The following is a 144,179-nucleotide window of genomic DNA, read 5'->3' on the forward strand; positions in this document are numbered from 1 at the left end:
GCATATGTCCAACGACTTAGATATTGACCATGATGGTTCTTTTTTTAATAATTTTTATGGTATATACCATTGAATAATCCAAACAAATTAATAGCTAAATCTCGTTAATAAGGATTTAATAGATCTTTTTAACAGTTAAATTTTGCATAAAATCTGTAACACTAAATAATAAAGTGTGATATCCACACATCCCATTTTACTGCTCACACACTTTTTTAATTTTCGACTGTCGGATCGGATAAATTGAAGAAGATCAACGGACATAAATTATTAAAAGGTGTGTGAGAAGTAAAATGAGGTGTATGTGGATAGCACACTCCATAAATAATATAACCGTTGTAGTCAAACGGAAAAAACAAACTAATGCACTTACACCTTGGAGACTGCCTAATTTCTTAGGGTCTTTTCATTTGGGTTTCACACGCAAAACCTTATGGGTGCGTTTGTTGCACCGGACTGTCTTGGACTGGACTAGCTTCAGGGACTAAGCTGGATTGGCTTAGACTAGACTAAGCTGGACTAGCTTAGTGAAGCGTTTGGTGTAGTGTCGGACTAAGAAGCAGGATAATGAAAACAATATTGTCACCAATTTGGTGTTTGCTCAGACTAGAACTACATTACTGTTATATTTTAATTGCTTTTTTATTAAAGATATTATTGAAATTAACTAAATCCACTTTTCTCTACCTGCCCAATTCAAACAAAACCAAACAATTTCTCAGAATTAAAACATAATAACAAATTTCTCACAAAGCCACCCAATAAAAAAATAAAAAAATAAAATTAGGGAAAAAATTGTATTGTAATCCTTTTGTCTGTCGCCATCTGAGGTTCTGAAATGTGAGCCCAGAAATTGTATTGAGCCACAAATTGAAAGAGATAGTAAGTGATGCCAAAGACAATTCCTGCAGTATGCTCTCAATTCGCCCAGGCATCAGCAGTCAAAGTGAACCAAAACCCAACCACAAAATCCAAAAATCGACAAATGGAAAACCAATTTCAAGCAAAACATTGAACCAAATCAGCAAAAAAGGGAATCCATTTCCTAATTTCAGCAGTGAGAGAGAGAGCACTTGGCAGCGAGGTAATGAAATTGGAGGTCGCGGAGGACGATCTGGGAGGCATTGAGGAGGTGGGAGGCATTTGGGAGACATCAATATGGGCTGTGGATCAAGCTGACCGATTGGTGGGTGATAAGTAATCGAATTTTGTGATTTATAGGGGTGGGTGGGGCAGTCAGTCCAAACAGATAAGGCAAGGGAGAGGCAGAGAGGAAAAATCATGCGGGAAAGGATTAAAAGCAGATGAAGCAGGATGCGGACGCAACAGACGGAGACGAAGCGAAGCTGACGGGCTTACTAGTCCGACGCCTTTTGGAGGGTCTCACTAAGACCTCCTAGTGAGGGACTTAGTGAAAGCGAGTCCCCCTTTATCCCATTTAACTTAGTCCCTTGCTACACCAAACATGGGACTACACTGACTGTTAGTCCAGTGCAGTCCAGTGAGAGCTAACGATGGCAAACAAACGCCCCCTATATATTGTCGGTGCACTCTCCAAAAAGACAAGTTTTTACATATAATTATAGATTCCGTCTTCATTAGATATTGTGTCATTGAGTACACAAATTTTAGGCCTAAGGTCAAAATAAATTTAGCCTTTTGGCTTTAGCCCCTTGGCCAGAAACTGTTTTTACTTCAATAGCATGGCCAAAATTTTAGGACAAGAATTTGTTAAAATGTTGTTTTAGTAGACCTTTTTTGTTTCCGTTAACTTAAAAAATAATAATAATTTGTTTAGATTAACACAGCTTAATTTTATGAACATTTTAATATAAAAATATTTAAATTCTCAAAAAGTATGAAATATCACATAGTAGGTTTAATTCTTTTTTTATTTTAAATTATTTAAGCAGTTGAATTTTAATTTTGGACATTGAGTAATTTTTTACTACTAAATTTGATCTCTTTTTCATCACATCGGTTCAATTATAAGTAAAAACATTTTGAAATACGGCCATTGAATCAACCATTGGTGGTTTGATTTTGGAGGACGATTTTCTCTTTTCCTAATCTCCCTTATTTTATTTTCTTCTATTTGAACGGTTACGGTTTAGTCACGTTAATATCTTATATTAATTTTTTTATAAAGACAATAAGACAAAAAATAATATGTGAGAGGAGAGAATGGAAGATAATAAGAATACGAGGGGAAAAAAATCTTATTCCTTTAATTTTAGGGGGGTGTATTCAATTGAGAATTTGTGAGACTTTAATGGATTTATAAATCCATGAATTTTTATGGAGTTTAATTGATTTCTAGAGATTTCATATAAAATTTTGATTCAATTCCCTCAAAATCTCATGGGGAGATGTGAGATTTGTGAATGCTTAAAATACACAACGAAATCTTTTCAATTCCCTCTAATTCCTCAACTTTCTCAAATTCTTTCAAATCAATTTCTAATTGAATACACCTGAAATGTTATAAACTTCTTTAAAATTCTAATTGAATACATCCGGATTTCTAAGAATTTTAATAAATTATCTTTAAATTCTAATTGAATACACCTTGAAATTCAAAGAATCACTTAAAATCTTAATTAAATATCTTAGATTTATTAAAAGAATTAAAATCTCTCATACATCCCCTCAATCGCATGATTGAAAAGTCGGCGGCGCCTGTCAGGTCCTGCACGTCGTCGTGTCAGCATTTGGTCTTCGTCGCGTAATCCCACAGGCAGAGGTAATTGCCACTCGTTTCGCACGGCCAAAACCATGGCTTAAATCTTGCCTTTTCATTTTTTTCTTTTGCTTGGGTCAATCTTTCGGCCAGCATTAGAAGCCCAGGGTCAAAAGGCTAAAGCCTAAAATTATTGGCCTTTGCCGGGTTGTAGTTAGTCTAATCCATGTTCAAAGGAACCTTTAATAGTGACTGTCAAATTCAACTGTTTATTGTATGTTTTAGTTCAATTTTTTTTATAGTGTAAAAATATCGATAAACAAAAAAAAAAAGTAATTGCCAAATGGCCACTTAGTACTTTAGTAGTATTCTCAGTCACTTGTAAGTAAGAGATCTTAAGGCTAATTTGAACCACATTATTGTTAGCGATTTTGGGGTTAAGCCCACTCTCTCCCACTTAATGTAGATAAAATCGTTTGTAAAAAAAAAAAAAAATGACTACCAAACCAAATGCTTTTTCAAGATGCACTTTCATATTTTTTTAGGAAACAATTATGAAAAGAGGTAGGTTGAGAGAAATAATCACAAATGAGCTCTAATAGATCTTATATAATTGAGTAAATTGTAATAATGGTCCCTCAAATTTAACCCATTGGAACAATGGTCCCTCAACTAAAAATTCATTATCATTGGTCCCTCAACTCATCAAAATATACAGCTATGGTCATTTCTTCAACTCATTTAGAACTTCTGTCAAAATGAGTCACATGCCATACATGTGAAGCTAAATCAAGGGGCAAATATGGAAAATCAAATAAAAAAGTGTATCAATGACCCCTCAATTTTAATTCAATTAGAGAAATGGTCCATCAACTTTAACCCAATTGGAGCATTGGTCCTTCAACTTTAACCCAATTATAGCAATGGTCCTTCCAACATAACTCATTTTGACGGAGTTGACGAAAATGACCATAGCTACACGTGATAAGTTGAGGGACAAATGATAATGAATTTTTAGTTGAGAGACCATTGCTACAATTTATTCTATATATTTAGATTTTCGAGTAGGCTTGAACAAGATAAGCAGAATTAAACTTAACAAAAGTCCTGATCCATGCAGCATGGGCCTAAATGCATTTCCAGGGAGTCTTTGATCCAAGCTGAGACATGGGTTACAACTGACAAAACTAAAAGCTTAATGTTCATGGCCCATCTGAATTTCTTTTAAAGTGCACATTTAAATTATACATTTGAATTTTGTTAATATATATATATATATATATATAGGTTAAATAATTTTACGGTTCTTGTAAAAATGTGTAAGTTAAATGTGCACTTTTGATGCGCACTAGAGAAAGCCTCATGGAAAATGGGATGAAACGGAGATTCCATGGTATGTTTGGTTCACGCAAGTTGGAATGGAACAATTGTTTTATTTTATATTTGCTACGTGTAGGGAATGGGACAAAAAAAATTAAATAACCCACGTATTCAAGTTCCATCTGTTGTTTAATACAATGTTTATCGGAAGGAATGAGATGATTTTTTTAATTGTTCATATTTGAACACATAATGCTTATTTATAATATATTTGTTACACTAACACTTATTGAAATTAATACTTATTTAAAAACGCAATAGGTAATGAAGATTTTTGATATATTAATTGCAAAACATATGGTGCTTGAAATTGATATATTCTTGTGACCTAAAAAAGACATTCTAGAACCTAAAGTGTGCGAATAAGAGAAGATGCAATTGGACAAAAAAGAGAAAATGAAATATCTAAACTTGAACACTTGTCTTGACTTAAAAAAAAGATATTGTCTTGCTAAAACAATATTGAAAGCATCATATATTAATACAGTTCATCCTACTTAAAGCAAACCCCTAAATCGTCAGAGGTCATCCGTAAACATCTTAATGAAATTTTTATATGAGTAGTCTAATTTACACCAAATACGCAACAGATCAATATCTTTCACTAACTTTATTGTAACTCGTAACATATGCTCGTATGAATGACCCACAGCCTGAAGCTTAGAAGATAACCTCACTTTCAGTTTCCCGAAAGTAAAACTACACTCAACGTCTTCATTTTACCAACTGCTCTATCCCAACCTACATCCATAATAGCTACAAAATCTGCATCGCCATCATTCCTCTTCTTCCTTTTCCTTTTCCTCTTCCTAATAGGTTCGTTCAAATGAAGTGGATGCACCAACAAGTGAAGTGTGAAACATGTCAAATGCCACGTAATCCTAATTTTCAAAGCCATGTTTTCGACGGCATTTCCTGCTGATTTAGCCATATTACCCATGGCTAAGTCTCTCCCAACATCATACACAATTGTGGATACAATAGAAACGACTTATTTGGTTTGTAAGTTGCATTAGGATGTTTATAGATAAGAACCCATAAAAGCAAAGTTAATGAAGTGCAATAATAGGTAGTAATCTCTTTTTTTTTCTCAGACTTTCAAAGCAACCAATTAGGAAAGAAAAAGAAAACTGATGTACCTTCAACCAAATATGTAGTACCTCAAGACCATCCATCACAACACATTTTTTCTTGTCATCCCAACCAAACCCACTAGTATTCATCATGTCATATATCGAGGAATACTTGCCTTTTAGAGTCTTCACTTGTTTTGTACATGCTTCACCTCTATATTAATACCAAGAATCTTTTCCCGCATCTTGGAGGCAATTGTTTGGAAAGTACCAACTCTAAAACTGTCGATCTCCCACTTAACAACATAAGTAACCATCTCATCGAGGATGGGAAACAATATTTTTAATGTATAGCTAGGCCCATTTAATGGTTCAGGCCAGGAAAGAAGCCGCGAAAAGCTCACGAGAGATTACGAAGCCCAAGGGGCTTGGAAGAGGACACTCTAAGGTGCTAAAGCCGACCGCCTATGAGTTCAGCTTGACCGGGACGTGCGAAGAGCTTTCCGACTGTCTAGCAAACGTGGGCAGACTAACAGCTGTATGACACAAGTCTCCAGGGCACTGCACCAAAGCTTCATCATTCATCAGGGGAAGCCACGATGGTGATTTAACCATTTAGAGGAAGAAATGCCCGACTCGGCCAAGAATGGGTTAGGAGTGAACCAATTCACCTTAGGCATGTTGTTTTCCAAGGCTACAGAGACTGGAGAGGTCCATGCAAGTCCTAAGGAGTGCACTCATCCCTCCTTGAAGAAAAGTTCAGTATGCAGGCCTGCCTAAGGGTGATAAAGACCGTTGAGCAAGCAGCGCATGGTGGGAATCCCCTTACCAGTCTCATAGGAAGATTGAGTTCAAACAACTTTGGGTGCCATTGGTGATTTTGAGAAGAAGATAGGAAGAAAGTTAGAACTAAAAGCAAGAACCGAGAAAACAGGAAGTACTAGGGAATCTGGGAAGTTCTGGAGATTCGAAGGCTTGAGAATGCTAAGGTACTTAGCCGAAGGGTTTAAGTGAGCATTATATAGTAAATGGTTAGTTAACGTTGGAAATCGTGGGTTAGTGCAAAGGTTTTGTTAAACAATGGTTGTCTTAAATGGTGCAAGTCTTGAGTGAAAGCATGCGCTGGTAGTTTAATCATTATTAATGCCTCAGTTTGCAGACTCAACAATGATTAAAAAAGGCACTGTTTGGGTTAATATTTGAACATTGGGCTTAAGTGAAAGAAAGCCCAAGAATGCCAATAAAAATGGAACTTGCTTGAAGCCCAACATTAAACCCAGAAGCAAAATGAGGCTTTCTCAGCCAGGACACATAAGCCACGTGTCTATAAGTGAAGTGACAAGTGATATAGATTAACATATTAACAGCCAAAGAACACTTTTTAATGGCATTACAAGTAAGAAAGCTAATGACTCACCACTTTCAAGGTGTTTTCGAGCAAGCCCAATAGCTACAACAGTCGGGCTACATTGCCTGTAAAAGGGAAAAGAGACAACGGGGACAAAGACACTCAACCAATCAAACAAACAAACATACAAACTCTGCTCTCAAGCCAGATTTGCATCCAAAAGCTGAAATCAACTTAGATTCAGTCTTTTTAGCGATAGTTCTTTAGAAAAGCTATCTTTTGTCTAGTTTAAAAGCTATGATACCTCCCTTAGTGTCCCTTAGTGGTGTAGTATCAATTCCCTTGTATAAACTTGTTTACCACCCATCCCTTTTTAAGCATACAACTCTTGTAAACTAAAAAAAAAGTGACTGCAAGAAGTTCAACCTTGCCAGACAAGGTGAAATCTTGTCCGAAGCTCTTTGTTTGTTTTCTAAATTAGTAGATTTATTGCTTAATGCATTCTCCAATATGTATTCAAGTTATTTCCACCCGTTTTTTTTTAATTTTAAGAAATCCATTTGCATCTGGATATGATTCGCTTAAATGAATATGTTTTCATTAGATATAATCTGGAACCAAACAAGTGACTTAAGGGGATCTGGACTCCCTTCATTCGAACATACAAGACTATGAACTAAAAGTCCTTGTTTACAAGGCAAGAAAAAGAACTTAATGTGGATTTAACTCATCCACGACAATCTTTTGATAACAAGAAGTTTGAAGTAACTTGGGGTGCAAGTAATCGACTTAAAACACACTTGTTCTTCATCTGTTATACTAAAATAGTAGTGGCACGCCTAGCACTTAGTTAGTTTTGATTGCGACCCTCAAGGTCTACACCTAAGGTTCCACAAAGGCACATTTTAGAACTAACTTTGTCTTTTTCTTGTAGCACATCGACAAGCAAGAGCCCTACTACACATCCAAAGTGTCAATCCTTTGGGGAGCTGTGCTGAGGTCCGAGGATCCTTCTTCAGAGAATTTTTTTCTCGAACAATTGGCACTGCCACTGCTGGAATTTAACAAAAGAAAGTCCTCACATCAACCACCAATTGTGTTTCGTGTATCGAAACTCACCAGATATGCTCACAAATTCATACTAATAATTATTTTAAAAACAGAAACAGAAGCAAAATAAGAACAAGGATGCAGTGCAGTACATACTCACCCGAAAACTATGTGAGATTGCAAATTATTGGAACTGAATGGCTTTGGATTTGCGTTTCAGGTTCTGGTTATCTAGAGGTAGACGTCACAAAATTATATATCAGCCAACGAGAGCGAGCAACAAGAGTAAAGTTAATTAATTTCAATGAAAATATTGAAAAATAAAGAATAAAACTTTATCATGGGAATTTGCAAGAAGAAATAGAGAGAGCACCTGACTACCTGACGACTGAGAGAAGAAGAACAGGTGAGAGAGAGGGAAAGAAGAGAGAGGGAGGGGATAAAGAGAGATTTTGCAGCAGAAAAGTGGAGAAAGAGGGTATAATTGGATTGAAGAAAGTTTCATTAAACTTTTCTATTCATCCGCCTACTTTGAAAAAAGCTGGTCTTGAGAAGCAGCAAAATGTTGTTTCCATTTTTCAACTTATTTTGGCTGGAACTTTGAAAAGAAGCACTTGTTTTTACATTTACCAAACACATTTTACACCTTAACTTTTTTTTCATAGTTGTTTTTTTTTTTTTTTTATAATTTCAGCTGTGCCAAACTGGTACTTAACCCTTAAATCAACGGTCAAGATCTACCCCACCTCACAGGCCAATCACCATTGTCCACCACGCCATCCCTAAGCACACATTAAAGTGCTACTAGCCTCTTTGCATGCACTCACATACGTGCGAGAGATTTTTTTTATTCTAAAAAAGTCTCTCTCTCAATGGTGTAAATACACTCATCTAGGGTTCGTCTCTGGTAACGCAATCTCGTGCGGAGAGGAATTTTTTTATTCTAAAATAGTCTCTCTCCCGACGATGTAAATACACTCATCCAAGGTTCGTCTCTGATAAGGCAATCTCCGTAATTTAATTCTCTTGTCCACTACTCGAGTCTAAAAACTGCTTACTAACTTGACTGCCAGAGAGTCTTTGGCCGATACAGCCCCTGTTTTATGCTTGCTTACAGTTGTTCTCTGTTTTACAGGTTGCTCTGCGGCGATGCGCAAATTTGATTCCAACACTCGAGATTTCCAATTTTCTTTTTTTTCAAATTTTTACTAATTTAACTTTCTCCGATATCTCATCAAACCCATTATAGTAGAATTTTACTGTTTCACATTACTCGAATCCTAATGTTTCAATATATCACCCAACTCTAGCTAATTTTGTATTCATAATAAATTATAGGTATAAGTGTGAATTCAGATTAGGATCACAATTTTTTTATCATCCTCACAATGTTGGAAATCATGAACACTTAGGTGTAGTACTTATGCAATGAAGATAAATTGAATGACTATAAAAAAATTAAATCAAAGCCATGCTAATTCTACCATATAATTCATACAAAACAAATTGATGTTCAAATTTTGATTGGTTGGGTCGACCTGTATAATACGATATTTCCCACCTCGGTATATGGATGCTCCAAATGTTTCTAGGGTCATTTTGATATAAACACCCTATTTCAAAATGTCATAAACTAAACATCTCTTCCTTTTAAAATTTTGATTAAACTTTTTTCCTACAATTTTGTGATAGAATTTTATTTTATTTGAAGTTTATTATTTCTACACGTTTCTTTTTGTCAACTTCACATTATTTCTTCGGTATTCCCTTTTTCTTCCTATTATTAATGCATTTATTATTCATCTCTTATGGTGGTTTCATATTTTTACTGTTTATTTAAATAAATTAATTAGAATGTTTAAAATTTAGTTGTCAGGTACATAAGCATAGTATATGTACGTGAATGTATGGTCGTTTGATTTTATAAGAAAAGGTCATTAAAAGTCTAGGAATTCAAGGGATTGGGGAAATTAACCTTCCTAAATTGTACGCAATTAGTTGCAAGGTGCAAATATTTTTAAACTAATGACATGTAATTTAAAAATAAAAAAATATTGATGTAACAATTGGTCAAACCCTCTTAATCAAATCTTAAAAAGAAATTAATACTTAATCTTAAAATTATTGAAAAAAATGTCTGAGATTTTAATTTCTCCTTGAAAAATGCTCGGGATTCAAATCACTCCCTTCTTTAATGATTTTTTTTACAAAAAATAGTAATTAGGAAATTTAAGTTTTCTATTTATATGTTTTTTAAAGAAAACATTATTCGAAAATAAATTGAAAGATAAACCACCCACTAACCCATTTTTTGTTTATTTATTCGAAAGTTTTAAAATTAAAATTTATTTAAAGTTAAAATGTGTTGCGAACTTGCGGTATTCCTCTTCACTTGTAAGTAAAAGGTTTGAGGTTCGAATCTTGTGGATGGTGAATTCGATACCAAATTAGGTTGTCAAATGTGTGGCTTAGCCGAATTTCTTCTCCACTTAGTGTAAAATATATTTTTGTACTAAAAAAATGTGTTGAATTACTTTAACTCCTTTTAATTCAATCGTGATTTTGAAATTCTTAAGAGGCAATTTATGGTATTTTGAAAGTTTCACCATTTATATATTACAAATTCCAAAGAAATATTCTTCAACTAGCCTCTCCGCATGTGCTCACGTGCATGTGAGAGACTTTTTTAAAATCACGGTCGCTCCGTGCCCCTTAATATGTATCGTGTTAATTATTTTCTTTATTATGTTGTGTCATAAAAATGAAAATAGAACACAACATTGCATATAAAACATATTTAAGTTGTGTGTAAAATATGTAAATAAAGGCTCTTGCATGTGCAAAAGCGCGTTCGAAGACGTTAGTAAAGAATAAAGTAAGAAATACAACAAAGAATCAAATAATAATGTGAAAAAATTAAACAATTAATCCATGACCATAAAGTGAAGAGTAGAATTCATATATATCATCTCGTTCTTATAGTACCACAAAAATTAAACAATTAATCCATGACCATAAAGTGAAGAGTAGAATTCATATATATCATCTCGTTCTATCACACCATTGCTCCATTATAGGGTAGATATGTGATCTGTTATGTATGTCCAAATCACATTGTTATAGATATTACTAGCAAAAATTGCCCGCGCGATGCTGCGGGTTTCAAATGCAACCAATTCTTGCAATCAGTAAATATGGTTGCGAAGTTGTCAATAGTAAAAAAAAAAAACATGTTGGCCAGAATAGTCAAATTTTATTAGTTTACTCTAAATGACTTCAACTTCTCCAAAATGTTTGCTTCTAGACTCTTACATATCACTCAATACTTTTGTTAATTGGCCCTAAACTCTTAGTAAAAAAAATTAGGCAACTCTAATTAACAATTGCTAATCAAACTGCAAAAACAACATAGTGAGCTTCAACTGTGTTCAAACATCTAAATCAATAGATTCAAAGGTCTTGATATGCATTATTAACCAAAGTCATCCATTACATTAGAATAAAAATTACCCTAATGGACCACAATGCAGATACAATTTGAAAGATCAAATTCAAACATTCAAGCACTCAAGCACTCAAGCAATTTAGATAATGCTTGAAAGATGAAATTCACACACTAAAACCACTCTGCAACAGATTCACATGAGTCACAGTAGGAACTTACCAACCAAAACTTTACCACAGCCAAACGCTATGTCTTTTCCATTAGTTAAGTAGATTTTATGTAGTTGCATTAACATTAAATTAAAATAAGGGAAATAAATCAATAATCTTAATTTTTTAAGGAACTAAAAAATATTCCCAATTTGCTTGTTTTCCTTGCATTAAAAATTATAAGCACATAGGGGAATGGATATGTCCCAACAAATAATGCAAAAATCAATAATAAAGATTTTTAAATAAATTTTGTGGTTAATGTGTATAGCAAGTGCATTGAAATGCTTAGCTTTTAGTTTAACACACTTTTCTTCTTTAGAGAAGAGAGGCAGGGGAAAGCAATAGGAACAGTCTGATAGGTTCTAAGTTTTATACATACATACATACACACACACACACACACACCCCAATATTCATTAACCATAAAGTATTACATGCAACTCAAAAACTAAAAATAAGAGAGAGACTTGGTGAAAAATCCGAAATCCCTTACCCAAAAAACTCAATGCGCAATTAGATCATCAAGCTTCATGTCAGATTGTTTTTCGTTTAAGAAAACCTTCTTCCAGTTCAAGTAATACCAATTTAAGTTTAAATACCTACCTTAAATATTCAGAATACATAATTTGGAAATAGAAAAAAACATAAACATAATCATACCTGGAGAGTGATGGCAAAAGTATTATATCAGCCAGAAAAACCTTGCAAAGAACAAAAATTCCACAAAATCAGTATTTTAGCACTTCCTGCAAAACCCCAAAATCAAAAATTAGAAAAATAAAATTTGATAACATAATACAAATTCGTATCTGTTAGAGTAGACTCCATTTAAATTAGAATAATTAGGTTTAGGATAAATACCCAAATAGTTCTACTTGATTTGGTCTTTGCTGCAAAAATGCAGGCATGGTGTTATGCACAGTAGACTTTTTCTTGCCGGTCTAGCAACGACCACTAAGACAACATGCACAATTAAAAGGTCCACCACTTCTCCAACAAAAAACCTACTTTACACAATTTTTTTGAATTATAATAAAAATAATTAGATTAAATGCAAAATTAAAACTCATATCAGAAAATGAAATTGAAATTAACCGAAACCCTAATTGAATTGAAGCCCTTGTTAAAAAAAGCCTCACTGATATTGAAATTAAACAAAACCCTCCCTGATTTTGAAACCTCAGACTCAGATTCTCATACCTTAAATTTGAGCATCGAACCTGAGAGACAAAGCCATGAAGATTGGTAATAATGGCAAGAAACAGTTCGCCGAAATTCCAACACCCAAAAACCTGGCTGCTTGATACTTGAAATCGAGTTTTTGGTTCGAGGGTTTAGATTAAGTGTGAGAGATTGTGGAATTAAATTTGTTGGTTTGAGGGTATGAAGGCTTGAGGGGTTTTGCGGTGGCTGTAGTGAGAGAAAAAGGAAGGGAGGGTTGATGGCAGTGAAAAGGTAAATGGAATAGAGAGATGAGGAGAGGAGAAAAGAGAAGACCGCATAGAGAGAAATGGAAACGGAAGGAAAAGTCGAGAAGAAAGTCTGAGCGGAGCCTTCAACGATGATCGACCCGTGGCAAAAAATGGTAAAATCGGAATTTTTCTGTACCAAGCAAACAACAAAACGTGGGATTAGAAGAAACAAAGGGCATTTCCGCCATTTCACTGTTCACAAACAGTGAAAAACAGTGCCAGCCGAACCCAGTTTTAGTATATAGACTAGAAAATATGCCCGCACTTTGCTGCGGGACCTTAAATGCACCAGCCTTAACTGCATGAATAAGACACATTTAACCTGAATAAATTAAATATAATCCTGAATGAACAGAGGGATAGATGAGCGACACATTTTCTTGATTTTTCTTGTAAAACTCAAAGCTTACTGTCCAAAACCAAATAATTGGTACCATTTACATGCTTGTGCAACATATGCCCTACACTGGAAAAACATAAAAAATCGACTCATTGACGGATTTTGTTTTACATTTTTATAATCAAATAAAGTGGCAGTGTAGCACGTAAAATTACAAACTTGAAGCAACCAGAGAGTAGAAATTAAGATGTACAGATATCCTCAAACTTGTAACATACTGTATGGAAGCTAACCGTAGAGGTTTGTGAAGCAAACTGTGGCATGAGTTGCAGTCAATTGAACAAACAGAGTCATTGAAATTTTGTATACTGTTAGTTTCTCAAGCAGCCTTTACATATTCAATCTCCAAAACCCACAATTTAAACAAAAACCCACAAATTTAAATGAAAAACTCTATAAAATCATGAAAAATTTAATAAAATCCAAGTATATCAATCACAAATTCGATCATACAAATCTCCACATCCAATAAGTCTAGAAGGTACCTAGCTTTGTTGCAAAATCGTATCTGTACATGCCAAAGTTCAAATTTCCTTGTAGCTGCCTTGATTCGATAAGTCCTGATTCAAGCAGACTTGATAAAAGGTTTTCGAAAATAGGAACAATATTGGTAACAAATAAGTTGGAAAACGTTTGCAAACAAAAGATATTCCAAGAAGCTCAAGCATTTTCTATAAAACTACTTTTACTAAATAGTTGGTAATGATTTAAAATGCTTGACCAAGAAACTAAAAGAGACGTTGCACAAAGAAATTATACATATTTGAAAAGAACTGAACCGATTGAAATTTTTTGATGGAAAAAACTGATGACAGGATTTTTAGGCATCAATATTTCTTAAACCTAAAATGTTCGAAAAATTTTACATAAAAAATGTTTCATCAATACAGCTTACAATTTTTTGTCTTTGCATGTATTATGTTTATGAAATGATATATATTACCTAAGTTTCATAAGACAAAAACTTCAGAACTTCATTCATTTTATAAAATAGAATAAAAAAACATGACTTACACGTTTAAGGCACACTCCATTGTTGATATAAAGTTGATAGTGAGTTGATTCGTGGCTACCAACTGTAAATGAAAAATGTAAATGTTAAGTTATGTTACATGTTTAATTGTTTGGTAAATGCCAAGTTATGTTATTATGTATGATGGCTTGCCAAAGACTGAATAAAAAAATAAACAGTAAAGAGTTAAAACTCAAAGTTGAAATTCCATCTTCTATGTCCAACTCACCTTTCTTAATCTTTTCTGAAGTAATAAACAGAACTTTTCTTGTACTCTTCTTTAACCACTGCACTGAAAAATAAACACACATTGCTGTTTAAATATTAAAACTGAAGACCTTTAAATTCATAAGTTATCCAAAACTTAATAAGCTAGTCAAAATAGCATTCATCACGACAATAGCACTAAAATTAAGTTGTTTTGTTTTTGAACATTTTCTTAGTAATCAAGTGGAGGAAATCTGTGTTAAACTAAGCAGGCAGTGGTGGTTAATTTATGTTCTTTAAATTTATAATTTTATTAACATGTCAGTTGATCATTACTTTTTTAATTTGCTTTGGAAATGCGGTCAGATCATGTTGTCTAAAACAAATGTTAACATGTTATTGTAGAATATATTATAGCAAGGAGTAAACAATTTAACACTCGAAAACTTGCAAGCCAGTGGCTCCAAGATGGAAAAAAACTGTACAAACCCAAATCAACTAAGTTACAAAACAACTAAATATGCAAACAGCATCAGTATGTGTAGTGATCTAGTTTTTTATGTTGTAATTAAATTTAATCTCAAATTTTTGCCCAACAATGGAACCATCAGAGGTTGTGCAGCAATGGTGCACAACAGTTTAGTAAACACCATAAGAGAATGGGGATAAATTGAATATTAATACATACATATCTATCCGAATAGTAAAACTAAAAGAAACTAAACATGTAACATAATTCACACCAATAAACCATCATTCAATTTGAATTTTGAAGTAATCTGTCCATATTGCCTAAACTATTTAACCAAAAGAGAACAAATTTACTGGAAAAATTCTAATTTTTCCTAATATGCTAGTAGAGAACAATTTCTTACATGTTTAAATATATCCACAAAAATGGTTCTTTTTCCTTATGAATCTGACATGGACATCTGCAACTCCCCTATAGAAATAAAAAAACAACCTGAAAAATTAAAAGGAAATGATTAGACCCAATACTCTCTGATGAATTCCAACAAATTGAATAGGGGTTTAGATAAATAGGCAGAAATAAAAAAAAATGCATTCAAATACATGAACAAAAGATATTAAAACAACAAAAAATCAAGAGAAATCAACTTTGCAGTAAACTCTAGATCCCAAAACAAAAAAATTATTCCTTCTCTATCTCCTTAGCTAGCCACCACTCTCAAAATTCCTCAATCCCTTATACCTCACAAAGAGAAACACATGCATGTCCATTTCAGCTCTTAAAACCGAAAGAAATGTTATGGTTTCTTAGGTTCTTACCCAAATTCACCAATTTGAATCAAATCTTTGCAACACAAATGTGAAACAGATACACAAAACAATGGTTTTTTTTTTTGTTTTCATTCAAAGCATTGCATAACTGAGAAAGCTATATTTCTAAGAAAGATTTAACCTTTTTACAAAACACACTTACTGAAAAACCTCACATTTATAAAGACTAGAAGTTTTTGCTCTAATTTTGCTTCCTTTATCTGTTTAAAGTTAATTTCCTCTCTCTGTTTTACAACTCTACTTACACATATTTAGAACGATATTTACAACTCTTTTGCAAGAATCACATACTCGACAAAAATTCGAACCCATAAATCCGAAATTAGCAATGTTATTTCTTACCCCCCAAAGACATTCCAAGTCTTAAATGGTTACATTCATTAGTGAAGAAAGCTACACCACTCAAATGACAAAGATTAATAACCAGACACCCATCCATTTCTAAAGTGACCTCAATGATTCCTTCTCTGATAAAAAAACAATTATGGCCTGTGCTCAATTTAAAACCACATGAACAATGTTAACATCAAATTACAACATTGTAGATCGAAATGATGCTTGACATCAAAGAATCTTAACGTATACGATAACGTTATATTTATTTAATTTGTAAAATGATCATAACTTATTCTAATAACCTTAACGTTATACTTAGTATGCTTTGTAACGGTCCGAATTTCAATATAAACCTAATTAAGGAGTGTCTAATAACATTAAATAAAATTATTACTAATAACGTTAAGGATATATGATCAGTAAAATGATCGTAACATTATACTTAGTATGTTTTGTACAATGATTTTAATAATCTTAACGTTAATTTTTATTCTACTAATGTTATTGGTTTATTAATAACGTTAATGAAGATTCTTGTTTTTGGCGTGGGTCAATGAATATTGTTTTGTTACGTCATTTTATTACTTAACATTATTAGTTAAATTTAAATATATAATGTTATGATAAAATGATTTAAACTTAACGTTATTGGTAACAGCATACTAAGTTTCAAAAAACAACATTGAACTTAACTAAGTTTGATGTGAGGATTATGTTGAATGTAAATCATGGATCTATGCTGTAATCTGTGCATGAGCTGTAATATGTGCATGACACACATCATACACATTTTAAAACAAACAATAACAATCACAAAAGAACCAATAGAGTGATGGCATAAAAATCTCAAGCATGTGGCATCATCTATCAATGAACAAAAATCAGATGCATCATGTATCGTAGAGGAATAGATAACTGAGAATTTCATTCTCAGAGTCACCACCACAACAACAAAGAATAGAAGCATGAAAAAAAACATGCAAAACACATACAGTGTTTTTTTGCAGAGAGGTTGTAACACTGAAAAAGCAGCAGAGCAGGAGGAAAAAGAGAAATGGAGAGCAAGGTGGTTGCCAAAAGAGAAAACCAGAGTTATCAAAAGCAATTAGCACAAAATATCTTCTTAGCTCTCCTAATTTAATAATTTAGACTCAAAATAAATTCTATCAGATGTCTTTCCGGATCCATGTTTTGAGAAAGATGGTATTGTCCAAGGAGAGCGGGACTTTTCCTTTCTAAAATAAGGAAGCCAACAGCAATCATCAATAAAAGTGGGTAGAGAATATAAAATTCTACTTGTCTTTTATTGTGGCTTTGGTGGCTTTGGCAAATGGGTTTTTTTTTTGTTTAAGGCAATGGATGGGAGCAGGAAAGGGGGAGAGCAGACAGGCAGCAAATAAGCTGCAGAAAAACAGCAGAAAAGCAGGAAAAAAAAGCAGAAATTAAGCAAAAAAGCAAGAAATAATCAAATTGGACTCGAACTTACCAATTTTTATTCAAATAAACTAAAAAAAGGAGTTGGAATCAAACTAAACCTGAAATATATCATATATCCAATATTAAGTGCATACACCTATGAACTAATCTTTATATATACTTTAAAATAATACAAATCAATGTAATCTAAAATGTTATTATATTCAATACGGAAAATACCAAATTGTAAAGTGAAATCTAAAAAGTAAGGCCTATGCTAGACATCTGTATTATATAGCAACTTCATTTCCATCAGAGAGTACACATCATTGAACAAACTAAGAAGATACCTGTTGTAAATCGAGAAGCTTCCTCTCAAGATCTCTAATAGCATCATGTCGCTCTTGAATTTCGGCCAGAGTGTTCATTATCTACAATTTGATACACAATTTTGGAAATGATCAATCTTAATCAGAAAATTAAGTGTTTCACCAACCCAAGTTAGAAGAGTTAGGAGCTTAAAATTAATTATTCAAGATGTCAAAAAATGTGTCAAGTTTGTGAGAGAAAGCACAATTTCGATAGTAAAAAGTGCTTATTTGGGGGCAGAGAATAAAAAAGGAAATTTGACAAACCTGGCCTCCCCCTTGTTCTTGGATTGCCTTTTGGAAAATTTTGTTCACTGCCTTCTGTCTCGATTAATCTTTAAATTGTCTGTACAATGTTAAACAAATAGAAAATGAGCTTTCACAGCGGTATAGATATACCGCAATTTCAACAGTGCAATAAGTTTTACCTCTTCATCAGCTCTTGCTCCCGTCACTGACATTCACAAAATGCAAGAGAAATAAACTATAAAATCAGATCATGGAAATTCAAGTAGAAGCTCCAGAAATAGCAACCACTGATGAGTGGCAAGTGAAGGGTTCAAACCTGTAAAAACTCGCCTCTCGACAACATCATGATACTCTTGATGGATGGTGTCCTTTAGAGTCTGCATGTTTTAAGTTCAAAATTTAGCGATGAAAGAAACAAAGATTATGAGATTAAAACAAAACTGACCAAAAAGGATACAGACCCAGCGACTTAAAAATCAATTCTAATAAAATCGAAAACTTAGTAATTCTGGCAGTCACTGTACGACTGAGAAAACATCAAAAACCAAAATCAAACGCCAAAAATCCATAAACTTAAAATATGAGTTTTATTAATCGGATAGTGAATCAATAAAATACCACGAATGCTGGTTAAAAAAAAAAAAAACCTTGATACCAAAGGATTGCAAAGGATTGCTTTGTCATTGAAAGTAAAAGAATAAATTGAATCAGCTGAACATGCTTCTTGCCAACCAACAAAGTAAAACACAGGGCAACAACCATTTCTTTTATCCCATTTGTCCAACACCAACCCGCATTTCAAACAAAATGGAAGAGTTTAATAACTAATAACTTGAGGCACTTTCTAATTGTCAGCTAGCATGATAAGGACCATGGATAATTTATTGTGTTCATTTTCCTGCCATCTTAAGTGACCAGAAACTGAAATTTCTTATCAAATGTGTTAATGCTGCAATATATAGGATAACGGAGAAAATTCCAGTGAAGATTGGTTGAGGAAATTGACATCTCAAAATGAAACCTTCCAAATAACATCTCAAACCATAACGCAAATCAAATGCACCAAATCTCACATCAAAAAATAAATTATACAAATTGACATAATAGTAGAAACCCAACAGAGATTTTAGAGAGAGAGAGTACCAAAGGGAGTGAGATATGGTTGTACCTAGAAAGCAAAAAATAAATTACATAAATTGTCAAATAGTTAAGCCCTAAAATGCACCACTGCAAATAGGATAAGAAAATTGAAATTAACCCTAATAAAATTAGGAGAGAAGAATATGAAAAGGGAATACCTTTCGGCCCCTTGAGTTATTGGAAAAAACCCCAACATAGCAAAAGCCTCCAACTCCAAAGACTGTTGTGGGATTTTGAAGAGAGCAAGAGAGAGAGAGAGAGAAAATATCAGAAGAAATAAAGCAAGAGAGGGGGAACCAAAAGGGGGAAGAAGAAGCGAAGCAGAGGAAGAAAGAAATAAGGGAAAAAAAGGACAACTGACATTAAGTACGCAACCATATACTTATAATAACAACTAATCAAATAGAACTAAAAAAATATGGAGGAATCATATCAGTCACACTTACCAAGTATTGAAAAGATATCATTTCGAGCAACAAAGTCAGTCTCACAGTTAAGTTCAATAATAGCAGCCCTGTTCTAATTCTGAGCCTGAGCCAGCAAGCACTCAGCAGCCATCCGAGATGACTTTTTCGACGCCAAAACCTTCTCTCTCCTCCTCAATTCCTTCTGAGCAGCCTCTGCATTTCATTAAAGAAACCGACTTTGATAAGGATTCAAAAAAATATATACACACACATATAACCGATTCAAATTAGCATAAACAAAAATGGGAAGAAAGGGGTTCTGACCAATGTCCCAATTGCTATCAATGAGAGCAACCTTAACGTCTTTCACACTGGTTCACTCCCATAATTATGTGGTTCTATTGGCATATTCAGACTTCAAAATAAAATCTGGCAGTTGTTTGCGCTTGTAAACAATTTCTCTTTACAAAACTACATAAATTGTAATTACCTAAGAAATCAAAATTTGATTAGGCATTAGAAACAATGTTACCTTTTGGAGAGAATGATGCTCAACCAAATGAAAACCCAAATTTAAAACAACAAACGAATGAGAATCTGACATTATAAAATCCGTAAGAAGCGCGTAGTGCGTCTAATTTAAAAAGTCTCTCACACATATGTAATTTAAAAAAAAACAAAAAACACCTTGATAACAAAGGACTGCAAAGGATTGCTTTGTCATAGAAAGTAAAAGAATAAATTGAATCAGCTGAACATGCTTCTTGCCAACCAACAGAGTAAAACACAAGGCAACAACCATTTATTTTATCCCATTTATCCAACACCACCCGCATTTCAAACAAAAAGGAAGAGTTTAATAACTAATAACTTCAGGCACTTTCCAATTCTCAGCTAATATGATAAAGACCATGGATAATTTATTATGTCCATTTTCCTGCCATCTTAAGTGACCAGAAACTGAAAATTTCTTATCAAATGTATTAATGCTGCAATATATAGGATGGCGGAGAAAATTCCAGTGAAGATTGGTTGAGGAAATTTCTTTTCATCGCATACAGACAAAACAATATAATATCCATCATACCTTAACAACAGAGGCTCCGGTAGCAAACTTTTTCCCCAATTTCTTTGAAGCATCACTAAGTTTGACACCTGAATTGTAATGAAAGAAACCATGTTAATTATGGTAGGAACAAAATAAGAATCTCCAAATAGAAAGACAAACAAAAGGCCCCAATCTGAAGAACCACGATTTCCTAAAGCAAAAAACAAAACAAAATTAAACACGACGACAGGAAATTCGTAGCTACAAACAAAATCCCCAAAATTATGATAACAAAATTTAAACAAAAAACCCATTCATAAATAAAAATTTACATTCCTAAACCCCTCTCTCCCTCTCTGCAATGCGCATGGCTCCCATCGCCTTATCTCTAGATTTTAATCCCAGCCTTGAGATGGGTATTTCCAACTTTCGACACCCAAAGCGCAAGCCTCATTGAAAATGGACCAAAGCCCATCAAACAGCTGATGGCTGGCCCAAAAATAGTGTATGGAACTGCCATTATTGCAGCAGTATATAATCTAATCAAATTAGTAAGAAAAACATATGTTCTCATGCATGTAGAAACTCAGTGGAGAGAAAACTACAATTGCAACACAATGAAAAGAGGCAAAGTGGCAAACACATGACAACTACACTCAAAATATAGAAGCAACCAGGAAATAAAACGACATCAAAAAAGAGCCCACCAATTTAATGAAGAATTCTCCAAAACTCATAACTATAAACATAATTCTACGAAAGCATGAAAAATTTACTAAAACCCAAATAACACGTAACAAAACCGAAATCAGATTCTAAGTGGGTTTATGAAAAATAGTATTAATCAGATATGAACATTGTTTCCATATCAGATTGAGAGTGTGTGTTTAGTTTGGAGGCATGGTCTTAAGAGTTTACAAACTGCTTATATGATTATCTGACTTCAGTGTTTACAAACTGCTCTGGTTTATTCTAATTTGGTTGTAAATTAATGATTTTACTCGAGGTAATCGAGCACATTGCAGACCCTACTGAATTGTGTAAATAATTATGAAACAGACATCTGTCTATTCGAACACGTACACACATATATGATACACACACACACACACACACACACACACACATACACACACACACACACACATATATATATATATATATATATATATATATATATGATGGATGAACCTATCAGATAGCCAAAGAAGTCAAAAGAGAGAGAGGGAGGCTCCCTTCTTTGTTAGCTTATCTATAAAAATAGCATCATCTTTTTTCTCACCTAATGAAAGATTCTGAACTATTTTTGCATATGAAAGCAATAAAACAATTGTTGGATGATCATCATATAGGGCCATGGCTAGCTCCCCACTATATGTATATGCAGAGGACAGAAAAGGAGCCCAAGATGTTAGCCTTGCAACTCACCCCTAAACCTGCTCCTTTAAATACATTCCTTTGGCTTCACTCGTACTCAAAAACCCCAAAAGATGTTTCCCAAAAAATAAAACACATCTCTCACTAAGTCTTCATCATACTGTTTCCACACACCCTTTCATATTATCCTCCCTTCAAAACCTTTCTCTACCACTCTACCCTATCCACAGCCATGAGCTTCCCTATTAGATGATAGGTTTGAGTTCGACCCTGAGGAGTGCAGTATTGAGAACGGCAAGTGGGTGTTCAAAACCAAGATTTAAAAAAGCAATCTATCAACAGATGAGCAAAACAATAACTAAAAGAGCATTCTAACACCCTTATCACATAAATACAGAAGCAACAAAGTATGGAGAAACAATCTAGTAACAGAAATACATAAGCAACCAAGATTTGCAAAAACAATCTATCAACAGAGGAGCAAAACAACAACTAAAACAGCCTTCTAACACCCTTATCACAAAAATACAGAAGCAACAAAGTATGGAGAAACAACCTAGTAACAGAGAGATATTCAAAGGATGTAAAGCAGAAAAGGAACCTCAATTTGGTTTGTTGAGAAGGAAACATGAGCAAAGCATGAAGAAACACATAAATGAGCACAGTGTAACTCCCAAAGTTATAAAGACACAAACCTGACTCTAACAGTGCACGAAACAGTGCACTCAACAGATTGATCTTCCTAACACCCAACTAAACGGGCTATAAAATTCCTTTACAATTTTATCGAAACAACAAAATGTTAATCACAGTTTTAACAAAGCAAATGGCAAACCAAACAATAAACAATGATTTAAAAACACTATTTTACCTGTTGAATCAGAGGACAAAACCTCTAAATATCCCTGCCACTCAGTCAAACCATGCTTTCTGCCCCCTCTCTCTCACTCTCCATCCTTCTTTAAAAAATTGGACAAAATCTATAAATCTCTCCCACAACCCCACAAATTGCACGCAACCATGCCTTCCCCATTAATTGTTGCGGAAATGGCATACAGCTGGAACTAAAATCCCGAAAGGAACCCTACCCCTAGCCCTCCCAACTTGCCTCACCGTCTCTCTGTGCACCCTTTGTTGTCGACCTTTAAAACCAAACTCTCGGGCACCCCTACCTTTGATTCGCTCATCCTACCCCTCTCTCTCTCCTTCCGTCTTTCCTCACATCCCGTTTGCAACGCACGACTCTTCCCTCTTTCCTCTTCTTTCACCCACGACTCTTCCATCTCTACTCTACTCTCTGCCATTCTGCAAGCTGCACTGTGTATGACTCACGGCATTCACCTCAGTGCATTCCTATCCCTACCGAAACCAACCAAATAAAACCCAGCCACATGCCAAACCAGCAAAAGCCCATCTGCCCAAACCCAAAAAAAATCCCCCAGGCCGAACCCAAAACTTCCACAAAGCCCACTCATTAAACCAATGGTATGGTTGTAATTAAACTGAAATTCAGGTACAATGAACAGTAAAGAACAGTGCCAATTGCAATGCTTTCTTTAGACTAAAGTAATGTTGCATTTAAAACATTTGTACATAATGTTATAGACGGTACTGACAATGGAATAAAAACATAAGAGATGATCACCTCAATTATCCTAAAACCTTGAATTATACAAAAGATATGATATTATTAGGCATTTAAAAGGAAGGTACATAAAAATGAATCACTCCAAACACCAACAAAACCGGAAAGAGAACCGAAAAGGTCTTGAATCTTCAAGTTCCTTAGTGAAGCAATCCTTATGCAATCTCTTGCTTAGTGAAGCAATCCTTATGCAGTCTCTTGTAAGCCAAAAGCCTTTTATGCCTACAGAGAATTTTTTTCCTTATAACATGTAATCAATTTTGCATTTCGGAAACGGCCTTTTCATATAAATTTCTCTTCAATTTTAGATGTTATGTATCGTAAGTGCGCAATTACGATACATAACGTCTAAAATTGAAGAGAAATTTATGTATCTATAAATTTTGCATAGCTGGCGTGTTATTGACACTCTACAATTCTCATTATACACTCCAAAATTTTTATATTTGGAAAGAAAAATACACTTGTCAGGAGCGCAAAATGAGATTTTTGGAGTGCAAATAACAGTTCCCTTATTTAAAACTTGTCAGTTTAGTCTTCATGCTAGGCATGAACAGTTTCTATTTTTTTATTTTTTTTTTGTCAAAGGATAGAAATGTATTAAAAGTCAAATACAAATGGAAACATTTGCATCTTCAGCTAGAATATTAAACAAAAATTGAGGCGGCAGCCATAAGAAACAAAGGTAGGTGGCGTAGGTTGGGTCTTGCGCGACTTTGCAGGAATTCCAAAGATGGTGGGAGGAAATGGTGGGGACTATTTCTTGTCATCAGATATGGCTGAGGCGGCAACCATAAGAAATGGACTGCATATGTGTGTTTTAAGGGGATTTCATGCGTTCGGGGAGGTTCTGGAGGTGGAGTCTGATTCGAAAGGATTGGTTCAAATGTTAAATAAGGAGATTCAAGCTGATGTGTTGCTGGAGGTATATTTAGTTGATATTTGGAATATAATGCAGTCATTCCAATCGGTGAAGTTTATCTTTATCCCTCGACAATGCAATCGTGCAGCCCATATGGTGGCGGTGTACGTTCTTAAGCATGATGAGAGTTATGGTTGGGATGAATTAGGACGAACAGTTTCTATTCAATGGCACAATAAATTTGAGTTGATTAATAAGGGTTCAAAATTAATAAACAATTTTCTTGAAATTTAGATTGGGGTATTTAATTAAACCACTATTAATTCTTGATATACTTGATACTTGTAGGCATCTTAGAGAAATATTTACATCGTAGACACTGTACACATTTCTATATACCTCTACTTTTTTTTTTTTTTTTTTTTTTTTGTAAATCAAGAAACTTTGGTTATACATCTCTACGGGCTTGAGAGGCTGAAGAAAAATAATTTCGAGAGTTAGAGCTTATTAGCCACCATTTTCTTCATCCCCTTAGAAAAATATGTACATCATAGACACTGTACGCATTTCTATATACCTCTACTTTTTTTTTTCTTTTTTTTCCTTTTTTTTTTAAATCAAGAAACTTTGGTTATACATCTCTACGGGCTTGAGAGGTTGAAGAAAAATAATTTCGAGAGTCAGAGCTTATTAGCCGCCATTTTCTTCATCCCCTGCCCCTCGATCAAGGTTAGTAGGCCAGAAGTTGATTTGAACTTTCGAATCTAGCCAAGAAGTTAAACTTCAGAAAACACAATTTAATAAACAAATTCCAAATTCGTAGTTTCGAAAACTTTGAATTACAAAAATTAAAAGAGAACGATAATTGAAAATATTAATTACTAAATTGATGGAGTTTTCGCTTTTGGAGAAGTATTTGTTCGAAAGATCTGATCTTCACCAATTTTTTTCAATGATTTTATCGATCTTTTTCTATTTAGAATGAACGAAAACTACACATTGAACTCTTGAAAATGAAAATTGGCCTTCTTCTGATTATTATTCATCTATAAATACTGGTGGTATGTGGGTAAATGCGGTTGAACCTCCCACCAAACTCAACTCATGGGATTCCATTAGACCATCTCCAACCATAGGGGATAAAGCTTAAGAATTTAAGCCAGAAAATTTTAAGCCATTACCCATAAACTGTTTTTCTCTTCCAACCCTTATGACTCAAAATTTTAGCCTAAGATTACTAAATAATGATTTAAGCCTAATATTTTTTCTTTTTGGTAACTTTTTTGAAAATAAAATTTATGTAGATCATCCTAATTTAGTTTTATGAACATTTTAATCTAAAAAATATTGAAATTCTGATAGCATTCTGCAGAACAATGCCAACAAAACCAGCGCACGTCAACACAGACCAGCTGGCATCCACATTGATTTTTGTGAATAGCATGGGAGGAGAAGCCCATATGGACGCATGAATAGCTTCCATTCGAAGAACAAGGAGCTCCTGAGTCATTCTAACTGCATTGAAAAAAGCTCCAGCCAGATGGAGATAGCACATATTACCTACGTAAGGTTGATTTGACTATTATCGTACAATAGATTGCACCTGGCTTTCCATATGTGCCAACACGTAAAGGCAACATACTAAATGAAGGACAACCTATCATCATTAAGACCGCCATGCACATTTGAAGCAGACAGTATCCACTCCAACCGGCTCGAAACCTTACTCCTCACAATCTGGAGATTAAGAGCACCACCAAACCAGATGGGTTCCACCCAGGGGCATAATAACAATAAGTGCTCGATCGACTCATCCTGGTTATGACATATCGGGAGCAAGGTGGATGGTTTTCCACGTGAAGCTTCGTTTGAGTTTGGAGGCATGAAAGTGGAATCATTGCAATCCGATCACGACGGAATGGCATTCCCTTTCATGCAACCACCTAAGATTGATTTTTTCCTTATATATACTTTCTTCCTATCTCTTGGAGTATATTATGTATAGCAAATGATTTCAAATTTCAGGGACGGAATTTTTTTAAGGTGGGTGGATTGTGACAACCCATCCCTAATTTTACGATTTTATTAATTTTAAATGAGTGAATTGACCAAAATGCCCCTAGAAGCGAGGGTGTTGACTTTCGTTGACCAGTGCATTGTGAGATGTATGAAACATTCTTTTAACGTATCCTCATAGTGCTCGTCACTATGAACGTGTAGGTGCAAGTGGAATCGAAATCAAAGCTATGGTTAAAATTTTACTGAACTACAATCGTAAAGGGTGTTTTAGTAATTTCACGTTTATGGGAGATAATTTGGCTTTGTCTTTTGGCCTTGGGATGTGTGCCACGTGGAGCCCATACCCCATTGCTCCCTCTCTTCCGTGTTTACCATCCTCCCAACCCTTCTCCTATTGGTCATTCTCTCTCTCATTTTTTTTCGACCCTCTACTCAATTGTTGCCACATATCATTTTCCCTCCTCATTTCACTCTTTAAACTCTCAACTTCTTGTTCCTCACTCCCTCTCCCTCACTCTCGATATGAACTCTTTGGACAGGCACGGACTAAGGAGGGATTTGTGTTGGTTTGATTTTCCGACGAGTTTCCTCCATCCACGACCAAGGTAAGCTTCGAGACTCCTCAAACCTTTCTTATAGCTCGATCTAATCCTAATTAACCCTGAATATCATCTTGGTGAAGCTGGGAACTCAAAAACACACAGGGACGAACTTCCCAGATTTTCCAGTGGCTTTCGAGCCGTTTTTCGACCATGGTCGAGGAAACCAAAGGTATATTTCGATTCCTTGTCTTCTAAGATTCGAGTTGATCTATTGGAAGGCTAGGTTTAGTGGAGTTTTGGAGTGGTCAAAACTGGGTAGAATACCGGCGGTTGCAGCAGCAACTGGCCGGAGAAAAAGAAGAAAAAGAAAAAGAAAAAAAAGGTTTTAGGCCTAAAGCCCAGTCCAAATTATTTGGCCCAAATCCTTAGCCCAACCAGCCCAAACCTTTGGGCTAATGTTCTAGCCCAGCCTAGTTCCAAAATGGGTTTGGAATATTTTGGGAATATTCTTTGGAATATTCTAGGTTGAGTTTTTCGGAATTTTCTCAGGAATCCTCCTAGGCTAATTTCGACGTCCTGAGTCCCTTTTTGACATCCATTTAGTGAAATTCCAAAGTTTTAACATAGTTGACCATCAGGGCGTCTTGGTTGACTTTTTAGGGTTAACCGTTGACTTTTCGTTGACTTTTTACGAAAATTGCTCGGGACCCTCCTTAGCAAATTTCGACACGTTGATTTTGAATCCATCGTCCATTTCTCCAAATTCAAATGTTTTAATTGAGTTTAAATAATGGGTCTCAATATTATGCATAGGTGCGATTACTATCGGAGACTCCAGCTCGCCTAGTTCAAACAGCCGTGACCTCGAAAGTAACTGTGAGTGGGTCTTTGCTTTTAAATATTATATAATTATTTAGTTTCCATTTATACATTTAAAAAAGAATTCCCTATGCATGCTTAGATTAGACTAATGCTTATAAGAATTAGCGAAATAACGAAAAATTACGAAATTATCATAAATCTTACAGGATGCACAGGTATGCGTACTTTTATGGGGTTTTCATTACGGCTATGATTAATATTTTATTTATTACTATTATGTCGATGTGAATTATCAAATTACTGTAGCACAACTATATTTATGTTATTTGCTCATTATTTGCTGCACCGGTGTTAGTACTCGCTGGGGCCAGGACCAATCTTTTACGTGTATGTGCACATCACATCGTACGCTCCCTTTGGATCCATTGTAGGTACCAATCCTGTCCTAGATTGCTATAGGTAATTAGGACTCGTATGTGCTGCGCATAACGCCAGTCTTCACGTGATTATAGTACTAAATCGTATATCATTGTTGCACCCAGTCATACTCATGTCAAAATATCTCTACATGAACTCGCGTGTCAACATGTGTCGATGAGCACTCAATACGATATGTTTGCTTATGCGAGATTGTGTGATTATGGATGTCATGTGTCTACTTACTAAATATTGTGCCGTATTGAATTCTTGAGATATTACAAGCTACGGTAAGCATTTTCTTACTATACGTAGTATGTATATTTTTTAAACTACACTTGTTTTACAGCGAGGGGTTATAATGTTTTCAAAAAGGTTTTTATAAGACTTTATTTTTAGGCCCACTCACCCTTGTTTTTCGCCCCTCCAAGTTTAGTAGCTGCGCTTTTGTGTCGACGATGATTCTTAGCAAATCTCAGTATAGGTGGTTACCTTCGGTGGTATAATTCTCATCTTACTTTACTGTACTTTACTTATGTTCTGACATCACGTGTGAAATAGCTTCATTCCTGCTCATAGGCGCACTATTATATTTAGGTACTTTTAAGTTTAAATTTATTCACATTTTCCACATCACTACACTTTATGGCTTAGTCACCCTTCGGGTGTCGGCAAACATAGCTTGATTCGGAGTCCAAGTGGACATTCCATGTCGGGGTGTGTCATGCTCTGGTCGATCGTTTTGATCACCAGAAAGACATTTACTTTCCCTAAGCAAGACACGATTGGCAGCATCTACGCTTCCAAGACTTTAAGTCCGTGAATGAATATAACTATGAAGTTTGTAGAATCCGAGCACTGCTTAGTTTCTGTAAAGTGGACTTAACAAATGCAAATCTCTTGGAAAAAACCTATTCAACCTTCCATGCCACCAATATTGTCTTGCATCAACAATATAGGGCACATAAGTTTACCAAATTTTTCGGATTTGATCTCTGTTTTACTTTTCGCTAAAAAGCAAAACCAACTTTTGATGAAAAATCATCAAGCTTGACCCACTAGCTCGAACGCTGTACTTGAAGCGCATGCGACCAATTATAGCAACCATAAACAACGAAAACATCGTCATGGCCATGGTAATGGGCAGGAAGCCCACCCACGAACCCCAAGTCAATAGAGCCAAGGCCCACCCAAAGGAGGAAATTTAACCCAGAAGAGCCAACCCCTTGCACCTAAGGCCCCAAACTTCAAGAATAAGGGAAAAGCTACCGTTCAATCGGCTTTCACTGAAATGGACATGTGTTACCGTTGTGGATCAAATGATCATTGGTCACGCGTATGCAAAGCTACCCTCGAAGCTATCACTAAGTATCATTCCCGTCGTGAGTCTAACTTTGCCCATGTGGAACATCCCGAAAATGCTACTACATCTATGGAGATATCATATTTTTAGGAGGCGTCAACTTTTATGGATGAATAAGTTTTATTCTTGTAGACATATTTTAGGGCGTTTTTACCCCTAGTGGCAGCCACTAGGAGTGGCTGAACCCCCTCCCCCAAATTTTTAGGTTTATTGTTTAATTTTTGGACAATTTTTCTAAGTCTTTGAAATAATTAGTTTGGTTTTGGTTTGTTTTGAATTATGGATATTATTTATCGATTGATTAATTGAATGAATGAAATTATATTTATGCATGTGACTAATTCAATTAATTTATTTCTAGGTATGACTAGTGGGGAAGTTAATTGTTTGGCTGATAGTGCTACTACGCATACCATATTGCGTGAGGGACACTATTTTACTAACTTCGTACCTAAGAAAGCACCTATGACAACCCTCTTAGGCTCATCCAACCTGATTGAAGGATACAAAAAGGCTCATATAATGTTATCTAATGGTACTGTCTTAACCATTAAAGATGTCATCTATTCTCCATGTTCCAGAAGAACGTTGCTGAGTTTTAGAGACATTCGAGATAATCAATATCATGTTGAAACTACTGAAGATAGTGGTTCTGAATTTCTTTGTATCACTTCTTAGGAGTATGCCCAAAAGCATATTCACGAGAAGTTGGAACGTCTCCCGAGTGAATTGTACATCATAACCATTCGCGGCATAAAGACCCACCATGTGGCTGGCCCTGAGCTCGGGTTCTAGGGCACTTTGTTATTTTGGCATGATCGTATGGGACATCCCGGATGTGACATGATGAGCCGTATCCTCAAATCATCACATGGGCATCATTTACCTCCCTACGTTGGATTCCCGCCATGCAAAGCTTGTTCTTTAGGGAAGTTGAATACTCAACCCTACAAAGATTATTCACAACCCTCCTAAGTTTCTTCAAAGGATTCAAGGGGATATTTATGGATCTATTCAACCCATTTAGATACTTTATGGTGTTAGTTGATGTATCGACCCGTTAGTTACATGTCTGCTTATTGTCCATACGCAATGTTGCATTTGTGAAACTCCTAGCACAAATTATTAAGCTTAATGTTCACAACCCTGATTATCCGATCAAGTCGATTCAACTAGATAATGCTGAAAAGTTTACATCACAGACTTTTGACAACAATTGCATGTCAGTTGGGATTGAAGTCAAACATCTTGTACCCCATGTTCACACCTAAATCGACCTTAGCAGAAGCTTTCATAAATCACGTTTAATTGATAGCTAGGACTTTGGTTATGTGAACCAAACTGCCGGTATCTACCTAAGGTTATGCAATATTGCACACAACTATGTTGATTCACCTGAGGCCCACCGCTACCTAACCTCATTTACTGTTACAGTTGGTTACAAGATACGAGTCTGACATCTCGCATTTACGTGTGTTTGGGTGCACAATCTATGTGTCAATAGCGCCGTCACTACGTACCAAAATGAGTATTCAGAGAAGAATGAGAATCTATGTTGGTTATGATTCACCATCAATTATTTGCTATTTAGAGCCCTTGACATGAGATCTTTCTACCACACATTTTGCGGATTGTCACTTTGATGAGACAGTTTTCCCGTCGATAGGGGAGATAAGCATGCTAACGTTCCTGTAAAACGCCGTGAATTGTCGTGGTATGCTCCCACTATGTCTCATTTAGATCCTTGCACTGCCCAGTTTGAAACTGAAGTGCGATGTATTTTAGTTCATCAGAACATTGCTCAAAGCATGTCGGATGCTTTTACTGATCTAGCAAAGGTGACAAAATCATATATACCCGCTGCAAACGCACCTACAAGGATCGACGTACCAAGAATACGCCGTAATACCGCCTGGGAAGGTCAAACCATCCCCGAGGATGGGGCGATCGCACTTTACACACGGCCCAGTACATTGGTAGCTAGCCAATCATTTACTTATACCCTGAACCGTAGCAGACCCCCTGGTTCAAATGATTCACAAACTAGTGACCTTAGTTTGAATTCGACCATCGCTCACTCATCTGTTCCAATGTATGGGGTTATTCTAGATTATGGTGATGTCTTAGATAAGACAACCTGACCTCTCGAGAATTACGAGATTTCGATCCACTACGCAATATTGGATAAGGTTTGGAATCAGAATGAGATCATCATCGACGATGTATTTGAGTACACTGTAGCTACTGACATCATGCTTAGCGATGACATTGAACCACGTCCCGTTAATGAATACCGACGTAAAACTGATTGGTCAAACTGGAAAGAAGCAATCCATGTCAAACTCGGTTCACTTGCAAAACATAAGGTGTTTAGGCCTGTAAACCCTACTCCATTATATGTGAAGCCTGTGTGATACAAGTGGATTTTCGTAAGAAAGTGTAATGAGAAGAAAGATCTTAGAAAAACTCTATATTGTCTCACCCTGGAGATCGAGCATTGTTCAGATGGAATCCTAGTACATCAATCGAACTACACCCAAAAGGTGTTACAACGTTTTAATGAGGATAAAGCGAAGACTTTGAGTACTCCTATGGTCGTTTAGACTCTAGATGCTAAACGAGATCTCTTCCGTCCCAAGGAGGATGAGGAAGAGATTTTGGAGCCTGAAGTTCCATACCTAAATGCAATTGGTGCTTTATTGTATTTGGTTCAATGCACTAGACCTGACATCTCCTTCGCTGTTAATCTTTTGGCTAGATACAGCAATGCGCCCACATGCAAACATTGAAATGGTGTTAAAGACATTTTTCGCTATTTCAAGGGTACGATGGATTTGGGTTTGTTCTACGCCCACGAATCCTCTAGAGGAACCGCAGCCCTCTTGGTCATCGGTTTGATTCCCGCCTTGTTTGTTACGCATATGCTGGTTATTTGTCTGACCCATATAAGGCACTTTCTCAAATGAGCTATGTCTTTACCATTAAAGACACCGATATATCTTGGAGGTCTGCTAAGCAAACGCTAGTTGCAACTTCTTCGAACCATGCTCAGATCCTCGCCTTGCATGAAGCATCGCGTGAGTGCTTTTGGTTGAGAGCAGTTATGGACCATATTTGAAGCACTAGTGGTTTTACTACCATCGTTGACCTTTCTATGACGATCTTTGAAGACAATGCAGCATGTATCGAGCAGTTAAAGAAGGGATACATCAAGGGAGACAATACCAAGCACATAACGCCAAAGTTCTTTTATTCTCACCAGCAACAACATCATTAGAACATTGAAGTCAAGCAAATCTGTTCCCAGGACAACCTGGCCGATCTCTTTACAAAGTTATTGCCTAAGTCTACTTTTCAGAAGCTTGTCCAAGGAATCGATATGCGTAAATTATCTAAGTTGAATTGCTTGTAGTTCTCTTATTTGAAAGTTATGTCTCACTCAGGAGGAGTATCCTGAAGCATACTCACTTGATTTTTATGTACTATTTTTCCTATGATTAGGAGCATTTTTCCCACTGGGTTTTTGCTACCTAACGAGGTTTTGATGAGGCACCCATCCTGGGATGATCATACTCCATTGAGTTCACTACTTTCGTCCTGTTTGACTTTTGTTTTAAACATTATGCATACTTCTCACTTTTCTCCTTAATCTATGGGTTTTCATCTACCTTAGGTTTTACCATAGCGAGATTTTGTGAGTTTTACTATCAATGCATATTTGAGACTCGCATTCGCCCGTTGTGTCGCCGATTTCATCAACTGTTCTACATTATCTGCTGAAGATTTGATGTGATGTTTTGTTTGAGTATTTCCACACTTAAGGGGGAGTGTTGGAGTCATATTTAGAATAGGAATGTACTTGTGTAAATCCTAGTGTATCTAGGGATATCTTGGAATATTCCCTTTAGTAGTTAATATCCTATTAGAGTTGTAATCCTATTAGGATAAGGATTTAACCTATCCTACTACTATAAATGAAGGCACAATAGAGTGATACAACACACACCTCACAAAATCTTTCTCTTCTCTCTCTCTTGTCGCCGGTTTCTCTCCCTCTCTAGTCCTAAATACAGTTCAGTCAAATAGGCCTACAACATTTATAAAGTTTTAAGTTAAATTTTATTTAAATAATTTTCTTAAATAATTTTAGATGTTAGATTTAATTTTGGGCCATCAATTTTTTTTTTACCATTAGATTTAATCTCATTTAATCATAGCCGTTAGATTATAAGTAAAAAACAAAAAATGTTTGAAATATTACAGTTTGATGGGTCCAGAATAATTTAAGCTAGTCTTAAATCATGAGGGAATCCAGCCCAGAAATATATTTTTCTACCCATGGCTTATTTTAGCCTAAATGTTGGAGATGGTTTGGGGGGTTTAAAGCTTATATTTTTTTTGCTGAAATGTCAAAATGGTCCTTGTGTTGTAGCCATATGGCGAATTTAGTCCCCGTGTTTTCGATTTGGCTAATTTAGTCCTCGTATTTGTCTTTGTTAGCCAATTAAGGACATTTCATTCAATCTCCTTTAATTAATCCATAAGAAAAATCATATGACAAATAATTATCTTTTCTCTTTACAAAAAAATGCAAATCAATGAGAAATAACACATTTAAGAAATAATACTTCAAATCTGAAAAATGATTAAGGTTGTGACATAGAAAAGAGAGGGAGTAATGTTAGAGAGGGGTTCGAAGAGTTGGGAGGAGAATAATTTTTCTTTTAATTTTAAATTTTATTTCATTTTAAAATATTTTAAATCAAATAAATTATAATTTTATAAATAAGTTTATAATAATTTATAATCTTTTTTACAGAAATTAGATGGAGATGTCCTTAATTGGCTAATAGAGATCAACACAATGACCAAATTGGCCAAATTGAAAACACATAGACTAAATTGGCCCAATGACTAAAACACATGAACCATTTTAATATTTAAGCCTATATTTTAAGTTTTATTTGAAGATGGTATCATGGAGAAAATTACTCATTGCTTAGCAGTTTATCCATAGTGTTTGTGAGGGTTAGCATTTTATTCCATTAGGGACTTTTTGGTTTTCTTTTTCAATTTTTTTTTAAATTTTCGTTTTTTTATTAAATTTTTTTTTGTTTTGTTTTTTTTTTTTTTTTTTTTGGCATTTGCTCAATACAATTTTCGTGCAGTTATTTATTTCTACCAGTTTACCTTGTTTTATGAATTTTTTGAGTTTTGATTGGGAAGAAAACAAAAGGGCATTTTAGGAGTTTTAGTATGTTTACCTATTTGGCCTTCTGGCTTCGTGTGTATATATATATAGAAGATAAAACCCTACATCTTCTTAGTAAGTCCGCCGAGAAACCCCTAACCCTGGTTCGTTGTTCCCCAAGACACAGCGGCAACAACTCGGTGAGTAATCTTTCAGATCCGTTTCCAACTACAGATTCATTTGCATTTCCATTTCCTGTAATTTTATCTGTAAATTTCGAGCATCGAACGAGCTGTTTGATTGTTTTCGTAATTTGGATTGATTTATCCGTCTGGGATACTTTTATTTGTTTGCTGGGTTGTGTTTCTGTTTGTTTTCCGAGAAAATGGAGCACTAGGATAGCATTTTAGTATGATTATCTCTGTTTGGTTGCCGGGAAAGGGATCACTTTGGATGAATAACGTTTTGTTTTGTTTGGGTAGCTCATTTTTGTCTCATTATTTAAAGAAATTCGTTGCTTTTTCAGTCTTTGTTTTCTTAACATGCATGTTTTGATAGAGTCGGGGATTGTTGTGTATATGTTTTCGTTTCTTTGGGTTTCAGCTTGATTTTTCACTGTTACTTATAAAAAGTTGGAAAATTTGGAATGGGTTTTTTTTAGTCTTGTATGTTTATGTTATCCGATTGTATTCAGTGTTGTTAATGTGATATGGGAAAATTGGTTTTACTGTATCATTGTTATTGGTTTGGAATCCGTTGTGTTAATTTCTTTCTATTGCGCTTTTTATGTTTTCATTCATGGTGTTTCTTATTGCCATTATAAGTCCTAAATCTGTCCTTGTATAGTGTTGGAACGTGTTTCAAATTTTCTGAACTTTATGTTTTTAAATTTACCATTGCTCTATTGAAATGAAGTAGAACTCCTAATTTGTTGTCTTCATTTTATCTGGATAAGCTCTGTCTTTGTGCGTGACATGAATAATTTCTTGAGAAGATATTACTTAGGTTGCCATTTTCAACTATCTGTTAAAGTTGGTGTTTGTTGAATGTACTTGTCCTCTAAATGTTCTTCACTTTGTAATGTTGTAGAGATGGGTGAAGAAGTCAAGGTTGTGGTTCCAGAGTCCGTGTTGAAAAAGAGGAAGAGGGAAGAGGAATGGGCCTTGGCCAAGGAACAGGAGCGTGTTGCTGCCAACAAGAAGAAGGCTGAGAACCGGAAACTCATTTACAACAGAGCAAAGCAGTATTCTGAGGAGTATGAGCAGCAGGTAAATGTTGTCAATTTTCATGGGGTTCATTTTAATTCATCTGTTGCATTTCTGTTTATCGGCCTGATTATTCACTGTTAACGTTGTTTTGTTTCCTTTGTGTAGGAGAAAGAGTTGATTCAGTTGAAGCGTGAAGCTAAGTTGAAAGGTGGATTTTATGTTGACCCAGAGGCTAAGCTCTTATTCATTATTCGTATCCGTGGGTATGTCCTGAGTGTTTAACTAAATTGGAGCAGATGTCGTAGCGACAAGTGTTCTCTGTCGTATACCTAATCTCTTTAATTTTCAGTATCAACGCCATTGACCCAAAGACCAAGAAGATTTTGCAACTCTTGAGGCTGAGACAGGTAGCACACCTAACCTGTTGATCTAGTGAAAGAAATATTTATCTTTGTATTAAGGTCCTGTTAGTTTCTTTTTGTATTATTGACAAAGAATGGAGCGCAATGGCGTTCTAGGATTCATATAGCCGACCCCACTTAGTGGGAAAAGGCTTTGTTGTTGTTGTTTGTCTGATGGTTTCACTGCTCAAGTGAAAAAGCTTTCACTTTATCTGCTTGTTGTTTCATTAGATGGCTGATAATATCTTCAAACGCAGTAGAGTTTTAATCTAGAATTTCTTAGTTTCTTATACTCATGTTTTTATCTGCTTGCCTCTGTTCATTGTTGTTGGTGTGCCCATATTGGGTATATGTTTAAATTTGATTTTGTTTTATCTTCTGAAACAGATCTTCAATGGAGTCTTCCTGAAAGTTAACAAGGCCACCCTCAATATGCTTCACAGGGTTGAGCCATATGTTACTTACGGGTGTGTGAACATCTTTCTGTTTCCTTTTTTCTTTATTTTTATAGCTGTAAATTTATCTAAAATGTATGATTAATTTAAGTTCTGCTGATTTCAGATACCCCAACTTGAAGAGCGTCAAGGAATTGATCTACAAGAGAGGCTATGGGAAGCTAAACAAGCAGAGGATTGCCTTGACTGACAACGCCATTGTTGAGGAGGTTTGTACCTCACTGTTGGTGCTGTATGTAATGGCTTCTCGGTAATTGCTGCATCTTTCTAACATGTGCTATTGTTACAGGCTCTCGGCAAGTTTGGCATTATCTGCACGGAAGATCTTATTCACGAGATCTTGACAGTTGGTCCTCATTTCAAGGAGGCCAATAACTTTCTATGGCCATTTAAGCTGAAGGCACCACTGGGTGGTCTTAAGAAGAAGAGGAACCACTACGTTGAAGGAGGAGATGCCGGAAACCGTGAGAACTACATCAACGAGCTTATCAGGAGAATGAATTAGTTGTATGCAGTATTTTATTATTCCAGTCACTCGAGGGTTTTTCGTCACTAGAGGGGATCTGATACTTTCTCCTCTATTTATGTTGAACAGAGTTTTTGCTTTAAGGTTCAAGGCTTGTTTTGTTGTCGGAAAATATATTATTCACTTGTTTTTGAAGACGTAATGCTAGAAAGTTTTGTTGCCTTTTATAATTGTCTTGCTTTTGATGCTGCCTGCTTGTTTACGTCTGTTTCGACTGAGGTTGAAATTTGGCTAGAGTTTCTTCTTCATATGATGTGTTGCACTCCTTTTTCTTTTTCGAGATTAAGTTATAAAACAATGGAAAGGAATTAGATGAAAAGAATGGAGCCCTTATATTCTTGTGAAATTTATCACCGCTGAGAGTTTCTGCTAGCTCAGTTTGAGGTTTAGTTCACTTTTTCACTCTCATAATTGTAGATAATATCGTTTGTTTAAAAAAAATTATTTGTTGGTTACCGTTGTGAATATAATAAATGTATTTCCTGTGAAGCATGTGGTCGTTTGTGGACTTAGATCTTACACCAACCATATATCAAAAATTGTGTGGTTATATTATTATTTTTTTATATATATTTTTCATGTAAAATGAGGTTGTTTTACTATTGAAAATATATAAAAAAAAAAAAAGTTATGGCCACATGATATTTGATGATTAGTTGGTATTAATTGATCATCGAGATTCTCAATAAGGAGATTTGGAGCGGATCTAATTCCATCGTTTATGTCCTATGCATCTGCCTCTTATTGGTTAGAAATCGGAAATATTCGCAAAGAAAACGATTGCCGGCAACTTCTGAGGTAGTTTTGGCCTTAAGGTATCGTTTGGCACGTGGGGCAGGACGGAACAAAATGGGAAGAGGCGTTCCGTCCCACGTTTTATGCGCCTAAAACGGGTGGAACGCGCTGTTCCACGGGATGAATTTTGGGTGAATTTTCGTTCCACCTCACCCTCTGGAATGACTCGTTCCACATTCGTGGAACACAAAATTATAACCTTTTCGTCTCCTTCTTCTTCCTCCTTGTTTCCATCCGAGAGCATCTTTGCTCATTCTCCGCTCCGTCCCGTCCCGTCTGTATACCAAACGATACCTAAAGGAACACTAGAGTTACGGCTGCTGTTGAGGGATTATCAGTAGCTGTATGGTTCCTGCAAATTTCTTAAATTAGTCCATGGCCCTCATTTGATAAATAATTGAATTTGAATGGATAAGATGTAATTTTCAAGGTATGAGATTGATTACTCAAGAAAACTTGTTCCAGTTATCTTCCGAAAGGTAGGATTAGAAGGGAAAATTTTATTTATATCTAGTTCCTTTTTAATCCTCTCAAAAGAAAAATCGTTTCTCTTTTGCATTCAATTGTGAACTTTGAAAGTTATCCATTCCAATTCGAGACCTTGGGGTTTTGGGTAGGATGCGAGGAGGGTACATATATTGGGTGAGAATATTGTTTCCTGGGTAGTCTAAGAGAGATTGACTTTGACTTGGTGAATTGTCTTTGGAATTAGGCAAATCTTGTGGTCCTTTTTTAATTATAATTGTTACTTGTAGGGAAGGTATCATGTCCATATTTATTCTCAAACTTGGTTCTTTCTAAACCCTAAAACCCCTATTACCTTGTTCATTTGCCGCACTCATACACCACCACCTAATTAATACACACAGGATAATACTAGAGAGATCAGAATTTTAAACCAAATTGTGAATAAATCAAATGATGTGGTTACTATTATTGGTTTTTTGATTAAGTATCGATTAATATGCTTATTTCCTATTAATGACACATCATTGATTTGCAAATTTGGCTTAAAAATTGGTCTCCATAGCATTGTCCATACATCAACTAAGGGGTAATATTAGGGAAACCAAATTTTTAAACCAAATTTGCATAGCAAATGATGTGTCACCAATAGAAAATAAGCACGTTAACCAATACTTAAGTAATAATTTAATAATCAACATCCACATCGTTTGGTTTACAAAATTTGGTTTAGAAATTTGGTCCCCCTAGCTTTATCCTTATTGAATTGTTACTTAAGTATTGATTAACGTGCTTATTTCCTATTACTGACACATTATTTTGTTTGCAAATTTGATTTAGAAATGTGGTTTCCCTAGCGCCATCCTTAACTTAAATGTAGGGGTGTGTTATCCACACCCCTTTTTACTTCTCACACACATCTTTTTAATTTCTGTCTATTGATCTTCTTCACTTCATCCGATCCAACGGCCGAAAATTAAAAAGGTATGTGAGAAGTAAAAATGAGTATGTGGATATCATACCCTTAAATGTATGTTACACTCATTACATGTGTACATTATACAGCAGTGCCATCCATTCTCCTCTTTTCCACGTATTCTTGAACTAATCTCAAGGGCAAGTACCCACGCACCTCCTCCGGGGTCAATGGCTTCGGCGTGGAGGAGGCTCCAATTAGGATGACTATATGGACGTAGAAAATGATATGATCCTGTGAATTTTTTGAGTGAATGTGAAAAATGAGCTTGCACACGATATTGATCACTTCTGCTACTTTTTAAACACTTGAAGTTATAATATTTTTTACCAACTAAATTTATAATCTCGATTTGATAGTTTAGTCGATCTTCCCTAATAATGGGACTCCCTGTATTTTGGTCCCGTCCAATCTAATGTGAGATCTATCATAATGAGACCACCTTATACAACTCCTTGAAGTTCATGTTTTGCTCAAACCATATTCTAAGTTGAAAACAAGTGGTGGATATATCTTTGTAGTGCTACAATAAACCATTATTTATCATGTATCAATGCTTTCCAGCAAAAGGCCCTCCTTCCACAGGATTGAGCCATATATCTAGAGTGTTTACATTATCAAAACTAATTAAGGGGAAATCACTATAAAATAACAATAAAAAATCGTACACACACTCACACACAATATATATTACTTCATATGTTTTTTGTGTAGAAAAATTGTAACCCAAAACATCAAGAGGCCGCAGGAACAAGACGAGCGGAGCAAATGGTGCAGTAGAACTTCCTCTTGGTTTTGTGGGAAATGGGGATGAAACAGAAGAGCAAGTGAGCTTCAAAGTCCCATCCCATAACTGGCCCTCCGCAGTAAGGGCAAGCTGCTGCTGCTGCTACTCCTTTATTTCCCACCACCTTTTCTCGCAGATCAAACACCGATAATACACTCATTTTTTTTTTATATCTTTCTAACAATCTCTCTCTCTCTCTCTATATGTATGTATGTGTGTATGTGTGTGTGTGTGTGCGTGTGTGTATATAATGTACCTATAGTTCCAGCATTTGGAATCTGTCAATGTTTGTGCTTGCAAAGTTAATATTTTCCTGGGAAAATGCTGCTCGTTTTCTTCTGCGTGTTGGTGGTTGTTTGTGTTGCTGGGAACAGCTCGCTACCACCGAAAGTAAATTAATATGTTATTTTCCAGGAAGGATGTAGAAAGTTCCACGAATTATGAAAGACTGAGTCGGTTCCAAGTCTCCCAAAACTTAGGCAGGGGGTCACGCGGTCTTTTTCTTCTTCTTCCTAATGTCACTATCATATATCAATGGTCGTTATGTAATACATATGAAATGTCCAATCCATTGATTAGGAGTTCATTGGAGATTACTTCTCTAGGGAGCACATTTGCTAAAAAGGCTTTTACACGTTAAGTGCTTGAAAAATGCGTTTGAAGGTGTTACTCAAGAAAACACTAGAAGGTGTTAGCCAAAATAATGGTCTTGAGATTTGCCTAACTCCTTACTTTGGTCCCCCAGAATTGAAATCAATAAAAGTGGTTATTGAAATTGTCCACCATTAATCATTTAGGTCATTCGGTGAAAAATTATGTTAAACAAGGATCAAAGTGACAAAATTAATATAATAAACAATAGGCCAAAATAAGTTGACAAAATTGAGAGTATTTTTGTCATTTTATTCTTATTTTATGGAGATTTTTCACGAAATGACCAAAGTAAATGATTGTGGACAAACTCATGGACCAATTCTATCGATTTCAAATCTCAGGGAACAAAGTGAAGAATTATGTAAATCTCATGAACTATAAAAAAAGCCTTTCAAAATCCAAAATCACTTTTAATTATCTATGTTTAATGTGTTGTCAAGAACGTTTTTGATTTATTTAAAAGCATTTCTAGTTTTTTCCAAAAGCCCATAAACTAAAGAATATTTTTCAATTGGTAATGCTAAAGAGACCAAATTTTTAAATCAAATTTTGTTAACCAAATGATGTGGTTATCAATGATTGAGTTGTTGATTAAGTGTTGATCAACGTACTTATTTCCTATTAGTGATAGTGACTCATCATTTGATTTACAAATTTAATTTAAAAATTGGCCTCTTTAGCATATTATAAAACTTTTTATTTATTTTCATTTTGATACAACGATTTTGGGAAGAGAGGTTACTGCTAAACCGCACAATGAGCTATTATATATCAAACTTGTTACCCAAGAGACTCTGAATCAAATCTGAAACTGAGTGTAGATAAATACTAGTAGATCGCAATGTCGGTGGCAATTGCTATGCAACTTCTTTGGAAGAAGATCCAAGGTTTGTGGGAGTTTTCGCATTTGAACATCCAACAGGATATTAACGAGAACGCCTAAATGCCTATGTGCTTGATCATTACATAAAGAACGCGTTGACCTTCCGACTACGAAAGAGCAGCTGTCCGGCCACCAATGCCAGTACTCGTCTCCAACACGGCTCAAAGCCCACACCATACCCGACCCATGCCGCCACCCAAAGTGGCAAATCACTCCTCAAAGTTAACCCCTACCGCCGTCTTTCGAGCAGTTTTTCAGACACTATTCGATGACAAAGTTCGGTTCGAGGATCCATAGAATGTTCAGCATGAATCTTAAGAAGCTTGTGTTGCCGCTAGAGTTCCACGAAGATAGTTTTTATGACAACTTATGTAACAATTTTGCATAACTAATTAAAAACCATAGGTAAAATTTCTCATTTGGCTAAAGTTCCAAGAACTGACAAATTGCACGCAAGAAAATTTTGACAGAAACATGTGGTATCTAACATAACTATCGACAGGTTGTATATACCGTTTCTATATCCTGCCTAAAAGAAGCAAGAAGCCGTTCATGTCATTGAGTAAACGGTAGCACAACAGATTTTCTGCAAAGAATGATCAGACATTACCACATAAAGATAAATTTGTGAATCATGGGGATACTTCTATTGGATTGTGTGCCTCGATATCAACATGCCGTATACCAGGAACAAGCTTTTGGATCTCCTTTTCCAATCTATCAACTTCACTTCCTAATGCTGTCACTACCTCTTCACCTGCAATGGGAGATGTAGTTCATAATGTATTGCACGTAGAACCCGGTCACCGAAACTATTTAATTTTTTTAAAAGTAAAACGCATAAAAATACCATAGTTTGACATCATTTTAAGCAATGCAGTATCATCCTTCTCCTTTGCAGCTTCACGAAACTGCATCACATCCACATAACACGCAGAATTCAGCACGTACACCAACAATGAGTAAAACGTCTTGAATGTAACTAGAGGTCTTCAAAAATAATAGAGATGATTAACCTGTCTTGCCCATTCTCCACGCCCAGTCCTATGGAGATAATTTTGAACTACCACTACTCCATTGAAATCTGTCCCATGCAGATAGCGACGGTTATATCACACTGATATCCCAATAGTGCCAAATGCAAAATACTGGAAAGAGTATACTTCTAAGAAAAAACATAAGAGTTGTTGAAGTAATAAATTTCAGTTTTAGTGGTCATCAAATTACAAAAGAAATACGTCATTGCAGAAGATAAAACTTAAAATGCTGCAACGTCTGCATGGTGATAGTTTCAATCCGTTGCTAACAATATTGATAATGATTCACTTTTTGTTTACAAAATCAGTTAAAACTAGAAATACCAACAGTGGTTTGTTAGAAAACTGAGAACCTAACCCAAGAAGAATCAAGAAATAAAGAAGTCGAGATGAAAAAAGGTCACCTATTTCAGCCTTAAATCTGAAGAACCCAGGACCAATCACCTCGCTTTTGCAATCATATAGAGAATCCACAACCTATAATAAAATCAGTGATATTTAGTAACCTTAAAAATCATGAAGGTATATCAATACCAGAAAGAGATCATTAGCATTAATTATACCGGGTCATTTTTCAAAAATTGGAGAACCTTCTCCATATCATGGTCATCCATTGCCCTTCCAATCAAAGCATGTCGATTCCTTTGGATCAGAAAAATAGCCACCTGCAGGGTAGATTCAACTCTGTTGTATAATTATAGTTTCACTGTGTGTCTCAGTCACAACCTGTTGTGTTACTTAGTTTCTTTTTTTGAATACCCAACATTTAATAATCAGACTTCTTCAAAATTAGTATTTTATTGCAGATTTTCACTTGAATTTTAGACAGCAATGTGGTACTCTAATTGCAGTTTCTGCATCATTTTTTATGGAAAGAAGCATCACATACCATTCCAAGTAGGTTGCCAACTACAATCGATCCTATGGGATCATAAATTGCATTTCCTGTTCTATTCACTGCAACCAATGATGCCGCAGCAATAGCAAGCCCAGTTACAGCTGCCCCATCCTGCATGCATAAGATAATTTACAAAGGGATAATAGCTTGTTATCGGACCAGAAAATATGTATGGCTTCATCATTTTTCAATCAACTCTAGGCTTATGCTACGTTAATGAAGGGTTTCAATGACATTACATGTTGGGTTTGACTGCTTGAGATAGTTTCTTGCAATTAAGTAGATTATAATATACTCATTGGTGTTGCTGAAACTTTCATTCATCCCCATTTCCATACCTAATCATTTCGTCCTTTGCAATCACAGAAATAAATTCCAACAACCAAGGGAGAATAAAGAAAGAACAACCCAGTGTATTACCTCTGTCATGACTGCAACAGATGTGGGATCATGTCCGCGCCATATATAGTCTCTCAGTTTCATGCCCTCAGCAGCTGCACCTTTCTTGACGGCTTGTATGGCAACAAGAAGAGAAGCACCTACGGAATGGATGCAAAGGTTAAAGGGGGGGAACATGAGAAATAAATAAGGTAATCATATGATTGGGCTTCCCATCATTGTTTTGAAAGATAATGTATTGAGCTCTACCTTCAATAATAAATGAGCCACCAATCACAAGAGCTGCATACTGAATATTTGGAGGGGGCTGAGGAAGAGGCAGACAAATTCTATAAAACCGGAATAGAATTTACAAACACAACAGATAATCTAAGAAATTAACGGTAAGACATTGGAAAGGAAAAATAGTACACATAGGTTTGGGTAACAAAATTTTGCCAAGTAAAAGCTCAATAACCTGTGAAGTCCACAAGTTTTGAACTCCATGAATGATAGTCGCACCAGAACCAAGACAAAAGATACCAACAGCAGATATCAAAGACCAGACAAATCTTTCCTTGGAGTATCCATAACTGCCAGAATCAAAGACATAACATGATAATTAGAACTAATTCTTAGTGCGAGCATATAATAATATATATGCATGTAGTTAATTTCTAGTCACAGCTCTTGACTTGTATATTTAGCACTTGCAACATCCAATTCCACTTGAGCGAGTATTCTAGAATCATAGAAGTGCTTAAACCAGTCAAATTAATGGCTAACTCTTATGGTATGTCATAGATTTCTTCCTTCTGAAACCTTTCTTAAGACTGTTACATAATGCACAACTTTTGTTGATGAAAAGACAAATTAAACAATCAAGCTAATGAAGGTTTCATCAATGATGCGAAAAGTTGGTCATGGTATAGAAAGACTCACGGGTGGAGAGCATCCGGTGCACGCCTTGAGCTACTCAAACCATAAGCAAGAAGCGCCTACAATGACATGGATTAGTTTCTCTGCATCACTGAATTGATTCAAACATGAAATGAAAAATCACAACAACATTTACTTCAAATAGACCTATACCTGATTTGCAAAATCAGCAACCGAGTGCACAACTTCAGCAAACATAACATGGCTAGAGGTGGATAACCAGACACCGAACTTAAGTGAAAAGACAAGGAAGTTGCACCACAATGCAGTAGTGACTGCCCTTTGACTAGCATACAGAATTAATGCAAAAATCATAAGAATTTAATGCAATTCCAAGCAATTAAACAAACAAACAATAAAAATATACTAAATCGAAAAAATTTCAAACATTTTCAGGCTCGGTACCTGTGCTGGTCATTGAATTCAATCTTCACCTGCTTAGCTCTAGTAAAGAAACCTGCAAATCAATGCACATCCAATTTTTACCCAAATGCACAAAAATTTCAGCTAAAATTGACTAATTTATCACTTTCCCTATAGAATTTCATAACTTCCCAAATCGAAAAAGGAACCTACTGCGATGAAGCAAGTGCCGCTGCTGCTGCTGCTGCTGATGGTGACGATGAACAACACTACCCGACGAAACCAAGTCGAGCAAAACGACCCGTTTCGAGCAGGCAGCTGAGGAAACCAGGCCGCGCAGAAGAGTGTGAGCAGAGGAGCTAAACGGAGCCTTTTGGGGGAGGCTGCGATCGTCGTTCCGGGGGTCTGAGTAGTGAAAGAGCAGAAATTGGGAGGAGCAGCGAGGACTGAAGCGGTGGGTGCGGCGGAGGCGGGAGGCGAGAGTGTAGGAGGACGTTCTCATCTCATCTGCATGGAAATGTTCATGGGTTCTCGGAAAGCTACTGCATTTCGATTGTTTTTAGGGTTTTGAGGGTGGGATTGGTTTAGGGTTTTGTGGGTTGACGAAAAGAATGAAGAATCAGAGACGCAGAGCGAGGTTGAAGATGGTGACAGCTAAGAGCCTAAGACATTGTTTTTGCTAGTACAAGGTTTAGTCTAAACCATTCCCACAAAGATTTTAAAATTAAAATTAAAATTAAAATTTGCCATCTGCAACGAGTCAAAGTGGAAGAAAAATGGTGAATATATTGAGCCACCAATGGTGTCGCAGCCCAAATTAGACCCGCCAAGGGGTTAGCTATGAACTATTTCGGTAGGAAGCACTTCTACTCAATGTTTTAAAACATATGGTTTTTATTGGTACTTTTCTTCATTAAGTGAGAGGTTTATATTTCAATTTTGTCAAAGATAAATTTAAATCACATTATTACTGACTCATTGTGATTGCCTCTCCTTACTGTAGATAATATTGTTTGCTAAAAAAAATAAAGACAAAGACGTGGGCGAGCGTTCCATGAATAGTTCCACCTAAGTGTGAGTCGTGAGTTTAAGTCTTACGGGACCTAAATAATCGGGGATTGCGGTTGGTTATTGAAAAAAAGGGGACTGCTGTCGGTTATTTGAAAAAAAAAAGGGACTGTAGTGCGTTTTAAAAATAAAAGAAAAACAGACTTAGCCAAAACAATGTCGTTTTGGGCCAAGTTATTTAAAAAAATTTAAAAACTTGGCCAAAACGACGTCGTTTTGGGTCAAGTTTAAAAAAATAAAAATTTCCTCTTCTTTGCGGTTGTCTTCCTCATGAAGACGTTGCACACATTTCAACCCTAAACTAAGATGACAAAGCCTTCGACTTTGATTTACCTAGACGACTGACCCATTTAACTTCGATTTTGGGTCGCTAATGGATCTAGGAACGCCAACCAACCGGCTTGCCTTGGGACGTGTTTTTTAAAAAACACTACTTTTGCTTTATAAAAAACGTGTGTTTTACAAGAGGTATATCGAAAATGCTTTTATAACCGAAAAACACTTTTATATTTTATGATAAAAAAATACTTTTAATCATTTTAGAATCGAATTCTAAATAAAAATATTTATTTTGAAAGAAACACTTTTACTAAAAAGTTGAAGTAGTTATTTTAAACCTCTCAAAAGTGGTTCCTCAATTCAAGTAGCATTCGTTTCTCCAAATGTGTTGATGAGATGGGGGGAAGGTCAAAAAGTGACGAATCTAAGTTTGATGTACATATTGAAAAATAAGTCACCTAATTACTTGTTGAAATTTATAGTCTGACAATATAAACGTTTGTTTCGAAAAACGAAATCACATAATTGAGGATCGACAAGCACCTCTTATTCATTACTTGCATGTTATAATTTTTTTGTGTGGGAAATTAAGAGCTAGGATATAAATTCCAAGGTAATTGAGCACTATGAAGTAGTTATTTGTGTGGAAAATGAGAAAAAAGAAACTCACATAAATCATTGTTATGTCTAGGGAAGTAGATATAACGTGCATATATCAACACCCAATATTGATAAGGGGTGAGATATCCACACAATTTTTTACTTCTTGCACACTCTTTTAATTTACAACCGTCGGATCAGATTAATTGAAGAAGATCAAAGGATAAAAATTAACAAGGGGATGTGAGAAGAAAAAAGGGGTTACGTTAGTGCTATCTACACACCTACTTTTACTTCTCACATACTTCTCTTATTTTTTTTGCCGTCAATGAATTGAAGAAAATCAATGATCAAAAGTTAAAAAGCTTTATCAATCAATCATTCTCTAATATACGTTTGGGTGGTTGTATATACACATCCATTTTTTACCACGCACACATGTCATGTTAATTTATATCATTTGATTTTCTTTTCAGTCGATTTAATAATCGAAAATTAAGAACAATGTGTAGAAAGTAAAAAAAGACGCGTAAATTATGTGCAGACAAACAATATTCTAATTTAATCATAAATTTGATTCACTTACCAACAAAATCCTTCGCTATTTTTGCAAACAAACTACTTTTTTTTTTTACTTTCATTTTTCTTTTTATTGCAAACAACAAACTTTTCTTTTCTTTTTGGTTTTGGTAACAAACCAATTATTATTTTTCTTTAAATCAGACAACAAAATGCTTTTCTTAAGTCTTTTCTCAGTCAACACTTCCACAACTCTCTCTCTCTCTCTGTCTCTCCATATATACAAACAGATCGACAAACGGGCGACACCCCTCCTGAAACTTCGAAGTCTCCACCCACCTTCGTCCTTTCCCCTCTCTCCCGTTTCTTCCCCGTACCGAAACGCGCATCTCATTTGACCGGAGATCACATCGCAGCTCGAAACGTTTTCAATTACACTCGCTCCCCTTTTCATTTCCGGCGTTTCGATCCCGCAAAACAATTTGGACGCGGTTCCGTTGTTTCCAGATCGGAAAAAACGTTTTCTTTGTCTCACTGCGTGTTCGATGCTGTGCCTCTGGGTCGGAGGGTAAGTGTTTGTTTGTTGCGATGGCCAGGGTCAGATCGTCGTCATCGTCGAGTAGATTGAGGTACTGCAACCCGGCGTATTACTTGAAGCGGCCGAAACGCTTGGCTTTACTCCTCATCGCATTCGTTTCCGTCACTCTTGTTGTCTGGGACCGTCAGACTCTCCTCAGAGAACACGAGGTTAATCTCCTTCTCGGTTATTTTGGTTTCTTGATTTGGGTTTTGAGTCTTGTATGCTCTGTTTGGTTGCTGAGAAAGTCTTGGGAAATGGGGATGAAATTTTTTATTTAAGTATGGATAGCGGTTTACATTTTTAGGGTCTTTAACTGTGGATGGAAAAAGGGTTGATTGCGTTAGAGGGGAATTTGAAGCTCAGTAACTGCTATGATAAAATGTTCAATGTGTTTGTTTACCTTCAATGTGTGTTTGTTTCAATAAGATTTCGAATCTCGGAGTAAGTGTTAAATTAGGCATGTGGAAAATGGTATAATCTGATTGTTATAACTATGAGAGGAGGAGCATCTGGTTTAATGTAATTCATCATAAAATGTTATGGATGGCAGAAGCCTTTTATTTTTAAGCTACAATTCCGGGTTATACGGAATTTGAAGAATGATGAATAAGTTTCTCATGAGATGCTGCGTGAGTAGTACCTAGATTTCCTATTGGTGAGAGTTTGCATTACTAATTGAACCTCTGTTGCATACCCGAGGTGTAAAAGTTGCACATGTTTTTTATTTTTCTCATCTAATGATCTTATTAATGAATGCAGGAAGAAGTTGCCAAGTTAAGTGAACAATTGAGCCATTTGAAAAGTTTGGTAAGCGTCTTATACCATGGTTTTTGTTCATGCTTGAGCTACTTCTTGTATGTGGCCTTCAGTCGCCATCTTTTTCATCCATTTATTTGGGATGGGGTGGTACTGTTGCTGCCATAGCTATCAATCTCTGAATTTTTCACCCACAACACTTAGGTTTTATCTGACAGTCCCCCCCCCCCCCCCCCACCGGCTGTCTGAAACGACTATAAAAGAATTTGAGAAACTTTATAAATTAATAAAGAGCTTTAAGTTCTTCTTATTCCGCCTCAACTGTTCTTTGAAATTGAACAAAGTAGGTCCTCTATGGTTATTTGTAATCTGATTTCATTAGATATTTGTGCCTGGAGGTGAAGTGAACACATATATCTCAGAATACCCTGAAGCGATATTTTAATCCGTTTTTAAGGGTTTGATATGTGTCAAGTGGCAACTAATGGTATATTGTACACTCAGGTGGAAGACTCACAAAATGTGCAAGGTGATGCCACTAAAAAGGTTATGTTGAAGGGCAGGGGTGGTGAGAAAGAGGTTGTCCTGGACCCAATTGACATTCAAAGAAGAGAAAAGGTCAAAGAAGCTATGATTCACGCATGGAGTTCATATGAGAAGTATGCATGGGGCCAAGATGAACTTCAGGTAAATTGAACCTTTCAGTTTACCATTGCCTATTTCATTTTTAAATAGCAGTTCACAGTGCTTTATGGCCTTTTCTCTACCTACGTGTTCCTTTTGTGCTATGTTATGAATTCAGTTTACAAGGTTTTAGTTTTCTTTTGGTGTATCTTTCGTTGATTGTTATTATAGCTTGCTGAAGGTGTGACTTTGTCAATGTTGTCAAGCTTTGGTCCAACTTTCAGCCAGTATGTAACTAATTAGACAAGTTATCACACATGAAGTTTCTGAAATTGTACGTACTAGGAATACTTATTAAGTTGATGACACTTTGTATCCACCTTAAGGCTGAAGCTGTGCTTCTTTTTATCCCATTAAGTAAGCAAAAAATATTTGTCTCTAAATCTCTTAACCCTAAATCTTGTACTTATCTATCTCTGTTATCTCTTTTTAAGGAGCTTGTTCTACAATGCTGTTGTATCAGGTTTAAGGAGCTTGTTCTATAATTTTAACATTACATGCCACTTTCAAATTTTAGAGTCATGTAGTGTTGTGAAGAATTATTTGGCCTTGGAAAATCTTTGGCCAAAGGTTTTCGAGTAGTGGAAAAAAGCTAGGACTAAAAGGTTTTCAAGTCCAGGTCTCTATTATTTGTATCTGTCTTTTTCACAGAATTTAGAGTCCGTAAGGAGGCAGAGAGGGACTTTTGGTGGAATGTCGTTGTTCTATATTCTGTTGGGCAGAGGTAAGCTGGAGCTCTTATGATGTGTAGTGGCGGATAAGTGATGTACCAGTGGATAAATATTAAGAGAATTTAACGATGCGGTTTAAATTTAAAAAGAATTGCTAATTCGTATTGATTCAGTAAAACACATTAAGAAGCTGATGATATATATACTGATTTCTTAATCTGCTAGATTTTTCAGATTCCATCTGACATTTTGCTAAATAAAATTAGTGTAGGTGTTCATGTCTCTATTCTGATAAACTCCGTTTCTGTTTCTGTGCTTTCTCAAGAATCTAGGAGCATTAAAGTTGTATGGGCTCAGTCACAATTCTATTTGTACCGACCACAACTTGATACTGTTTTGTTTTTTTTTTACTTTCCATGTTACTGATGAGGTTATTCTTTTTGTACAAATTTCTAACGTGAAAGCTTTTTTGCATGTACTCCAGCCACAATCAAAGAATGGTGTTAATAGCTTTGGTGGTCTTGGAGCAACACTAGTAGACTCTCTTGATACACTGTATATAATGGGTCTTCATGAGCAGTTCCAAAAAGCTAGAGAGTAAGTTGAAGTTTCTATTTTGATATTCTTTGGTAGCATACTCAGTGGACCAAATTAAGCTCTGGCTATTTGGCCATATGTAGGAGCATATATATGTAGGGTCATATATCTGTCAACTATCAAGTCCTATGTTGGGCCCTTTTTCTATGCCAGCCATTTTAGCTTCTTGTCCTTTTGCTCCTTCAACTTGAACCAGATTAATCTTTGCAACAGTGCTTTGAAAGATTGCACTGTGCAAACCATCCTAGATGAACTTTTCTTTTGTTAATTCAAAAGAAAAGGAGAAGATTTCTCATTTTGTGCCATCCCTCATATTTACTTATCTCTATTATTTGCTATTCTCCTTCATTATTTGCAACAGTGCTACGACTTTCATTTATTCATTTATATTCCCATTTTCTCTCTTTGACATCTTTGTTTTTTCTTTTTGCCCAAACCTCATCCTACAGTGTTAAATGTTACATATTGTAGCAAATGTTTTATTATTAATATGTTATTCTTGGCAGGTGGATTGCAACCTCATTGGATTTTGACAAGGATTATGAGGCTAGTGTTTTTGAGACAACCATAAGGTTGCATTATAAGGTTTAATATATGGTTGATTTTAATTGTTTTCTCCCCCTTCATAAGAAATTGTTTGGGGCTTTCACTTTTATTTTCCTCCTTTGGTTTCTGAAAGCAGATTTTCTGACGTATGATGTCTATTGTTTTTCTAAAATTTCCAGAGTTGTAGGTGGACTTCTCAGTGCATATGATCTCTCAGAAGATAAACTTTTCCTTGATAAGGCTAGAGAGATTGCAGACAGATTGCTGCCTGCATGGGATACACCTAGTGGGATACCTTACAACATTATCAACTTGGCACATGGAAGGCCGCACAATCCTTCATGGACTGGGGTAAGTAGTGTAAAAGAGCTAACATTTTCAGATAGTCTCTTGTAGTCTTTTTATGATATAAAAATAGCATAAGTTGAGTTGATTTATTATTAGTGTTGCATGCTTGTATCTCTTTCATGATTTCTCTGAAACATTTGAACATTTACTAGTGTTTTGAAATTTCATTTGATAAATTTTTGATATTTGAGTTCATTATGTTTTTAGGGTGACAGTATTTTGGCAGATTCTGGCACAGAGCAGGTGGAGTTTATTGCTCTTTCTCAGAGAACAGGAGACCCGAAATACCAGCAGAAGGTACATATACTATCATGTTTACTAGTTTTTCTTATTTCCCCATCAAGTAGCACATTTACAGGAAATTCTATGTGATTTAATGTAACTCATTAAGTCAGCATATGATGAATTGCTGCCCATATTAACATGCGTACAAGGCTTAGATCAGTGACTTGTCATTTCATTGGTGTGAGAAGCTAATTGCTTGTATGTTGATTTCTAGGCTGAGAAAGTTATAGTGGAGCTTAACAAAACTTTCCCTGATGACGGCTTGCTTCCTATTTATATTAATCCTGAAAGAGGAACTTCAGGACGCTCCATTATAACCTTCGGTGCCATGGGTGACAGGTAAGCATAAAGTTTGATATGAATCATGTAATATTCCGTTTCAGGTTTTATAGGGTATACTGGTGTGAGTGGCTTAAAACAATGGTGAAATTAACTTGACATATCGTTTGCAGCTTCTATGAATATTTACTCAAAGTCTGGATACAGGGGAATAAAACTTCAGCTGTAAAGCCGTACAGGTAAGAAGCTTGTCTTTGTCTTTAGATGATCATAACCACTTTTTTACAAAATGTTCTGTTAGGCTTTAAAAGCTTTCAGAAGCATATCTGCTTGAAAGATTCTATTTACCCAATTTGTCATAGAGTTAACAATAGAAATACAAAAAAGGAATCACGCAGCTTTGGCTCCGGTACTATGACCTGTATTCTTTAAGGGCAAAAGATATTGTCTTAGGTCAAAAAGTCTTGTAGCTCCTCAATTTTAATTTATTTTTGAACTTTTTCTTTTCTAAAACTCTGGTTTGTGAAGTGGATAAGTGGTCATGGTTTTTTTAAGTTTGTCTTAATGTCAAAATTCTTGTGGATTGTTGGAAGCAGAGATATGTGGGAGAAATCAATGACAGGTCTGTTGAGCTTGATCCGGAGAACAACACCATCATCTTTTGCATATATGTGTGAGAAGAATGGAAACTCTCTCACAAACAAGGTAAATTATCATTTGCAGTTGCAGTATAATTAATGTCACGGCGATATTTACTTTGATACATTTTGAGTTGCATTTCCATTGTATATGTAAATGCAGATGGACGAACTAGCGTGCTTTGCTCCAGGAATGCTGGCTTTAGGGTCATCTGGTTATGGTCCCGATGACTCTAAGAAATTCTTAACACTTGCAGAAGAGGTATTACTTCCTTCAAAGATTTTAGTTTCACCTTTGGAGATTTTAAGGCCCATTTAAACATACATTTCATGTCAGTTGGACAAGCCCTATTGATTGAGATAGTATGTGTGGGTTATTCATTCTGCACACAAGTTTTATTCTTATCAGCCAAAAAGTTCAATTAAGCTTGCCGAATTATGTTACTATTTGGACCTTTGATTGATTCTGTAAGCCTATTTTTCAGCTTGCTTGGACATGCTATAACTTCTACCAGTCAACACCAACAAAATTAGCTGGAGAGAACTATTTCTTTTATGCTGGGCAGGTAAGTTATCCTGATTTTTGTTTAGACTATGAAATATGGTTAATATTTGCTCAGAGGGTGGTCTACGTTTGAAATTTCCAGGACTTGAGCGTGGGTACGTCGTGGAATATACTGAGACCAGAGACAGTTGAATCACTCTTTTACCTCTGGCGTTTGACTGGCAACAAGACATACCAAGAGTGGGGCTGGAATATATTTCAAGCATTTGAAAAGAACTCCCGCATAGAGTCAGGATATGTTGGACTGAAAGATGTATGCACCTCTTAAAACCATAACTAACATTGTATCTGCATTCAAGTTCTCTTTTACGTTACCTTTTATTCAAGGTTGATTAATAATCTCTAGGGGCTGCAATTTCTTCTATTGTGTTTCTTTGCTTCAATCTCATGATTATTTTGAACTAATCAAAGCTACTCGCTCTTCAGTACACACTGAGGCTTCGAGCAGGTGAAATAATGTTTGCCTTTACTGATTTTGCGGCTTATCATTTATGCCGGTTGTTGGTTGTTTCAGGTTAACACTGGCGAGAAAGACAATATGATGCAAAGCTTCTTTCTTGCGGAGACTCTCAAATACCTCTATCTTCTTTTTTCACCCTCCTCAGTCATCTCGCTAGATGAATGGGTTTTCAACACAGAAGCTCACCCAATAAAAATTGTGGCCAGGCATGACGCTGTCACTTCTGGAATAGCAAATGGGAACGACAGACCAAAGATTAGATTGCGCGGCAGGAAGGCAGGCCGAACACGAGAGTAATAGGTTTTGTTCAATCCTAGCGTGATTCAAGGGTCCAAGTAGATGAAGATTAGTCTGTTGAGATTCGATGTCCGCTTTTGTACGAGGAGGAACTGATTCGGCTCTGCAAATTTCACGCGGCGGTGTTGTATTCTATGGTAACACATGTGTGCGCTTCTTTCTTCACAGTGATGGATCTGTAACATACTAACATAGCATATATACAGAGAGCATTCGCCGGTCGTCACCTCACAGGAAAATGGATATTCATCTCTTATTACCCATTTGGGAATATGGAATATGGAATATGGATCCATCCACATTTGTCATTTCAAGGAGGAATTCTTTTGGTTTAAACTTTTTACCCCCTCCATTTGACATGTCTCTGCCACTTGTTATAGTGAATTGCTTATTTCGGTAAAACCTCGACCTGTAATATTCCTTTGCTATATTTACATGATTTTTTGGAAATTTTCAGAAAAGCAAGAAGAGCTAAAATTTGATTAAAAATTACTACCACGTGTGGTATGGTTGTATATAGCACAACATAAGCAAGTTTTTTAGAAGTGCAACAATCCCAAACTGACCATTAGCTACTTTAGCGGTGGATTTAATCACTCCGCAAACTTACAACTTAGATTATAACTCGTGAATTTACTGATTTTAGACCTTAGGTTCATGAGTTCGTGACGTTTCAATTTTCTCAGTCACTCACCTTATAATACGAAAATTAATTAGTAACACTACATGAAGGTAAGAATATGTATTCTCTTCATTTATATTATGATAGATGATGTATCCGCTTGTGTTGTTCAAATACTTAAAAAAAAGGAAAAATTAGGTTCACATCCTTCTTTTTGTTACTCCATTGATTAAAATCCTATTCATTTTCAATTTTTGATCAAGGTCCTTGGGTATTAATAACATCATTAATTATTTTAATAATAAAATATTTTTATTTTTAAATATATTCCTTTAGTGTTAAAAATGTTACAATTAGTATATTTATATTTATGGCTAAATTTTTTATCATATATTTTTATTTTTAGTTTGTACCTATTTTTAATTTGCAAACATTTTTTAATTTGTACCAATTTTCTTTTCATTTTTAATTTGTACCCATATATTAGTTTCTTTTTGTGCCCATATTTTTTTAAAGTTTTATTTGTGTTTGTACCCATGTGTATACCATCACGTGACATTGTATATTTAATCAATGATATAAAAATTACATATGGTATTGTTGACCCTAGAAACTACCAAGCCTACGTGGCGCGCAGACCGAGTAATCTATAAGCTAACTACGTCATTCGGTGAATGCGGGCGTGCCAACTCGTCGGCCGAGCTCGGCCGAGGAGTAAATTTGTTGATGTTGCGTTGGGTGCACGGCTGACTCCTGCGTCTTGCGATTGCGACCGAGGAAGGAACGTGTCTCGACCTCTTGGGTTCTCGAACCTGAAGACTTACTATTCTTACGAAGTTCACGAGTCGTCGTCGTCGGATTCAGTCACAGTGATGTTATTCGTCAGAGTAAACTCACGCCGAATTGACATCAAAGTGTAAGGGCACAAATACTCAAAGCGAATATAAGTTTTAATGGTGAACGTGGTTCGGCCGTCCGAATGCCGAACTCTAAATCCCACTTGGGAATATCCAATCATAAAATAACTCGGCGTGCAATGCGCCGAGCTCGATATACTATAACACCTCACTTCGCCGAGGAAGCTAATGAGATGACCTCAATCAATAAGGATCCAGAAATCTTTCTCGACCAAGACTTGGATAGGTAACCAACCGTCCTCGCCGCAGTGCTGTTGATGCCAACGGAAGATACTGCGAGACCGACTGATTCTACGATGACAAAGCTATCTATGCCGACTTAAGATGTCACCGGTTGCTTCCACAGTGCTGTTGATGCCAACGGAATATGTGTCAGCGAGAAAAGAAAAGAAAAAATCTCAAAGTTGTTGAGAAAGCTTGCGCAGGGCAGTTTTGTGTTGAATTATCGGGGGCTTGAATGATGCACAGCCTCCCCTATTTATAGCACTGGATCTCTTTGAATCCGAGTTAAAACCCTACTCGGACTAGGTCTTCTCCTCCTGATCAACACCAACTCGACCAGTCCTATTTTCACTAGGATTGTGAACCTAGTCCTTAACCGAGCCGGATTCGTTTCCGGGTTATTAATCTTGCCGAGGCTCCTCATTGCACTAGGACTCGACTTCTTGCGTTATGACCTAGCCGACCTAGGTTTGAAGGCCCACATACTGAACGATCCATGGCATTCTTGTTGCAAGGCCTTTCGGGCCGAGAATGATTCTATACTCGGCCCAAACTATTATTTTGGGCCCAAACATTGCCCCTTCGCTTCTGAGGTCCTCGGCCTGAATTCGTTGGCCGAGTTTCGGCCTTGAAAAAGAGAATGTAATCCTCAGAACCCCAGTGCTCTATTTCCAAGGCGCATTTATTGAGCGCGATTGCACAATCTTGATCCTGCTAACCAACTCGCCATGTGGTGTATTCTAACATAGCCAATCCCTAATAATGACGTCTAAGGCGTGCGGCTACCTGAACCGTCATGCCATCATGACCTTATGGCTGAACATAGCCACTCTACCTCAATCCGCGAGCCGCTTGTCATTGTGCAGACGTCGAAACGTCTTCCGCCATTAATCTCGCCATCACACGCAATCGTGCGCCCCCAAAACCTGAGACTATCGGTCTTCTCAACTGCATTTCCTGAATGTTCATCATGATCAGTGATTCCTTCGGTCGATTTTGCCCTTCGTTTTGAATTTCGAACGATTGCCCTTCCTTCCAAAATCCTATAAATACTGAAATCCCCCATTCATACTTTACGCTTTCAAAATCTCTCTGAAATTTCTTGCCCTTGTTCTCCAGCGTAGTTCTTTTTCCCAGGTCTTCTTCAAATCTCCAACCCAGAAAAACCCCTTTCACATCGTTCACCATGGCCTTCTTTATCTCCAAGCTTTCTAAGGAGTGTGACCAATGCCAGAAAATCATCGATCGGAGTTCAATCAAGACCATCCGATTTGAGAGTGACATGAGTACCCCTCACCAAATCTTGGGTCCTCTCTTTAAGACGGCGGTGCCACCAACCATCATCGGGCTCATCCAGAAGCACTGCCTGTCATCCTTGCTGCAAGGATTTGAATGGTCAAAGTGGGAGGTGGCGAGGCCTCAGGGCTCCTGGCCTTCGACCACTACAGCTTGGGCAGCCTGGGTTGTACGAATGGAAAGGCTTTTCGGCGAGCAATGGAAAGCCCTAGGCATTTATGATGCCATTCGCCTCTCATCCATGGATATCATCCTGGACAAGGAGCTTCTCTTGGCGGCCTCATGTTTCTGGTGTTCGGCTACTAACACCATGGTTCTCCCTCTCGGCCCCATTGGCCCCACCATCCTCGACCTCACTGCCATCTTGGGGACTTCCCCAACTGGAATCCCAGTCGACGCTGCCCTCCCTGGGTACCCGTCGAACCTCAATTTGAAGGTGCTATTCGACAAGCGGGCCCTTGAGACGCTGAGCGGTGATGGCCAAACACCCTCGAAGGAAGAGGTCCACAAGCTTCACAAGAACTTTTTCAACTACAACACCCTCTATCTCCATTTTGCCGGCCGAGGAGAGGAGGCTCTGCGAGAAGGGGGAGCACGAGGCTTTCCTCTTCTATTGGTACAACAAATTTATTTGTTGTACCAAATCTAATAAGTGTTTGGTCGAGAATATGCCAGTGGCTGAAGCTTTAGCTAGCGGTCACACTTTGGCACTCAGCCCGGCCATTCTCGCACATCTCATACGCTGCTTGGCTGAAGTCACTCTAGACAAGGTCGATCCGCAGCAGAATGGGCCCCTCTGGGTCTTCCAACTCTGGCTGCAGGTCTATTTTGCCCCTCTTCGGCCAACGATGGCCGATTTCTCGCCCAAGGAAGCGCTCGGCCCCCAACTGGCTCTTCGGCCAATCCCCCCCATCAAGCTGAAGAAGTGTTCAGATACTTTTTCACTTTCGACGACCTTTCTGATGACGAATTCTTAATCTGTCGTCGTCGAGAATACCCTTCGTCGATCAGACTTCCTACATCAGCATGGGGCGCGGACGAAGAAGCTGACCTTCGTCAATCCTGGGGGTCCTTCGTGCTTGCCCGCGACCTTCCTCTCGGCTGTGAGGGCCGCCGAGCGAGTTGGGAAGTGTATCATCCCAACTTCCTCGCTCGGTAGCTTGGCTACCTCCAAGGTTGCCCGGTCCCCCATCTCTCCTCTCGGTCCGTCCTAAGCCGCAGACGTGAAACTGGTTCTTCCGAGAAGGAATGTAGTGACGTAAAAAGGGAGTTCCAAGAGCGGTGCCAGAAATTTCACCTTCGACCGGCCACTCCAGAAACTCTTTGCACCGATACCTTCGGTGCTTGGTGGGAAGAATATACCCAACAGTTCTTTGGTGTTCCGGTCGAAACCGTTCTCGCCAAACTCTTCGGTGGTCGACCTAAGAAGGCTTCTGCCCCCCAAACCCAAGGTAATGGTTTATTTCTACCTTTTTCTTTCAATTTTGAACTACTGATCTGCTTTGCTGACTTGCTTTTGCTTCCCCAGGTAGCCGGGCCTTGAAAAAGGTGGAAGTGGTCGCTGCAGCTGCGGCTGAGAAAAAGCCGGTCGCCTCGAAGAGGGCTAAAACCGCTGTGCCTGTCTTACCGAGCAAACGGCCTCGTCAAGAGGCCGAGCCTACCATCGAACCCCCTCGGCCTGCCAAGCGGGTCAAAAAGCTGGCAAAGAAAGGAGCAGGGGGATCCACGTCATTTCCAGTCAAACTACGGGGGCGACGACTCCCAGTGTTTCCCTTTCTCCCACCGTTGGCCAAGCCTTGGTCGAGAAACAGCCAACTCCGACCGTAAAAACAGTCCAAGCACGGCTTGTTTCTGAGGTCGGTGCACCAGTCGTAGCTCCATCGATCGAGGCTACGCCTGTCCTAGAAAAGGCAGTCCCTGCGACCGAGATGACTTCTCCCGCACATCCAGAACCTTCGATCTTCGTTCTGGAAGAGAGCGAGGGGAGCGACGAAGTTCCATTGGCGAGTCGCCCTCATCCCCGCCGTCAACCTCTTCCTGGGTCTGAGGTGGCTGTTTCAGTCGGCCATTCCATGGCCGACCGTGGCAAACGACTGGCCGAGGAACCAGTAGCGGCGACCGAAACGTCCGTTCCTCCACAGGACCAGGATGTCTATCCTACGTCCAAAGCGGCTGTCCCAGTCGACCCTTCCATGGCCGATCGTGGCAAACGACCGGCCGAGGAGCCAGAGGCAACGGCGGAAACGCCCATTCATCCTCAAGACCAAGACCTCAACATTCCTCCGCAGGAAGCTACTTCGGCCTTCGTAAGTGCCTTCTATCGCCTTTCCTTGATTATTTTCCTGCCATAAAACTCTAAACCAGAAAAATACTGTCAGGTGCCTGCGTACTCTTTTCATCGAAACTTTTATGCGCCGAAGGGTGTTATCTATATTTCATGGCCGCCTCAGTGGCCATCGAACGTAGATAACCTCCATCGGCCGCGTGAACTGAGAAGCAATCTAAGACACTGGGCTCGGCCATTGAGTTCTTTAGGTTCGAGCAACGATCCTGAAGACATGGTCGAGGTCTCATCTCTGCAGGTTAAAAGAAACGAAACCTTCTTGCTATCTTTTTCATGACCTCTTTTGAGCTTAACCTGATTTGTGTGTGCAGGCTTCGTGGGAGGTCGAATTCAAAGCTCTTTTGTCCAGCACCACTGGAGGGGCTGGTCCCTCGGCCGCCACAACTGACACTGCTGATTCAACTGCTCTGACTCGGCTGCAAGAGGTCTTGTCGCTTTCGGCGTCGCAAGTCCTTGAGCGCAAAGGTCTTGACTTGCTGGGTGCATGTCTAAACGACCTTGGAGCCGACGGTCAGCTGAGCGGCGAGGCTGTCGTTCAGGCGTCAACCGCCTTGGAGCGGGTTCGAGAAACTTTCAGTATTTTCGAAAGCACTCTAAGGGCCGAACAAGACCTGCAGGCTGCCACGGCCGTTCAAGCTATTCTCCGTCCAAATATTGACGCCTTAAAGGCCAAATGAGAGGCCTTGGCCGACCTCGACCGTCAAATGGCCGAATTGGTGAAACGCCGGTCGGCCATTGCTTCCGAGCTTGCCAAGGACTTCGAGTCAGGCGGCAAGGCTTGTTTGACCGAGTATGCGGCGAACACAAAACGGGTCGAGCAGTTGAAGTTGGACAAGAAGAATCGGCAGGCTGAGGTCATCATGGGCGAGGTGCGGTGGTTGGAGCTGAAGGCCCTGCTCGGCACTCTTCTACCTTCTTCACCTTGAATGTATTTGAATGTAAACCGATTGACTTACTCATTTTGTACATGCTTATCGATCTTAATGAACTGGTTTTCTATTCCCGCATTTCCCATGTGACCGGATAATATTTCTTCAAAAACTTCCCATTGATTGGTAATCTGTGAACTAAACCGGTCCGGTCTTTAAGATGATACGCCCCTTTTCCGTATACTTTATGTGCAACAAACGACCCTTCCTAATTTGGCGACCACTTGCCGAACCTAGGGTCTTTTAGTCCTACGGGTAACACCGTTTGCCAAACCAATTCACCCTCACCGAATGTTTTCTGTCTCACCTTTTGATTATAGGCTCGCTCGGCAATCCGTTTTTGTGCCACTAGTAAGTTATAAGCGTCAAGTCGTGCTTCTTCCAAATCTTCTAATTCCTGCCTCATGGACTGATTATATTCGGCGCTAAACAAACTACTTTGTTCAATTAATCGCAACGAATTTATGCTTAACTCGACTGGTAACATTGCATCGTGTCCATAGGTTAATACGTACGGGGTTGTCGCAGTCGCCGATCGGGGTGATGTTCGATATGCCCATAATGCCTCATTCAACTTCAAATGCCACATGCCGGGCCTTTCTTTTATTATTTTTTCGAGGATGCCGATCAACACTTTATTACTTGCCTCGGCCTGCCCATTCGCTTGTGGATAATACGGTGTAGACTGTTCGAGCCGAATTTTTAAATTTACCGTATACTCTTTAAACCTTTCGGCTGTGAAGATTGTTCCATTGTTAGTTATGATCGTTTCTGGTACGCCAAATCTGGTCACAATGTGTTCCTCCATGAAGTCGCAAACTTCTTTAGACATTAGCTCGGCATATGATTTCGCTTCGACCTACTTAGTAAAGTAATCGGTTGCGACTATTATCCATGCGTGCTTGGCAGCTCCAGAAGATGGCGTGATTTTGCCGATTACGTCCATGGTCCATCCTCTAAACGGCCATGGCTTAATGACCGAATGCAACGATTCGGCCGGGACCCTTTGTATAGGCCCGTGAATCTGGCACTGTATGCACCCTCGTGCAAACTCGATACAATCTTTCAATATCCTTGGCCAAAAATAGCCGTGTCGTCGAAGTAGCCATCGCATTTTTCGTCCGGATTGATGAGCTCCACAAACCCCTTCATGGACCTCTGCGATTGCCTGAGCACCCTCTTGGGGGCCGAGGCATAGCAGTAACAAACCATCTTCGCCTTTTCGGTATAACTCGTTTTGGTACGTGACATAGTTCGTGGCGTGAACTCGTGTCTTGCGACTATGTTTTCCATTGGGATTGTCAAGGTACTGCATAATGGGTTTTCTCCAATCATCTGGTGTTGCCTCGACAGTACAAACCTCTATAGTGTCTTGTCGGTCTAGCAACGAAGGTAAAAACATGACTCGGGTGCGTATTACATCGTCGCGCCGGAGGATTTGCTGGTTAACCAAGGCCGGGTATAGCTGTCGTAACACCGATATTTCTCGGCCTAGCTTGCCCCCCAGGAGTTGTGCACCAGAGGCAATTTGAGCCAACTCATCCGCGTCGGTATTATGGATCCGGGAAATATGTTCGAACATAATACCGTCGAAGGACTCGGCCAAATAGCTGGCAACTATGTGGTAGGCTGCCAGGGTACAACTCATGCAGCGGAAAGACCCATTAAGTTGGTTAATCACAAGCTCAGAGTCGCCGAGGACGAGGGCACGGGTGGCCTGCAAGTCATGAAGGAGGCCAAGGCCGATGATAAGGGCTTCATATTCGGCCTGATTATTGGTGCAGTCAAAATCCAACTTAAGCGAAAAATACCAACGATCGTGATTAAGAGATTGAATGACAACCCCAACGCCGGCCGAGGATGAAGTACTGGAACCGTCAAAATACATCGTCCAATAGTTGTCGCGTGTTTCAACCATGCCGATTTCGACATCGGTGTCCCCAAAACCGTAGGGGGAGGGGTGTTGAGCAAGGAAATCGGCCAATGTTTGGCCTTTGACAGCTTTCTAGGGCACGTATTGCAAGCTAAACTCAGACAACGCCATCGTCCACTTCCCAATTCTCCCTTTTACGATCGGCCGGGTAAGCATGTACCGGATAACGTCGGTCTGGGCAATGACTTGTGTGACCGACGGAAGCATGTAATGCCGGAGCTTGGAGGCGGCGAAGAACACGGCAAGACAGAGCTTCTTAATGGCGGAATAATTGATTTCCGGTTGATTAAGATTTCGACTGAGGTAAAAAATAGCCTGTTCTCGCCCGGCATCGTTATCTTGGGCAAGGAGGCAGCCGATAGACTATTCAGCTGCCGAGATATATAGTTTGAGAGGTTTACCGCGCCGTGGTGGAACAAGGACAGGTGGTGTCGTGAGGGAGACTTTGATTTGTGTAAACGCTGCCTGATGCTCGTCCGTCCACGCAAATGTATCCGAGTCCTTAAGTTTCAAAAGCGTCGAAAACGCTTTCATTTTCCCTGCCGAATTAGCTATAAATCGGCGGAGAAAATTTATCTTGCCGAGTAAGGACTGCAGTTGTTTCTTCGTCGTTGGGGGTGGAGCACTGATGATTGCACGTGCTTTATTTTCGTCCACTTCAATCCCACGGTGATGTACCAGGAAACCGAGAAAATTACCGGCCGACACACCGAATGCACATTTGGCAGGATTCATTTTGAGGTTGTGTTGGCGCATACGAAGGAAAGCCTATCGGAGATCATCCAGATGAGTCCGCCGTTGTTTGGATTTAATTACAACATCGTCGATATAGACTTCAACGATGGTTCTAATTAAATCATGAAATATGGTGTTCATTGCCCGTTGGTATGTGGTGCCGGCATTTTTGAGGCCGAATGGCATAACAACCCATTCGTAAGTGCCGAGTGCCCCCGGGCAGCGGAAAGCAGTTTTGTGCACATCGGCTTCGGCAATAAAAATTTGGTTGTACCCGGCATGTCCATCCATAAAGGATAAGATCGCATGATTCGCCGCGGCATCGATTAACAGATCTGAAATCGGCATTGTATACTCATCTTTGGGAGTTGCCAGATTCAGATTTCTGAAATCGATGCAGATGCGCAGTGCACCATTTTTCTTTAAAACAGAAACGATATTTGCCAACCATTCAACATATCGAGCTGTCCGAATAAACCCGACTTTTAAAAGCCGAACCAGTTCGTCCTTGATGCCGAGCTGCACTTTGGTCGAGAATCGACGAGGTGGCTGACGGAAAGGTTTATATCCGAGCTTAATACGTAATTCATGCTCGACAAGAGTACGATCTAAGCCGGGCATTTCATGGTAGCTCCAAGCAAAACAATCTTTGAACTCCCTAAGCAAGGCACGAAGTTCGTCATTCATTTGGTGGGGGAGTAAAGCACTAATAAATAAAGGTTGTGGGTCATCGGCCGTCCCAACATTAATCTCTTCCAGGGGGTCCTTAACTTGGGGCTGATGATCTTCGAGCTCGGCCGGGGTGACTTGAACTTTGTCAAGAGATAAGACAGGACTATTATTTCCTTCGGCAAGGAACTCGACGAGGTTAACGCCCGAATTTGGTGGTTTAGATATAGTATACCAATGGGCCAACAGTCGTTCCATAGTAGATGAAACCGCGGCCCTATGTTTTTCCCGGTCGGTGTCAAACATCGGCTTCGGGGAAGAAGTTGGCTAATCTGAGTCTCGCCGAATCCTGGTGGACAGTCTCGGCGCCAACCTCGATAGCTTTCTGAACAGAAATCCGAGTCGGCCGTCCTTCATCATTGAAGCCTTGCAAAGTAATGTAGCCGATGTGGTCATCATAATACCGTGCTTGGATCATGTTAGTTTCAAAGGGTTGGTTATCGGCCGGGTGAACCGTGACTGATTTGCCGTCCCAAAAAACGAGCACTTGATATAATGAGGAAGGAATACAGCTGGTTTGGTGAATCCAATCTCGACTGAGTAGTGCATTATACTCGGTTTTGGAATCAACCACGAAAAAGGCGGTCATGTGAGTACGACCGGCAATATTCACTGTTAACGGAAGTACACATTTGGTTTGGGATTTGTCGCCGACGAAACTACTCATTGTGATCCCTGACGGAATAAGTTCGTCATTAGAGTGACGTAAGGCCTTCATGATGTTCATAGGCATGATATTGATGGTAGCTCCACAGTCGACAAAAACTTTAGAAACTGGATATCCCTCGATGTGGGCCGTCACATACAATGGCTTTAAATGATGGAGGTTGGCCGATGATGAACGAGGAAACAATTCGGCCAAAGCTGCTTTGATATTGTCATCTTTTGTTGCAAAGTCAACTTCAGCAACAGATACAAAATCAACATGGCCGGCTTCCTCGGCGACTACATCACCATCGAGGAAATTCGGCTGAGCTGTGCTTGATTGAAAATCAGCGGGTAACAAATGGACCATACTGATTTCCATGTTATCCAAGACTGACGGGCCCATCGGGTTAGGATCCTCCTCGCTAGCCTCATCTCTTATCTGGTCGGCGACTACGGCTTCCGTTGTTGTCAGAGTTGGACAAAAAGACTCTTCTGCTCCTTCTTCAATGGTTTGATCTTGCGGTGCTGTTTCGGCAGCTTGTTGGTTCTGCGTGATTGCCTCAGGTAAGGTTGAGATCGACAGTGTGTTTGGGGTCAAGATCCGAGCCTGCTCCTGGTAGTGTATCCGGGCATCCCTGGTGTCGAGATGAGCATCCAATCGCGCAATACGTGCTATTTCATCGGTCGTAAGGCCGAAAAGAGAAACAGCCGAAAATACTTCGAAGTGATATCGTAAATACTGAAGGTCCTCCATTGAGAAAGGAAGGTCGGCTACATCGATATCAGTGTATAGGTCGACTTCAAATCCAAGGACACGAGCTTCTCGTATGTGCTGGAACCTTGCTTTCAATCCTGGGTCTGAGGTATTCTGAATGATTCGCTCGGCATCAGGACAAGTCAGGACTAGATCAATTGTGTCCTGACATGCCTTCGGCAAACCATACAGATCATTGGCCGAATGTTTCTTATGAAATTCTCGCATGTATTCCAAAGCCTCCCCGAGGAACGATGGGTGCAAATTCCGTCGAATTTTGATCAAAGGTTCTTGTATGGCCTGCGGGGCTAATTTGCTTTCGGCCTCTTGTCTGAAATGCTCGAGGCGTGCCTTTATCTCCCCCGGCCGAAGAAGAAGTTTGATCCGTTTATCAGCCTCTTCGAACGTGGTTTTGACATCTCGGTTGACCAGCCGTTTCCCTTGAACCAACTCTGTCATAATAGCTGGAGGTGGTCGTTCATCATCAGTAACAATTGTGTCCTTCGGCCGCCATTGAGGGATCGAAGTTTCTTGGGCTGCTTGTCGGCGGGCCATGCAATCTATCATTTGGTGCTGGCGTTTCTGGGATTTGGATAGTGCGGTGTAGACGCCTTTCGAAGAATGATATGTATACCAACGTTGATCGCTAGGTTTGGGAGGTTTGAAAGTTTTTTGGCTCCGCGAGGATTCCGAACTGCTAGAATTACGTTTATAGTAGTCCTCATCATAAAATGAAGTATCAAAATCAAGGCGCCGCCTGACTGAGGGTGCCTCTTCCATCCTCACTTTAGGACCGAGCCTATCAAAAACCCCTTGATGTTGGCCTAAGTTGGCAACCTTTTGCTGGGTTGCGGCCGTAGGTCGTTCCGTTATAAGCAAAGAGGGCTTCTCCTCTGGCTCACTGCCGACCTTTGCTCTACATTTACTGCACAAAACCGCCGTCCCACTGTCTTCATCGGTGCTATAATCCATCATAGGTTTGACAATAGTGGGTCTCGTTAAAGCTGTAGGTGGTTCGTTTGAACGAAAATCAGCCATGAAACGTGGCCGAGAATTCTGATTCCGAAAGCGTTGCGTCGCAACAACTTCGGCCTTCCCTTTCCCTTTGTCTTTAGGTAGGCACGCATCGACCATATTTATTGTTGCCGTGGGGAACGGGTCAGTATCAACACTCATCTTCTTCTCTGGAAATTTCAGTTTGCCATTATCAATCCAGCTTTGGACGTTGTCTCGAAACACGACGCAATTGTTTGTCGTGTGTTTGCTTGAATTGTGGTATTTTCAATATATCTTTCCTTTAAGCTCTTCGGCCTTGGGAATGTTGTGCCCAGGCCGAAGTTTGATGATCCTTGCTGATAACAGTTGATCAAAAATTGCATCGGCCTTTGTAATATCAAAAGTATAAACTTTAGACGGTTTCAGTGCTCCTTCAGTAGCCGAGCAGATTTTGACTTCCTTAGAGTCAACTTGAGTTAGTGCCTTGCAAACGTATGGCTTATCTATCACTATCTCAGCTGCATCCACACTAACGTATTCATCCTCGGTTGATGCATAATTGACAGTAGGATTCTTGTAAATCGTCCCCCGAGATGGAGCTTTCGAAATTTTTTCCTCGCGGAGCAAATAATCATACTGCTCGACATGTTGGGCTAATTCGTATATATCCCGAAAGTTTGCCCCCAAGAATTTCTTTTTGTATTCGACGTCAAGACCGTTCAGAGCAAGTCTGACGAATTCAACTTCGGGGAGAGGCACTCGGCACCAATTCCTAGCTGATTTGAATCTAGTAAGATAATCCATTGGTGACTCGTCGGACGCCTGAGCCATCCTTGCTAATGAGGATACTGACATTTCCATTCCCCACCGATAAAACTGCTCATGAAATTTCTCGACCAACTCCTCCCAACTCTGGACGGAGTTCAGTGGGAGGTTAATATACCAAGCGAACGTTGAGCTGGTCAACGAAAAATTGAAAAGTCGCAGCTTATGAAAGTCACTATTAACGTCTCCGCATTGTGCGGTGAAGCGAGCTACATGTTCCAACGAGGATAAAGATGATTCTCTGGCAAAAAGGCTAAAATCCGGGATCTTGAAACCTCTAGGGTATTCGACTTGTTCTACGTAAGCTGGATACGGGTGTATAAACTTAGGGAACTTCGGCCCTTTCTTCATGGCCGAATCGATCATCCGTTGAACTTCGGTCATATCGACGGGCGTTACTTCCACTCTCTAGTCGGATCCGTCTGACCTACTATTCGACCCTCCTCATCTTTCCAATTGAAGCGGCCTGAGCCGAGCAGGAATTGGCTCGGCCGGTGCACTTGATAATAGATTATTCCTCGGCGGCAAATGCTGGGCAAGATCGAAAGTTCTACCATCGCTGACCTTACTAACCAGTATTTCGAGTAATCTGGTTTGTGCTTCACTGGAATTGCGTATCACGTCATGAAGCTTATCGATTCCTCGACTCAATGTCTGTTCAACCGTCCGAGATTGCTCCTCAAGCCGTTTTCGAAGAAACGACCTTGTGGGTGGATCGGATCCTTCGCCACCATTTTCATCACAATCTTCTATTACTCATTCATTGAGAACGCAAGTGTTCCTGTCGGGAATTTCAAGACTGCGAACCTGACTGCCGAGATTAACTTCCCTTTCTCGTCGAGTTGCGCTCGTGGACTCAGGTGTCACAGCGCTGATGGGATTTTGCGCTTGTGGCACATGGTGTCCTATGTTCTGATTTGGTAGATCGGCTGTCGACTTTCCCATAGCTGTTTTCTTTTTTACCGATCGTGTTTCAATTGGCATGAACTTCGTAGTTTAGCACTGGGTCCCACTGGGCGTGCCAAAATGTTGACCCTAGAAACTACCAAGCCTACGTGGCGCGCATGCCGAGTAATCTATAAGCTAACTACGTCCTTCGGTGAATGCAGGCGTGCCAACTCATCGGCTGAGCTCGGTCGAGGAGTAAATTTGTTGATGTTGCGTTGGGTGCGCGGCTGACTCCTGCGTCTTGCGATTGCGACCGAGGAAGGAACGCGTCTCGGCCTCTTGGGTTCTCGAACCTGAAGACAAGGTTACTATTCTTACGAAGTTCACGAGTCGTCGTCGTCGGATTCAGTCACAGTGATATTATTCGTCAGAGTAAACTCACGCCGAATCGACACCAAAGTGTAAGGGCACAAATACTCAAAGCGAATATAAGTTTTAATGGTGAACGTGGTTCGGCTGTCCGAATGCCGAACTCTAAATCCCACTTGGGAATATCCAATCATAAAATAACTCGGCGTGCAATGCGCCGAGCTCGATATACTATAACACCTCACTTCGTCGAGGAAGCTAATGAGATGACCTCAATCAATAAGGATCCGGAAATCCTTCTCGACCGAGACTTGGATAGGTAACCAACCGTCCTCGCCGCAGTACTGTTGATGCCAACGGAAGATACTGCGAGACCGACTGATTCTACGATGACAGAGCTATCTATGCCGACTTAAGATGTCACTGGTTGCTTCCACAGTGCTGTTGATGCCAACGGAAAATGTGTCAGCGAGAAAAGAAAAGAAAAAATCTCAAAGTTGTTGAGAAAGCTTGCGCAGGGTAGTTTTGTGTTGAATTGTCGGGGGCTTGAATGATGCACAGCCTCCCCTATTTATAGCACTGGATCTCTTTAAATCCGAGTTAAAACCCTACTCGGACTAGGTCTTCTCCTCCTGATCAACACCAACTCAACCAGTCCTATTTTCACTAGGATTGTGAACCTAGTCCTTAACCGAGCCGGATTCGCTTCCGGGTTATTAATCCTGCCGAGACTCCTCATTGCACTAGGACTCGACTTCTTGCGTTATGACCTAGCCGACCTAGGTTTGGAGGCCCACGTACTGAACGATCCATGGCATTCTGGTCGCAAGGCCTTTCGGGCCGAGAATGATTCTATACTCGGCCCAAACTATTATTTTGGGCCCAAACAGGTATATTTATGTTTTATACCTAAACTTTGTATCATATAATTATATTTTCAGTTTGTATCCACTTTTAATTTGCAACATTTTTTTTAATTTGTAGTATTTTCTTTTTAGTTTTATTTTGTACCCATGTATCAATTTCTTTTAGTGCCTATATTTTTTAAAAATTCATTTGTACTCATAATGTTTTAATCTTTTATCTGTACCCTAATTTATTTATAATGTACTCATTTTTCTTTATTAATGTACCACTTTGTTATATGTGAAATGTACCAATTTTTTTGTAAAATGTACCAATTTTTTTAACACTATGGATACATTCTTTTGCCATTTATTATTTCTTATTTTTACATAGTTTTTATCCATTTATTCAATCAAAATGTTTGAATGTTTTTATTGTAACCGTTTCTAATAGCATTATAATGAGGGATTTTAAATTTATAGGATTATAAATCTCATAAAATATCAAATAATTAATGTCAAAACTATAAAAATATAAATATTAATAGTAATATAATGAGGTGTACAAAGTCAAGGGACTTTGATCAAACTTTGAATACTATGAAGGTTTTAATCAAAGAATGTTAAGGATTAAGGACCGCATCCAAAGTATCCCTAAAAAAAATCTCTCATTTACTTGGGGTTGTCAATTGTCGCACTTGCTAGTATGGTAAAAGTTCAAAAAAGGTTTTCAGTTCCGATTGTAGAGGAGTACTACTTGTCCTAGGTCCCTTATTTGCAGGGAGATTTGTCTTTGTACTCGAGAATTCTGATGTGTGTTTTTTTTTTTTTTTTTTTTTACAGAAGCAATAGAGTTCATTACCACAAACAACCAATTACAAGGGTGCCAGATAGGTACATTAGCACATAACACAAATGATTTTAAACTTCTATACGACTACCACGCAAACCTCACCACTAGAACGAGGAGTCACGAGGCATATATGCCCCATAAACAAGACGTAACATACCAAGCACCGAAACCCTCTCAAAAGCAATCGCAAACAATGAGAGTACAAAATTGCCATAGTAACACAAACAACTCCCGAAGCAACACAGACAAACCAAAATAACTAAACTGAAAAACAAAAGAATCGATGACATGTCCACAATGGAGATGCAGGTGCAGAATGGGCAGAAGGTGTGGGTAACGGAGGCACGTGTAGAATTGGCAGGAGGCGTGGGAACTATTTAGCCAAAATTGACAACATATTTTGTTTGAGAGATACTTTGACTCCACAAAATTGTGAATGAATTCTTACTTCTAAAATTTCGTGTTTATGGTGTCACACTTCAACACTATTTCATAACTTTGTGGAGTCATAATTGACTTGTTTTGATTGTGAATATGTAACATGTATCTCATAATTGATTGCGAATTCTTCCCTAGATAAATTAAAGTAACTCAAAATACCACATTATCAAAAGGGGAAATAAAACATTAAAGAAAAGTGACGAGTACCAACAACACAATCAAAACAAGTAAATTAGGGTAAAAAAAAGGGAACTTTAACGAAAAGCACCCGGTACTGTTCACTTTAACGAAAAATCACATTTTTACACTAAAAAGTCAATCCTGGTACTATTCACTTTACCCTTTATTTTGTCCTTATCATTAAAACTCAAAGTTTTCAAACCCTTTTCATTAGTTTTCCTTAAAAAAAAAAGGAGAAAAATTAACGAGGAAGACAAGGGGTTTTTGCTCAGAAGAGGAAAAATTGAACGGTTGACAGCTGTCAGGACTTTATTGATTTCAGATACTTATTTGGAATGCTGACCTGGCACGCTCTCTGCAAGGAAGATTTTTCTCCCCCCAAATTAATCGACCTCCTTTTACATCACAGTAAAGAGAGAAGACCAAAAGTTAAATAAAAAAAAGGTGCTCTGAAACTCCTCCTCCCTCTCTCTCAAACACTAATCCTTCGCGCCCTTTTAGCCTTCATCCGATATCACAACCCTCTCTCTCTCCCTCTCTCTCTCTCTCTGAAGCTTCCTTCATTGTTGCTGGCAAGTCTCTCTCTCTTACACCTTCGTGATGATTTCAACTTTTGGGTGAAAAAAGTTTGGATCTTTGTGTTTATTATGCTGCCTTCTGTTTTTGTATGATTTTTTATGTCAATTTTGTGTCTTTGGTGGAAAAAGTTTGAATCTTTGGAGTTAATAACGTAAAGATTGATGTTCCTTCGTTGTTTGTGTGTATATCTATATATATGTGCATGTGTTTGTATGATTGTTGTGTTTGTGTGGTTTTGGTGAAAAAGAGGTGACTTTTTTGGGGAAATTTTCATGTTTTAGATAGAAAAGGTGGAAGCTTTGGAGTTCATAGATAGGATGGACTACAGAAACTTGCCAGTAGCAAAGAGAACCAGGAAGAAGAATCGTGAGGGTGGCTCGGCCGCTGTGAGTCGAGAGTACGTGTCTATATCTGATGAGAGTGAGGAAGAGTCCAGAGCCTATGAATCACTTGATGTTTCTGATGAGGCCAATGCAGCTCCACCCACAGCCTCAGGAGGTAAACACAAGAAGAAAAGGCTCGGGAAGCGAAAATCCATTAACAGGTCTAAGAAAGGGATGTTTGGTACGTCAATGGACTATGAGTATAAGGATTTGTCTGATGATGGTGAGGAGGCCAGTGTGGAGATCATTGGTGAGGATTCAAATGATCCCATGAATTTTGATGATGTACATAGTGCAGGATCAAAGAATGGCAAGAAATCTGACCCAGTTGATCTGGAGGATAGTGATGATGACGTCGTGTATTTAGGCGAAGAGGGAGGCGAAGGAGGACGGGGTTTCGGTTCTTTGAATTTGGAGACAAGTGATGCCAATGACGAGGTTGCTTCTGATGGCTCAGATGAATCTGAGGCAACTGAGGAGGTTGCTTCTGATGTTTCTAACAGCTCACATGATTCAGAGACCGTCCTATTTAGTGAAGAGGAAAGCGCTCATTCGGATGACGAGGATTATGACCCAGAAGAGTCAGAAAGTTCTGAGTTTTCTGAGGAGTCAAGTTCATCTGGTGGAGATGGCCAGTGGAGCGATGAAGGTGATGTTGATATGAAGAAGGGGGAGATTGTTAATAAAAGGGAGAAGAAAAAGGGTAGTGGGAAAACGAAGAAGGGGAAAAGTGTTGGGGACAATATTGAGGTGAATAAGGTGCATAATATTGATGAAGGGGAAGTTAAAAAGGGATTTAGAAAAGAGGGCAAGGGGAAAACTGTTGAGGGTGGTGTCGAGATGAAGAAGGGGCAGCATTCTAGTAGAAAAGAAGATGTTACCGCTCTTCTATTGAAGTTCTGTTTTGGATCCAAGGAGCCAAGTGTACCAGAGAAGCCAGAACTTGATCCAGAAGAAAACGAACTTTGGGATGAATTTCGTTTTTCTCTCAGATCTTGTGAGATTGGTTCCACTGGATCTAATAAGGTAGGTAGGCATAAATTCATCGTTCACTCTGATCTTGAAAGTACATAATCGTTATTGTGTTGTGTATTTTAACTTAGGTGTATGACCTTATAATTAGTTGTTAGACTGTAGCAATGATCCGATCAGTACATATTCGTAGCTGAGTCATTAATTAGTTGTTAAGTTTTGACTGTAAGTGACTGTATTTGATTGGCAGGTTGGAAATCAAGATTCACTCCCCGCTGTTCATGAAGACGATACTGCTACCCTTTGTAAGCGAGGGAGTCATCAGCTTATACTCGATGAAGAGATTGGACTCCGATGCAAATTTTGCACTTACTTAGCCAAGGAGATCAAATATATTTTTCCAGAATTTGTAAGTTTACGCATGTTTCTTTCAGTACGAGTTAAAACCTTTTTTCATGTTATCATTTTTCATTTGCACTAAATCATAAAATCTAGCTAATTCTTATGGAAACCGTGTAACACTGACTATAGAGCACCGTCTGTTGTTTGGAACCTGCTTTAGTACACATCCTGGAACTTTTATTCATAGAGGTTTTAGAGACTTAAAGCAAGCGCTTGCCTACCTAGGTGGTCGGAGGGATTTGGAATGAAAGTACACTGTTTTCGTAACAGGAAAAAAAAAAATACGCTGTGTTTCTGCTGCTTACCCCGTAACTTGAGTTGGCTTGGCTCTAGGGCAAACTGACAGTTCAAGTTGTTACCCCGATTGGCATATTTCAGCTGCTATCTGTTTTTCGTTATTTGTTATTATTAGATCTATATTGTGTCCGTGAACAGCTCTGACATATGTTCGTTCGGACTTGACCATTGTTTTAGTACTTTGGGTACTCAAGCTTCTGGTGCTTAACTTGCCAGTTCTTTATGTTTCTGTGTACTTAGCTTGAAAAGGTTTTTTTTCTTCTGCATCTGTGATTCTTTATTGATCAAATTGCTGGGGCGTTCATATTAAAAAACAATGCAACTTGTTGGTTTTAATCATTCAAATTGGAATTATCAAGTTAGTTAAAAAATATCCTTGGAATGTTTCTGGCCAATCTGAAATTCTTGTTAAGAATCTGTCGATTCTAATCAAGTATACGCTTTGAATGAGTTAACATATAGGGTCTAATTTTCTGTTCTTTGTTTACCTTCCTTGTCTGCTTTCTCATACTGTAACTGCGTGCTTATTAACTTAATTATCATGATTTGGCATATCAAATATGTGATTTTTCTCTTGGTTATGCACATTTCAGGTTGAGAATCCTTACGAAAAATTTGGCAGAAGAGGCTTTGAAACTGACAACTGGTCTATCTTTGATGAGCTTCGATCTCATGACTCTGGTTCCGGTCCCCATTCTGGTTGTAGTTCTCACCTTCACGATGAAGGCACAGTGTGGGACTTCATTCCAGGTGTTAAAAGCAGCATGTATCCTCATCAGCGTGAAGGTTTTGAGTTCTTGTGGAATCATATAGCTGGTGGAATACATGTTGAGGAGCTGAAAAAAAGAAGCAGTGATTATGCTGGGAATGGTTGCATAATTTCACACGCTCCTGGAACTGGGAAGACACTGCTAGCCATTGTCTTTCTCCAGACATACATGCAGTTGTTCCCAAACTGCAGGCCACTTCTGATAGCTCCTCGCAGCATGTTGCTTACATGGGAAGAGGAGTTTCAAAAATGGGGGTTTGACATTCCTTTTCACAATCTAAACAACACTGACTTATCTGGTGAAGAAATTGAAGCAGATGTTAATTTGGTGATGCGAATTGAAGGCCGGAAAAGCATAAACAGAGTAAAGAACAGCAGAATGTTGAAGTTGTGTTCCTGGACCAAGAAAAGAAGCATCCTGGGAATCAGTTACCAATTGTTTGAGAAGCTTTGTGGGACAAATCATTCTGGAGCACTGAAGCAAGCGGAGGAATGGAGGAAAATTATACTTGAGTTTCCTGGTCTTGTAGTATTCGATGAAGGGCACACTCCTCGGAATGATCAAAGTCGTATTTGGAAGGCTTTATCAGACCTCAAGACTAAAAGGCGCATTCTTCTGTCTGGAACTCCTTTCCAGAATAATTTTCAGGAGCTCTTCAATACAATCTGCCTGGTGAGGCCTACATTTGCAGACTCGATCGACTCTAATAAGTTCACTGGAGATTTTCGCAGAAACCAAAGCCAAAAAAGAAATTTAGAGACATGGCAATGGACTTCTGTGACCAACTGTAGTGGAAATATCAATAATAAAAGAGAAAGACATGCTACAGAGGTCAAAGCGAAGATTGCACCATTTGTCAATGTCTACAAGGGTTCTGTACTGCAAGATAGTCTTCCTGGGTTAAGGAACTCAGTTGTTGTTCTACGCCCGACGCAACTACAGGAGGAGTTCCATAAGAGAATTCAAGTGATAAAATCACAGTTTGAATATGAACACTTGGAGTCTCTTATATCTATTCATCCTTCCCTCTTGCTTAACAAGGAAGCATTTTCTGGTGAATGGGATAAGTTAAACAAACTGAAATTAAATCCTGATGTTGGAGTTTAGGTAAAATTTGTGATGGACCTCATTAGACTCAGCGATGCTTTGAATGAAAGAGTTCTTGTTTTCAGTCAGTATATTAAACCCTTGGTTCTTACAAGGGATCTTCTGAGATCAAGGTTTCACTGGACTGAAGGGGAAGAGGTGCTCTATATGGACGGAAGTTGTGATATGAAGCAGCGTCAGTCCTCGATGAAGGTTTTCAACGATCCTTCCAGTAAAGCCAAGGTTTTACTAGCTTCAACTAAAGGATGCTGTGAAGGAATAAGCCTGGTCGGAGCTTCAAGGGTTGTGCTTCTGGACGTCACTTGGAACCCGTCGGTGGAGAGACAAGCTATATCCCGTGCCTACAGGCTAGGACAGAAAAAAGTTGTCTATGTGTACCACCTCCTCATGGGTGGAACAAATGAGGAGCACAAGTACCAACGCCAAGTTGACAAGAGCCGTTTGTCTGAGTTGGTGTTTTCTGATTCGGACAGGAGTGATGCTTGCGAGAAGAAAGTCCGAGCTGTTTCTGCGGATAAGGTTTTGGAGGAGATGGCTCAGCATGAGAAACTGAAACACATATTCGAGAGTATAGCTTTGCTGCACGAAGACATCTATTTTGAGCAGCTAGGCCTATCAACTTTTGCTGCATGAAACACATATGAGAGTTTATTGCTTTTACTGCATGTAGAAAAATTCGAGCTGTTTCCTCTTTTGCTGGTGGTACATCATCCCTTCACACCCAGCGACCCTCGAATCCACAACAATGGTCTCTCTCTCTCTCTCTCTACCTATCCACTGTTTGTTTCCACAGAAATTTGTTTGTCATTTAAGTTTTCTGGGAAAATGCTGGATGATGTCGGCAATATATATTTTATGGAACTAGACGAAAGAAATTTAGAAAATTTCCAACTGATATAACTGAAAACATAAAGAATATGTGCAAACTAAATCGTGTCAATGGACTTGATTCTGTTTGGATGAATCCTCAAATTCCATACAAACCAACACGCACTGTTTTCATTTGTATTACTTTCTCATTGGGAGGATGGGGAGGTTTTCTGCGCGCGGGTGCAATGTATGGTCTTTATTAGGCTCGTGATAGGGATGATTTCTGGAACGGATAAGCTGCGTTTGGTGGATTATATGGTCCTGGCCTGTGTGGTGTGGTGTGAGCAGGAACGCAAACATCAAACCTGGTTTATAAAATGTATGCTTTGTACATACGAGGATTCCTTGCGTTCCAAGTAATATTACAGTGCTCATTTTATCTTTCTTCTCACCGCACTACATTAGCTATACATTTCGGCATCGGTTTCCATCTTCTTGCTCCTTGGCATTGCTTGAAAACTGAGCTTCAACTTGTTCCATGATGATGAAACACTTGTCTTGTGTTAGTTTCTTAAGAAAGAATACAAGGCTTTTGTTGGGAAGCATTTAAACTACTAATAAACGTTTTTGTTGCTATTTTGGTTGCATTTCTTGTTTTAAACCCGTTTGTAATCTGAAAATATGACTCAGAATCCAAATGTTTACCTCTCGAATCCAGCTTTTATGTCGCATTGTCTCTTTTTATCCATTTATGTTTGTATCATAAAAAATCTATGAAGTTTAATATCGTGACACGTGCTTATTAATTTACGTTAAATTAATCAAGAGATTCCATTTAATTTGCTTATATAACATGTGCTTTGTTCGTTTATTTTTTTATCTACAAAAAAACAAACGATCGATTGCTCACATCACAGATCCGTTACGTTTTTTGATGTGAGCAAAACATTCAGCCCTTGCACACGAAGTCTATGAGTTTATTTGTTATACATACGTGAGTATTTCCGTTAAGTTTACTTATATGGCGGCGTTATCCTTTTGTCTGCATGTAAGGTAAGCCACATCGGATCCACCTGCAAAACAAAATAAGAAAAATCCACCTCATTTCCCCCCGGTTTCTAATTCGCCCTCACTCCCCCCCTCCTCTGCTCTTTACTATATGAGCTTTTTCCCCCTTCGATTTTTCATTTCGCTCCACCACCAAATCCCTAATTCAATTCCGCCGCCATCAAATTCCATGTCCACCGTCCAAATCAACCGCTCCGTCGCCAATTCCAATGTCCAATTCTCGGAGCAAACAACCGCCCTTGCCAAACCCGTGATCCACGAAACCCCATACCCGACCCGAATCCAACCAAAGCTTGTGCGGATCATACACGCCGACGCCGACGCCACTGACTCCTCCAGCGACGACAATGAGGACAGCGTCGTGCCGGCGGTGAAGCGGGGCGTCAGAGAGATCAACCTTGAGGTCCCTTCGCCTTCCTCCGCTTCGTCTTCTCCGCCTTGCTCCGGTTGTCCTAAGCTGTCCAAGCGAGCCAAGCTGCCGCCGAAATCGGGCCCGGGCCGCCGGGAAAGGTTCGTAGGCGTCCGCCAGCGACCGTGGGGCAGGTGGGCTGCGGAAATTCGAGACCCGAATCAGAGAAAACGGCTTTGGCTCGGAACCTTCGACACGGAGGAGGATGCTGCGGCGGCGTATGACAGAACTTCACTGATGCTCAGGGGTCCTCGTGCTGTCACTAACCTTCCTGGAGCTGGGGAGACGGTGGTTGCTGATGAGGTGGTGGCTGCTGCGACTGTGGGACCATGGGGAAGGAGGAGGAGCATTTGCCGCCGTGGGGAGGGGGCTGCTTATTGTTTTTAATCTTATTCCCTCCGTTAAGTATTAGAATAAATTATTAAAAATATAATTAGAAATTTCTATTTATATTGTGCTTGTACGGCGCCAAATTAAAATCATCATCTTATCCAACAAAATAAAAAGGCTTAATTGGATAAATGGTTCCCGTGGTCATAAGGTATTCGGATGATAGCCCCTGTGGTAAAAACATTCGGATTTAAACCCCTGTGGTCTAAGTCTGTTAGGATTTAAACCCCTGTGGTATAAGTCTGTTAGGATTTATGCCCTTCTGTTAAATAATGCTAATGTGGCTGCCACATATATGCCACGTGGCTGCCAAATGTCTGCCACGTGGCAAAAATAATAATTTTTTATTTTGTTTTTAAAACCTGAATTTTTACAACAAAAAAAAAAATAAAAAAAAAAAACCCAGATCTGCAAGAAGAAGAAGAAGAAGAAGGAAGAGGGAGAGGGAGGAGTCGCGCGGGGAGACCGGCGGGAAGAAGAAGAAGAAGGAAGAAGGAGAGGGAGGAGGGTCGCGCGGCGGGGGGAGCTGGCCTCCGGCGGGAAGAAGAAGGAGAAGAAGTCCGACGGGGGGGGGGGGGGGGGACGGGCGGAGGGCGGGGGGAGTTTCTGGGATTTTTTTTTTTTTTTTTTGTAAAAATTCAGGTTTTTAAAAAAAAAATTAAAAATTATTATTTTGCCACGTGGCAGACATTTGGCAGCCACGTCAGCATTATTTAACATAAGGGCATAAATCCTAACAGACTTAGACCACAGGGGTTTAAATCCGAATTTTTTTACCACAGGGGCTATCATCCGAATACCTTATCACCACGGGGACCATTTATCCGATTAGGCCTACTAACGAAAAGTTAAAAAAAATTTAATTTTAATAAAAAAAAAAGACAAATAAAGGTGTAATGAATAGTACTAGAAAAATGTAAAAAAATGATTTTTCGTTAGAAGTGAACATTATCATGAGTGTTCCGTTAAAACTCTTAATAAAAATTAACAAATCTTTGACCGAGTTGACGGGAATTGACAAAAGTGAGACAAAAAGAAAGAAAACAAGCGACTAAACAAGACAAAACGAATTTGAAGAGATAATGTGAAGGTAAACCATTAAGTGAAACAATGTGAGATTTTATATACGTACTTACCATACTATCTTACACCTAATAAGTTCTTTTCCTCCAAACAATGAGAATTCAAACTCGAACATTTTTTTGAAATTGAATATTATATACATACTTACCATACTATCTTACACCTAACTCTTTTCCTCCGAACAATGAGAATTCAAACTTGGACATTTTTTCGATATTGGAATGAGAAGTACCAAACTAAGAAATCAAACTTGGACATGGAATGAGGAGTACCAAACTAAGTGGTTTGCAGCCAAGTTGTTAAGAGTTGTTACCCAGTACTCGAAGCTCGTTTTGAGCCCCCCGCTTCGCTCAATATCGCTTGTAATTGAACCAAAAAAAAGAAAAGAAAAAAAAACTGATGGAAAATTGAACTAAACTAGATGTTGAATTAACAATAAAAATTGCATTCGTTTTTTGTGATGAATTCATCTAAACTTTAAAAGGGAGATTTCTATCCACGCGTCCATTCTTCATTCAAACGGGTGCTGCTAGAACAGGTCAACAGATTGTCAAGGTTGTGTCCGGACACGACAACTAGGGTTTCCAACGATCCAGGTTTTGAATCGTGAACAATCAGATGCGCGCCTGAGATCTGGAATGAATTACACCCATGAAAACAGACGCGTTAAAACAAAATCCAGCACTTCATTACCAACTTTGAGTGCAATAATATCAACTACAAAGAGGGAATACAACCCACCTGCCGGATCTGGTTCAGATTGCTGTTGTTCTCTCCACAAACGTGAGTTATCAACGTCTGAGGAATCGTCATCTCAACTCTTGGAGAAGGACTCTCAAATGTTGGACCATGTCCTGGTCGCTCATTACCAAAAGAATAGGGAACTCGGTCCATGTGAGCTGGACCGTTGTGATCCATACCATGAGAAAATGAAGGCTGATGACCTGGAGTTTGTGATGGAAAAGCAGAATGATCAACTCCATGATGGAATCCAGGTGAAGGATAGGGACCAGGGGAGGCTGGGTTATGCCTCGGTCTAAAGGAGTGGGGAGGCATCTCAGGAAATGGAGACATATAGGGCGGGCCACTGAAATTAGCATAAGGAGGTCTCATAGGGAAAATTGTTTCCCGAATCCTACTTGTTATCTGAAAGAGTGCATCCTGTACAGACGGCAAGCTTCCAATAACCTGCCATAAAGCACCAGGAGATTATTCCTACTGCATTTAGCAAGATTAGGATACTCAAGTTAATAAATGAAAAACTGTGGACCAAAAACAATAGACATAGAGAAGAAGAAGAATGGTATTTAAGCATTTTGATCAAAACACATGAACTATGTTACTAGTTATACTTCTGAACCAAACAAGTGTATCAAAATATAGTAAATCAATCGACCGTTAATGTAAGTGATGGGTGCATATTTTCATATATTTCCTTTGAATTTTGTATATATGAATGGGTTAAATGCACTAATTTATATTGTTTTAATTTATAGGCATTAAATACTGGAGTTATGCAAAAATGAAGTGAAAAATGAGCATTTTGAGTGTCTAGAGTAATTCCAGTGGAGCAAGAGGCTAATTAACTGCACCAAGACATATGCGTTACAACAAGAAGATGAGACTGCAATGGTTTTGGAAATCAAATGGACATGGGAGTGCTATTCAATGGATTTAAGAAGAGACATAATTATTTGTTTTTATTATTTCCGTTTATTTTCTTTTTATTTAATAAGAACTTAAAGTGCATTAGTTAGGATCTTAGTGGGGTTAAATTCGTTTTTTCCATTGTCTTTGCCGTGGGTGTTATAAGGAGATTTCTTCTCCTTGTGATGCATGACTGAAAAAAAAAAAAAAAAACATCAACAAATTTTCTCATAGGGGGTTGCGGTAAGGAAGGGCAAAGAGGAAGAGCTACATTGGAGTTTTTCTTTGCTAGGGCTATGATGTAGTCTAATCATGAATATTTAATTGTCTTGTGGCATTGTTATTATCATGTTTTTCTTCTTTATTGAGTATCTTTTGCTATTTGTAATGCGCTTGATTTTTATTTAGATGTTTGATCACCATCTAGGTTTAAATTAGGTTGATTTGATGCAAGTTAGAGTAGATGCCATACTTAACTTGGATTTAGCTTCTTGCAATTGATACCATAACCACCTATTTGTAGATGCCATACAATTAGGGTTTGTGTGATTTTCCAACGATTTCCATAGAGCTTAATGGGTTCTTACTTGTTTAAATTCATCTAGATGCCATATAGGGTTAACAAGTAAGGATACTTTTGATGCAACTAGATGCCATGGCCGTTGAATAATTTAGGGAAAATCGAACATCAATATTGGGGAACTACTTGAGGTTAACATATTAAGGTAATTAAGTAGGACATTACGGTGAATTCGGATGCCCCAAGTTTTATTTTCTTATGTTTTTAATTTTATTATTTCATGCATTTTATTTTCAAGTCATATTTCCTTTCAAGTTTAATTTCAATTTTTCTCTCTTTTCCATTAAAGCTTCTCAATTACAATTTGTTTCAATTTAGTTAGTAAGATTTTTAGAATCAATTCGATCTTTGTGGGACGATATCCATGCTTATATGCTATACTGTCATTTGATTCGTATACTTGCGAGCACAAAAATTCGAGACTTAATGAGCCTAATTTCGGTTATCTAATTTTCTCAACATTAAGTCTGACAGCCAATCACTTTATCCAGCACACAGACATCATAATGGGCTCAGACAAAATTCAAGCAAGAAACTTAGGAAGTTTTTAGTTTAATATTGTCTGCCTATCTTCCTGCAGAAATTTTCAATATCATACTCAACTAATCTAATTATAATTAAATATCATATTTCTAATGGTGTGCTTGCCCAGCCTACACAAAGGATAGAAGACTAGGAAACAGACATTGACCTGGGCAGATTTAACCTCCTACCAGCTCTGATTGCCAACTTGTTCAAAACTCTTTTAATAACAAGTTAAACTTTCGTATTGCATGATACGTTTTCTCTATTACGTTAACGGTCCACGTACATTTTTCAGTAAATGCAAAGAAGTTTACCTTCTTAGTTGTTTGCAGATAAAGCAGAAAATTATTTCCAATTAATACTCTAACAAAAATATAAATGAGTGTCAAGCACAACTTGGATTAGTTTAAGACTTCCAATCTCCCCAACACTTTCATAAATTTTTTACCTAAACCATATATATCTGGTAGAAATTTTCAGAGGAAAACGAATTGAAGATTAAGCATCGTGAAAAACGGAAAGAATGTGAATTATAATAACGTCTGTAGCTCATATGAGCTTAATATACCTGTACAACTTCATCATTTTGGTAGCTACCCTTCTGAACTTTTTCCTTTGGAAAAATCCGTGTACAAGCACCTGTAGCTCTTCTCGTTTCTGTAATAATGAAACCTCCTTTACCCAATAAACAACTATCAGCTGTCGATGTACAAGAAGCCTACCTACCACTGCAGCACCAGGTTCAAACCCAATCTCCGCAATTCGATGATGTGCGCGTATAACAGCTTCCTGTGCTGGGGAATATTTTTGCTCTGGATTCTGCAATGAACTTCCAACATTACACTTGAAAACCTTTCATTTTGTTTTATTTTAATTTTATTGGGCATCAGGAACCAAACATAAAATGTACAAAATGTTTCCAGTATGAAATGATAAAATGGTAAGGCAAATACAATTGGCCTCTAGTACCTCTTGTGCAGATATGATAATAACTCGCTCATCTGAATCAGGTGCACAATCAGCTATCTTAATTGATGCACCAGTTTCATTTTGCATAGTCCGAATAACAAAGCCACCCTTCCCTATCAGACTACCAACCTTATCAACATGACATAGCAACTTGAATACTACCTCTTCTTCCATAGCCATCCTGTTACCGCTTCTAATATTTTTAGGCCCGGGATTAGAAGAATAATTCCTTGAGTGATAATATGATGCATTAAAGCCAGGCCCAAAGCCCTGATGAGCAATAGGGTCAACTTGTGCAGGTATACCAGTTCCGTGACTTGATCCCCTTGAAATTTTGGTAGCACCAGAGTTAGCTACATCTACCTTAGGGTTATCCTAAAGACAACCTGAAATAGACAGAAGTGCTTTCTTCACAGCTGAAAAGTCTCTTGTTATCTGCATATCAAACCAACATGAATATAGCCCTGAGTAATGCATTAGCACAACAAAACCAAAACATGTTATTTGCATCCCCACAGTAGGTGAAGTGTGCTTCCCACTGCCTCGCTTCTCTCTAAAAAAGCTCCAAAAGAAAACCCTTCTCAGCCGCCGGCCCTAGCCTTTGGCTTTTGGGTTGGTGGCAGTTCTCCTTCTCTCTCCCTTTCTTCTGCTTTTCCTTCTTCTCTTCCTTTTCTTCTCTATTTCTATGTTTTTTTATGAGCTCTGTCTCATCTATCTGAGCTCTTGTCTCAGTTTTGTACCCGCTCCTCAACCAATTGCTGCTCATCACCACCCCCTCCTCCCTCATCATCACATCTTTTTCTCCTACCTCCCTCTTCCTGCCCTTCATCTTTTCCAACTCTTAACTAGGAATTAGATCTCAGAGTGTTGGGTTCTATCTTGACACAAGGCCCAACCTTCATAGCTCACTGTCAATTCAGCTTACCGGAAAAATTGGGTGAAGTGTGGAACGATTCACGTCAGAATAAGGGTGTTTTACACACCCCCTTTGCCCTCCCCCTCCTCCTGTTACTTTTGGTGACTTTTCTTGCATGTGTGGCTATGGAGGCTTTGGCTCTTGGTGGATTGACTGTGGATAATACTCTTAGATCTAGTTTTTGGTTAGGGTGCATTTTTCAGTTTGGTGTGATGTATTCCTTCGCGAAGGTAGCAGCAGCTGTGGTGGTGGTGACTAGTTTTTGGCTCTTAGAGCTTAGGGTTTTACTGTTCATTGTTTCTTTTGTAGCCTACTGGTCTAAATTTGTGTGGGCCTCCCTTTGTGGTTGGGGTTGTAGCTCTCTTTTTTGGGCTTGTTTTCTTTGGCTTGGTTTCTATTTTATGTTTGCTTTGTTGTGTAAGACTTTGTGCTTTGTTTAGGTTTAGACCTTTCTTAACACAATTGTATTTCTCTTTCATTAATGAAGCTTCATACTCGACCAAAAAAAAAAATGTCCTGTTTGTCTTTATTAACCCTTTTCTTTGCCCTTGAGCAGGTTTTGAGTTAAAGTCCTACCATCTTTGCCAGGATGAAAACGTATAGTAATGGAAATCATGTCTCTGGAGTTTTATAAAAAATTCATAATGTGGTCTTCCTCATTTATGCATATTTTTAATAAGATATGAAGAGCACTCGTTGACATTTATGACACATATACTTAGCAAAAGAAAGAAAATAAATCAATCCCATTTTAGAAACTTAGCTTATAAATCATGAAATACAGAACTTCTTGCAATTGCTTGTCACACCAACACATAAAATGCATGGGTGTGTGGTTTAGGTCTAAGCACGAATACCTAGTACATCATTGTATTCAGAAGAACTTCGGTAGGACTTATCATTGTATTCAAAAGAACTTCGATGGGACTTACACATCACACCAAGTCATTATACAGACATGATGAGTCTAATCACTCAAAGAAATTCATTTCTTCATATAAAGATACTAAACCAATAACTTGAAATCTTGTTCATAAGTTGTAATAGTATGTATAGAAATTCAAAACTGAGAAACTTCTATTCCGTCTCAACACACAACAATGCTTGAGTTGTTAGTCATACCATATTAGCATGATGACGTGGTATGAGCAGGCCCGGCCCAGGCCCAGTGCCACCAGGGCCCAAAATTGAAAGGGGCACCACAATTTTTTTTTGTTCAGAGCCCAAAATAGGGCTGGAGGGCAAGAGCCCAAGTGTGAGTGTCAAATAGAACGGCCCAAGTTTTGGGCATTAAAAAAAAAACATAAGGCCATCTCCAACCGAGAGCTGGCCAGATGGCTCGTTTTAGCCCTCTAGCCCTTCAAGATATTAATATTTTAATGAACAGTACATGGCCATATTTGCCTCCGTCTCCAACCGAGGGCCAAAGGGCCATAGGGCTCGTTGTAGCCCTATCACAAAAACCGTTTCCAACCGAGGGCCATGGGGCCAAACATAATTTATTATTTAAATTTAAAAACTACAACAACTTAAATTTAAAAACTACAACTTATATTTAAAAACTATAACTAAAATTTAAAAACGACAAATTAAATTTAAAAACTACAAATTAAATTTGAAAACAACATTAACTTAAATTTAAAAACTACAACAACTTAAATTTAATATCCATAATCAACATCATCTTCATCATCCGACATCGTATGAGTATAGTCAGAGGTAAACAACTGCCGTCGGCTCATAATTTCTTTTTTTTCTCTATCAAAATATGCCTTACTCATTGAAGTGTAATTCGAAGTGTTCATTTTCCATATTCTTATCATCCATCTCATCTTATATTTGTTTGGCCCGTTCTTCATGCCTACACTTCCTTTCTTCCACCTCAAGGGCATTTTGCTCCGCCAATAATCGCAATGAGGCCGCCACTTCATATTGAGCGGCGTAATCATCATTTGCCTTGCCCTTTTCCTTCAACCTTCGCGCCTTGTTTCGTCCCATAGCCCTAGGTATGGAACCTTCACCCAAAGACAGATTTTCTACCCTTGTTTGTTGAATGGTTAGAGATCCATCTTCATCCATATCCGCAGCTGAGGATGCAGTTCCGAACACCGGCGTAGGAGCTATCTGTGGTGGATCTTCAAATAACACCCACCCTTTACAAATTTCCCAACAACTGTGAAACTGAAAGGGTTTCGAGTTGCCCTCCATATACAATTCTTCTGCTTGGAGTACCTAGAAAAAATTAAAGGAAATTAATTTATGAAATTAAATGTAATATAATTAAATATTTAAAATAAATTGTGAAAACACTTACTTCGTCGTAGTAATTAGCGCTGCTTTCATGTCTACTTGCGGCTGCTAACAATGCTTGATGTCATTTGCTCAAACTTGGCGGAAGATGTTTCTCCCATCTTGAAGAACAAATCTCGTGGTTTCGAATATTCATTGGAGTGGTGCCTTCATAGAACTCTAAGTATTTTTTGGACACACGAGTCTAAACACCGTCATTTGTTTGACAATTCCCCCTCACACTATCTTCCGACACCCATCTATAAGACTTGCAAAGAGCTTCATCTTCTTTTCGGGTCCAAGCCCTACCTTTCATTGCAGATGAGGCCATTTGAAAATTATTGAAAATTTTGAATGATAGATTTTTGAAAGAGGAAGGAAAATATGAGAATTGAAATGGTGTAGGAATGGTGAAAATTTTGTGAGGAATGGTGAATGAATGGTTTAGGTATTTATAGGAAAAAATTAGAATTTTTGAGAATTAAAAAAAAAAAGCCCCAAAAAACCTAATAAATAAATAAATTTGAATCTAACGGTAACTGGCGCCAGCTAGTCATTGGATTCAAAATTCTTTTTAAGAATTCCTGTCGGTTATAACCGACAAGAATACATTTATTGTATTTAATGTAAATGTATTACTGTCGGTTATAACCGACATGATTAATCAGTTTTCTGACCAGCCCTCCAACCCTTTCAGATTTCGTGGGGCCCTCTCAGATTCCACGAGCCCTCTGGCCTAGCCCTCGGTTGGAGACGATTTTCGGGCTATTTTCGGCACTCTGGCCCTCTGGACCATTCGATTGAAGATGGCCTAAGGGGACCACTAGTCCCCCAATCAACCTTAAGTTACTAAATGATTGTTTGGTATCCTATTTGAAATTTTTTATAATTTCTCAAAACATTTTTTAAGAATTTTTCTTGAAAACAATTTTCTTTAAGACTCAAAAACTTGTTTGGTATGTGGTTTAAGAATTTTAAATCTTACAACTTAAACTGGACAAAGAGATCCAAAAAAAGGAGGTCGAGAGAGAAAGAGGAGAGAGGAGAAAAGAAAAGAAAGTAAGAGATAATTGGAGGAAAGATAAAGAAGTGAGATGATTGGAGGAGATAGAGAGGAAGATGAGTGAGCGAAAGAACAGAAAGAATGAATAAAGAGACGAAAAAGGTCAAAAAAAAAAAAGAGAAGGGTAGAGAGAAAGAAAAGAGAGATAACTTTGAAGTGAGAGGGGACAAGGGAGAGAAAAGAAATGAGTGAATTTAAGTTTAAAAACTCACTTTTTGTGTTTTTAGAGGATAGACTATATTTTTGAGTTAGTCTTGAGTTCAGTTTTTTAAAATAGTCCTACCAAACAAGTTTTTAAGGCCTAAAACTTAAAAATTGTTTTTGAGTTTAAAAAGTTGGATTCAAGTAGAATACCAAACAGACTCTAACATTTCAAATCTTTTTCCCAATTCCCTAGTCCCCCCACCCCACTTTGTTCCCCACTGCTTCCGTCTCTGTTCTTTTCTCTTAATTTCATTGGTTGCAAGCCTGCAAGTGCATCATTTTAACTCCCAAACTGATGCGCTGCAGCTTCATTCTTCAAGCTCGAGCCCTAACAGACAGGTCCTTTTTAGCAGCATTCACCAACCCTTTTGAGTTTTGAGGTAAATTAATTTTTAAAATTTGAATTATTATTAATTCATAAGGTAATATAAAATTTTACAAGTGATATAGAATTATATGGTAATTGATGTATAGAATTGTTGTTGTTGATTAATTGAATTATTTGATTTCATTTCAAATCCAAATTTTTGGTTCAATTTTATCAATTTTTATAATATGTTAGACTATGTGTTAGTGCTTTTATAATATATAATAGATGTTAATGTTTTTATAATATATGATATGTGTTGGAATGATAATTTTGATAGAAAATTTTTGTTATATCATGTGTAGGTAATTTTTGCAAACAAATTATTGAAGCCATGTCTTTTAGAAAACAACTCTCTGGTAATATGAAAAGGAAAAAAAAGGCAAAGGATAACGAAATTGCCGAAAGTTTAAGAGGATCTCTTAATAAATTTTTCTCTACAAAGAATGAGTCGGTTGAAAATTTGAGAGGTAATGATGTTGGTGAAGAGTCACAAAATGTTGGGGAGTCTCATGATCATGAAATTGTTGGTTGTGTGGAGAAAGATGTTAAAGACGAGTCTCATGACCATGAAAATGATGGTGATTTAAAGGAAAATGTTGGTGATGAGTCTCAAGACCATGAAAATGGTGGTGATGTGGATCTAAATGTTGATGATGATCATATTGGTATAGAGGAAACTATTGAATCTCCTGAACCTAATTTTCATTTAAACATTTATGATCCAAGAGTTTGAGATGATATTAATGTAGAAATGAGAGCCTTACTTGTAGAAAAGGGACCAATTTGAGAAACTAATCTCACTTATCCTAAGGACAAACTCTCTAGAAAATTTTCCTCACACTACTACGATCGAAAATTATGAACGGGTGAAATTTATGATAGGAAATGGCTCGTGTACTCAAAAGAGTTGGATAAAGTCTTTTGCTTTTGTTGTAAATTGTTTAAAACAATTGCCTTAAAAAGTGAGTTAGCAAAAGATGGAATTAGTGATTGGAGACATTTTGAAGAGAAGCTTGACCAACATGAAAATAGTAAAGAGCATCTCACTAATTTGAGAACTTAGGTTGGGTTGAAAACTAGATTGACAAAAAATCAGACAATTGACAAAGAATTTCAAATGCGAATCAAGAAAAAGACAAATCATTGGAAACAAGTGATAATTAGAATTATTGCTGTTGTGAAATGTCTTGCCATACGTAATTTAGCATTTTGTGAAACAAATGAAAGACCTTATGAAGACTCTAATGGCAACTTCTTAGGTTTACTTGAAATGATTGTGGAGTTTGATCAAATAATGCAAAAGCATTTTTGACTCATTGAGAATAAAGAGATTCATCACACTATTTGAGCCATAAAATTCAAAATGATTTAAGCTGGGGATGTAAGCCTATTCAGAGGCATGCTCTGGTGCTTTGCGATGCAGTGCATCGATGTTCTGGCTTCAGGCTGGAATTCGGTACGACGTAAATGTATAAACCTAGGGAGACGGAATCCAGTGAGTCACATGACACGAGGACACCATAGCTATGGGCTGGTGTTGCGAGCTGAGTCCAATAGAGGCACAATTGCGCTCTGTGATGCGGGCTAGGAGAAATAAAGCCCAAGTGGGCTTAGGTCAAGCCCAAAACACCCCAGGTCAGAACTAGGTTTTGTTGCCGGGGAAAGAAAACGGCGCCGTCGTTTCAAGTGGCTGGCTTTTGGGACATAGTTCTTGGTGCAGGGCCGTGGGTTGGACGATAAGCCAATTCCTAATGACAGAGGGAGTAACTCGACATCGGGGGAAAGGAAAAAGGGAAACCCATGAAATTCAAACTTGAAAAATACCCAAATTCGATGAAATTCTTCTGGAATTTCAATGATTTTGGTTCAAAAATCACGGCACCATGTCGGATTTTGCCAGAAAATTGTACGGCAAGGTTGTGGTCTCACTACAGGCGAGTTAGGGTTTCTGGGTTGGACGCCATAGGCGTTGGGTTATCCAGTGGAGCTCGATGACTCCGTGAGTGGCTCAGGTCATGGATTCGAAGAACCCTAAAAAAATTCAATTTTTGTTTTCTTTTTCAATTAATTCAATGCATATTTAATCAAATAATTGAATGCATGGACATATATATGATACAATTCATGGCAATATCAATTCACATAATTCAACAATTATGGATATAATGCATATACAATTTATGCAGAATCGAAAATTTGAAAAACGTAAAGTTGTGTCATGCATTATGGTAAATGTTCATGCTATTAGGACTACAAAAATATCGAGATAAAAATCGTTGTTTTGAAAGAACCTGATTACCTGATGATATTGATGAACTGGTTTAATGCAGAAACCTTCCACGTCAGATTCCTAAGCGCAACAATAAAAGCGTGTTGATAACGTGTTGTGGCTTATATTTAACTGATAGGGAGAGGGGTCGACAACACAAAGAAAATAGAGAGAGAGAGAGAGATGTGTTTGTAAGATTGTGTAGAAGATGTGTTATTCCCCCTATGCAGTGCCTTTATTTATAGTAATAAGGGAGGGAAAAAATCCTTCTCCTCCAAGGAATACAAGTCCTAATAAGGAAGAATAACTAGAATCAAATTTAATCTAGGATTTACACAATCACACTTAAATAAAAAGTTTATAACAATTTTTTATTTTTTTAACAACTTGAGATCAAGTTGTGGAGAGTAATTTACATGGAACGAGTTCACCGTCACGTGGTGTTCCAATTTGATAATGCTATATCTACCACATATTTGTGGAGAGTAACTTACAAGTTGGTTTATTAGAACGAGACACCACAGTGGTGGTGAACCCCTTCTATGTACGTCATTCTCTAGGTTGTGAGATATGCTACATCTACCACATATTTGTACCATCTCTCTAACAGCAGTAGGTTCCGCTAACATATGTGGTTCCAATCTTTATTAAAGATATGGTGCAAATGATGGTACAAATATGTGGTAAAAATAGCACTTTTGTTTATTTTCTTGTTCATGAAATATATGCATATCAGAACAAGTTTGATGGCTTAAATGTGATAAAAAATAAAATAAATATAGTAAAAGCATAGCTTAAAATGTCAATTTAAAGGCTTATAACTCAAGTAGTAAAAGCATTTATTCATGCACTTGAGATCAGTGGCGGAGCCAAAAATTCATGTTAGGAGAGGCGCACTTTAGATCAAAATGGACATAATATATATAGAAACTATCTCGTCATTTTGGTCGCCTTGGTATTAAATTCAAAGGTGAGTGACCATGCATTTATTCTTCATTATACATGGTCAACTATACAAGAGTTGAAAATAAAACATTATTAAAAGTACACCATTTATTCTTCATTCTTGGTATCAAATTCAAAGGTGACTAACCATGCATTCTCTTAGTGACCAAGAGAACATTTTTCTAAAAACATTAAGGCATGAGAGCATTTAAAGGGTTTTTTGTGCTAATTTGGAAAAAGGAAATATTTTTCTCTTCTTGATTTCATTGATGATATAATAGACGTAAATGAGAAATTAACCAAAATAATAAGTCTGCAAGCAAAGGAAATAATTGCATATAGTCAAGAAACAGAGAATATGATCAACTAATATTTTTTATTTTTGAAATGATGATCAACTAATATTAGTATAGAACTATAGTTTCAAATCTTTAATGTAAAAAATTTAAGGCTTTGTATTTGTTGGATTGAAGTTAATTGAACTAACCAATACAATTACAAACTCAAGTCAATAGTGGTATTATAAAATTAATTAATGATAGTAGAGGTTGTTAGTAAAAAATAATTTGAGGATAGGCCCAAGCTTAGTCTAACCTTAAGGTGTCTCCGCTATTGCTTGAGATCTTAGGTTCGACTCCATCTATTATTACTTGTATCAAAACAAGTAATGATTACACACACAAAACATTGTTAGTATTTAACTCGTTGTCTTATGTTTATAAACTAATAGAATATTGATACAAACAAATTTTTAGTTTAGCAATATTTTTTCTTCCAAAAACTTAATAAAAAATCGAATCTAAATTTCTCATCCGAACCCACAGTTTTAAAAAAATACAAATAAATAAAAAAAATCTGATAGTACTAGTTGATTAAAACACATGTAAAATGTGTTTGTATATCTGTAAGTTGGGCAGGGAAAAGCGCCTTGTGACAAAAAGCACTAGTGTTTTTCAGTTAGGCTTTTGTTAACACATGGACAAGTTAGGGATGGATAGTTATGGTTGGCATGGGGCGATCAAATAAAGGGGTATGATACTCACACATTCATTTTTATTTCTCTCATACTTTTTTGGTTTTCAATCATCTGATCGGATGAGTTGAATAAGATCAATTAACAGAAATTAACAAGGGGTATATGAGAAGTAAAAAATGATGTGTGGATAGCACACCCCCAAATAAATAAAAAAACATGTTTTAAACTCCTAACTACAAGCCTAGAACCCTAAACCCAACCACATGTCTTGCTTGTCTCAGACATCACAACCTCACAGTTAGGTCGTCTCTGAGATTTTAGAGGTTTGAAATTCATAAAAATGCCATTTTTATGATAGTTTTTTGAAAAAAGTTGGACAATACACATGTTAGAAAACAATAACTTAAATCAAAACAAACTTTAGGACTAACTGATTGTAACTTGACAATGTCATTAAATAATAAGTAAGAAGAAATACAAACATAACATTCACTGAATAATCAAAAACACTTTAATCTTAAACAACCAAACAAGAAAAAAAATGTTTCAAAAACTCTAATTTCAATGTTTCACTTGAATATATAGCATTATTATATAATATAATTGAAAAAAAAATTGTTTTTTAATTAGAGTGTTGTTATTGGCACTTCAAATATCTTGTTGTACACTCTAAATTTTTATATTTAGAAAGAAAATAATTTACTCTTATAAGGAGTGCATAATGAAAATTTTAAAATGCTAATAAAAATATTTTTTTTTATATTTACATATAAATTTTAGATGACAAAACAATTTTGGGGCCCCAAATTCGCAGTTGTGTGCAATTGCACCTCTCGCTACCTTTTGACGCCCCCTCTGCGCATAGTACCTTCTTTCTTTACATTCATTCTTGTATTCTGCTCGTGAAACTTATGGCATCATCCAATAAATGCAAAACCATATGTCAAAACTAATGATAAATTTGGTCTATAACCAGCAAAGTGTTAGGATTAGTCACGCACACCGACCGAATATATTTTATTGATTTCCCGAGTCTAATTTTTGGATCACACCATGGGCATTGGTCTTTTGCCCGGGAATCTTTATTGTAATCTGGCTTAATTAGGGGATTATTGTATGTTGATGGACTTATGTTGGATTTGCATAAAGAGAGAGAGAGAGAGAGAGAGAGAGAGAGAGAGAGAGAGAGAGAGAGAGAGAGAGATTAACTTTGAGTCAATCGTATATGTTACTTAAGAGAGGGATTTCCCTTTTTATACAATAAATGGAGACTAGTTCTGGTGCCTGTTTTGCATTCTTTTACAACAAACTGTAGTCTCCATTCATCAATCCATCTTTTGCAAAAAAATCAGTTCAATCCGAAACTTTATCCATTAGATTCTCATAGTGGAATTTTAATATTTCTTAAAAAAATATATTCGTCAAATTATTTGATCACGACTAGATGTCTCAATCATTTTCAACTTTGATAATATTTTGCAATGATATCTTCAAAATGGAACTTAAAAAGTAGTCAGTTCATATAGTTAAAATTCAATGCAGAACATGTCCCGTAAATATTTTATAGTTTCTCCTAAAAACAAATGAAGATCTATTTCCTTTAAGTATTATTACAATATGCATGTCAATGTAACAATGTTAGCATGAAACTGAAGTCACATATTATGAATAAAAATTTAATACTATTAATTATCGATGCACATGTTAATGAAATTTGGTTGTTAATTTATTATAACTCAACATACATTAACGATCAAAATCAGCCAACACGTTCCAACATAACAAACCTTATTATGAGATTCTAAGAAACATATAGACTACCCCTACGTAATTTAAAAACAACCAACACATTACAATTTATGTTGTTCTCTCATTGCCCAAAACGCTTCAACAAAATCTCAACCATTCTACACCTAGTGTAACATTTCAAAAACGAGAAATACGATACCTTTCTCTAAAACAAACCTCGCATGCAATTGTTTTTTGTACATTGATTTTGTGCACATAATAGTGCGATACCTTTTGCATTATTACAATTTGAAGCATTTAAGAAATAACTCAGTAGTTGGAGACGAATAAATTATGAGTTCAATTTCTGATGTTGATGAATCGCACGAAGATGGTCAGAAAAGCTGAAATACCTCTATGAGTCTTCTTAGATTCCAAAACAATAGACTGTTATATTGAAATCATCAGCAAGTCCTCATTTTCCTTTTATAAAAGGAAAAAAAATAATATTATACAATTTGAGTGACAAATAAAAAAAAGGGAAAAAGATAGCTCCGTCCCACCTACAAATCATTCCCATTCCAATCACGCCAAACTTGCGCACAACCACCGCTCCCTTCGGAGGTGGATTGTGCTCTTCCATTTCCATACTCTTTTCATTCTCTCTTGTTTTGTATGATTACGGTTAAGATACGCTAATATTTTATATTCTTATTACTTTTTATTTTATTATTTTTATAAAAAAATTTAATATAAAATATTAACATGGTTTAACTGTGACCACACAAATAGAAGAGTATAAGAAGAGTATGAAAATGAAAGGGCAGACAATTCAACTCCCTCCCTCCCTACCTACTGCGTGGTTCTGCATCAGCCGTCAGCTTTCGCCGCACACGTGGTGCTCATCGGCAGGGTCCCCGCTGGATTTAATTTTTCCCCATTTTTTTAATTCCTTGTGCTGTCACTTGCAGTGGTTGAATCGCTTGTGTGGTTGAAATTGGAGCTGGAAAGTAACTGTGCGCTCAGATTTGCCACGCGTCGGTTTACCGTATGGCGAGGGGTCACGCTTCACGGAGGAGCGTTCTCTCTACGCAATGAAGGCTATGAAGCAGCTCCGCCGTGACCCCACCACCCTCTGCAATATCTTGAATAAACTTGCTTGACTATAAGTTTTTCTTCCCCACTTTATGATCATTTATGTTTTTACCCAAAATTCAAAAATATCCTTTTTCTTCTTTTGTTTTCTTTTCAAAAAAAAAAAAAAATCTAATTATGTTACATGTTTTAAACCAGACGGTAAAACAAAAACAACAGACTTTATTCTACTAAAATTTTAAATGGAGTCAGATTTATGAATCTTAGAACATTACTGTTGATTTTACGGCAAGTTTAGTTTTCATTATCATAGCAATTCGAAATGAAAAACAAAACACCATTGTCGAGTAAGGTAAATCATGTATACTCTAAAAAGTTATTTATTTGAATAATCGGAATTTGACTCCAATTATCCCCTTTAAAATATATATATATATATATTGTTTTTTTCAACGTAAAAGTTTCTTTGAGTATTAAAATGACATTGTCAAGAAGTTCTCAGCAAAAACAACTTCCAAAATTTTGCAAGGTGTTTGGAGGATGTGATTTCCAATGATGGTGAGGTAGTCAAGTAGTGACACGTGTCAAATAGTGATATGTGTCAATAGTGACACGTGTCTCCGGAATGTCGTTCCAACTTCTGGTTGAGTATTAGTTGCCGTTGGGGCCCTTGAGGCTCACTTCGCAGTCGCACCACAGTTGGTAGCAGCCCGATATTTAATCAGAAGAAACTCACATTTATTGTTTAATATTACATAGGCCAAAAAATATTTCAAAAACCATAATTTTTCCCTTTTGCTAATTTTTGTTATCGTTTTACTTAATTCACCCTCAACACCAAATAATATTTTTGATAATACCCTCATCACCAAATAATGCCATAATGTATTTTTAGTAGAGCTCGAATGTTAGTGGGTTTGATGGTTAATTATTGCAAGAAAAAATAAGAATCATATTCACATCAGAGTTTATTTTTAGTTTTTCTTAATATATTTTAATAAGAAGATATTATCCTTATAAATGAGGAAATATTACAAACTCAGTGATTATCTATATAAAATACTGCAATTGAAATATTACTTATGATTCTTTTCCAATGCAATTAGTTCTTGAGGGTATTTCTCTACACATTCAAATTTAGAGTTCAAGCAACAAGCAATATTCTTGCATTTAAAAACCTCGGTGTGAACTTTGAAAATTGTTATTTGTTACTTAAAGAATTTAAACTGTAAAATCAATGGGTCAAAATATATTAAAATTATAGAAGATGGTAGGTTGTTCGATTGACACTAACTCATAATTGCTTATGGTTGTTCTCTCTTATTTGAGCCTAACCAAATTCATCTAGAGTACGTTGTTACGAATTCCTCACAACTAATGTATGCGTACAATCACACCCAAATCCACTTTCACAACGTTTTCAAACACTTCGTGACCTTATATACATGGAAGTGATTTTCAGAGTGTTCTTATCTCCTCCCACAAGTGCAAACAACAAACCAAAAATGTTGAACACAATCCTAAATATAACGCAACAATACAGATAATTGGAAGGAGACAAAGAGAAAGCAAAAAAATTTCAAGTGATCTTTATTACATTGGGTGATTTCATGTATTCGAAGTTTACTTTATTGGTATTAATATAAACCGATAATAGAAGGTTTGCTAAGAAAAATAATTAATTGGGGATTAAATGAATAATCAAAAGTAAGAGGAGTGAAGGTTGCAAAACCCAAAAGTTGGAATATTATATATATATATATATATAGAGAGAGAGAGAGAGAGAGAGAGAGAGAGGAGGTTTAGTATGTGGACAGAGACTGAGTTGAGTGTTTGAGGAGGAAGTCTTAAAAGCCAAAATACGGACACTCAACTCACACACAACCTTCTCATCCTCCATAACCGCATTTCTCTCCATATAATCCCCCTCGCCACACCCACATATCCTCTCACCGCACCACCTCCCCGAATTCCCAAATCGTCTCCGAACTTCCATTCCTCTTCTGCTCTCCGCCGGAAATCAAGAAATGAAGAAACTTTTCAGGGCTTGCGAACTCTGCGACCAGGAAGCCTCTTTCTACTGCCCTTCCGACTCCGCCTTCCTCTGCTCCCGCTGCGACGCCCGCGTCCACCAGGCCAACTTCCTCGTCGCCCGCCACGTCCGCCACCCTCTCTGCTCTAATTGCAAATCCGTCGCCGAAACCCCTGATCATCACTCTCTCTGCTCCTCCTGCTCGCCTGAAATTTTTTCCGGAGACTGCGACGGCGACGCCATGTCGTCATCGTCGGATTGTTCCGCCTGCATATCCAGCACAGAAATGGGGACCACAAAGACCGGATACGAGAATCCGAAATCCGAGAGCTCCTTGACGGAGGTTTCCGGTTCAAATACTCCGCACAGATTCCCCGGCGCGAAGAGGAATATGCTATGGAAATTCTCCGGCGCCAAGAGAAATTATAGCGTACCGAGTGCGCGAGCACGAACTCCAAGGCGAGTGGACGCGAGAGCAGAGGGCAGTTTCGTAAATTGGTGTAAGAGCGTTGGGGTGAACGGTAATTTGGCGGCTGCCGTGGTTTCGACTGCTTCAAATGCGTCGGGATTTTGCCTGGAGCGGTTGGCTGGTGTGCCTCTGAGAGTATCCCTTGCGGCGTCGTTTTGGTTCGGGTTGAGATTCCGTGGGGATAGATCGGTTTCTACGTGTCAGAATCTGAGACGGGTCGAGGTGCTATCCGGAGTGCCGGCTAAGCTGATCCTAGCCGTTGAAGCTAAGCTCGGGAGTGAGCTGAGAATTAGGCGCGCACGACGGGACGATCTGGAGGAAGGCTGGGCAGAATGCTGAGACTTGGGTGTGTGGAGTCCTTTCGCACGTGCGAGTGCAATGAACGCGTGTGAACTCTTAAGTGTCAAGACTCAATTATGATGGTGATTAATTAGTCAGTAGAACATTTAATTAGGCACCAGCTGTGGGGGAAAAGGATTAAATTAACTTTGTAATTTCGTTTTTTTTTTCTATTTTTTTTTAGATCACAACCCGAAATTCTTGAAAATCGATCGATCTTGGCCGCATTTTCATCATTAATTTTGGTTCTTATTAGTGTTTAATTCTTGACCGTTTTATGGCTTTTTCTTGGTGGTTGTCAAAGAGTAGATAATATTAAATTCGAATTGAAATGTTTATATCAAATGCTAGAACATTAAACAATCATTCTGGCTCATAAAAATCTCAAACATGAACACCTCCCACACAAGTAGATAATATTGAAATGTTTTATGGCTATTAATGCTCTAAGACCACGAGGGCTCAAAGTCATACGGCCGAGGATTTTACTTTATATTCATGATACGACAAGAGTTTGACTCTCAGAGTGACCTCTCGTCCACATTTTTAGATGTGAGAGCAGAAAATTAGCCACACATGCCCCATTTTTTCTTGGTGATGTGTTAAAAGAGATTTAAATGTGGACCAAATCTTTAGTAGGCGATGGTTGTGATGTCCTTCAACGGATCCAACAACTAATTAACCGTAATTTTGTAAAGAAAAATCTATTTTTACTAGAATTATGGGATTCCGCCAATAGGAATACTAAATAGGCAAGTTGATTGACATAGTAATGGAATTGATAAAATAGGTCGGTACCTTTTTTTTTAATTTTAAAGAGCCGATATATTAATGACTTGAAATGAAAATTACATCAAATCTTGGATGAGAAGATCGTGATAATAACATGTGGATTCTCGAACTAAATTACTTCGTTGACACTGCAAACTAAGCTAATCTATAGGGTTTCCCATTATAGCTTTTAGGGAGCCGCTACCTACAACACGTCCTCCCGCAATCAGACCAATGGCGGAGCAATCCCTAGAGTGGTCGTTAATCGCAGCAAGAGCATGAGCATATCACTCTTGACCACAATCTGTTGTGCACCCATACGCTCTGCTAACCAGGGTCCTTCCCAAACTGCCATCAATTCGATCTGCTACAGACACAATACCTTCTCTCCTCCAAGCACTGGCTGCCTCAAAGTCCTGTGCCAATCACGAATTACAACCCTCACAACTTTTATAAATCAGATTCACCAACACTCGGTATGTCGGTCCAATAATGCACTATTATGTGGAGAAGAAAAAATTGTATTATTGTACCAAAACGTACAATTGTGGTATAGTCGTTCCGTGCGAGTCACTCTAAAAAGAGGGGTCAATAATAAAGTAAAGCAGATATTAACAGTTAATAATTATAAAGGTGAGGACTGAAATGTGGGGAATTCTGATTTTTGAGGCATTGAGAAGGTTTGGTGGAGGAGAAAGAAACATTCAACAAGTTTGGTTGTGGCTGCGGTTAGAAGTTGTTGCAAGAATCCAATGAAAAGAGAGATTAGTGAGGGGATTATTTTCAACCATAATTAACTAATTCTTAATTAGTGTTAATTAAATGATTGTCACTGCAAAGGGTACATTTCCATCTTTGTACTATCCTCATCTATAATTATATGTCTAATCTAATTACGTAAAGGTATAAAGATGTTGAGATTGTCTCTGAATTTTTATGTCTAGAGTTTAAGGATTCGGAGATTCAGGTCGTTGAAGAAAGAGAGATTCGCATCCTTGATTTGTATGAAATGAGTAAAGGAATAGGCTAATGAGGACCACATAATTTAAAATGAATGGCACAGATTTCTGGATTCAGGTTGTTTAAGATGCTGACCCTGCATCACATTTTTTATTTTTTATTTTTATGAAAAAGACACATCTTTAGTTGGTTGAATGTCAATTATTTTTTGCATCCATGACCAGTGACGTTTCTAGGTTTTTCTCTTCGCCGGTAGAGAGAGAAGAATGTATGACCACACATCAAGAAATAATATATATATATATATATATATATATATATATATATATATATATATATATATGTGTGTGTGTGTGTGTGTGTGTGTGTGTGTGTGTGTGTGTAACTTGACATTGTTTAAAAAATATGTTCAAGCCTCCAAGGTACAAAATATGGAGGTTCAAGGAAACAGTGAGCCTAAACATAAGAAAATTATCGGAAAATATCGTCCTATTGTATTCGTGAGCATTTTATTACAAAGTTTAGAGGGAGGGGACTTCAAAACTTCGGTGCAAGGGGCGGGTAAAATGTCCTAGGTAGCCCCATATATGCACATAGTTCAATGATTTTGAATAATGAAAGATAATTATCAGCTGTCATTGGTTTTATGGTCAAATAATATTTATCTGCACTTATAAGCGTGAAGTATTAATATAGATTGCTATAAAATGACGAGTTCAATATTGAATTAGTGTTAGTTGATTGTGTAACTTAACCCAACCACATGTCCTTAATATCGTTCAATAATACTAAAAATTATTGTCAGTTAGCAACTTTCACAGCCTTTTCGAACACAGGCTAAAAGAAAGTTTAATCGAACATCAGAATCTGTCATCAAATGCAGGGGGAGAGAATGCAGATCTTATCTTCCTAATTCACTAACCATACATACCTCAATCAAGTAGAAAGCCAAGCCTTCTACTCAAATGCAGTTTGAAGTGTTATTTTGTAATACACACACACACACACACACACACACACATATGTGTATCATGATGATATATATATGTATCATCATCATCATCATCATCTGATTCAAGAAAGATTCCAAATGCAAGCTTGGAAAATTATCAGTGTTCTTGGCAGTGACCGGTTGTAAATCTTCCTTCTACAGCAAGCTTAGCCAAAAATTCTCGGAGACTAATGCCGCGAGGACCCGGGGTGACATGGTTAATGTTGCCCCAACTTGGACACAACTCTTCCTTATCAGGTGTTGAATTCTCTAAGCTCTTACTTCTCCCTATGCCAGGGCACCATTCTCCCGGAACCAACCCTTTCGAAGTCCGATTCAAAACACTCTCATCGATCTTGTTTAGCACTGGATCATCATCTGTTTGAAATGGTCTAGCAAAGGCTGCTCGACTTGCTAACATTTGATCATAGTGTGACATGTTAAGGACTTTCGCTTTTCCGAGTGCAGACGTGTCCCAAAGAATGTACCTTAGGTCATTGTTCACTGCAGAGTTTTTGAACTCAGGTGAGCTGCAGATGATTGTGTGGAAGTAGGATTCAAGAGGGTAAGGCACGTTGCTGAGGTACATCAGCAACTTCCTGGGAAAGTTATCCCATCCTTTGACACAGTAGTCCATGAAATCTCTGGTTAAAATCGGCCAAGGCGAACCTATATATTTCACAAGTTATGATCAAACTTTAGAATTTTTCCAACTTGCAGCTGTTTTAATCTTATAACACGTTGAATACGAGAAGTTTTTCAGTAACACTATGTGTCAGTATGACTATCACGCTCAAAAGTTTCTCTTTGAATACGCATTTCATGCTCAATTTCAGTAAGAGCAACTTACCTCCAAAGATTTTGAAAGCATCTGGCATGGTTCTTTTCTCTACAGCATACAAAAGTGGAGCAACCTCTTGAAGATATAAGTTAGGGTCATTAACGATTCGATCTGTTTGCCTGCGGACAATCAGCTTCCATTTAGAAAATTCAGGACATCGTAAATTGTCAGTGAAAAACGCAAGGTGCCTAATTTCTTCGAAGAAAAAAGAGATCAGAGAAACAAAATACTGGGAGCATCAAAAGGCTGATATTTCTTACTCTTTCCAGCCAGTCTTGTTTGTAAAATGTATAAAATTGGTATTCCTTGGCAATAAAGCGAAAGCATGGAGCAGATCTGAACAGAAAGAGTTCGAAAAAATTCCTAGTCAGTGAATCACGTTGATCAATTAACCAATATGGGTTTCCAAACTAAAGTGATCAAGTTCCCAAGTGTGCATGCATTTTATCGAAAACGAACGAAATGGTTATCAAACTCGCCCTGAGGGTACTGAAAGCCGAAGATCAAATTTATAAGCCAAAACAGATAATTAAATCCTTAAACCTTTCAAGCTTGATTTAAATGATGTTCAGCATTAAGTGACTTTGCCGATAATATAAGTGCTTTTGATGTGAAAGCACTTACCATCCTGATTCATGAGGGGATAGTCAGAAGCACTTAAAGTGATGAACCAGTCCCAATCTGTACTGAGCTTTAGATGCAATGCTGCAGCATGAAGTGTGGCAGCAAGAGCAGAAGACCCCATCTGGATGAGGGCAAAACTTTTCCCAACAACATAAACATTTCCATAATTTCGAAAAACTTCTTCGGCTTGAACAGAGAGAGCTAGCTGCCCTCTATCATAATCCGACGAACATGAATCAAGCTGCAGCAAATACCGATTTCTCGGATGATATATTGCCTTCAAAAGCCTCAAAATCCTCTCACTTTCTCCTTTAGTTCCACATATCCAATAAGCAAAGATAGGGGGGTTGGCATTCCCTTTCAATGGCACTCCCACTGATAGTTGGTTTTTGTTTCCATATCTAGAAAACACATTGGGAGATGATCTTGAAATTGCTCCCAACAAGATTAAAGTAACCAAAAGTGCTAGGATCCATAGAAGATAACCCGAACACCACGAAGAAATGTTTGATGTTCTCATTGAGGGAAGCTTTAAAACCATTCAAATGCGAAGATCTTGGCGTAGTCAAGTTGGCTGGACTATGCTTCCCCTACGCACTAAAGTTCAAATCCACCTTCACCGCAGTTTAGCTTAGATTAGAATATCGCTCTAGTGAAGAAGAAAAACCATTCAAATCCAAAAGCTTGGACAAAACCTTAGAGATGGAAGTAGCTTTAGTGCTCGTGAGAAGAGGAAAAATGAATCCATGAACTTGAAAAAAAAGGTTGAGTTTGGTGAAGGGTTCATGGGATCAAGTTGTACCAAAACGAATGAAAAAGGCAGCTGTGGGAACACGGTTGGGGAGACTGGTTTCTGAAGAAAACAAGGAGATATTTTTTCAGGCCTTCGGAAAAGAACAGAGAGAGAGAGAGAGTTGAGATGTGGCTTTTTTGTTGGTTGAGATGTTAGTGTCATCACAATCTTGTTAACCGTATGCACTTTGATCGTACATTTGCGTAGCACCGCTTGTCGGTGTAACAGTGAACGTTTTGTCATTGGCTGAAAACTTTGAAATGCTAGTTTTTTGAAAGACTAAAAATATATTCTTGGCGTGGTGCTTTTTCAAGGGACCAAAAAACAGACCCGACGATGAGCACCCATTAATTTCACACGGATGATATCAAACTCATTGGGTGTGTTAATAAGAAATACAGGGGATGATGACCTCGTTGGAATCAAACTTGCACACAGTTGCTTATGTTTTCGTCCCTCGTTCGAGTAAAACCAATTTTTTTTATGTTGGTTTTCTAGTCCTAAAGGTAGAGCATTGCAAAAGTTCGACTCTCGTTTTTTTCTTATATATTTACTTCTTTTCGTATTTGAAGAATGACGATATTATTGATACTTCAAAAGCGTCATCATTTACCTCTACTTATACAAATTTTCTCGTCTTTTTATAAATTTGGAGTAGATTATGATCTTTGCTCCCGATAGATTTTTCAGTGTGACCGGTACACGAAGTGATACATTACGTGTCACTATACAAATGGTGAGATATGTGTGTTATAAAAGTAAATAACTTAAAAAATAAAAAATTTCACCACTTATATAAAAATACGTGGTGTACCACCCATGTCTCCATCGCACTGAAAAATTTCTCCTTTGCTCCCTATGAAATATGAGTTAAAAAATATTCATACTATAGGGCCTAGGGTTGGGTTCGGTTCCGTTTGGTTCGGTTTTTGGAGAAATCGGAAACCAAACCGAAGTTACTGTTGGGTTTCGGCCGGGTTCGGGCTTTTTTTTTTTTTTTTTTTTGTTTAAATCTGAAGCTTGAAGAACGTGCTTCCCTACCTTGAGCATTCTCAGTGAGAAATCAACCTGTAACATCAGTTATTAAAATTAACAAACTTGTAGTCAAATCCATGAAGCATTCCTATAATGAACACATGAATTAACAAACCTGCAACATCAGTTATTATAAAAAATAAAATAAAACCCACAATTTATTCTTTTTTCCTGTTCACCCAGAAAGCCAAGAATTAAAGCTTTACCTCCATCTTGCAGATCGAACAAAACAAAATCAAGTACATACCAGGCAATTCCCGTGGCTCACATTTGTAGAGGTCAACCTTTGGATAATTTCTAGCTCAATGGTGCGACCATTGATTTTTCGATCTAGATAGTAAGCAACAAGCTCTTCATCCATTGGATAGAATTTGAATCCAGGAGGAAGACTCATGGGTGCCATTGCAATACTCTCTTAGAGTGAGAGAGAGAGAGAGAGAGAGAGAGAGAGAGAGAGAGAGAGAGAGAGAGAGAGAGAGGAAGACTCATGGGTGCCATTGCTGTACTCTCTGAGAGTGTGAGAGAGTTGAAGTTAGAGAGAGAGAGAGAGAGAGAGATATGGGAATTGGGAAAGATGGTTTTTTCGGCCAGGGTTAAGGAAAGATGAAAGATGCGAATTGGGAAAGATAAAAGATGGGGATTGGATGAAAGATGGGAATTGACAACGTACTAAGCAATTATGATCCAACTTATTTTAAATATGCTACTCATAATGGTATTGGCAAGAAAAAACTTGCTATCAAGATGGTTTAAGTGGAAGATACTCAACCAAGTGGGAATGGGTTTGAACCTTTTTGGGTGTAATATTTTTTTTTATATAATTAAAATATATTCAGTTCGGTTAGGTTCGGTTTGGTTTTCGAACCTCAAAAACTGAAACCGAACCAACCCAATTCGGTTCAATTTGGTTTCACAGTTTCGGTTCGATTTTTTTTTCGTTTCGGTTTTTTTTGGCCTCAGTTTGGTTTTTGAACCCACCCCTAATAAGGCCAGTAGTTTGGGCCAGTCAAGTTTCAATTTATGTCTTATCTTTATGAAGCCCACTATGTGGGCGGGTTGAAATGCACCTGACCTAGTTTCCATCACCTCTCACTGTCAATAATACACCTCTCACTAGGGGTGGGCACTTAGAATCAAAAATCGAAACCGAACAAGAACCAAATCGAACTGCACCGAACGGTTTGGTTTTGCGGTTTTGAAACCGAACCGCAACATAGAAACGGTTTGGTTTCGGTTTTGGCTTTTGAAAATCGCACCGAAACCAAATCGCACCGCAAATATTAATAAACATTTAATTAAATGTCTATATTATATTTCATGTTTTAATTGGTTGTTTGTTAGAATCTATACACTTAGTATGAGACTCAACCACACTAGAATCTCATCATTCATCACTTTCTTTCATTCATTAACTTGAAGGACCTTTGTTATTTTATACCATCACACACACATATATGTACAAGGGTGGACTAATCTTGTTATCAAGAGTCGAACAATGATCTAATGAAGTCCACTCATTTGAAGCATGATATCACATATTATAGTATTAAAGTTTCGCTCATGTTTAATGAATTCAAATTTATTCAACTTGTTTTATGATAAACATTGTAAGGGACACCCTTTTGTTGCACAAACATGTTTTAACATCACAACTGCATGCAACATGCTAATTGTTTACATAACAAATGTCTTTTTCTTATTGCTATTGGGAAATGCTTATTAATATGTTAAATTGCAAATTGTACATTTTTTCTTAAAAACCAAACCGAAACCGTTTCAAACCGCACCGAACCGAACGAAACGGTTTGGTTTCATTTCAGTTTTGGCTTCAAAACTGCAAAAAAATTCGGTTTCGGTTTTGGTTTCACTCAAAACCGCACCGAACCAAACCGTGCCCACCCCTACCTCTCACTGGCATGCATTTTTTGCAGTCCCTTAACCTTTACACTAAAGTAACTGAAGAACTCTCAAGAGAATTCTGCATCGTGGCATTGTTGACAAATTGAAGACCCTTTTTGCCTCTCTGTTTCCCAAATTCAAATTCAGCTGACAAAAATGAGACGCAAATTGAAAAATGGAAACAGTATGAGCACCTTAAATTCAAGAAAACAGAAATGGATAAGGCTAGAAAAATTACCCGCACTCTGTTGTGGGTTTTGAGACCGCAATCCACAACAGCTATGAATTATTTCCATAAAAAGATACACAAAATCTGGAAAACAACAACTAGCAATGAATCATACTCAATAGGCAGCAACAACACTATCACATCCTCAATCACATCAATCTAGAAAATGCACATTTTACTTTTGTAAATCCCACGAAGCCACAAATCAACACAGGTATTTCCAAATAATTCAAAAACTAAACAGATAGCTGAACCGACATGGTAGAATAAGAATTTCGGTTTGCATGTACATTCTATTTACATTACATCAACAACCTGTGTACAATCAAAATGCTGGATCTAATAACAACCTTAACGGATGTATGAAAATGTCCTGGAATTATGATTTCAGGTACCATTCTGGGATAAAAAAACTTCGTGTACCAAATATTAAAAACCAAGAAACTTCAGAATAGTAAACTAAGATTAACCCTAAAAATTAAATTAGTGGGTAATTTGTGTCCTTTTAATTAAATATTTTTTAAGTGCTTTTAATTAAAATAAAATTTAGTGAAGCTCTTTCAGTTAATTACATTCGTTTATCCTACGTCGTGCGGTTAGAAATTATTGTAATTTTTTTTATTTAAAATTGAATATAAATAGTGCTTAACAAAAATTTGTTACATAATATACAATAAACAAATATAATTAGAGGATCCTAAGAACTCGTAAAGAGAATCCGACGAGGATCCTCATTTCATAGTTTAGGACCCAAATTTATCACCTTCCTCAATTGCATGCCACATCCAAAAAAAAAAAAAAAACACAGATTTTGGGGCAAACAACGTAAGACAAACCCAAGACAATCACCATCTCCAACCCCAAAATCTGTCACTCAGTTTCGCCTCCGCAGTTTACAGTACATCCAACCAAACACTTAATCCACCCTCTTTCTGTCTCTGTACATTCTCCATGGAAGCCCTCGCAAGCTCTGCCTTCGTTCCGGAGGCGCACCCAGTTCTGAACAACCCTACTTCAATCAGAACGCCGAATAATCGAAGTGGGTTTCTGAAAGTCAGTCAAAGTTCTCATTTTTCTGGGCTTCGGGCCCGAGCTCTGTCCGGGGAGGCCTCTGGGTCCGGCGAAAGTGAAGAGCTGAGGCCTCCGAATAATGGGTTCGGCTTGCTTTCCGAAGACACTCTCTCTTTCTCTCAGGTATTTGCTTTTGCTTCTTTCTCTGCATATGTTTGTCTTTGTGTTAATTTGTGAAGTTTTCAGCAATTTTGTGAGTTTGTATGTTTTTTTTATTAATTTAAAATTTTGATTAAATCGTATTTTGTGTTAAGTAGTTGTGGGAAGTGCAAATAAGTGGAAATTGGAGTGTAAGTTGTTGATATTGGTTTAGTTTTTTATTTGTAGGACTTTTAAACTTTTGTGATCTAAGAAAAAGTGAAGAATTTGACATGTATTGGAACCGACATATTGGTTTTGCTGAAAAATCAACAATCTTTATCAAGAAAGGAATCTGGCAACTATCACAGATAGCTAAAATTGTGAGTTAAATCCTTGATATTCCAAAACATTGCTCAGCAATGACACCGACAAGGGCTATTCTAGAAATATGCCCCGGTGCTGGAGCAATATGTGAACAATGTCTGGTTTCTTCGAACCATAGGTCATACAACAGATTGGTCCGAAACAGGCAGACGATTTAGTAGAGAGAAACTTTTTGCGATGCACATTTAGCCAATTCACAATGAATGTCACTGAAAATTCAACTTTAAACCTTCAATTGTATGCCTCCATAGCCTGCTATTAAAACTGCATTCAGAAAGTAGGTGAGTTTGGGACACCATAGAGCATTGCCTCCCTTGCCAACTTGCCACCCTTTGTTTTGTGGTTAAATGATTTTTAACAGCGAACCAAGCTCTAAATGTTGCTTTGGAATGACCTCTTCAGCACAAGGTGGTTTTTGACATGTAGTTCTATTACATATAGCTTCAATGTGGAATTATAAACGCTTGAATTTTTTTTAAGAATTGACAATTAGGTCTCTCACATTTGTTTTGCAGTGTTGGTCCCTTCTTTTCAGTACATATATGTTTTATAGTTCTCTGATTTTATAATTGTATCTGATCATAGTCTGTTTCTGTTTTTCTTGTTCTGAAGGGCGATTTAAATCACTTCGAAAGTAGTGAGAAGAATGTGGATGAGGCATTAATGGTAGATATGTCTCTTACATCCCCTTCTGCTAGTGGATCAGGAGGTGGAACAAGAGCTGGGCTCTTTAGAACTCCAATTTCTGGCGGGGTACAGAGTGCAACTTCAGCTCATGGTTTACCCCGTCCCGCCTTAGCTGTACGCAATCTTATGGAGCAGGTAGAGACACTTTTTGTTATTTTTGTTGATTCTGAATGAATATATATATATATATATATATATTTTTTTTTTTTTTTTTTCACTTGAAGAGGATTTAATAAGCTAGCTGATTATTTATTTTTAAGCTGCTAAATACGTCTTGCTTCCTCATTCAAGGCCAGATTTGCTCATTTGTGCACCATAATGTCTCGCATGCACCACAGGCGACAAGGATATCCATTTGGTTCTCTAGTTGATTTTGCACCTGATTCATCAGGGCGTAAGTTATTGAACTTTTACATTTTTCTTAATCAGTTTTTTGTCATCCTTCAGTAAAAAAGAATTTGCACATAAAGTTTAAGTCTAGGTGGTCTCTAAAAATCCTCTTCACCATGTTTTTTTTATTGGGTTTTTATCACAAATGGTCCTTAATGTTGTGGAAAATCATAATTTTCGTCCTTTATGTTTTGATTCATTGGTCCTCCATGTTTGTTCCCACACCAGTTTGGTCCTTCCATCCAAATTTGTTTAAAGTTCTGTTTGTGTGCTGAGTTGGCACATGTGTGCTATCCCACAACACCAATCACATGACGCCACATGGATTTACGCAAATAATTAAATTTTAAGAAATGTTTTAATTTCAAAACTGAAAAAAAATAGGTAAAGGAAAATGATAAACCGTTCACATCCCCTCTCTGCTGAGGCCATCACCGTCCCCCTCCTCCAACCCATTCAACCAGTCAAACCCCCCTCCTCTAGCAAAAAAGGAAAGATGAAGTTGGACTGGAGAATCAGAGATGTGCCTCAGCTCATTTGATTCAACCACCAATTCTTTCATGGGTTTCATTATGAAAACCATTAAGGTGTGTCTGTTTGGTTTGTGCTGAGGAAACAAGATTTGGAGATAAAAGGGGAGGGGGGGGGGGGCTTTGTGCCTCACATAGATAATTGGGAAGGAGGTTGGGAGATTGGGGAAGTCTGTAGGTGGATTTTTGGTGAGTGGTGAAGGGCATTGACGGGCAGGGATGTTGAAGGGTTGCAACTGGGTTGGAGTGGTTGTGCGGCCAAGGTCGTGCACCCAGACCCAGAGTTTTTGGGGGGGGGGGGGGGGGGGGGGCAGGGATGGCGGATGAGGTTTTTGAGTTTTGGGTTGTGTGTTTTAATAGGTTTTTAAGTTTTGGTGGATGAGGTTTTTAAGTTTTTCTTTATGGTTTTAAAAACTTTGAGCTATTAAGTTGATTTTTTTCCTAAATTCTACATAGCAACAAATAAGTATAGTTGTGGGTCCTGTGTGCCATGCCAGCACCGTAATGGAGTTTTTAACGGATTTGGATGGCAGTGACCAAACTGATATGTGGGAGCAAACATGAAGGACCAAATTGATTGAAGTGAAATATAAAGGACGAAAATTATGGATCTCCAAAACATCAAGGACCATTTGTGATAATTAGCCCTTTTTATTTGTACAACTTGAACAGTTGCATGGAGGCTGTTTAGCAGTCTATTTTGTCTTTGTTTACGGTGGTTGACAATTTGAACTGTCATCCTCTATATTGGACCATTTTGTTTTCTTTGATCTGTATTTTGGACCCCCGACTCATCAATCTATTATTCGTTGATGATATGCAGATCCTATATTTTCGTTTTCACCATTGGCTATCCATACTCGGAATTTGTTAGCTGATCCAAGATGCACACTTGTTGTGCAGGTTAGTGATTTGATTGCTTCTCTTTTGGCTTTATTTACTCTATTGTTCTCCATTTGGATATTGTTAAAAGTTAGCTCGTGTAGATTCCTGGATGGAGCGGCTTGTCAAATGCAAGGGTAACCATTTTTGGTGATGTCTACCCACTTCCAGAGCATGAACAGGTGATTTTCTAACCCATACCCTGGCAAGGACGTATTTGGTTACCTGGGCACAAGTTTATTTTTCTTCCACTAGCCACAGTGGTGATCTGCAACAAGAAGCTCTCACCTGTAAGAAGTGAAAATGTGAAATGAATGATTTAGCAGATAGTAGTGAAAAGATTAGGTGCTTGAAGCTCATTTTTGGGGTCAATTCTTCGTTTTTGGATTAATTCTATAGTTGACTTGCAGTTTGCCCTTAGAATCCGGTCATGAAAAGTTTGAGTTGTCAGCGTATTTATAACTCGCAGCTGTTGCTGCTACATGTTTAGCTTACAAGTTAAATATGTGTGATAGAGGACAGACAATGTATTACTAGACAATTAGCAGTAGGTTCATTGCATTTGGCTGTGATTGTAGGAATGGGCTCATAAGCAATACATAGCAAAGCATCAACAGGGACCTTCTCAACAATGGGGAAACTTCTACTACTTCAGGATGCAGAACATAAGGTTGGTGAATTGTTTGGGTTTGAGTAATTAGTGTTGTTTATGTTGATTCCATGACTAAAAAATTTCTTGTGTTTCATGTTGTTTTCTGCGCATTGTGTCTGTAATTGGTTTTTGACTGCTAGGCTCTTCTGAACCATAAATTATCAAAACCAATTTGGGACAGGGAACTTTTTACGGACTCCTGAAGTATACCTGTGTCAATGTCCTCTTAAAAGCATTGTTCATTTACAACTGGGGCGGGCTAGTTGTATTTCTTATTACGTGGTAAAGTTTTGACCATGAATCATTAGGTAGAATCCACGGTGCAGGATGCTGCCCTTCTATTTTGCTTGTTCTTACAGAATGGAACTTTTAGGGCACAATAATAATGCGTGTTGGAGTGGGAATTTGTACCTAACGATGAATTAAGTGATGCCTTGACCATGTAGAAGTAAAACTCCTTGGCCAAATATTTCCATGTTTTCTGAGGTGATCAAAAGTGGTACTAAATGCATTTCTTGGCATGCTGAAACTTTCTTTTGATTTCTTGCAGCGACATATATTTCATTGGTGGCTTTGGCACTGTTGCTTGGGTCGACGTCAAAGAATACGAGGCCCTGCAGCCTGATAGGATTGCAGTTAATGGAGGGGAGCAGAACCTGAAGGTAAACACTCTCAATTTTTTTTTTTTTTTATTTGAGAGAAAATTATGTAAAGGCTAATAGGAACTTTTGAATTTTCAATAATCTTAACCACACGTATGCATAGTGCTGCAAGGGATATTTCCTTCGTGCTTTGATTACGCTGTCGATAGATTTTGGTCAACTTTTAGCATGCTCGTCTTTATCTGCTTGTATGGGGCCTTTAAGTTGATTGTTGTTTTCCCCAAGTAAATTTTGCAGATTTGCATATCACTCCTCTTTGCCAGTTAGGCCTACTCAGTTTTAATTTTCTATTCATCTAGGAACTCAATGCAATGTTTTCGAAGCCCCTAAAAGAGCTTTTATCCGCCGAGTCTGAGGTGGATGATGCCGCTCTCATATCCATAGACAGCAAAGGAACTGATATTCGGGTCCGCCAAGGTGCACAGGTAGGTTTCTAAAGTAACAACCTTCTAAATCTCTAACATTACCCGGTTTCTTATGATTAAAAATGACCTTCCACTCCGTTTGCAGTTCAACGTACAGAGGATATCATTTGACGAAGGCCATTCTGTCGAGACACTGGAGGAAGCAAAGGTTGCTCTCCGAAAAGTGATAAACAAAGGGCGAGTATTCAAGTTATAGAGGTGATGACAGGGATTCGCTCGTGATGCATTTCCTTACAAGTGAATGGACTGATTGGCGTGGATGGACTGTAAAACAAGTCGCTGTTGTTTCGAACTGGGGAAAAAATAACCGTACCGTGTTTTGTCAAGTTACATATAATTCTGTTAACCTATAGGAAATGTAATAGCTCCATTATTTAGTTTGGAATTGCACACGAGGTGTGTCTTGTTCTTAGACGTCTGGTGGCCCTTGTGCTACCGACACCCTTCATCTTAGACACACAGAACTCTGCCTCCTCTTATTACTCTCGTCATGTGCTTCAATAATTTACTGGTCTTGATAATATTTATGAATCTGTCAAGTCTAGTAGTGTGGTTTCTAACTAAACAGAGTATTAAAATGATTGATTGTATGAGAATGTTGTGTCGGCCCTAAGTCCTACGGCACACCCTATGTGCTACAGGTAGGTAGCAAATAACAAATTATTTGGGATTTTATGAATCCTTTCACAATGCTTAGTGATCCCTAATGTACCTTATCAGTTGTTGTCACTAGAATATTTATTTGCTTTGAATATGAGTTAGAATACAGTAGAAGTTAGGTAATTTTATACCCGTTAAATTAATAATTTCGGTTAATAATTTTTATGTTCGGTTTCGATTTGGGAATAAAGAGTAAAATTAATAATTTGTCAAATTTGTCAAATTTGTAAGATAATACATACAAGAATTTATATAGGTCTCACATAATGTGACGACTCGTCCCTAATTTTTCTATTCCTGAGTATGTAAGTTGACATTTATGCCTTTGTTGGCAAAGTGACGTGGACGTACTTATTTGGCTTTTAATTATTTTTCTCGTTATCGTAATTAAATAGTAGTTGTTGTTTCAAGCACGTAAGTGCGAGTTAGACCCAAAACGGACTTGTAACAAAAAAGTTACATTTATTTAAAGTGCGTTAACAATGGGTAGAATTGTACATGCGTGTGCAAATTATCCAATGTTGGAAACATTGTTTTAGATAGGGTGAGTCAGATTTTATAGATTTCTTGTAGTTTTATATTGCATGAAATATGATCCCTTCCCTCTTTAAAATTGGACCCGTGACCTGTTTTCACCCACCAATCAATCACTCTCCTCAATTCTCTCACCAAATTAGATTTTTTTTTCTTCTCCTTAACCAATCAGAAAGCTCTCTCTCTCTCTCTCTCTCTCTCTCTCTCTCTCTCTCTCTCTCATCTTCTCCTTCCCTCTCTATCCCTAGACCCTCTCCTCTCAGCAACACACATACACCACCACCAAACTTCACAGATTGAGCTTTGCAACCACCACCATCGTGTTCCTCTCGTTCCCACGAACACATCCCTATCAACCGATCACAAAATGGACGAGTTTTGAGTGTTCAACTTGGAAGCTCTGACTCAGAGGTGATTTTCTCCACGATTTTCCATTCGAGTTGCACATTTTTAGAAGGTTTGGAAGCATCTAGGCGACTCCCCGAGGCCACTAGCCTAGTTTTGAAGTGGAGCCGACGAGGAAAACCACGGGTTTCAGACAACAAAAGTAAGGCCGAGAGTCTATAGTCCATTTTGATCCATTTCCCATCCATTTTTGGACTTTTGGAAGGTACAAACTTATTCTCCTCTTCCTGAGCTTCATTTCCATATAAAGTTTGTCAAAAATGGTTGAAAAATGAAGAAGATATGAAGGTTTGAAATTTTCTTCATTTATTCAGAATCCAGCCAAATTCTTCAGTTTCCAACGAACCAGACCGTGGTAGCGGCGGCGGCGGCGGCGGCGGACGGCAGTGATAGCGGCGGAGGTCCACCGAAGAAGAAGACAGAATATTCCATCAAACTTAACGGAATATTCTGACGCCGTTAAAGGTAACTAACATTGTTAGGGTTAACGAAATATTTCGTCAGATCTGATAAAATATTCTTCAGTCAGTCAGTCAAACGTGTGTCAAGTGCGTGGCCTACGCATGTGGCCGTGACCTGACGATGCGTCCGGCCACCGGTTGGTGAGTGGTCGACGTGTACGGGTCTGCGTCATCCAGGAGAATGTTTTCGTATATTTAAACCCTCCAGTTGAGCAAACTATGGGGTTTTTTCCTAGCCTTTTTGTTTATATCCTTATTAATTAATTAGTTTAGTTATTTCCCACATAGGTGAGACTTATCTCGAGGATGTACGAGGACAAGTGAGGCTAGGAGGCTATGATCCATCGACGTATCAGTGAGTGGGAATTTGTTTTCATATATATGATATATAAAGTTTTATAGTTTCCACAAATGCTTTTGAATTGATTTATGCCTATTATGCCATGATTAAATAATGTTATAAGAAATGTTGTATTGTTGTGAAATGCTAAAATAATACTACGGGATGCGCAGGTAAGTTTATTATGTTGACTAGAATTATTGAATCATTATGGCATGCTTATATTTATGTAGTCTACTCATCATTGCTGCACCCTGTGTTAGTACTCGCCCAGGGCCGGTCTTTCACGTGTATGTTCACATCTGCACCGCACGCTCACCTTGGATCCAAGTAGGTGCCAGTTATGTTGTACAAGTTGCAATAGGCAACTCCAACATCTTGTCGTACAGGTTGCAATAGGCAACTCCGGCTCGTATGTGATTGCAAATAGTGCCAATTTTCACGTGATTGTAGCACTAGAGCGTATATTATGATTACACCCAGTCTTGTCGTACAAGTTGCATTAGGCAACTCCGACTTGTGTGCTAGTGATGCGTAAATTAGAGCAACCTAAAATAGATTAATTGTAATCACGTTTATCCGTAAGTGCACGGTTCGTAGATGGTATAGAAGTGCAAGTACGGAGGTGAATCCCACAAGGAATGGTGATTTAATTAGATAACTAACCACTTAACGCACAAATGAAATTGAAAATATTATTGAGCAAGAAAGTTAAAGGAAATATTGGTTGTGAAGATTAATACTAAAAGATAAAATTGCTAAAAGTTTAAGAAAATAAATAAACCAATAACAATAAAACTTAAGAACAAACACGACGTTAAGGGCTAAGGCATCCAATTTCACCAATAACAATCCTATTCCGATTCTTAGCTATCAACTATCCAATTAACAACTCCTATGTTGATGATTAAGTTTCCCAACTCTATAATCCGATCATGATGTATGCATCAAATTATATTCTTCTAAGAAGCAACCTAGCATGGTGTATGCCTAGATTTCACACCTTGAAGTTCTCTAAGTACAATGGAAACTTTTAACAACCACACAAAACCTAGAACATGGTGTATGCTTCTAGTAAATTGTGATCTCAAATTCATGATTCGATCAAGAACATAACATGGGTGTATGCCTATGAACCTGCAAAAAACACTTATTAATTCATATAATCATCAAGAACGAAAAAACAAGCGAATTAAGCCCAAAATTTGAGATTCAACATAACAAATATTGTCTTGGATAATCAAATAGCTAAAAACACAAAATATTTTTGTATGGCTACATTGTAGCCTTAGCAAAAGAATTTAGAAACACATAGTCATGGAAAACATAATTAAAGATAAGAAAAGCATGAGAAACCCTTGAATCGAAGGAGATTTTTGCGCTCCACAAGCTCCTAAACTCTTGCGTGCCTTCCTCCCCTTCTTCAGCGTTTTTTTTTCTTTTCTGCCGCCGTTAAAGTCTCCAGCCGTTTTCCCTTTTATTCCCTTTTATTCCCAGCCACTGCTGCTTGGAACCAAACCGACCAATCCCCGCAATTATTTTTATATGTTTATTTTTTTGCTTTTCATCTCCACCCTCCACTTGTATTTTGATGAAGATTAAGTGCATTATTGGGTCTAAAAGGGAAGCTAATATTTTTCTATCACATTGGTTAGACTAATTTACTTGTTGGGCTTTTAATCTCTAACTCAAGTGAACTGCGCAAATTTTAGCCCAAATCACTTGAAATGCAAAGTTAACCGAACCTGGAAATCCGAACAGCAGTCACTAAGATGATCATAATTCACTAAGATGATCATAATTCACTGCAGGAACATCGGATTGACATGATTCTAACTCCATTTGAAAGAAGACTTCCATATCTTTTGATTCATATAGGTATGCAATGAGACTCCTCAGGATGAATACATGGCAGCCCATCAAAATCGCTGGACAGAAACTCTCATATCCCAGATTTGTCACCTCCATGTTTTAGGCATCGCATTGATATCATGTGATCTTCCTTTGAATGTTTACGGACCGTTTTTAGGCTCTCAAAACTTCTCTTATTTGCCTCAAAATCCCTTTCTTTGCAATTAATCCTACAAAATAAGAGAACAACAAGTAAACTACTAATAAGGGATGAAAACTATACATAATCCAAGTACTAAGGTAATAAAAACTTGTATAAATATTAGTTTATCAGCTAACATAGATTGATGAGCATCAGTTCAGTCATATAGGTTGCATTAGGCGACTTCGACTTGTGTGCTAGCATAGATCGATGAGTATCTGATTTTATTATGCTACTGTTGAGATATTGTGATTGACATATTTTTAGAATTATTGTTGATTTGCATTTGATTTCATACTTATACGTAGTATGATAATCTGGAAACTATACATGTTTTACAGCGAGAGGTTAGTATGTTTGGAAAATAACTGTGTTTTATAAACCTTTGTTTTTGCCCACTCACCCTTCTGTTTTTCGCCTCTCCAGGTCCTAAATAGCTGAATTACTCTGTGGCGTACTAGGATTAGCAGGCGATTATGACATACCCATAATAAATGTAGGAATTATCTCCGGTTGTGTATTAAGTACTAACTAGTTTTGACTGCGCACTCACTTTATTAGTTTAAATAAGTTCTAGCTTAGGTTTTAATTTATTCACATTTTTACATCAATTACTTTTTTGGTTACGTCACCTTCAGGTGATGGCTAGCATGCCTCGACTCCGGTCGGGGTGTGTCAGTTTGGTATCAGAGCATATTTTTGGTAGTCCTGCATTCTTCGTATGTGCTATAGGTTCTAATCATTTTTTATCTCTTATGTCAAAATCATGCCACCTTGTAGAGCGTCACCTGTCCCTTCTAAGACTAATTTTCTCAATTTTGGGCAACTCGTGAGGCTATCGCCAACGCCATTCAGTCCACACTTCGTCCTCCCTAGAGGACCGCCTTAGAGATTGTATCCCATCTTCAGATAAATAATTTCTTTGGCAATGAAGGACTTGAGAAATCTGAGGTTTGGATCGACCATGTTGAGAAGACTTTTTGAGTTATGCAGTGACAAGGGAATTTTCCAGAGGAGAGATTTATTGAGATAACGACTTGGTTTTTCCGTCTGGGAGATAGATCATGGTGGGCTCAGGAGTCACGCTCGTTGTCTGCTCAAGATGCCACGAATTGGGATGTTTTCAGATGCCTATTTGAGGCTAGATTCACACCTACGGAGTACAAGGATTGAAAGAAAGAAGAATTCATAGAGCTGGAGCAAGGTAAAATGTCAGTCACAGTAACATCGAAAGTTCACTAACTCATCTTGTTATTGTCCTGAGATCGCTGAGAATCCTAAAGAGATGCTCCGTTATTTTAAGAAGGGGACTAGTAAGCGACTGCGTTATTTGGCAACTTCTACTCCCTGCTCTACCTACCAAGAATTCTTTGAGGTTCTGCTTCGTGTTGAAGATTCCGAGAATGCTTTTGATGATGACGAATAATAATGCTCATATGAATAATAACATAGGGCAGTCATCTTTTGGCACTTGAAAGATTCATAATTTCAAGAGAAGTGGTAATAGTTCTAGATCATTAAGCGGTGGTTCAAGTTCCAATACAATGCGAAGGGGCGGTAAGTCCACAAGCAGTTCCACTTTCAGAATAAGAGGAACCCTAGAAATTTTGACGCTCCGCTATGTCGTAGATGCAATAACCGTCATTTTGGTGAGTGTAAAGAGGAAATAATGAGTGCTATACTTGTGTTCAGATGGGGCACATAGCTAATCAATGCCCTCAAAATCAGAAACTTCATCCTCCTACTCTACCACCTGCAGTTCCTCTCCAGGAGATTTAGGGTAATATACCCCAATACCAGGGAGGAGTATATCAGTACCCACCTGAGGTTTCCTATTACCAGGGAAACTATCCACAGTACTAAGGGTTATACGCCGTATCAGGGAGGCGGAGCGCAATGGTACGCTGGAGGACAGTCCTAGAATCTTGATGGAGCCTCTAGCAGTGGCAGTTCGACCAAGCAAACTAATCAAACCAACCAGGGTCGAGGCAATCATAGATGCGGCAACCAGGGAAACAGGGGTCATGAAGGCCAATAACAAGCATATGGTTGTGTCAATCACATTACCTTGCAGGATGCTCAGGGTAACCCTGACTTGATTATAGGTACGTTGAATGTTCTTGGCCATTTTGCTAGAATCTTAATTGACTCGGGTGCTACATATTCTGTCATTTCCTATACATTTGCTTAAAAGATTCAACCTCACCCCACTCCCCTCAGTTATGAGTCGGAGTTCTCGATGCTTAGAGGTGAAGTTTGTTATGTTAGTTAGGAGTATCGAGGATGTCCCATTCTTATCGAGGATGTCATAATGCCAGCTAATTTTGTTCCCTTGAGCATCGTTGATTTCGATGTTATCTTGGGCATGGATTTGTTGGATTACAATCGTGCCATGTTGAATTGTCACCAAAAGATTGTTACCTTCCATCGACCGGGCATGCCTATGGTAACTTTTATCGATGAATGTGGCGGTCTGAAACATAGAGTTATCTTTGCCATGAAGGTGAAGCAGATGTTAAGGAAGGGTTGTCAAGGCTACTTGGCTCATGTAATGGTAACTGAAGATACTTTTGCTCATGTGGAAAACGTTCGGGTAGTCAGACACTTTCACGATGATTTTCCCTGCGATTTACTTAGCCTACCACGGGATTGTAAGGTAGAGTTTACTATCGACCTAATCCCAGGTACCGGCCCTATTTCTTTAACTCCTTATCGTATAGTTCCTGTGGAGTTGAGGGAATTAAAAACCCAGTTGTAAGAACTTGTTGATAAGGGTTTTATTCAGCCAAGCAGTTCCTCTTGGGGAGCTCCAGTCTTGTTTGTAAGGAAGAAAGATAGGACGTTGATGCTATGTATTGATTACAAACAGTTGAATCAGGTGATGATTAAAAACCATTATTCGTTGCCTCATATCGATGATCTTTTTTGTCAGCTTCGTGGTGCTTGTGTTTTCTCAAAAATCGATCTAAGGTCTGGCTATTATCAATTGAAGATCAGAAGTGATGATGTTCCAAAAACAGCCTTATGAACTCGATATGGTCATTATGAGTTTCTCATGATGCCATTCGGGTTGACTAATGCTTCAACAGCTTTTATGGACCTGATGAATCGGGTATTTCATCCATACTTCGACAAGTTCATAATTGTTTTCATCGATGACATTCTGGTGTATTCTAAGAGCGAGGCTGACCATGCTAGACATTTACATTTGGTTTTGAAGAAGCTAAGGGAGAATTAACTATATGCCAAATTTAGTAAGTGCCAGTTATGGCTGGATCATGTGTTTTTCTTGGGACATGTGATATTAGTTCAGGGTGTTCTCATGGATCCCCAGAAAGTAACAGTAGTGGAAAACTAGGAGCAACCTTAGACTGTCACTGAAGTACAGAGTTTTCTTGGTCTTGTTGGCTACTGTCGACGGTTTGTGAAAGAATTCTTAGTCATAGCCCTGCCTCTAACAAGGTTACCCAGGAAAAAAGTTAATTTTGAATGGAGTGATGTCTATGAACGGAGTTTTCAATAATTGAAGTACTGTCTCACTTGTGCACCTATTTTCACACTTCTCGATGATAGTGGGAATTTCGAGATCTATAATGACGCTTCTTTGAATGGTCTGGGTTGTGTGTTGATGCAGCATGGAAAGGTGATTGTGTATGCTTCACGATAATTAAAACCCCATGAGATGAATTATCCTACTCATGATCTTGAATTGGCAGCTATTATTTTCGCTTTGAAAATTTGGTGACACTATATTTATGGGGAAACGTGTCGAATCTTCACTGACCACAAAAGCCTCAAGTATATCTTTACTCAGAAAGAACTTAATCTTTGGTAGCGTAGATGGATGGAATTGATCAGCGATTATGAATGCACTATCGAGTATCACCATGGTCATGCAAATACTGTAGCAGATGCTCTTAGTAGGAAATCTTATGGTCGACTCAATGCTTTTTATACATGTCATGTTCCTCTTCTAACCAACCTAAGATCTACTGGAACCACTTTGGGAGTAGGTCACCATGGAGCTCTACTTGCCAACTTTCAAGTTAGACCAGTTTTATTGGATCCTGTTCTCGAGGCTCAGACGAATGACTCCGAATCCCAGGAGTTAAAGCAAGTGATGTTAAACCACAATAGAGGAGATCTAAGGATTCGAAGACTTGATGGTATGCTCCTGCAAGGCGATCAAATGTATGTATCGAAGATGGAAGAACTGAAGAAAGAAATACTCGATAAGACGCATATCTCAGCTTATACGATGCATCCCGGGACTACTAAAATGTATCATACTATTCGACCTTTTTACTACGGGCCGAGAATGAAAAGAGAATTTACGGAGTACGTGAGTCGTTGTCCGATCTTTCAACAGGTTAAGGCAGAAAGAAAGAAACCATTCGGGTTGCTACAACCACTTCCGATACCCCAGTGGAAATGAGAAGATATCGCAATGGATTTTGTGTACAAGCTACCTCGTACATGAAATGGCTATGATGGTATCTGGGTGATTGTTGATCAACTTATCAAGTCAGCATACTTCCTACTTGTTCATGAGAACTACCCATTGAGACGGTTGGCCGGACTTTTCGTCTCTGAAATTGTCAAGTATCATGGTGTTCCAATTAGTATTATTTTTTATCGGGACCGATGGGTAGTCAGAGAGAACTATTTAGACGTTAGAAGACATGCTGAAATCTTAAGTCCTGCAGTTTAGAGATGCAAGTCAGAGTGCTTACCTCTGATAGAATTCGCCTACAAGAACAACTTTCACTCCAGCATTAGTATGTCACCATTTGAGGCGCTTTATGGGAAACCATGTCGTACACTGTTGTGTTGGTCCGAAGTCGGTGAAAGAGTTTTGGTGGGCCCTAAAATCATAAATGAGATGACACAGAACATCCAAGTGAAAAAGGGTAACCTGAAGGCAGCCCAGGATCGACAAAAGAGTATAGCTGATAGACATTCGACAAACAGAGTATATAAGGTTGAAGATTGATTATTCTTAAAGTTGTCACCCTGGAAAGGCATTGTACGTTTTGGGAAGAAATTAAAGCTAAGCCTTCATTACATCAGGCAATACCATATTATTGAGCGAATTGGTGAAGTTGCTTACTGACTGGATCTACCTCCAGAGTTTTCGAGAGTGCATAATGTGTTCCACGTGTCCATGCTACGAAGATATGTCTCTGATCTGTCACATGTGATTCCTTCTTAGCAGTTAGAGATTAATCTAGATTTGACTTATGATGAGGTTTCAGTGATGATTCATGACTAGAAAGACAAAGTTCTCAAGAACAAGACCGTTCGCTAGGTGAAAGTCTTATGGAGAAGTCACTTTGTTGAGGAAGCTACATGGGAGACAGATGAGTGTATGCGAGATCTTTATCCATGCCTGTTCTTTAATTATGATTTTCAGTAGTATTGAAATTTTGGGGATGAAATATTCTTAAAAGGGTAGGTTGTGACGACCCGTCCTTAATTTTTATGTAATTCTATCCCCGAGTGTGTAAGTTGACATTTATGCCCTTGTTGGCAAAGTGACATGGACGTACTTATTTGATTTTTCTCATTATTGTAATTAAATAGTACTCGGTGTTACGAATGAGTGGGCGCAAGTTAGACCTGAAACGGACTTGTAACGAAAAAGTTAAGTTTATTTAAAGTGCCATAACAATGGGTAGAATTGTACATGCATGTGCAAATTATCTAGTGTTGGAAACATTGTTTTAGATGGGGTGAGTCAGATTTTATAGATTGCTTATAGTTTTTTATTGCATGAAATCTGATCATTTCCCTCTTTAAAATTGGACCCGTGACCTGTTTTCACCCACCAATTAGTCACTCTCCTCAATTCTCTCACCCAATCAGATTTTTTCTTCTCCTCAACCAATCAGAAAGCTTTATCTTTCTCTCTCCCTCTCTCTCTCTTTCTTTCTCTCTCTCTCTCTCTCTCTCTCTCTTTTTTATCTTCTCATCCTCTCTATCCCGACCCTCTCCTCTCTGCAGCACACATACACCACCACCAAACTTCACAAATTGAGCTTGCAACCACCACCATCATGTTCCTCTCGTTCCCACAAACACATCTGTACCAACTGATCAGGAAATGGACGAGTTTTGAGTGTTCAACTAGGAACAACTCGGAAGCTCTGACTCGAGGGTGATTTTCTCCACAATTTTCCGTTCGAGTTGCACATTTTTAAAAGGTTTGGAAGCATCTAGGTGACTCCTCGAGGCCACTAGCCTAGTTTTGAAGTGGAGCCAACGAGGAAATCATGGGTTTGAGACAACAAAAGTGGCCAAGAGTCTCGAGCCTATTTTGATCCATTTCTAATCCATTTTTGGACTTTTGGAAGGTACAAGCTTATTCTCCTCTTCCCGAGCTTCATTTCCATATAAAGTTTATCAAAGATGGTTGAGAAATGACAAAGATATGAAGGTTTGAAATTTCTCCAGAATCCAGCCAAATTCTCCAGTTTCTGACGAACTAGATGGCGCCGCCGATGCCGGCAGCGGAGGTCTATCAGAAAAGAAGATAGAATATTATGTTAGACTTAACGAAATATTCTGACGTCGTTAAAGGTAACTGACGCCTTTAGGGTTAACGGAATATGCCGTCAAATCTGACAAAATATTCCTATGCCAGTCTGTCAAACATGTCAGGCAAGTGGCCTACGCGTGTGGCCATGACCTGGCGACGCGTTGGGCCACCAGCCAACGAGTGGTCAACGTGTACGGGTCCTCATCGTCGAGTAGAATGTTTTCGTATATTTAAACCCTCCATTTGAGCAAACTATGAAGGCATTTTCCTAGCCTTTTTGTTTATGCCCTTATTAATTAATTAGTTTAGTTATTTCCCACATAGGTGAGACTTATCCCAAGGACGTATGAGGACAAGTGAGGCTATGAGGCTACGATCCATCGACGTATCAGTGAATGGGCATTTGTTTTCATATATGTGATATATAAAGTTTTATAGTTTCCACAAATGCTTTTGAATTGATTTATGCCTATTATGCCATGATTAAATAATGTTATAAGAAATGTTGTACTGTTGTGAAATGCTAAAATAATACTACAGGATGCGCATGTTAGTTTATAATGTTGACTAGAATTATTGAATCGTTATGGCATGCTTATATTTATGTAGTCTGCTCATCATTACTGCACCCAATGTTAGTGCTCGCCCATCATTGCTACACCCAGTGTTAGTGCTCGCCCAGGGTCAGGTGATAAGCTCATATTTATATATATTTTACATAAAATTCACTTGTCTTTTCTTAGTTAGGTCCTTATATTTTTGAGCTATTTACTATGTTTTTGTGTTTTGTGTGATTTATCAAGCAAAGAAAAGAAAAGTAGCACAAGTGAGATATTAAGTAACAAATCCGTCAAAACTGCCTGTGCAGATTAGCTGACTTTGGAAGCATGTTACGAACAGCTCAGAATTAATGAGAGAATGAGCCTTATATGCTTGAAAAGCTACGGATGTCTATTTTCTGGAACAATTTACGGATTGTTAATATCATTTTTCTAGAAGAAGTTATGGGCATTGTAACACTGAAAGGTTCATAAAAGGGCTAAGCAGATTTGGCTAATAAAATGAGAAAGTAAAGGCACTTGTTTTGTGTTTTGCTTTATCATCAACACTCAGTAGCAAATGGGGTTATGATTACACTCATTTGGCTTTGGAGCAAGTGGAAATGCACAGCTAGAAAGAGAAGGCATGGCACATGCAAAAGAGAAACATGGACAGCTACACACATGCAAACTGCACAGGTTGGAGGGCATACCCACACTCTACATGGACAGCACACACATAACAAGAAAGGCACGGCATGGAGGGCTTGGCATAGGTAGAAAATAGATGGATTGTTGGCTGAAATAATGAAGAACATGTGTGTGCAAATGCAAAGGAAACACACACACATGGGCAAAGGAAAGACACACACATGGGCAGAAAATGGGTTGATTTGTGGCTGAAATGATGAAGAACATGTGTGTAAATGTAAAGGAGAAACATGGCAGAAAATGTGTTTGTTTTGTGGCTGAAATGATGGAGGTCATGTGTGTGCAAATGTAAAGGGAAACATGGACATCACACACCCATACAAACTGCACATGCAAGGAATTGAAGTGGTCCTCTCCTTAGCCTATAAATACATCCACCATTCCCCTTCCTAAGAAGAATCTTGATCCATAAAAAAAGAGCTTCATTCACAAACACAAGTCCCTTGCCGTGAGCTCCATTCCATTTCATCCATACATTCAAACACATCTCCATACACTTCCATTTTCCATGCCATGAGATCCATTCCATCCATACATCCATAAATCCCATGTTTCACAAACACAAATACATTTTCCTTCCCTTGGCCGAGACATTCACCAATCCTAAATACATTCCTAACCTTTTCATATATCCATACACATCCTAGACACTTGTGCCGCAACAAAGAGAAGAAGGATGACCCTTGGACGTGCTTGCCATTCAAGTTGGATTGTTGGAGCATTTTTAGGTGTTTTCATTATTTTATTTTCATGTCTAAATTTGTTTATCTTTGCTTTGTGAATATGAGGAACTAAACCCCCCTTAGCTAGGGGGGAATTCGAAACCATGTTCATGCTTGCAATATGATTTGATTACTTTCAGTTGTGATTCATAAGTTGTGAATTCAATTTACTTATCCATTTGAATTAAAACTGATTTGTGTATGTTGGTTGAGAGTGCACGCTTAATTTTCATGCATAAATCTGATGCTAGGATATAAGGGAGTTTCACCCAATCGTTATGAACTTATATTCACAAGTACTGAAGGTTGCTCGTCACAACTGTGTTAAGTAAATTCTTGGCATAAGTTTCATGCAATTCATAGTTACAAGTGTTTCGTCAATGCTTATGTTTTTCATAGAACTTAATGATTCTTGCTTGTATCTCTATTATGCAATTTATGTACGGAACTTGTGGGGAATGCTTTGGGTTGTTGTATGCAATCATCCAATTCAATGAAATTAGGAAAATCTGAGGGTTAATTAGTGCAATTCACAGTTAATCTGGGGCGTTGAGAATTTGTAGTTTTTTTTGAAAAGCAACTGGAAATCGTTTTGTTTGCAAGTGTGTCATGAGTGGAGAAGAACCTCCTAGCTAGCCTTCCATCCATTCAATTTACTCAAATTCGTGCAGATTTCATTAGTTCTCCAATTTACTTGTTTTGTTTTCAAATTCATCAAAACCAAACCCCCTTTACCTTGTTGAGTCATATTAGTTAGAAACTGATTTAGTTTGTGCTTTTAAGTATTTCGAACCAAGTTGAAACCAAAATTCGTCCAAAAGTGTGTTTAGAGTCTAAATCTGCCCAGTTTGTGTTTTTAGCTTGTTTTGAGTTCTTTGAGTTTGTTTTGAATTCTTTGAGTCTAGTTTAGTGTTTTTAAACTTTGTTTATATATTTTTAAGTCAGTTTAGAGGTTATTAGCAAGCCCTCCTAATCCTTGGTCTAGAACGATCCTTACTTATACTTATACTACAATTGTCAAAAGAGGGTTAAATTTGTATGTTAAGTTAATTTTCGCATCATCAGGGCCAGTTTTTCACGTGTACGTTCACATCCACATCGCACGCTCGCCTTGGATCCAAGTAGGTGCCAGTCATGTTGTACAGGTTGCAATATGCAACTCCGACATCTTGTCGTATAGGTTGCAATAGGCAACTCAGACTCGTATGTGACCGCAAATAGTGCCAGTTTTCATGTGATTGTAGCACTAGAGTGTTTATTATGATTACACCCAGTCTTGTTGTATAGGTTGCATTAGGCAACTCTGACTTGTGTGCTAACATAGATTGATGAGCATCAGTTCAGTCGTACAAGTTGCATTAGGCGACTCCGACTTGTGAGCTAGCATAGATCAATGAGCATTTGATTTTATTATGCTACTGTTGAGATATTGTGATTGGCATATTTTTGGAATTATTGTTGATTTGCATTTGATTTCATACTTATACGTAGTATAATTTTCTGGAAATTATACATGTTTTACAGCGAGGGGTTAGTATGTTCGGAAAATAACTATGTTTTATAAACCTTTGTTTTTGCCCACTCACCCTTCTGTTTTTTGCCCCTCCAGATCCTAGATAGCTAAATTACTCTGTGGCGTACGAGGATTAGCTGGCGATTCTGACATACCCCTAAGAAATGTAGGAACTATTTCCAGTTGTGTATTAAGTACTAACTAGTTTCGATTGCGCACTTACTTTATTAGTTTAAATAAGTCCTAGTTTCAATTTTAATTTATTTGCATTTTTACATCACTTACACTTTTGGTTATGTGACCTTCGGATGACAACTTCGGTCGGGGTGTTTCACTTAATATATAAATTAATAGTTTCTTGATATATGGTGCTTTTACTTGGTTAAATGTTCATTAAAATGGAATAACATAGCATGAGTTTTATTTGGTTAAACAAATACATAGAATTGTTAGCTTGTAAAACGAAAAACTACATAGAATGTACAATATTTTATAAACATGAAATACCTTAATAAAATAATAAGTTACTAATGAATAGATAAACTAATAATTTATTTATAGGGTTTTTTAACTTTAATCCTTCAAGAAGATTGAAATTTAAAATAAACTTGGAGTTAAATTACATATTGATTATAATCCCTTGATGCGTCCTTAATTCAAAATAATTATTGTGCATTTTATTTAATGTCTTCCATTAAATATTTAAATTTATTGACATACATATTTTAATTTATTTTTTGACCAAAAAAGAGTTTTTTAATTTTTTAATTTTATTTAACATTCTTCAAACTTGAAAGACTCAATTAATGTACCTAAATGTTAATACCGAAATGTGTGTACCGAAATGTATTATATTGAACTAATGTATTTAAATGTTAGTACTGAAATGTATGTATCGAAATATATGCACCTAAAATGTATTATATTAAATTAATGTATTTAAATGTGTGTACTGAAATGTATGCACCGAAATGTTAGTACCAAAATGTATTATATTGAATTAATGTACCGGAATGTATGTACCAAAATGTGTGTACCTAAATGTATGCACCAAAATGTATTATAAAAAATCTAATGTACCTAAATGAAGAAGACAAAGTAAATCGAAATATATTGTATAGCAAAAATTAGTTTATCTAAATGTTTACAACAAAATATATTATGATAAATGAAATGAAAATGAAAATTATATTGAAATAAAATTAATACATTAAAACTTAGGAAGAAAAAGAGAAATAATTAAAACTCAAAATATAATTAATAAATGACGTTATTAATGTATCAAGGGACTAAAATTAAATTTTGATCTTACTCATGGTTTTAATCTAAAAGTCATATTTGCCAAGAATTAAAATGAAGTTTTCTATTTATTTATTTATCAATTATATCTTATTCGCTAAATTAATAGAGTCTCATTTGTTCCAAGCCTATTAATTTATAGAGGTTCAATTGTAGTTAAATTGGTTTCACAATGCGCTTTCTTTTGTATGTTACTCTGGTGAAATTCTTAGGTAGGGTTACATGTGGCACGTCACCTATTTGTCCAAGACTCATAGAAGGGGACCTTTTGGATTCTAGTTCAACATGGTCCCCTTTTGTTGGGAAAAGGATCCTTGCCGAATCCTTTTTCTAGGGATCTTAGGGATCTCATGATCGTGATCATTCATCGTACATCGTGCGGTCAGTTTTCGTTAGGTACTATTTATATTTAATTTTAAAATTTAAATTTTGAAATGATTTTTGACCGCATGATGTATGATGAACGGTCATGATCACGAGATCCCTAGGAAAATGATCCAGCAAGGATCCTTTTCCTTTTTGTTGAACTGGAATGTAGAGGTCTCACTTGTTCTTGGCGAACATGTGACATGGCACAAAGGTTCTCAATCCATTGCAAAGATTTTTATGTACTTGAGATGTTACGTTAATAGTATAAGTCAATGACATATTGTTATGAAAGAGTTACAAAACACCTTATTTTTAACAGTTATTTCGTATAAATACAAGGATTTTTATCACAAATGGTCCATGAAATTGACCCTCACCATCAAGATGGTCATTAAAATTGAAAATCAATTAGTGTAGTCCCTGAAAATAGGTGTCGCAAATCAATGTGTTCCTTATGTCACAATTCTATTAAAAATTCTGTTAAGTGCTAATGTGGCACATAAATGGTTCTCATAAGTCATTTTTTTCCTCATAAATAGTCATTGAAATTGACATGCGACATCAAAATGGTCCTTGAAATTGAAAATCGATCAATGTAATCTTGCAAGTAAGTGTCCCAAATCAATGTAGTCATTCCGTCACAATTATGTCAAAAATTTTGTTATGTGCTGATGTGATACATTAATGGATCTCACAAGTCTAATTAAATTAAAAAAATTACAAATAGGTTTAATAATTTAATAGTTAATAAAAAGTTGTGAACCCAAAAACCCAGTCCTGCAATCACCTTCGATCCCATTCCACATTCCTCTATCTCCTTCATTGTCTATTCTCTAAAAAAAAATCTGAATACACCCATCTTTACACACTCAAACACTCTTCATCGAATTGAACCTAGATCAAGATCACCTTTGGTGACGGCTTGATTGGTTGGCAACGACTTTTGGGACATCACCGTTAGCATTTAGGCAATCAACATCCTCACAACCATAATCTTGGAGAGCTTGTTAGGTGCTTCCCTAGTGGTTTGGTGACTCAAAGAACGGTGAGGTATGCCTTGAGATAATGAGGTTATAACCGAGGTGCATCTATTGTTGGTTGAAAACTATTTATAAACCCACTCTTAAGCCTTGGTTAAGCCTTGTGCCTTTGAGAATTTATAGAAGGGATCTCTCTTTGGAGTAGGTCCTATTATAAGAAAAAAAAAATTATTGTGCAAAAATGTATTTAGACCTTTTTAACTAATTATTAAACCCACATCAGCACATAACAATTTGTTTTTACAGAATTATGGTGGAAGAAATCATATTGATTTGCGACACCTATTTTCAAGGGCTACATTCATCAATTTTCAAATTTAGGGACCATCTTGATGGCGTGGATCAATTTCAGAGACCATCTTGATGGTGTGAGTCAATTTTAAGGATCATTTGTGATAAAAAAAAAACCTGTAAATCTTCTGGGGCCATTCATGTGCCACATCAGCACTTAACAGAATTTTTAACAGAATTGTGACGGATAGACCATATTGATTTGTGACACCTATTTTCAGGAAAAACATTAATTGATTTTCAATTTCAGAGACCATCTTGATGGTCAGGGTCAATTTTAGGGATCATCTGTGATAAAAACCCTAAATACAATAATTTGTTGGACTCACATAAGACCATCTCCGACCCTTGGCCTAAAACCTAAAATTTTTAGCTCAGAAATAGCTTTTCTGCTCCAACCCTTATGACCTAAAATTTTAGCCCTAGATTATTAAATAATGAATTTGGGCTAACTTTTTTTTTTCAAAAACAATTATGTAGACTATTGTAATTAATTTCATGAACATTTTAATCTAAAAATATTAAAATTGTGATAAATATTGAACAATCACTGAATTGATACATGAAACATTATGAAGAATATGAAAATCATGATGAGATGTATAAACACAAAATACATGAAACACACAAGACACACAGAACACATACAAAACACATGTGAAGCGCACACACATGTGAAGGACATACAAAACACATGATAGAGATGAATCACACACAAAACACATGTGAAACACATGACACACACGAAACACATACCAAATACATACAAAACACATGAAACGCATGAAACACAAACCTACACACATGAAACTCAAACCTTCAATCATACTCTATATAAGCTTGTGCTAAATATCTAACTATCACACAACAATCATACCTTTAGTCATCCTCCATATTCACCAATCTTCCAACTTTCAAAGTGTTTTTGTTTCATAAAAATCATCAATATCTCATCAATGGGTGATAGAAGAAGGCGTAGGTTGGCAACGCAAATGGTACAATACCAAGCAAGCCGTGCAAATGCCGATGCAGAAATGAACGTAGAAGAAGTCGAATTTGCAAACTCGCTTATGCAGTATCAACACTATGCCGAATCTAGCCATTGTGGTTTTGTCATGGGGCGCTCATTTGTGCAGTGTGATAGAGAAGAGTGTCATGATCGGATGATGAAAGATTATTTCATCGAATGTCCAATGTATTATTCTCATGATTTTCAAAGGCGGTTTCGAACGAGGAGAGAGCTTTTTGAAAGCACCTTGAACGTAGTTGTCCATTATGATCACTATTTTACAAGGAAGATAGATGTCGTAGGCCAACAAAGCCTATCACCTCATCAGAAGCTAACATTTGCATTTTGAATGCTAGTTAATGGGTGCTCTGCAGACTCAACTGACGAGTATTGCCGACTTGCGGAGAGTATTGCTATTGAGAACTTGAAGCGCTTTTGTAAGGCAATTGAAGCCATATATGGGGCCACCTTCGTTAATAGAAACCTGAAGCGCTTTTTATTTTGGTGTGCCGACGACACCATCTTCACTAATAGAAACTCATGCCAAACATGAAGCAATATATTCGTCAAAGGTCCAATTACGACCTCTAACATGCTCTTTTGCCATCTTGAAAAATTTGGAAATGAGAAGAAATGGTAGAAAGAAAAATTGAAAAATTGTACGAGAAAAGTGAGTTTTGTGTGGATGTTTGAACAAATACATAGGTATTTATAGAGTTTTTGGGTGAATTTTGAGTTAAATAATTTTTTTTAAATTATTTTAGATGTTGGATTTAAATTTAGACCGTTAGATCTTTTTTTTACTGTTAGATTTGATTATATTTGATCTAAACTGTTGGATTCAATAAATATATAAATATAAAAAAAAAATTGAACATGGACCGTTGGATTAACCAAAGGTCCAATTAAACTGGCCGTTGGATTAGAAAAGTAGCCTTTGGGCTACAATGGCGTCTGACAAGCGGGGGGACATGCCCACGTGGGTGGGCTCCCGCTAGGATCCAGCCTGGCACGTGTAATGCATTGGGCGAGCTGGGGTGGGGACTCTAGGCTTCACATCCCACTTTTAACTCTCATCCATGGGCCCCACTTCAATTTCTAGCCTAAAAACGGGCCGGTATTTGGCCCCCTTTTGAGTTTTAGGTTTTAGGTTTGGTTTAGGACTTGGGTTGGGTTGGGTTGGATTTTTTTTCGCCCGGGGGGGGGGGGGGTGTAGAGGAAGGGGAAATTTGGATTTTAGCCTAGGGTTGGAGGAGGCCTATGACATTAGACTTTTCTCATCTCATCTTGTCAATAATGTGGATAATCTCTCTTTGAAGACTTTATTAATGAAAATAGATAATCTGGATATGCCGTGGGTTTACCAACTTCATCTTGTAGGAGCTTTTCGTTAGTCTATTCGATAACTCTGAAAGAATCCAAATTCCAGATCCAAAGGTTCAAACTTTGCCACCTCTTTGATCAGGGGATCGGATTGCTCCACGTCATGACACAATCTTAACGTCGGGACAACATTCAAGTAGCATCAAAATTCCATGAGCTCCTGGCTTGTGCCTAGCACTAGGAGATGCACAATTTATAACTTCACCTACTTTCAATGGTCCAAGAGGGTTTAAAGTCCCTCTTGCATTCTTGATTTGCCTACAAAAGGAATAAATCATCCCACATTCAATGTCACACAGCTGGATGTCAAAAAACTAAATAAGGCTGCACGTGTAGAGAGAGAAATTTTGGTAGGATTGTCAAATTCGGGTACTTGTCACACCAGATGGTCTATCGTGAAGTTGGTTGGAACCAAAATACAAGATTTCATTATTTTTGTGAAACCTGTCACACAAGTTTTTCTCGTGTGAAGGAGAGCATCTTCTCCACATGCATTTACCAATCTTACCATTGTAAATGAAAACGTGAAACTATTTGCCCATTAAGATAGTGCATAAAAGTCACTTCCCGTCATATATTTAGATGCTCAGATTCGAACGCCGCTCATTCTAACGCTAAAAAGAAAAATACTACTAAATTGATAGCTAGTCGACTACCTATATTGGCATTACATAGATAGGCGTATTGTGCTTGATATCGATCATATTTGTGTTGTATCATGATCATTTTAATTAGTTTGTGCTTACAAGACTTGAGTGCTTATGCTTTGAGTTTCAGTCCCTTGGCTGACCATCCGTACAGATAAAAGACAGAGAGGGAGAGTGTGGAGAGAAGAAAGAAGAAAGAGACTTGGATTGGGATATCTTTTGTCTCATAACCAATAACTTATAGTTTCTGGATAATTCAAAGTTAACCCACCAAAACAACTCTAGAAAAAATGAACCATGATTGATTGGAGTGAGATTTGAAATTAAAAAGCTCATAATTTTCATCAAACAAAACAAAAAACAATAGAGGCACTTCAATCCAATCCACTCTCTCTCTCTCTCTCTCTCTCTCTTTTCCCAAACAAAAATTTACCATCTTCTTCCAAACCAACAATGAAAAGGAAGGAAAAATGAAAAAACAGAAAACATTTACCTTCCCTTTTCCCAATTGCCATGAACAATCAGAGCAAATCAAACCAACCCAATTTTGTATCCCTCTGAAATTCCCACTTCCCCAACAATCACAGCCATAAAATCCCACCAACCCACAAAAGCTTCAAGCTTTCATCAATGGCAGAAACCAGCAGCACTAGCAGAAGCAGCAGCAGCAGCTTCGGTTACTCCTTCAATGGCTCACCAATTTCCAACATAGCCCAAGACCACCTCCTCACAATCCTGCTGCTCCTTCCTGTGGATTCAATTCTTTGCTTTGCCATGACCTGCAAAAAGTTCAGAGCTTTGGCAGCATCTGACAGTCTGTGGGAGTCCATATGCAGGAGGGACTGGGGACCCAAAACAGTGGAGGCCCTCAAAGCTTCAAACTTTGGCCATCAGCAGCTGCCATGGATGAGGCTCTACAAGCAAGTATCTAGGGTTGACTCTGTGTATTGCCATAAATTTTCTGACCCGGATGGGGAATTGGGGTTCCCCAGTCCCAGGGCTTCTCATTCCCTCAATTTTGTGTCTGGTTGCTTGGTGTTGTTTGGTGGTGGATGTGAGGGAGGTCAGTCAGTTATTCTTGCTTAATATAATCCCACCTATAATTTTGTTTTGCTTGTCATATATTCTTTTTATTACAAGCGGTACTACTACAATAGCTAGACTAAGGGGAGAGGAGGGTTTGAATGCGATACGTAGTTGGTTGAAGAGGAAGATCCCATCCACGGGGCAATCTAGCACTTGCACAAGACCTCGTCCTGATCTTGGTTTTGATGATTTGTTATCAATTTTGTTGTTTTAATTAATTATACTGCATGTTTTACTGAACTTTGTGATCTATTGGCTAGATGAAGCTACTGCTCATGCATTGTTGAAATTAATATAGAATTAAATAGCTAGTTTATGTGCCCAGTTGGGATTGGAGTCTGCTGTTTTTCATGCCTTCTGGTAGTTGTTCCATGTCAATTCTACTGGCTCTCGTAGGTTTTGGACGCTTGCTGAACTTGCAAAAATGAGTTGAGATATTGTGAGCTTTGATCGATGAGATGCATAATTTTTTTTCGTTTAGGATCACCATGGTAATAGTGCTGAAGATTTTGTATCTTATAACTGATTTTCTAGCTGTGAAATGTAAGAAGAAATAAGCTTTTTAGAAGTCTGACCAACCCGAAACTGAATAGATACTGAAGGTGATTTCTTAAGAAAAACAAAATTTTTTGGATTTTTGTTGTTGTTAGCAGATCTTGGTTTGAACCGAGTACAGGGTGTAACTTGGAAGCGCATATTTTTCTTAATCAGAGAGGTTAAAGTAGTACTAGTGTTAATGGCAAGGTTCTAATGATTCCGATATATGTGTAAATCTAGCATTTCGCTTAATCTATGGATGATGAAAGCATTGCTACTTGTATCATGTAGACCACCCCAAAGCTGTTGCTTGGATTGGTCCTTGAATCTGCCTGCCTGCCAGGAAACCTATATGTTTGCAGGACTGCAGAGTATTAAAAGAACATTCTGAAAAAAATTACTCGTGTTTTCGTTTCTGATATTCTGAAAGTTTAATCTAATAGGGATCTAAAACCCCATTCAAGTGCCTCTCTTTTGTAGATTGCCTGTTTCTAACTTGTAAGCTGCCTTTCTATAACTGAACACCATGTCCAAACTGTATTCTTCTACTTCAAATATTTTCATGGTCACTAAGTAAGAGAGTCAGCCTTACCTTCCCCTGCAAAATTCAGGTCGCGTATAGATTCTTGGATGTGTACCGGTTGATCCCCTTGCTAGGGGTTCGACTTACTGCAGATATATAGCAATTAAATATATGAAAATTGTATTCTCTAGACAACAACCCGCCATCTAAATGAATTGTCTTCTGAGTTTGTTCCTAGTTGGGGCATGCTTGTGTTTCTTTGTTATGTACTTCAAATTTAAATATCTGATTATTCTGTTTCTGTTGTATGTTATTTTAGGACGCCATCTAGACGACACATGGGTGGCATACATTGGTAATGATTTTCGGAGAATGTTGAAGTGGCAGAAGTTAAATTCTGGCATTCCAAGTGGTAGGTTTGGGCATTCTTCTGTTGTAATTGATGATTTTCTTGTTATGTTTGGAGGAATAAACGACAATGGGGGCCGTCACAATGATACATGGGTGGGGCAAGTAGCATGCCATGAGAGTCTTGGTGTCACACTCTCATGGAAGCTGCTTGTTGTGGGATCCGACGCACCTTCCCAGCGAGGGGCTCATGCTGCATGTTGCATTGACAGCAGAAAGATGGTTATCCATGGAGGAATTGGGCTTTACGGTGTGAGATTGTGTGACACATGGGTGTTGGAACTCTCAGAAAATTTTCGGTTTGGAACTTGGTATGAAATCAGGACTCATCCATGTCCCCCAGCTCGTTCGGGACACACACTGACCTGCATCGGAGGAGCACGAACGGTTTTATTTGGTGGGAGAGGATTAGGTTACGACGTGCTTAATGATGTCTGGTTCTTGGACATTTGTGAAGGTAATCCGAAATGGGTACAGGTACACTATGAGCTACAAAATATTCCAGGAGGAGTCTCTCTTCCGCGAGTTGGTCACTCAGCCACGCTCATGTTAGGCGGCCATCTGCTGATCTGTGGGGGAGAGGATTCGTACAGACACCGTAAAAATGACTTCTGGGTTTTAGACATAAATGCAGTTCCATCCATTACAATGCAGCAGCCAACTCCACTGAACTCTATGCAGTTATTGGCAAAAATGTGGAAGAGGTTCAAGGCAAATGGTTATGAGCCCAAATGCCGGTCCTTCCATCGAGCCTGCTCAGATAACTCGGGGCGGTACTTGTTTGTATTTGGCGGAATGGTGGATGGGTTGCTTCAGCCGGCTGACCCTGCCGGGCTGAGGTTTGACGGCGAGCTCCTGCTTGTGGAGCTTGTGCTGAGGTGAAAGTGTTTTCATGGATGCCAGTGCATTGCTCCATGTCTTTTACATAGTAGCTCATTACTTGCTGTGTACATCTCTTAGGAGTTGAGATTATGTTCAAGGAAAAAGGAAAAAGAACTGAGATTATCTGACTAAATGGCTTTTATCCAACGTCTTTTCTTCCAACATCTCTTATGAATTTCTTTTTTTTTTATTAATTTCTCGTTTAAGAGGGTGTACCTTGTACGTAGGGGAGTGATTTTTCAGTGAGACCGTCCGCCTAAATGTTTCAATTGACTAATGTTATAATTGTCCCCCACATATGTTACATGTGAGAATTGATAACCTTGTGTGGCTTTGTGAGATATAATACTAAAAATAGTGTAGTTTGGTATAGTTTACGTTTTTACTTCGGTTACGAAATTATAGTTTAGCAACGTATCCCGACGGTAAACCTTTTCGATATGATAAAAGAATTTTCATGTAAGAACTTGAATTAAATTTTAGGCTTTTTTCATTAGCACCCCACAATACGTTGAATTCACCTCTCATTAAAATTTAATATTAAATGATTTACATATCTAATATGTAATGACAATTTTGACCTTATAAAATTAAAAAAAAAATTAAAAATCCAAATTACTTTTCACATGTATATCCCAAGTTTATTTATCTTCTTCAACTCTCAAAACCACTCTTATCCTCCATTGTAGAATTAATGAAACTACAAACATATTAATTGAAAAAATTATTCTTGACGAATGAAATGTGAAATCAACGTTTCGGAAACTTTACATGAGGTAAGACTTTGTATTTTCATTGTTTTAGTGATTTCAACGACATCGGCATGTATATAACTGCGTTATGAATGATATCCGTTAAAAACAAATATGACTGATGATGAGAATCACACACCTAATAAACCTTAGCCACATTAGATCACAAAGATCCCTTGATTTTAAAAGCAGCGTAACAACCTATGATTCAATAACTAAATCCATTCCCATGATTCGATCAAACGAAAAGAAGAGGAATCATCATCATCAACCCTAATATTTATTTAATCCCCATTACCCAGTGCCACTGCTCCTACTCTATACAAAGCTCTACACTTCTATAGCTGCCATATTTTTTTTGGATTTTTATCTTCCTCATCTTCCTCATCCACTGTTGCGAAAATCATCTTCCTCAACTACTGGTATGGAATACCCACAACCTTCCACCTCTTTCCATGGAAGGGATAGAGAAACATGAAGGGATAAACACATGCAAATAATCAAACAATTGTTGGCACCACTCCAATAGAAAAATTTAAAATATTTTGAAATCACACCAGCTTTATTCAACAATATGTGGGGTTGCAATATAATAAGCCTAAATTTTACCTTACGTGTTCAGGTGCGTTTTCATTTTAAAAACTGATTTTCACTCTTTTCAATTTCTCACAACCCTACTTATTTATAGTCATTGAATTAAATAAAACAAACTGAATCAATGGCTATGACTAATTAGAAGTGTGTAGGAAACTAAAAAGGGAACTTTAACGAAAAGCACCCGGTACTGTTCACTTTAACGAAAAACCACATTTTTACACTAAAAAGTCAATCCTGGTACTATTCACTTTACCCTTTATTTTGTCCTTATCATTAAAACTCAAAGTTTTCAAGCCCTTTTCATTAGTTTTCCTAACTAAAAATGGTGTGAAAGTCACTTTCCTTTCGTTTTTCTAAAACATCAGCAATAATAGGCAGCAGCGCATAAAAACCATAGTAAAATACGTCAATGAGAGATTCTTGGATGTCACCAGTTGTATCAACCATGTGTCAAACGTCGCGTCAATAATTACATGACTCATGAAGAGATTCAACACCATACTAAAATTCCTTGCGATAAACACTCTTGTTTCTGTTAATGATCATTCACGTGGAACTCAAGTTAATAGTCTCTGGCCAGAATATTGCCTGTAAGTAGGTGACTTTTCTATTTACTGCAACAGGGAAGAACATTTCTAATCCAAAAACTTAATAAATGAATGATTGGTTACGAGACGGCGAATGGTTAGACTGACAGAGAACAATTGTGCCAAAGAATCAACATGAAGGAACCTATCACGAGTTCAGTTCTCCACAACTCTCCGATGACCACCTTTGGTTGGGGATTATCTGGTCCCTTGTCTTGTTGTCCGGATGTAAAATACAGCCACCCATTCCAGAAACCAACTAGCGTGGTTTTAACCCAAAACGGAAGTTTCCCAAGAACTGACCACTTCTGCAATTATCGAAAATCAGAAATAAGAGTAGAAACAAACATTAGAGCTCAACCCCTTAGGACATAAGGAGCGCAGGGCTAATAAGTATCGCTACAAATTAGAAAAATTGCCAAGATTTCTATAACAAAAGAAACTTATGATCCGTTACCAGCTATAGCTCGTTTGTTGAAACATAGCACCTGCATTTATATCAATTACTACATGCAAGCTACCATCCTATTTGCAAAAGTGGAACACATTGTGGTAGTATAACGCTCCTCCATACCAACAATGACTGCCTTGCAGTTGATTGGTTTTTTGTTCATTTGTGTATGTGTAAAACAATTAAGCATATATAGTCTGTCATATAAATATAATGAGGAGAACGGAAATACCAGTGTATTCAAGTTGAACTGGAATATTTCACCAACAAAGTTATCCTCTTAGTCACAGGGTACTTCTCAGTTGTGCCTCCAACAATAACAATAGAGTTGTGGACAACAGCACAAGCGAATTCAATATGGGAACCTGGCTTAGGAAAAGGAGGTAACACTTTCCACTTCATTTTGCTCCTTATATAAGAGGACAAGTCCAGATTTATCCTTTGGTTGATAGAATTTTCGTTCCTTGTTTGGGTATGGCTCTCTGAAGCTTCTTGTAAGTAATTGAGTGGTTCCTTCATAAATGCATGGTTCTAACTGGGTGAGTAATATAGGTGTTAGCGTGTGTGTATTAAAAGCGTCAAAGATCCATCGTATTTCCTTTTGCATCTGTACAAATGATAATACATAAAAAAAGAATATATGGTGCATTAAAACTCAGTAATAACTGATCCAACAAAAGAAAAATAAATACATAAACTTCTTACCTCATTCCTAAGAGAGCACTTGAAAATAGGTGATCCAGGTTGGGCCATGAAATCACCTTCTTGACCACTGATATGATAAAGACGACCATCAACAACTACACAAGCCCTACAATAAAATACCAATTACAGAGAACACTGGTGAATTTTAGTTAATGGGATATGCCATAGATAAAGCAAAATTGGCAAATAAAAGGTCACATTGGAGCTCATGCACCCTTGGCTAAACTAGACAAAGTAGTGGGAGGGTTGGGGGAGGGTCTTAAATTCAAAAAATATAATGTCAGAAAGGACTACCCAAGGCTGCACAAATATTATAGAAAGTCATTATTCCACTAGTTTTCATGTTTCACTTGCATTTACCATTTACCACTCCAGGAGAGCCAAATTTTGATGCATCGGTATCCAGTAACAACAAACCCTTTCCCTTCCCCCTCTATCTATTGACTGTAGAATTTTGAAGCAGAGCTTTGAAATGCAACAGTGAAATAAAGACCCATTTGACAACAAAATCTTGGAGAAATTACTTCATAAGAACTCTTCAGGTCTGACAGAAATCATTTACTTCTATCATCAACCTTGAGTTTTGAAGTTAGGTCATAAAACATTTTAAGCAGGGATCGTGTATGATTGTTTTCATGTTATTGCCCTAGACACCATGGTGATCATCCTCGTTGTTAACCCTAGACAAAATCTGGAACTGACAAGTCCCAAAGAGTAAATATGGACCTACTAAATGACCAAGAGAACTTGGACTAACAGAATGCCCAGAACTTTCAGTTATGAACTTATGGTTATTGGTATAAAAGTTCACAAATTATGATTGAATCGTTATGTGATCAATTTTCAAGGCCAATGATACAAAAATGCAGCAAGAATAAGACAGAACAGACCTATGAGGTCCTCCCCGGGGAATAGGAGTTTCAGACCTCCATTCCTTTTCTTATTCTTTCCCATCTTTTACAGCAAGACTCCAATGGCCCACTTCAAGGTGTATACCAGTTCTCCCCGCTACCACCCATTACATGTGGTCTACCTCTCCAAAGTTGAGTTGCTGGTGCATACCTAAAAAATACCAAGTTAAAAATCATTCAGTCTAAGCATGTTCTACAGAAGAAAAATTATGTACGAGTTACTTTTGAACAACGAAGACCAGGTAATGCAAATTTTAAACTGAGAAAGTTTCCCGTTTGCCAGTAGAAACCATATGTGGGGCACTCAGGCGAGCACACAAATAAATATGTGTGTGTGTGTGTGTGGTTTGCAGCACTACACACGAATAGAATAAAAATCTAAAAACCGGATAAAGATTAACTCCGAGCTACCAGTTCTTACTTCTAACTAGCATTTAGTTAATAATAGTTACACAAGAATAAGGCAGTGTTAAAACAGAAAAGGCAGAAACAAACCTAGGAACTGGTAGAGGGGGCATGTTCTGCCACTGCCTTGTCTCACTATCAAGCACAAACGTATGAGCTCTAGGCCCTCTGCACTGTGGCCCATACTGTCCTGTAACAATGTATATGTGCCATTTCTTTTTTATGTCACCACGCAGTTTGCAGTCTAAAAAGGTACACTTCCTCTCAAATGATACAACGCTTAAGATCAAATTCACACGAAAAATCCTAAACCAGCACGAAAAAGCTTCAACAAAACAACCAAACAAAGAAAAGAAATCCAACTTTCCCGCATTTTCCAACAATCCAAACACAAACCCAGATGAGAATTCACATCAAAAATCAAGAATTCAACAACTGGAAAGCAAGACGAATACCTTGGTGGGGGGTCTCATGGCTAGTCTTTTTGGGGAAGGCGATGATAGTGGGTTTTGAGATATCTACAGGAGGAGCCCAATTGTCGGCTATGTCGTTAGAAGAATGGATGAAGCGAGGCGAGGAAGCCCAGAGGACATCGGCAATAGCAATCCCCAGGAGATTAACGCACATCAACAGCAGCAGCCGTGCCGATGTGTGCTTCGCGGAGGGCCTAGCCATCTCATATCATACGGGACCAGAGAGAGAGAGAGAGAGAGAGAGAGAGAGAGAGAGTCACCGCCAATGGAGGAGCGATGGAGCTGCTGCACGTACCGGCTCTGATTGGTGACTATTGCAGTGAGGCTCGAGGTACTTTTGCAATTATTGGTTTTCTCCGGGGTTAGAGAAAATTTACTTATTTTTTCTAGGATTTTAAAGTGAAACCATTTAAATTATCAAGCGGTGTATTGCGCTTGTGGTTAGAGTATTTTTCTGGGTTTCAGGTTCAAATTGTTAACGGCGCAATTCCTCTTCAGCGTCCCTTTGCCTATGTTTATATTTTTGTTTCTATACAACATATCATGAAAAGTATTCAGCTTAGCCACACAATTGGTCAATCGTGATTAGACTTTGTACTCATCTCAAATTGATGTTTTTTTTCTTTAAGAAATACACCAACTTCAAATTATTTTATTTTTTTGGGCAAACAATAATATAATTACATTACATTCATCTAAATTCCGGGGAGAAAATTTCAAACATAGGATCTCGGATGCATTAACAAATACTCTTAATCAACCAACCGAATTAAAGTTCACTTGCAACCTCAAATCGATGTTCATAAAGTATATTTATGCACGAATACCTTATTGAGGAACCTCGACCGTGTAAATTATGAACGAAAAGAACCATTGCTATCATGAAGAATAACACCACTTCCCTGCAGAGAACCATCCTTCCAAGCACCATCGGCATTCACTCTAGCAAATTTCCGCCACTGCTCGCTCCTGACAAGTGACGAGACAACCGCAACGAGGTCCAGATTCCTTGTAAATAGCCAGACACCTAGTGAGCCTTCCAAGTTTCCCAAACGCAGAAACATATGACACCAAATGCACCAACTCAGACATCTTCTAAAGTGAGTACTCCTTCAACTACTGCGAAAACAGCACTGTCAGTTGTGATGATCGACGTACATCCATTCCATGTGTCCTCTTGGAACGAACGAGTTCTACACAAGTGATCGTAAATTTCATTCCAAGTTGCTCCATTGTCAAAGTGGTTAGTTCCGTGAACCTGCGTACAGACCTGCACAGACATACACATTGTAAAGGAATGACGATGAGCATGAGATAACCGCACTCACAACTGATAAATCATTGTGAGAAGACTCAATCTCTACAAATTTATTCATTGTAAGTAAATGCGCCATGAGATATTTCAAATGTGTTCAATTTCGAATATATACATACAGATAAAATCACTACTTACCGTGTTGTCCCATTTAACCCTGTCCGCGGGGTTGCTCCAAGACAGCATATAGTCGTAGTTGGCATCATTGTCGTTCTTGTTGCGATACACAACAACGGAAGTAGAGCCATAATTATAACCAGCATTCTAAAAATTGGCTTAGGCGGCGCCTAGGCGCTCGATGGTGGAGTTCCGATCCGATTTGGGCTAAATCATTCAGGTAAGGCAGAAAGGATTTAGGCGGCCACCTAGGCGTCTCTAGGCGCTCAAGGCGGCCTAGGCGGTCTAGGCGGCGGTCGATGCAACTGATTCTCTCTACAAATCTCCCATCGCATCCGCATGATCCACCACCCATAACCCAAATCTTCAAACCTGCGCTCTTGCACCCAACATCAATTGATGAACCCAAGTAGATTGAGAATATACAGGGATGAACAATACACATAATCCGTCCATTGGTTTTACTGCAGATGGAGAAGGGGATCTGTTGAAGAGCATGGTCTAAAATATCCATAATATCCCGATATTTCCATCGAAATTTCCGTGTTTTTGGACTACCAATATTTTTTTGGACTACCGATATTTCCGATATCATCAATATTTTAGACCTTACTAAGTCATTCATGTATCTTACCACGCAATGTATAAAGTGTAAAATATTGTACTAATTCATTATATATAAATGATTATGGTGTGTTTAAACTTCTTTCATTAATTACTACATATTTTCTACATTCACAATGTTTGTCAGCTCGCTATATAATCAACTTAAATCAGTTATCTATCATGCAATGCATTCCTTCCAATTTTTTGTGATAAACTAATAGATAATTGACTAAATAAACATCTTGCAAAGTTTCAATAAAAATTTCCAAGTTTTTCTTATAATTTTCGTGGTTTTTATTCAATTTTTATCGATATCGATAATATCCCGATATTTCCATCGAAATTTCTGTGTTTTTGGACTACCGATATTTCCGATATCATCGATATTTTATGCCTTGTTGAAGAGAGAGAGTGTTGTTTGAGAAATAGAGACGGTGGAAGATTGGCTAAGAGTGAATTCGGCTCTGGGCTCGAGGGAATAAAGAAAAGAGAGGGCATCTTTAGGGTTGAGACATGGGGAACCAACAACAATATATTATCAATAGCATGCCAGCTGCATCCCATTACAATTCATCCCATTGGTTTTTTTATGCTATTGGACCTGAGTTTGGGGTTGGGTTCAGCCCAAAAGTTTCTTCCAGGTGTGTCCATGATGATTTCCAAAATAAGCCCAAATGTGTCCATCTCCACTTTGTGTTTTTTTTTTAATTTTTTTTTTTTCATCTATATTTTGTTTTTTTTTTTTTTTTTTTTTTTCTTTCCCAGACCCTGCGTAAAGCGGGAGCCTTGTGCACTGGGTACGACCTTTTTTATATTTTGTTTTTTTTCATATTTTATAATATTGTTGACCCTAAAAACTACCAAGCCTACATGGCGCGCATGCTGAGTAATCTATAAGCTAACTATGTCCTTCAGTTGTGTGCGGGGCGTGCTAACTCGTCAGCCGAGCTCGGCCAAGGAGTAAAATATGTTGATGTTGCGTTGGGTGCACGGCTGACTTTTGCGTCTTGCGATTGCGGTCGAGGAAGGAACACATCTCGGCCTTTGGGTTTTAGAGCCTAAAGACAAGGCTACTAACTTAGCGAAGTTCGCTATCAAATTCGGCTTCCAATGTGCCGAATGTAGTAACTCATAACACCTCACTTCACCAAGAAGGTTGATGAGATGACCTCGACCAACAAGGATTCAAAAATCTTTCTCGACCGAGACTTGGATAGGTAACCAGTCGACCTTGACGCAGTGCTGTTTATGCCAACTGAAGATGCTGCGAGCTCGGCTGATTCTACGGCGACAGTGTTGTTTATGCCGACTGAAGATATCACCGGTTGCCTCCACAGTGCTGTTTATGCTAATTGAAGATGTGTCGGGGAAAAAAAGAAAAGAAAAAGTCTCAAGGTTGTTGAGAGAATTTGCGCAAGGTAGTTTTGTGTGTTGAATTGGAGGTCCTTGAATGATGCACAACCTCTTTTAT

General features: G+C 37.9%; 8 protein-coding genes, 2 long non-coding RNA genes and 4 pseudogenes across 13 annotated transcripts; 8 read left to right on the forward strand and 6 right to left on the reverse strand.

The window, feature by feature from the left end:
• Window positions 1–11,659: 11,659 nt before the first annotated feature.
• On the reverse strand, window positions 11,660–23,017 carry LOC126609945 (uncharacterized). Its single transcript, XR_007618330.1, has 16 exons — window positions 22,794–23,017; window positions 20,585–20,652; window positions 19,822–19,987; window positions 19,537–19,710; window positions 19,249–19,310; window positions 19,094–19,118; window positions 18,267–18,327; window positions 18,130–18,155; window positions 17,969–18,047; window positions 17,684–17,764; window positions 15,155–15,243; window positions 14,302–14,364; window positions 14,075–14,136; window positions 12,389–13,620; window positions 12,050–12,192; window positions 11,660–11,934 (listed from the first exon to the last, which is right to left on the reverse strand). It is a non-coding gene; the product is annotated as an uncharacterized LOC126609945 (long non-coding RNA).
• Window positions 23,018–34,846: 11,829 nt separating this feature from the next.
• Window positions 34,847–37,543, forward strand: LOC126612057 (60S ribosomal protein L7-2-like). The gene is made up of 7 exons (XM_050280359.1): window positions 34,847–34,983; window positions 35,873–36,051; window positions 36,157–36,254; window positions 36,341–36,398; window positions 36,780–36,859; window positions 36,954–37,056; window positions 37,137–37,543. The coding sequence occupies exons 2-7, from the start codon at window positions 35,875–35,877 to the stop codon at window positions 37,350–37,352; spliced, it is 732 nt and encodes a 243-aa protein (XP_050136316.1). The 5' UTR covers window positions 34,847–34,983; window positions 35,873–35,874; the 3' UTR covers window positions 37,353–37,543.
• Window positions 37,544–42,322: 4,779 nt separating this feature from the next.
• On the reverse strand, window positions 42,323–46,292 carry LOC126612463 (metal tolerance protein C4-like). Its single transcript, XM_050280887.1, has 13 exons — window positions 45,762–46,292; window positions 45,591–45,642; window positions 45,339–45,471; window positions 45,189–45,244; window positions 44,725–44,839; window positions 44,517–44,574; window positions 44,289–44,407; window positions 43,860–43,979; window positions 43,534–43,635; window positions 43,375–43,447; window positions 42,950–43,017; window positions 42,784–42,844; window positions 42,323–42,690 (listed from the first exon to the last, which is right to left on the reverse strand). The coding sequence occupies exons 1-13, from the start codon at window positions 46,048–46,050 to the stop codon at window positions 42,566–42,568; spliced, it is 1,371 nt and encodes a 456-aa protein (XP_050136844.1). The 5' UTR covers window positions 46,051–46,292; the 3' UTR covers window positions 42,323–42,565.
• Window positions 46,293–48,258: 1,966 nt separating this feature from the next.
• On the forward strand, window positions 48,259–55,170 carry LOC126611362 (mannosyl-oligosaccharide 1,2-alpha-mannosidase MNS1-like). The gene is made up of 14 exons (XM_050279593.1): window positions 48,259–48,761; window positions 49,354–49,401; window positions 49,855–50,037; window positions 51,190–51,302; window positions 51,809–51,874; window positions 52,028–52,199; window positions 52,404–52,493; window positions 52,696–52,820; window positions 52,934–52,999; window positions 53,357–53,465; window positions 53,562–53,660; window positions 53,884–53,964; window positions 54,046–54,216; window positions 54,478–55,170. The coding sequence occupies exons 1-14, from the start codon at window positions 48,603–48,605 to the stop codon at window positions 54,718–54,720; spliced, it is 1,725 nt and encodes a 574-aa protein (XP_050135550.1). The 5' UTR covers window positions 48,259–48,602; the 3' UTR covers window positions 54,721–55,170.
• Window positions 55,171–68,294: 13,124 nt separating this feature from the next.
• On the forward strand, window positions 68,295–76,706 carry LOC126611810 (SNF2 domain-containing protein CLASSY 4-like). The gene is given in 4 exon segments (XM_050280163.1): window positions 68,295–68,570; window positions 72,107–73,234; window positions 73,431–73,589; window positions 74,473–76,706. Coding segments are annotated over 4 exon segments (3,480 nt in total). The 3' UTR covers window positions 76,390–76,706.
• A 957-nt stretch (window positions 76,707–77,663) lies between these two features.
• LOC126609574 (pathogenesis-related genes transcriptional activator PTI6-like) lies at window positions 77,664–78,758 on the forward strand (annotated as a pseudogene).
• Window positions 78,759–80,008: 1,250 nt separating this feature from the next.
• Window positions 80,009–84,066, reverse strand: LOC126611812 (KH domain-containing protein HEN4-like; annotated as a pseudogene).
• Window positions 84,067–96,866: 12,800 nt separating this feature from the next.
• On the forward strand, window positions 96,867–98,172 carry LOC126609573 (B-box zinc finger protein 32-like). Its single transcript, XM_050277417.1, has one exon. It carries the CDS (start codon window positions 97,120–97,122, stop codon window positions 97,930–97,932), a length of 813 nt encoding a protein of 270 aa, XP_050133374.1. The 5' UTR covers window positions 96,867–97,119; the 3' UTR covers window positions 97,933–98,172.
• A 2,255-nt stretch (window positions 98,173–100,427) lies between these two features.
• Window positions 100,428–103,057, reverse strand: LOC126609569 (beta-glucuronosyltransferase GlcAT14C-like). The gene is made up of 4 exons (XM_050277414.1): window positions 102,120–103,057; window positions 101,756–101,831; window positions 101,505–101,614; window positions 100,428–101,323 (listed from the first exon to the last, which is right to left on the reverse strand). The coding sequence occupies exons 1-4, from the start codon at window positions 102,658–102,660 to the stop codon at window positions 100,773–100,775; spliced, it is 1,278 nt and encodes a 425-aa protein (XP_050133371.1). The 5' UTR covers window positions 102,661–103,057; the 3' UTR covers window positions 100,428–100,772.
• A 3,757-nt stretch (window positions 103,058–106,814) lies between these two features.
• LOC126609570 (uncharacterized) lies at window positions 106,815–112,362 on the forward strand. Its single transcript, XM_050277415.1, has 9 exons — window positions 106,815–107,269; window positions 108,224–108,433; window positions 108,590–108,692; window positions 110,042–110,121; window positions 110,205–110,282; window positions 110,679–110,770; window positions 111,303–111,414; window positions 111,714–111,839; window positions 111,925–112,362. Exons 1-9 carry the CDS (start codon window positions 107,027–107,029, stop codon window positions 112,033–112,035), a joined length of 1,155 nt encoding a protein of 384 aa, XP_050133372.1. The 5' UTR covers window positions 106,815–107,026; the 3' UTR covers window positions 112,036–112,362.
• Window positions 112,363–113,156: 794 nt separating this feature from the next.
• LOC126609581 (uncharacterized) lies at window positions 113,157–126,677 on the forward strand. 4 transcript variants are annotated; one of them, XR_007618203.1, is made up of 5 exons: window positions 113,157–113,643; window positions 113,753–113,903; window positions 114,188–114,254; window positions 123,440–123,518; window positions 123,699–125,004. It is a non-coding gene; the product is annotated as an uncharacterized LOC126609581 (long non-coding RNA). The 4 variants fall into 4 exon arrangements; XR_007618202.1 differs by lacking the exons at window positions 123,440–123,518; window positions 123,699–125,004 and adding an exon at window positions 126,412–126,677; XR_007618201.1 differs by lacking the exon at window positions 123,440–123,518.
• A 5,949-nt stretch (window positions 126,678–132,626) lies between these two features.
• On the forward strand, window positions 132,627–135,951 carry LOC126609568 (F-box/kelch-repeat protein At1g51550-like). The gene is made up of 2 exons (XM_050277413.1): window positions 132,627–133,416; window positions 134,819–135,951. The coding sequence occupies exons 1-2, from the start codon at window positions 132,984–132,986 to the stop codon at window positions 135,787–135,789; spliced, it is 1,404 nt and encodes a 467-aa protein (XP_050133370.1). The 5' UTR covers window positions 132,627–132,983; the 3' UTR covers window positions 135,790–135,951.
• Window positions 135,952–137,535: 1,584 nt separating this feature from the next.
• LOC126609571 (kelch repeat-containing protein At3g27220-like) lies at window positions 137,536–141,172 on the reverse strand (annotated as a pseudogene).
• Window positions 141,173–141,521: 349 nt separating this feature from the next.
• Window positions 141,522–144,179, reverse strand: part of LOC126609580 (23 kDa jasmonate-induced protein-like) — a 15,373-nt pseudogene continuing 12,715 nt past the window's right edge.

Source organism: Malus sylvestris, chromosome 17, assembly GCF_916048215.2.
Source record: "Malus sylvestris chromosome 17, drMalSylv7.2, whole genome shotgun sequence".
Taxonomy (NCBI): domain Eukaryota; kingdom Viridiplantae; phylum Streptophyta; class Magnoliopsida; order Rosales; family Rosaceae; genus Malus; species Malus sylvestris.

What these genes read in the sequence shown, in the direction of transcription:
- LOC126609568 (XM_050277413.1), top strand. Translation starts at nt 132,984, where the DNA reads ATGGCAGAAACCAGCAGCACTAGCAGAAGCAGCAGCAGCAGCTTCGGT. An exon ending in TGGTGGTGGATGTGAGGGAG is followed by an intron (nt 133,417 to 134,818) that starts GTCAGTCAGTTA and finishes ATGTTATTTTAG; the next exon opens with GACGCCATCTAGACGACACA.
- LOC126612463 (XM_050280887.1), bottom strand. Translation starts at nt 46,050, where the DNA reads ATGAGAACGTCCTCCTACACTCTCGCCTCCCGCCTCCGCCGCACCCAC. An exon ending in AAAACTTGTGGACTTCACAG is followed by an intron (nt 44,575 to 44,724) that starts GTTATTGAGCTT and finishes CCTCTTCCTCAG; the next exon opens with CCCCCTCCAAATATTCAGTA. An exon ending in CTGTTGCAGTCATGACAGAG is followed by an intron (nt 43,980 to 44,288) that starts GTAATACACTGG and finishes TTATGCATGCAG; the next exon opens with GATGGGGCAGCTGTAACTGG.
- LOC126609570 (XM_050277415.1), top strand. Translation starts at nt 107,027, where the DNA reads ATGGAAGCCCTCGCAAGCTCTGCCTTCGTTCCGGAGGCGCACCCAGTT. An exon ending in TACGCAATCTTATGGAGCAG is followed by an intron (nt 108,434 to 108,589) that starts GTAGAGACACTT and finishes TCCTCATTCAAG; the next exon opens with GCCAGATTTGCTCATTTGTG. An exon ending in TTCAGGATGCAGAACATAAG is followed by an intron (nt 110,771 to 111,302) that starts GTTGGTGAATTG and finishes GATTTCTTGCAG; the next exon opens with CGACATATATTTCATTGGTG.
- LOC126612057 (XM_050280359.1), top strand. Translation starts at nt 35,875, where the DNA reads ATGGGTGAAGAAGTCAAGGTTGTGGTTCCAGAGTCCGTGTTGAAAAAG. An exon ending in GAGCCATATGTTACTTACGG is followed by an intron (nt 36,860 to 36,953) that starts GTGTGTGAACAT and finishes TGCTGATTTCAG; the next exon opens with ATACCCCAACTTGAAGAGCG. An exon ending in ACAACGCCATTGTTGAGGAG is followed by an intron (nt 37,057 to 37,136) that starts GTTTGTACCTCA and finishes CTATTGTTACAG; the next exon opens with GCTCTCGGCAAGTTTGGCAT.
- LOC126611362 (XM_050279593.1), top strand. Translation starts at nt 48,603, where the DNA reads ATGGCCAGGGTCAGATCGTCGTCATCGTCGAGTAGATTGAGGTACTGC. An exon ending in TGAGCCATTTGAAAAGTTTG is followed by an intron (nt 49,402 to 49,854) that starts GTAAGCGTCTTA and finishes TTGTACACTCAG; the next exon opens with GTGGAAGACTCACAAAATGT. An exon ending in ACAATCCTTCATGGACTGGG is followed by an intron (nt 52,200 to 52,403) that starts GTAAGTAGTGTA and finishes TTATGTTTTTAG; the next exon opens with GGTGACAGTATTTTGGCAGA.
- LOC126609573 (XM_050277417.1), top strand. Translation starts at nt 97,120, where the DNA reads ATGAAGAAACTTTTCAGGGCTTGCGAACTCTGCGACCAGGAAGCCTCT.
- LOC126609569 (XM_050277414.1), bottom strand. Translation starts at nt 102,660, where the DNA reads ATGGTTTTAAAGCTTCCCTCAATGAGAACATCAAACATTTCTTCGTGG. An exon ending in TCCCCTCATGAATCAGGATG is followed by an intron (nt 101,832 to 102,119) that starts GTAAGTGCTTTC and finishes CTTTCTGTTCAG; the next exon opens with ATCTGCTCCATGCTTTCGCT. An exon ending in TGCTTTCAAAATCTTTGGAG is followed by an intron (nt 101,324 to 101,504) that starts GTAAGTTGCTCT and finishes TGAAATATATAG; the next exon opens with GTTCGCCTTGGCCGATTTTA.